This window comes from Nomascus leucogenys, chromosome 8 (assembly GCF_006542625.1).
Source record: "Nomascus leucogenys isolate Asia chromosome 8, Asia_NLE_v1, whole genome shotgun sequence".
In the NCBI taxonomy this organism is placed as follows: domain Eukaryota; kingdom Metazoa; phylum Chordata; class Mammalia; order Primates; family Hylobatidae; genus Nomascus; species Nomascus leucogenys.
The window spans coordinates 106,297,510-106,420,710 of record NC_044388.1 but is presented as its reverse complement, the minus strand read 5'-3'; the positions used below and the strand labels follow the sequence as shown (position 1 = coordinate 106,420,710).

General features: G+C 52.8%; 2 protein-coding genes across 7 annotated transcripts in view; both read right to left on the bottom strand.

Moving 5' to 3' along the window:
* The window catches only part of HMCN2 (hemicentin 2), a 169,802-nt gene extending 142,871 nt beyond the window's left edge, over window positions 1–26,931 (bottom strand). For 5 of the 6 annotated variants that reach the window (XR_004031451.1, XM_030818033.1, XM_030818036.1 and 2 more), the window contains exons 1-4: window positions 26,329–26,931; window positions 6,175–6,245; window positions 5,532–5,690; window positions 4,539–4,661 (exon numbers count right to left, since the gene is read on the bottom strand). Coding sequence is in view for 5 of the 6 variants with exons in the window: in XM_030818033.1 (XP_030673893.1) it covers window positions 4,539–4,661; window positions 5,532–5,690; window positions 6,175–6,245; window positions 26,329–26,587 (612 nt within the window). In the remaining variant the exon portion in view is untranslated. The remainder of the gene's footprint in view (window positions 1–4,538; window positions 4,662–5,531; window positions 5,691–6,174; window positions 6,246–26,328) is intronic. The other variant, XM_030818035.1, reaches the window with a different exon arrangement.
* A 28,150-nt stretch (window positions 26,932–55,081) lies between these two features.
* On the bottom strand, window positions 55,082–120,347 carry NCS1 (neuronal calcium sensor 1). The gene is made up of 8 exons (XM_030818032.1): window positions 120,003–120,347; window positions 91,509–91,533; window positions 73,954–74,092; window positions 72,091–72,169; window positions 69,580–69,668; window positions 69,161–69,238; window positions 65,832–65,947; window positions 55,082–59,378 (listed from the first exon to the last, which is right to left on the bottom strand). The coding sequence occupies exons 1-7, from the start codon at window positions 120,064–120,066 to the stop codon at window positions 65,849–65,851; spliced, it is 573 nt and encodes a 190-aa protein (XP_030673892.1). The 5' UTR covers window positions 120,067–120,347; the 3' UTR covers window positions 55,082–59,378; window positions 65,832–65,848.
* Window positions 120,348–123,201: the final 2,854 nt, after the last annotated feature.

Genomic DNA, 123,201 nt, shown 5'->3' with positions numbered 1-123,201 from the left:
TTTTTTGTTTGTTTGTTTTTTTCAGACTGAGCTAGAGGATATGTGCCTAGAAGTTTATGGCTAGATTTCAACTCTCACATGATAAGAATTCTGTATTCTGAAAATGCATCTGTTTTTATAATTGGAGCTACTTCATTGTTGTGTCTTGCCTAGCTTTCTAAGTAATGTGTCTCTTGAAAAGGTCCCACCTGTCTTAGCCAAGGAATGAGGACAAGGTTCTTCGTCCATGTGGGGGTGGACAGAAGGGAGCAGTGGCTGAAGACTCCCAGCTGCAGAGGCCCACAGAAGCCCGCTGAGCACGTGAGGCAACTCCTCCAACAGCAAAGAAGCAGGTCCGTGACCACCGTCCCCTTCCCCTGGGCCAGGCCTTGTCAGGGGTCAGGAGGGAAGCGTCACTGAGCAAAGCACCAGTCAACAATTACCCAGAGGAGTGACACCTGCTACTGTGTCGTAACTGCTGTTACAAGCTCGTTCTAGGATGTTCTGATGGAGGGAAGATGCTTGGCAATTCAGGCTACTGAACCACAGAGAGGGCTGGGACACAAGGCAGAAAGCCAGTGACCCACAGGATGGCCTGCCCTGTAAGCATATCCCCACTTGGGAGTTGGGGGGCTGACCCTCTTGCCCATAGTAGGGCCAGACCCCTATAGGCCCAGGCCTGGGGACATTGCCTTCTAGACCTGTGGTGCCCCCAGGGCTCCAGTGCAGAGAGCCTTCATTAAGCCAGCTCAATGTTTATCTGGTGAAGGCAATGGCTTCCAGATGTTAGAGGGGCTGGGGGACCAGCAAGCCTGCAATGCACTGGGGCTCATCTCTGTCACCGATGGGGAAGGAATGAAAAATCTGGCACTGCTCCCCCAGCCAGATGGCTGCTGCTCGACCCTTCACAGCAGATAAATCACCCCCGAGGATCCTCCCAGAACACTTGACAGCCAGGGCGGCTGAGGAAGCAGGGAAGGAAAGCCAGGGGGCGAATGGGCCCCCGAGGCACAGATGAGAACACTGAGGATGGGGCTATGGGTCCTGGGCCCTGTGCCAGGAGGCTCACCATGAAGTGACAGAGAGAGGACCCTAGGCTGGGGGTTTTGCCCCTTGCCAGCTGGGCACCCTGGGCACTCGCCCTAGCAGAGAATCTTTTCCAGAGAGAGTTCCTACTCTTCAGGGGGTGTTGATGGAACTGAGGGGCATATCCTGGGCTCCACACTGAAGCACAGGGGGGTGGGATGGCATTTAGCCATCGTGAACTCTTACCAAGAGCTTCCCATGCAAGGCTTCCTCTCACCCTAGCTACCATCTTACCAGGTAGGGGCTCTCGTTAATCCAACTGCACACAAGAAGAAAGTGCGCCCCGGAGAGGTTGAGGACTGTGCTGGAGGTCACCCTGCAGGTAAGTCTGAAGCCAGGCCTCTTGCCCCGGAGTCCAAGCCCTAACCACCTCCCCCTGGGAGGGGTCCAGGATGAGGTCATCTCTGGGCCCCTGCTGATGAATTAATCAGAGCCACCTGGTCAGATGCTCCCCCAGCAGCTCCCCCTCACCCCTCCATCTTCCGCCCACCCTTACTGTCTTAGAAGGACACCTTTCTCCTAGCAGATGCACAGAACCTGGGCAATTCACCGTTTGTGCCTGCTGGTGCTGGACATGGGAAGGCTCCCAGCCCCCAGAACCGGCTGTGCTGGAACATGTGAGTTGTCGGGTGGGAGATGCAGAGGAGAGCAAGAGGCCCAGTGCTCTCCCAGGAAAAAAAGATGGAGGGGCTTTCCCGGGCACGGGGGAGCTGCAGGACAGGCAGGTTTGCCCAGCTGTGCTGGCCCCACCCCCACCACTGTCGGGGCTGGTGACAGTGCGTTGAGCTGTGTGTCTGCCGGGGAACTTGGGGGAGGCTGCGCTGGCACAGCAGGTGCTTGGACTTATCTAAGTCTTAATCAAAATGCACACCTTTGGGGCAGGTTGAAGGGGCCACGTTGCCTGCCTCTGACATGATTCCCTGTCTGTTTAAGGATTGTAAAAGCTCCAAATTTCCCCTACCAGGGAGAGATCCTCACCTTCCTTTAGTTACCCTGGAACCCCAAGGGGTGATCCAGGTACTAGTGAGGCCAACTTCGCAATTGAAAAAAAGTGAAATGCTCCAAAGCAGTAAGCCCTAGCTGTGACTGATGGCCACCTCCCTATCAGCACTCAGAGCTGCGCCTGGCCCGGGGCAGGAGCTCGGCAAACAAGGGGAGGAGAGTGCATGATGCCTCTCGGGCTGCACTGGATGCACTCGGAAGAGGTAAAAAGGATTAATGACACACGCATAGTTTGGAGCCTTTTGCAACTTCTGGGGAGTTCTCCCAGCTGGAGGCCCCTTGGCTAGGGTGAAGGCACCATTCATCTCTCCTGGGAGGGTGACCGCAGCCCTGGCTGCCCAGCCACCTTCCCAGGCTTGCCAAATGTCTGGGAACATCTGGAAGAGGCTATGTCCAAGGCATTAAGCTAAAGAACGACAGAGCTCCATGTCCAGGAAGGAGAGGGCTCCGGGCCTCTACCTAGAGGTAGCCAATTCTGGCCACTGGTGGTCCTACTGAGTCAGACACATGCTGCCCGGCCAGACTCTCACAGCAGAAAGCTGGCGCCACAGCCGGGAGTAGTGGACTTGCCCAGGTTCCCAACCTCAAGGAAGAGGCTTAGGACAGCCCAGCCTCACACCTGGGCAAGTGGCCCCCACTGACCTGCCCAGCTGCTCTGTGTCTGATTTGCCCCTGGCAGGAACCCAGTTCCCATGCAATTGGCCAGATAGTTCTCCCCGAAAGCAAGAACCAACCCATCCTTCCACTGTGAAATGCCTCCCACCCTTGCTTGGTTGACTCAGTGCCAGGGTAGGCTGACATGCCAAAAAATGAAGCCGAAAGTGTCGCAGAGAACCATAAATGCCATCTGTCAACAGGGAGTTAAGGCACGCTAATCTAAACACACTCCTGGAGATAGCTCTCTGCAGCTCATAAATATACACACACAAAACCGTCTCCCAGAAGCAACAAAGCAGGACTGGCTCGAGGCCATGGCCAGCCTCAGACACCCTGCCTCTCTCTCTCCTTCCTCTTACCAGGGACTTGAGCACGAGGGACCCTGTCCATTCACCAGCTATTTACCCAACACCTGCTCTGAGCTGAGAAATGTAAACTGCTGGGAAGGCTGTGGCCATCGGGACTCACAGCCCAGCCCCTGGAAACTTCACAGCCTAGTGACTTTAATAATCGCACAGTTACAAAGTTACGATTATGCAAAGTAACACAGGGAGCTGGGAGGGGCACACAAGGAGACCTAATCTTTTTTGTTTGTTTGTTTGTTTTTTTAGATGGAGTTTCACTCTTGTTGCCCAGGCTAGAGTGGTGCAATGGCACGATCTCGGCTCACCACAACCTCCGCCTCCCAGGTTCAAGCGATAGGAGACTTAATCTTGAGAAGAAATCAAGGAGGGTCTCCATGAGGAGGCGTGCTTAAGCCAAGACTAGGAAGGTGAGAAGGAGCCAGGGGAGGAGGAGCTCGAAGGACAGGCCGCACCAGCAAAGGCCCTGGGCGGGGAGGAGCGTGGGACATTGGAGAGACAGCAGAGAAGCCAGCAGGGCAGCAAGTTTGGGCAAGGGGATACCTGGGGGACCAGAAAGACAAGCAGGAGGGACCTGGTGGTGAGATGTGCCTGTGTGGGATCCAGTGCTGTGTGGGAGCCACTCGTGTAGGCTCAGGAAAGCTGAGTGTCAGCGTCACTTCCCAACCGTGACTTGCAATCAGCCGAGGTGGGAACATTTACACCACGGAAATGGGTGTGCTTGTCCTTTCCGGAGAGAGTGTTGTTAATCGTTTCCCAGTTGGCCCCTGAAAGGACCCTGTGCTCCTGGGAGGGGATGGGAGTGTGGGGTGGAGGGAAAGCAGGGACAGCCCTGAATAGGATGATACCAGGGAGCCCCGAGGGGAGGAAGGACAGACCCCTGTCCCGGAGAAAGACTGGGTGGCAGGTGCCTGCGGAGCACTGGGCTCTGAGTGAACCCAGATCCCGGCACTGTAGGCCACACAGCAAGCCAGCTCCTCCCTGCCCAGTGCCCAGCACCACTGCCTGAACCTGAGAGCTCCTGTGCTCCTCCAGCCACCCCAGGTTCCCTGACTCTGGGGAGACACTCAGAAGATGCCCCATACCCACATTTCTGCCACACTCTCTGGGGCCACCTTGTCAGCCTGGACCAACTGCTGAACCCAGGCCATCCCAAGGGGCTGTGTCAAGCCTCAGCCTCTTTACCTGCACAATTTTGCCTGGAAACACAGAAGCACCTGCCTTTGGGACAGGTGGAAGAGTTTAGCGAGATGAGATGATGCTGTGGCCTGAGCACAGTGCATCCTGTGCCTGCCACAGGCGCGCACCCAGTGCTGCTCAGCTATATACGTGTCCCTGCATCTCTGGGTGATTGATTGTCATTCAACCACCTGGAGCCACAGGGATGGCCAATGTCCTCACCGTGCCCGAGTGATGGGCTCCGGGATGGTGCCCCCTCCCGGTGCTGCTCACCTCTGTCACTTGCTGCTTGTCCAGGTGGAACACCTGCCCAGAGCTGGTGGCAGCGATCTCCTCATAAGCCAGGTAGCCAGGATGGGTGCGGTCGCCACAGTCCCCCGTCAGCACAAAGACCACCTGGAAGATGGACGTGCAGCCTGCTCTCGACTTCCCTGGCCGGCTGCTTCAGGGGTGAGCAGCAGGACCTAGACCAGCGTGGAGTGACCTGGAGTGGGCCCTCTCCCCTGTCTGTCACATGTATAGAATGATACGTGACACATGAATAGAAGGGAAAATAGAAGTGCCCATCTCATGGGGATCAGGAGCTGATGCAGGACAAGTGCTCAGCACAGGGCCAGGAAAACAGTAGGTGCTCCATATTGAAAACTGCTATTAAATCAACAACAAAGAAAAGCGTGGAAGTCGACTCATTTCAGAGTGGCCCCTGGAGGCTGCAGACTTAGAAGGACCTTGAAGAACCCAAGCAAGTTCTAGACGTGGCGGCAGAGAAGCAGTCCCGGCCCCGTGGATCTTGCCCGAGGATGCCAAAGAGCTGGCCCTTCTCCCTCCCTCGATCATGTCCCCTCTCCCAGCCCTCACTGCAAAAGCCAGAAGCAAGGGATCCGACAGGTCTTCCAAACCCTGAGACAATGGCAAAAGGGACATGAACGGCAGAGAACAGGAGCAGAGGCGATGCCAGAAGGAAGATGGGTTGCCTGGACTTTGATGGGGGTGAGAGGAGTAGGTGGTGTGGTCTCCAACAGGAACAAGCTGCGCCAGGGAAGTGTGAGCCCCGGCCCGGGCCTACAGCAGGAGAGCACACTCACACTTCCTGGGCCAACTTGGTTCCGAGGCTCTGGCCATGCATGGCAGAGGCTGGACCCAAGGCTGTGGAAGAGAAGTGCCCAGCTCTGCTCTCCAGGAGGTGGCTCAGGTGGTGAGAGAGACCCCAGCTTCCTCAGGACCCCTGGGGGACCCCACTTGGGCCCCCACAGCCGGTTCACCCACCTGTGATTGTTTGAGCTGCAGGAGCCGCAGCAGCTCTTCCTTCTTGTGATAGTCTTTGGCGCGGGCATCCGAGAAGACGTAGATGAAGGAGCCGGGGTTGGCAACCTCCACGGCAGCCTTAATGGCCCCCACACTCATCTCCGGGCAGTCACCACCTCCCTGGAGGGCAGAAGCGTGTCAGCAGCTGCCACCTGCCTCCTCCAGATGGGACCCACCCAGGGACATCTCCAAAACTATTGGGCGTGGGGAGTCACCTTGAACTGTCACCTCCTGCCCACCCAGTCACTTTCTTCCCGGAGACACGATATAACATCCAACCTGCTTTAACTGTAGACAAGCAGCATCATTCATTCATTCATTCATCCATCCATGCAAGAGTGACACGGGCCCACCCCCACGGAATCTGGCATGGAGGGCAGTCACTACACCAATAAGTCCAGCACCATGACGAGTACTTCAAGTGGGCAAGGATGGAGGGGGCCATGGGAGCAGCTAACAGATGGCCTAAGGAAGCCACACATTCGCCCAGGAGGAGGGAGAGGTGGAGGCTGGGCAAGAGGAAATCACTCGAAGCTACCTCACCAAACCCTCTTGGTGGGACACAGACTGGGAAGAGTGGGACAGAGGGTCAGGGGCTGCCCACCTGCACGTAGAGTTCTCTCAGCTCCCTCTGAAACACCGTGGGGTCCGCCGTGAGGGTCACTGGGCCAATATCTGTGGAGAAGAGAGAGGGATGCCCAGATGGGCTGGGACTCCTAGACACACAGCCCGGTGGGCTGGTTTGGCGGCGACATGAGGATGGATGTTCAGAGGAGCTGAGGCTGGCACTCAAGATGGGGAGAGATCAAGGAGCAGCTCCCGGAGCTGCAGGATCAGACCAGGAAACAAGGTCAGACCACTCTGCCCCATGCCCAGCACCAAAGCAGGACCCGAGCTCCAGGGAAGCAGAGGTGAGGCAGAGGGCAAGCCCCAGCTCCTTCGCCCGGATAGCAGCTCCCAACCTTCGGTGACCTCTGTCTGTCCCCTAAGAACCCCCACCTCCACCATCCCACCGGCTGCCACTCAGTGGAGAAAGAATTCCGGGAAGACAAAGAAACGAGAAGCAAACAAACAATCCATTTTGAGACACACAGCAACTCTCCAACACCAGCTGCTCAACAAGAGAAAAACCTTCCAGAAACCCCATCTATGCATGAGCTCATTTTAAATAGAACAGCAATAAAAATGACAAAGATTGACTGCACTCAAGGTTGGCAAGGATATGGAGCAACTGGAACTTCCATTCACTGCTGGTGGGAACGCAAAATGGTTTAACCACTTTGGAAGACAATGGAAGTTTCTAAAACATTACACATGCATCTACCATGGGGTCCAGCCATTCCACACCTAGGTATGTCCGCAAGAGAAATGAAAATATATGTTCACACAAAGGCTTGTACTCAAAGGTTCATAGCAGCTGTATTCACAACAGTCCAACACTGGACACAAGCCAGATGTCCATCATCCGGTGGAGAGATAAACAAACTGGTAAATTCACAGAACCAGGTTGTCCTCAGCAATAAGACAGGACAACTACCGATACAGGCAACAACAGGGGCGCCTCCCACGTGAGAGAAGCCAGACGCAAAACAGCACACACAGTATGGTTCCATTTATAGTAAGTTCTGGAACAGTCAAAATTAATCTAAGGTGAAGAAAAACAGAACAGAGGTTGCCTGAGGAGCTTGACTTGGAAGGAACTGTCTGAGACAGAAACATTCTATATTGTGATATGAATGTGGGTTCCTCAGTGTATCATTTGTCAAAAGTGTGCAGCTAAGATCGGAGCATTTCAATGTATGTAAATTTACCCCATAAGCAAAGCACTAGAACAAATGATCGTCACTGAGTGGGGGTTGGGGGTGGGAAGAGGTACAGACGAGACGAGAATGACGGGGTTGTTTAATATTTGGCGATGCTGGGTGATGGGTACATGGAGATTCATTATTCTCTTCTACTTATGTTGTATATGTTTGAAATGTTCACTAATAAAGAGTTTAAAAAAAAATAGCAGTAATGGAGATCCACGCCAACACAAGACAATACTACCAGTGCTGGACAGCAGAGCTGGGTTCCGGGGAGCCTTGCGGATAAGCGCACAGTGGAGATTGTGCAAGGTCGTGTGGACCTCAGGTTTCTTAGGAAAATATTTGAGTCCTCGGTGAACTCTATGTATTTTATTTTATTTATTTATTTATTGAGAAAGAGTCTCGCTCTGTCGCCCAGGCTGCAGTTTAGTGGCATGATCTCGGCTCACCGCAACCTCCACCTCCCAGGTTCAAGTGATTCTCTTGCCTCAGCCCCCTGAGTAGCTGGGACCATAGTCATGTGCCACCACGCCCAGCAAATTTTTGTATTTTTAGTAGAGACGGGGTTTCACCATGTTGGCCAGGCTGGTCTTGAACTCCTGACCTCAAGTGATCCACCCACCTCAGCCTCCCAAAGTGCTGGGATTACAGGTGTGAGCCACTGTGCCCAGCCTCAGTGAACTCTAATAACAGACTATTTTTAGTTCAGGAATTCTAAATTCCAGTCGCTCTAAACAAACTTTCATTCTCAGCAACCAGTTGGCAGACCTCAGTCTTTCTTAGAAAGAAAAGCCTGTAGAATTATCCAGCATGCCCCACAATGATCAAGGATGAGCTGACACCAGCTTCCCCCATGGCCCCTGTCCCTGTCCTCTGTGTTTATCCGTCTCGTCCCACCCCGTCCTCCCTCACCTGCCCTTGCCATCCCCACCACATCCTTTCCTCTGAACTACACAGTAACGAATTCAGCCCAACTGCAGCAGCTCAGTCCTCAGCCTTGGATCTCAGCCAGATCTCATTGGAATCCTTCCTTTATCCTTTTTGGGCTATGGTCCCTCAGGCAGAGCTCACTTCACTGCCCCAAGCCTCAGTTTCTTCATCTGTAGAATGAGACATGTAACAACACCATTTCTCCTGACCAAGAACCATCGCTGTGAGAATTTAGTGAAGCCAGGTAGCTAAACCCCTGGCACGGAGCTTAGCACACAACTTGGCATGGAGCAAAGGCTCAGCAAATGGGAAGAGGCACTGCTGACGTGAGCGTGCACTTGGCCAGGCTCCAGCGGCTGTTCTCACACAGTGCAGTCAAAGACAGTGTTGCTTCAGTATGAGGCCCTCAAATTCTACTTTGACTAAGAAAAGCAATCATTGGCCGGGCACGGTGGCTCACGCCTGTAATCCCAGCACTTTGCGAGGCTGAGGCGGGTGGATCACGAGGTCAGGAGATCGAGCCCATCCTGGCTAACATGGTGAAACCCCGTCTCTACTAAAAATATAAAAAATTAGCCGGGCGTGGTGGCGGGCGCCTGTAGTCCCAGCTACTCAGGAGGCTGAGACAGGAGAATGGCGTGAACCCACGAGGCAGAGCTTGCAGTGAGCGAAGATCGTGCCACTGTACTTCAGCCTGGGCAACAGAGCGAGACTCTGTCTCAAAAAAAAGAAAAAAAAAAAAGAAGAGCAATCATTTTACTCAGAGCTGGTTATTTCATTGTTAGGTAATCACACATGTTCATTGTAAAAAGAAATTAACATGACATGAATGATAATGACAGTTACTAAATACCTTGTAAGTGCCAGGCTATGTCCTGAGATGCTTCCTGTGTTTCAGCTCACTGAATTCCTCCTAGCACCTGGTAGGTCCAAGCCTTTTTTTTTTTTTTTTTTTTTTTTTGAGATGGAGTCTTGCTCTGTCACCCAGGCTGGACCACAGTGGTACAATCTCAGCTCACTCCAGCCTCCGCCTCCTGGGTTCAGGTGATTCTCCTGCCCCAGCCTAGTAGCTGGGATTACAGGTGCCTGCCACCATACCCAGCTAAGTTTTGTATTTTTAGTAGAGATGGGGTTTTGCCATGTTGGCCAGGCTGGTCTCAAACTCCTGACCTCAGGTGATCCGCCCACCTCAGTCTCCCAAAGTGCTGCGATTACAGCAGGCATGAGCCACTGCGCCAGGCCTTTTTTTTTGAGACTGAGCCTCACTCCATCACCCAGGCTGGAGTGCAGTGGCACGATCCTGGCTCACTGCAACCTCCAGTTCCCAGACTCAAGTGATTCTTGTGCCTCAGTCTCCCAAGTAGCTGGGATTACAGAGGTGTACCGCCATGCCTGGCTAATTTTTTTGTGTTTCTAGTAGAGACAGGGTTTCACCATGTTGGCCAGGCTGGTCTCAAACTCTTGGCCTCATGTGATCCACCCGCCTCGGCCTCCCAAAGTGCTAGGGTCCAAGTCTTACCCACATTTTTACAGAGGAGAACATGGAAGCCCAGAGACAGTAACTTTTCCAGTGACACACAGCCAATAAGTGGCAGTGCTGGGATATGAGCCCAGGTCTGGAAAACCTCAAGAACAGAGCTCTTCTTAACTCCTGCTCCGCGGGAACTAGACGTAGAAATTCCTGACAGGCAAAACAAAGCAAAACAAAAAAGGGAAGGGGGCACAACTGCCTGTATTTTTTTTTTTTTTTTTTTTTGAGACAGAGTCTCGCTCTGTCACCCAGGCTGGAGTACAGTGGCGCAATCTCTGCTCTCTGCAACCTCTGCCTCCCGAGTTCAAGCCATTCTCCTGCCTCAGCCTCCTGAGTAGCTGGGATTACAGGCGCCTGTCACCACGTCTGGCTAATTTTGTATTTTTAGTAGAAACAGAGTTTCACCATGTTGGCCAGGATGGTCTCGATCTTCTGACCTTGTGATCTGCCTGCCTTGGGCTCCCAAAGTGCTGGGATTACAGGCGTGAGCCACTGTGCCCGGCCAACTGCCTGTATTTCTACCAACCAGAGATAATAATTTTCATTTTTGTATATAATCTTTAATTTTTATATTCATATATTTAAATGTATAAACACATCTTACAAAAATACATACTATTTTAAGCAGAATTTTTATTGAAATATAAATAACATACTATTTCTAGCCTGATTCTTTTCACTGAACAAGTAAGTGTGAGCAAATTTTCAGAAAGTTACTCAGTCAAACGTCATTTTAATAGGAAGTATCCCCTGGACCAGAGAGCCCTGGAAAGGATTTTAAGGTTGGCCTCTGTCTCAGTTTCCTACTGCTTCTGTGACAAATTACTAGAAACTTCGTGCCTTAGAACAACACACAGGCCGGGCGCGGTGGCTCACGCCTGTAATCCCAGCACTTTGGGAGGTCGAGGCGGGAGGATCACAAGGTCAGGAGATCGAGACCATCCTGGTTAACATGGTGAAACCCCGTCTCTACTAAAAAATCTTTTAAAAATTAGCCAGGCATGGTGGTGGGCACCTGTAGTCCCAGCTACTCGGGAGGCTGAGGCAGGAGAATGGCCTGAACCCGGGAGGCGGAGCTTGCAGTGAGCCAAGATCGCACCACTGCACCCAGCCTGGGCGACAGAGTGAGACTCCGTCTCAAAAAAGCAAACAAACAAACACACACACACACACACACACACACACACACACACACGCACACACAGCTTAGGAAGCCAGCAGTCCTAAATCCAAGCGTCAGCAGGGCTGCGTTCCTCCTGGGGGTTCTAGGGGAGGATCAGTTTCCCTGCCTTTTCCAGCTGCTAGAGGCCTTGGATGATGGCTCCTTCCTCCATCTTCAAAGCAGCAGTAGGGCGTCTGTCTCTCTCCTGTACTGCTGTCATCACAGCTCCCTCTCTGACTCCAAACTTCCTGCCTCCCTCTTACGAGGACCCTTGTGATTATAAAGGGCTCACCTGGATAATCCAGGACAATCTCCCATCTTGAGAGCCATGACTTTGTCACACCTGCAAAGTCCCTTTCACCACGGCAGGTCACACATTTGCAGGTTCTGTGCATTAGGACAGGCACATCTTTGGGAGGGTATCATTCTACCTACCACGGCTTTCACCATTTGGTCTTCAGCAAGAATCAATTTCAGAAAAGCCAATTTGACCACAACCTATGTGACAAACATAACAATGTTGAGGGCCGGGCGCGGTGGCTCACGCCTGTAATCTCAGCACTCTGGAAGGCCGAGGCAGGCGGATGACTTGAGGTCAGGAGTTCGAGACCAGCCTGGCCAACATGGTGAAACCTCATCTCTACTAAAAATACAAAAATTAGCTGGGCGTGGTGGCACATGCTTGTAATCCCAGCTACTCAAAAGGCTGAGGCAGGAGAGTTGCTTGAACCTGGGAGGCAGAGGTTGCAGGAAGCCGAGATTGTGACACCACACTTCAGCCTGGGCCATAGAGGGAGACTCCATCTCAAAAGAAACAAAACAACAATGTTGAGGAGGAAGAGATCTGAAGACCCCCATCTTTTTAAAGATGTGGAAACTGAGGACCCGAGAGAAGACAGCCCCTCCATGTCATGGGGGGAGATCTGGGGCAAGAGTTGACTGGATACATCACGCAGGCAGTGACCCTGTCTCTGTCGTTCACCACGGCAGGCCTCATACCGAGCTCAGTGCCTGGCACACAGTAAGTGCTTAAGTAAATATTGAATAAATATTGTCCAAAGGAGTGAAAGAATAAACTTCTCAATGAATCCCATACTGCTTGAGCAGCTACAGGTCGGGACCCAAGTTCCACTTACCTTTCCATTCTGTGCCCAACACAATGCCAGGCATTCAGTTAACACTCAACAAATACCGCTGAATGCCCGGCCCACCCGAGCCCCAGGCTCTCCCACCACAGGACGTCGCTGCCCCTAGCCCAGAGAAACAGATCTGAAACAAGACAGGAAACCAAATGCGGTTTCCTTGGACATGTGGAGAGACTGGCCATGCTCAAGGGGCACTGGCCAGATCGGCAAGGGTGTCTGTGATTCCTCTTGAGATAGAGAGCAGGCCCTAGCAAAGACAGAAGGCAAGAGCTTTTTGATGTCTGCCCCAAGTTACGAACAAAGAATTTTCTCAGCAGAGTGCACACGTACACACACACACATGCACTCAGACACGTGCACATACACGCACACACACACACAATCCCCATGCAATCTCTGAACAGACAGTCCCCAAACCTGCCCTAGGAGCTAGCTCCTGCCGGCCATTCCCATCACATCCAGGGCAGGGCCAGCTTTCAAGATACCAAGAAGGAAAGGGGATGCGGAGGCTTACTCCCTATCTGTCCTCCTTGCTGCCCACCTGCCACCCTCCAACCTGTAGCTCCAGGCAGCAAGACAGAGATAGACGCCTTCTTGTCATTAATTAAGGCTGGCTCATGGCTTCATTTGCCATTCCTGGGACCTGCTGCACCATTATCAATCACCATCCCAAAGCTTCCCTGGGACAGGGAGCTATTGGCAAGAGTGGCATTTCAAGCTCCATCTTCCAGCAGGATGGAGAGTGAGGCACCGGGACAAACAGGGCAGGATGCTTGGCTTGTCCCCACGCAGGGCTCATCCATGAGAGGAGTCAACTGAGTCCCTTTTTATCTCCCTCTTTCACCCTATCCAAGCAGGGCTGGCCCTGAACAAAAAGTCCCAACAACCTTAGGTCTTAACACGCTGCCCTTCCTAGCACAAAGCTGATGCTGCTGTTGATGACAATGAAAATGATGATAATATTGACAGTGATGATGTTGATGACGATACTGACATTGATGATACCGATGATGATGGTGGTGGTGGTGGTAATGGTAACAACTGTTTCTATGCATTGAGCATGTCTTATTTTACAAGCTTAAGCTCAGTCCTATTAATGTCTCCCTGTTACAACTGAAGATGCCAACGTACAGAAGCAATGCCCTTGGTGACAGTCAAACCGCTAGTAAGTGCTAGTTAATGTCTATACTAGTGTCCTGGAGCTGCAGTAACAAAGTACCACAAGCTGGGTGGGTGGCTTAACAACAGAAATTTCTTCTCTTGCAGTTCTAGAGGCTGGAAGTCCAAAATCCAGGGGTCAGCATTGCCATGCTCGCTCTGAAAGCTATGAGGAAGAATGTGCCCCGTGTGTTTCTCTTGGCTTCTGGTAATGCCAGCAGCCCTTAGTGCTCCTTGGCTTGTAGACACTTCACTCTGATCTCTGCCTCCATCATCGCATGGCCTTCTCCCTGGGTGTCTGTCTCTTCTCTTCTTCTTATAAGGACATCATTCATATTGGATTAAGGGCCCACCCTATGGCAGTATGACCTCATCATGGCTTAGCTAATTACATTTGAGTTGACCCTATTTGAAAATAGGGTCGCCGGGTGTGGTGGCTCATGCCTGTAATCCCAGCACTTTGGGAGGCCAAGGTGGGCGGATCACGAGGTCAGGAGTTCGAGACCATCAGCCTGACCAACATGGTGAAACCCCATCTCTACTGAAAATACAAAAATTAGCTGGGCCTGGTGACACGTACCCGTGATCGCAGCTACTTGGGAGGCTGAGACAGGAGAATCACTTGAACCCAGGAGGCGGAGGTTGCAGGAGCCAAGATCACGCCATTGCACTCCAGCCTGAGCAACAGAGTGAGACTCCGTCTCAAAAAAAAAAAAGAAAAGAAAAAGAAAATAGGGTCTCAGGCTGGGTGAGGTGGCTCACGCCTGTAATCCCAGCACTTTGGGAAGCCGAGGCAGGTGGATCACCTGAGGTTGGGAGCTCAAGACCAGCCTGACCAACATGGAGAAACTCCATCTCTACTAAAATACAAAATTAGCCGGGTGTGGTGGTGCATGACTGTAATCCCAGCTACTTGGGAGGCTGAGTCAGAAGAATCGCTTGAACCCAGGAGGCAGAGGCTGCTGTGAGCCGAGAGCGTGCCATCGTACTCCAACCTGGGAAACAGGAGCAAAACTCCGACTCAAAAAAAAAAAAAAAGAAAAGAAAATAGGGTCTCATTCTGCAGTCCCAGGAAGGACATGAATTTTGGAAGAACACTTTTCAACCTTGTACAATGTCCAGATCCACAAATGTTTCATTCCAACGCCTGTTCCCTTTGCCACTGACTACACTGCCTCCAAAAACAATGACGGTGGTGGTGGTGATGGTGATGATGGTGGTAATGGTGATGTTACCATTGTTTTGATGTTTACTAAGCACCAAGTTTTGTTCTAAGCATTTGACGTGCATTTGCTCATAAAAGCCTTACAACAACCTATGAGGTCTACTATTTATTATCCCCATTTTATAGATGAGAAAATGGAGGCTCAGGGAAGTAAAGTGAGCTGCCTAAGGAATTACAACTAGGAAGCAGTAGAAAGGAGAGTCCGATCTAGGTCAGTCTGACCCCAGTTGCAAGCTGTCAACCACCCATGAGGCTGTAGACACTCAGAACTCATTCCCCAGACCCTTGTCCTGCGCCTGCAGAGGGAGGGAGGTTCATGACTGAGGGTGGGCACTTGCCAAACAGCTGGGCAGATATGGCGTGCAGTCCCTCCGAGCAGGCCCGCTGGCTGCAGGGATAATTAAACCCGTGACCTTGGCTCCACTCAAGCCCTCTTCCAGCATGTGAGCCCCAGAAGCCTGGCCTGGAACCACCAAGCCATAGGCGGGGTTATTTCCACTGGGCAAGAGGAGGGTGTGGGGCCAGCCCCATGAACTGTCTCAGACATGTGAGGAGCATGCATGGGTGGAACGGCCTAACCCCCACCCACGTGGTGCCCCACCTCCTCACCCAGCTTCATGTGTCCCAGTGGACACGGTCAAGGCTGCAGTCAGGCACTCAGAACCCAGTCTCAGAAATATCTCAGGCCGAGGCCTCTTCCTGGGGCCTGTCTTGCCCCTGCTTCTCTCTCCAAGTGGGGCTGGAATTTTGGAGCCAGCCCTGCATCCACATATCCCCCTCCTCCAGCTGCAGTGACCCCAGGCGGGTCCCACACTTAGCCACCACCATCGTCAAACCGCCTCCCCTCCCCAAGACTTAGCTATCCCATCTCTAAAGGGCAGGGGTTGGAGAAAGTGATATCAAGACTGCTAGAATTCTGACAGCCCCTGAGCCCGTCTGGGCAAACGTGATTCCCTCAAAGACACCCTCAAGGGGCAGACACAATTGCACAAGAGCCAACTGGGTGGGTGGTTCTGCCCAAAGAGCCAAAATGGCTTCAGAACCTTTATCTGCCTCTTCTTCGGTGTCCAGGAGTCCAGAAAGCAACTCTCCTCTGGGCCTCCTTCCCAGGTCCTCTCCCTGAACACCCAGTGATGGAGCCCAGCTCCGCCCTGAATGTCCCTGTCAACTCCACCTGCTAACGTTCAATCAAGGAGATATTCCTGCCAAACTCACGGCCATTGTTTCTGCTGTTCCCTCTGCCTGCAGTGCTGTTCCCAGCCCTGCTCTGACCCTCCCCCACCCAGCCAGCTTCTCTCCACCTCAGCTCAGTGTCACTCCCTCAGGAATGTCATTGTGGGCAGCCACAGCTGTGATAAGATGCCTAGGAACTTGGGTATTCACTATGGGCCTTTCTGGCTGTACTGCAGGTGCCAAGGCAAGCCAGCACCCTGCCTGGCCCCCAGGGACCCCTTGAGAATTGAAGATGGAGTAAGTGATTAATGGGTACATGGGGGATCCCTGGGAACCAGACCAGCTCAGGCTGTACAGGCTGACCTGACACACCCACCTACCCACCCCTGCCCCTCCAGGGACCTCCTGCCCTCAGACCCATGGCTTCCTCACCCTTCTGGTCCTCCTCCTGCAGGCACCCTGGGCCATCTCTTTCTAGCACCCCTCCCCTGCACAGTTCCTCACATGGAAAGCCCTTTGATGAGGTGTTATTTGGCCCAGCCAGGCCACTCCCCACCAACACTCAGGTGCCCTGGGAATGACAGGGACGTGCCTAGTCCAGCTCACACCTCATGGGCCGCTCAGACCTCCAGGCCTCTAAGGAGGGACGTGCCCAGGGCCAGGTTAAGAGAGTGAAGTTTCCCCTCAGAAGAAGGACTGATCATTTCTATTTCATGAGGCAAGGCTGGTTAATAGCAATGTCATGGCCGGGCGTGGTGGCTCACGCCTGTAATCCCGGCACTTTGGGAAGCCGAGGCAGGGGGATTACTTGAGGTCAGGAGTTCATGACCAGTCTGGCCAACATAGTGAAACCCCATCTCTACTAAAAATACAAAAATTAGCCAGGCATGGTGGCAGGCACCTGTAATCCCAGCTACTCAGGAGGCTGAGGCAGGAGAATCGCTTGAACCCAGAAGCAGGGCTTGCAATGAGACAATATCATGCCACTGCACTCCAGCCTAGGTGACAGAGCAAGACTCCATCTCAAAAATAAATAAAAAAATAAAAATAGCAATGTCACTCAGGGTGACAATAAAAATCACATGTACACACACACAACCCGGAACATGCAGCCAGAGTCCCAGCCATTCCAGCTCCCAGGCAAGTGTGTGGCCCAAACACATCTGCTCTGCCCGCCTGCATCCTCACCTCTGACCGGCGAAAACCACTTCCTCCCTTGGGAAGGATGATGGAGCCCCAGGAGCCCCAGAGACACCCAGGGAGAAACTCCAGAAGACTGGAAGGTCACCAACGATCAACAAATGCAGATTAAGGCAGGACACCATCTCCCACCTAGGAAACTAGCAAAAAAAACAATGAAAAAAATGGCAGAGTGATGTCCCGGATGCTGGTGGGAGTGTGGGGAAACACAGTCTCATCTTCCGTGGGTCCAGGCACAAGATGGCGCAGTGTGTTTGAGGGCAGTTGGATGGTGTCTTTCCAAATGGAAAATGCTCCTATACTTTAACCAAGCAATGTTATCTCTGGGAATCTATTCTGTAGACATGTTTGCAAATATGTGTGTGTTTATTGTGAAGAAACTGAAAGCAGCCTATTTTCCACAGTAGGGGGATGGGTGGGTAAATTAGGATAATTCCTCCAATGGCATCTTATAAAGTCATTAAAAACAATGGGGAGGATCTCTGTTTCCTGACAGGAAGAGATATCCATGCCATATTATGTGGGGGGAATAAAGCAAGTTATCCATGCCATTATTATGTGGGCGGAATAATGCTTTACATACTATAATTTTTTAACGTAGGTGCGTTTAACACGAGTGAATGTATACACATACATGCACACAAGATCTGAAGGACATCAGAGTGTCAAAAGTGTTTTCACCTCTTGAGAGTAGTAGTAGAATATTTTACAAGAATGTATTCATTTTGCAATTTTTTTTTTTTTTTTTTTTGAGACAGAGTCTCGCTCTGTCGCCCAGGCTGGAGTGCAGTGGCGCGATCTCGGCTCACTGCAAGCTCCGCCTCCCGGGTTCACGCCATTCTCCTGCCTCAGCCTCTCCGAGTAGCTGGGACTACAGGCACCCGCCACCACGCCCGGCTAATTCTTTTGTATTTTTTAGTAGAGACGGGGTTTCACCGTGGTCTCGATCTCCTGACCTCGTGATCCGCCCGCCTCGGCCTCCCAAAGTGCTGGGATTACAAGCGTGAGCCACCGCGCCCGGCCCATTTTGCAATTCTTGAAGGGAATGGATTATTAACCGAAAAAGCTAAACCCTGATGGTAAAACATGACAAAAAATACAAAGGAAAAACAACACTTACTGATTGCACACGTGAAATGGAAAAAGGCAAAACCTCTAAGCAAAATGCTGGAAACTATCACCCAGCTGTATATTAAAGAATAATCCACCGTGACCAAGCAGGACTTATGCAAGAAATGCAAAAATAGTTGAAAATTAACGCATTGGCCAGGCGTGGTGGCTCACACCTGTAATCCCAGTACTTTGGGAGGCTGAGGCGGGCAGATCACCTGAGGTCAGGAGTTCGAGACCAGCCTAGCCAACATATAGTGAAACCCTGTCTCTACTAAAAAAATACAAAAATTAGCTGGGCATGGTGGTGCACACCTGTAGTCCCAGCTACTTGCGAAGCTGAGACAGGAGAATTGCTTGAACCAGGGAGGTGGAAGCTGCAGTGAGTCAAGATCACACCACTGCACTCCAGCCTGGGCGACAGAGTGAGACTCTGTCTCTCAAAAAAAAAAAAAAAAAAATTAATGTATCACATTAATAGGTCAACAGGAGAAGGATCTTATAAACATTGCAACAAAGCAGAAAATCACTTGCTAAAATTCAACACCCATCCCTGTTTGGATTTTTTGTTTTGTTTTTGCTTTTTCTTGTTTTTTGAGCTTATTTTTTTTTTTAGTAAAATTAGGAATGAATGCATCTTCTTTCACTTAATGACAAAAACTCAAACCAAGAATCAACATCATACAATGAGTGGTGCAAAATCAAAAGCAAGACAAGATGGCCGGGCGTGGAGGCACACGCCTGTAATCCCAGCACTTTGGGAGGCTGAGGCAGGCGAATCACCTGAGGTCAGGAGTTTGGGACCAGCCTGGCCAACATGGTGAAACCCTGTCTCTACTAAAAATACGAAAATTAGCTGGGCATGGTGGTGCATGCCTGTAATAGCAGCTACTCAGGAGACTGAGGTGAGAGAATTGCTTGAGCCTGGGGGACAGAGGTTGCAGTGAGCTGAGACTGCACCACTGCACTCCAGCCTGGGCAAGAGAGCGAGACTCAGCTTCAAAAAAAAAAAAAAAAAAAAAAGCAAGAGAAGATAACTGCAGCCATCACCATTATGTGGTATTGTTCTGACAGTTTTCGCTGATAAGTAATACAAAACACTTAAAACGTGAAATATTTGATTGGAAAAGAAGCGATAGTATTATAATTTGGACAAGCTGTGGCTCTCAACCTAGAAAACTGAAGACATTAACAAAAAATTAGAAGCACTTAAAAAAAACTTCACTAAAAGAAGCTGGAAAGAAAATTAATATATGAAATGAATTCCTTTCCAACATACTAGCAATACTCATTTGTAAAAAATGTAATGGAAAAAAAATCCTGGGCAAAATATTAACAAAACCCAAACTAACTTACAATAATCTTTAAAAAAAAATGGGTGGAACCTATGAGAAAAAAAACCTGAATCTTTACAAAAATAAAACAACTGTGAATCTTTACTAAAAGAAATAAATGTGAACAGAACAAGAGGCATGTCCGATGGATGAGAACAATGGAGTTTTCTGAAAATGATAACTCTTCCCCAAAGTCAAGATTTAACACAATTCCAAGAAAAATCACAGTAGAAAAAATTTTTTGGAAGTTGACAAGTTTTTCTATATATCATCTAAAAGATAAAATTCTCAAGAAGGTTTTGCAAATGAAGAATATGAATAAAAAGAAGATGCTCGGCCAGGCGTGGTGGTTCAGGCCTGTAATCCCAGCACTTTGGGAGGCCAAGGTGGGCAGACCGCTTGAGCCCAGGAGTTCAAGACCAACCTGGGCAATATGGCAAGACCCTGTCTCTACCAAATATATATACACACACAAAAATTAGCCAGGCGTGGTGGCATGTGCCTGTGGTCCCAGCTACTCTGGGGGTGAAATGGGAGGATCACCTGAGCTTGGGGAGATTGAGGCTGCAGTGAGCCATGATCAAGCCACTGCCATCCAGCCTGGGCAACAGAATGAGACCCTGTCTCAAAGTTTAAAAGAAGAAGAAGAGGCCAGGCATGGTGACTCATACTTATAATCCCAGGACTTTGGGAGGCCAAGGCAGGAGGATCATTTGAGGTCAGGAGTTCAAGACCAGCCTGGCCAACATGGTGAAACCCCATCTCTACTAAAAATACAAAAATTAGCTAGGCGTGGTGGCACACATCTGTAATCCCAGCTACTAAGAAGGCTGAGGCAGGAGAATTCCTTAAACCCAGGAGGTGGAGGTTGCAGTGAGCCAAGATTGCGCCACTGTATTCCAGCCTGGGAGACAGGGTGAGACTCCATCTCAAAAAAACAAAACAAAACAAAAAAAATTTAAATTTTTTTTAAAAGGAAGAAGCTGAAGAAGTAATTTTGGAAATGAATGGAGTCTATAAGACTAAAAGCAAAAGAACTGTATTCTAGTTAATAAAGCTGTTTCCTGTGGGGGTCCTGCTCAACAATTCTGAAACCACTATAAATGTATACTGGAACTAAACAATAAAGTAAAGGGATGGTGGGTGGCAGGAGACAGGTTTGTGACTGTTAGACATGGAGGTTCTAGATAAGGAACGGGAAGAGGTTTGACTCTCCATATACCTAATACATCTAATCCAATATCGAATATAAATTAGAGTTGAAGATATCAGCATGAACTCATCTTTAGCTTAATATAGACACAGATGATTACATATAAAACTATTTATAGATGCAATTACAAACACAGGTTATATATACAACATACATCTCCTTGCCCTGTCAGCTAAGGGAGGTGTTAGAAGTAATGGCACCTCAGTACCAACAAACACACTTAGCATGGATATCCTGGTTTCCAATCACAGGAACCAGGGCTCCTTGGAGAAATAGCAAATTCAAGGACTGAGGCAGGAAATACATAAGATGAGCCTGGAGCCTCTACCAGTGCCAGAAAGTAGGAATGTGGAAAAAAAAAAAACAACACGTACACAAGAGGGGTGTCCAAGGGACACAGAAACCAACCAAACAAGCTCCTGATGACCACAGTCAGAAACATTTGAGGAGCAAAATAAAGCGGTTTAGGATCATAACACAAAGTATAAAATAGCTAGCCATGATTCTATGCTGAGGTAGATAAGTGATTGAATTAATTAATAAATGGAGCAGAAGAGACAACTCTCATACAGAATAATTCCAAATAATCCATGTAGATAAATACTTCCCCACCAAGGACGTGGATCATGGCTCCCCCCTTTTTAAACGTGGGCTGCACACAGTAAGTGACTCTCTTCCAGAGACCCCAGTATGGAAAGAGAGAGGGGAAATAGAGTAACTCTATAGTGGAGAAATCTGAAAAATACTACCCGAGTCAGGCAATCAAGCTTAACATCAACAGTGTTTCATCACTGTGATAGTGTGTGCTCTTGATATGAGACGATGAGAATGGTATTTTAACGCTGGGTCTTCCTCCTAAAACATTACCCAGTCTAACTTGAGAAAAACATTACACAAATAATGATTGAGGGAAAATAGCTGACCAGTATTCCTCAAAACTGTCAATTTCACCAAAACGAAAGTAAGCCTGAGAAACTCACAACCTGAGGAGCTGAAGAAGACGCAACAATTAATGTATCCTGGATGGGATCCTGGAGCAGAAAAAGGGCATTAAAGAAAAACTGAGGAAGGCCGGGCGCCGTGGCTCATGTATGTAATTCCCCTGCTTTGGGAGGCAGAGACAAGAAGACCACTTGAGGCCAGGAGTTTGACACCGGCCTAGGCAACATAGCAAGACCCCATCTCTACAAAAAATTAGCCAGGTGTGGTGGTGTGCACCCATAGTCCCAGCTACTCAGAAGGCTGATGTTATTAACATCTTACATTACTATGCTACATTTATCACAACTAATAAATAAATACTGATGCATAATTATTAACCCAAGTCCACACTTTATTGAGATTTTCTGTTTTTCTTTTTGTTGTTGTTGTTTTCTTTTTGAGACAGGGTCTTGCTCTGTCGCCCAGGCTGGAGGGCAGTGACACAATCATAGCTCCCTGCAACCTTGACCTCCTGGGCTCAAGCAATCCTCACACCTCAGCCTCCCAAAGTACTGGAATTACAAGTGTGAGCCACTGAGCCCAGCCTACCAATTTTTAAAATTTCAAGTTAAAGAATTAAATGTGAAGAGAGGAAACTAAAACAAAACACACACATACATAAACCTTAGAAAATCTACCTAACTGGTTTTGTGATAGGAAAAAAAAAAAAAAAAAAACCTTTATAAGCACCTAAGTGAAGAAATCACAAAGAAAAAAAATAGATTTCTCTATATAAACATTTAAAACTTCAAAACATCAAGAATTACAAATACTAAAAGAAAAGCAACCAGGAAAAATACTAAGCCACTTAAAAAACAAAACAAAAAAAACAGTTAAGGCCAGGCATGGTAGCTCATGCCTGTAATCCCAGTACTTTGGGAGGCCGAGGTAAGTGGATCACTTGAGGTCAGGAGTTTAAGACCAGCCTGGCCAACATGGTGAAACCCTGTCTCTACTAAAAATACAAAAATTAGCCGGACATGGTGGCGTGCGTCTGTAGTCCCAGCTACTCAGGGGGCTGAGGCAGGAGAATCGCTTGAACCTGGGAGATGGAGGTTGCAGTGAGCAGAGATCACACCACTGCACTCCAGCCTGGGCAACAGAGTGAGACTCCATCTCAAAAAACAAACAAAACAAACAACAACAACAAAAAAAAACAGCTAACATCATCAACATAAAGTCCTCATTCCAACTAAAAATAAAAGCACTAAAACTCCCATGAAAAAATTTGCAAAGAAACTGACAGTTTATAAAATAAGAAATTCACACCAAAAATATCTAGTGAATGCTTGAAAGACATATTGAACTTCACTAGCCATTGAAACGAGAAGATATCATTTTCCATTTTTGAATTAGAAAAGAAAGGTTTTTATATTAATTTCCAGTGTTGGGGGTGGCTGTGCTGAAACGGGCCCCTGAAACGGTTCTGGTGGAAGTTCAATCTCCTGAAACATTCTGGAAAACAACTTGAAGAGTCATCCCCCAACTCGGTGTGCTAAAAATGGCCTAGGAATTCCACTTCAAGGAACTTAAGCCTACGTAAAAACCAATCAAAGATGCAGACAAAGATTTTTACAAGAGAGTTTTTTAGTAACATTTTAATATAGAAAAACTGAAAACAACCTAAATTTTAGCACTAGATCTTGGTTTCTACTACTATTTTCCAAAAAAAAAAAAAAAAGAACCAGGGCTCTTTTGAAATGATTAGCAAATTTCTAACTTTTCTACTCTGGGAACATACAACTTTTTAATTCAGAAACTAAAATTTCTGAAGCACGGATCTTAGTTTGTCTCCAAGCATGAACAGTCCAGAACCACGGCGACTTGCCCTGCACCTGCCTCTTGGGGTTTAGGAGAGGGGCTTCCTTTAAGAAAACCCTCCCCGTGTGCAGCACTGGGAGCTGGAACAAACAGCTACAACCCCTGTTTCTCAAGTTTCTCTTCCACCAAAGGGGATTCTATTTGCTGAGTCAAAAGGCACAGCCAGGCCTAAATCACAGCTCCAAACTGCTGCTCAGAAGCCCTCGGTGGCTGTTCACAGCCCATAGAAGGAAAAGGAAATCCAAGTCCGCCAAGGCATCAATCAGCCCTGCAGTCTTGGCTGTGTCCAATCTTGCCCCTCCCCACTTTCCCGCTCCACTCCTCCCATGCACACCCAGCTCCCACACACACCTGTCCCTCCACATCAGCCCTCCTGTCCATCCCCTGGTCCTTACCCAGCCACCTCCACATGCCCCAGGGAGTCCTCCATCCCTGCTGTGTTCCCAGCACCTGGCATCTGCCAGGCAAACAGCCAAAACCCAGTAAACATTCATTGATGTTCTTCAAGCCCTACTCACAGGCTGCTTCCTCAGGGGGGTCTTTCCTTAGTCCCCTTCCTTGCTTACTGGCCCATGGCCAGGAGTTGGCACCTGAGCCACCACATGTCACTTTCTACTCCCCACCTGGCCTGTCCCAGAGGGCTACCAGCCCCGTGGAATGAACCCTGCCCCCTTCACACTGTGAGCCTCCCTGGGCTCTACACGGATCAAGGGCTCCATGATGCTGAAGTCTCCCTGACGTCTGAACCCGGGGGTGTCACTCGGAAGCTAATTTGGGGAACCAGGATGGAGGACTGGATTTTTGTTTCATAGAGGATGGAGTGAAGGGGGCTGAGCCTGGTGAAGGCTGGAGAACTGCATGCCAGCTCAGTGCCCAGAGAGGAGAGGGAAGAGCAGGGGTGGGAGGTGGGCTTCCTGAGGCTCGTGGCCACAAATGGGGTGGCGAGGACAGTCTTAGGAACCCTGGTCTGGGCTTCAGGACATGACATCTGGCTCCGAAAGGCTGCTATCCTGCTGGGCCACTGGAGCCACATATTTCAGAGACAAATGTGGGTTATGATTCAGGAATGACGCCACCCTGGCAGGTGGCCTTGGGAAAGTCTCATCAGTGTCCTGAGCCTCAGTTTCTCCAATTGTAAGATAAAGGGGTAGATTCAACGATCTCTAAGCTCCTTCAGTGTGGTGTCTTCGGAAGCCCCAGAACAATTCAGAAAGTGGGTGAGAGAGTTGGGGAGATGGACGGTGACCTGTGTTCCAGCTCAAGTGCCAGAACACACTTCACAGCCCACCTCCTCACAACTCCCGCCTTGGTTGCCCCCTGACTCCAAGATGGAAGCTGTCCATCTGATGTTCCTAGAAATCTTTGTCTAGAGCCCTGGCTTCCGAGCTTTGAGCTGCAGAACCCTGTGGTGCCCAGAACTCCTGGAAGCAGAGGGGCCTCCAAGTCCCTAGACCACAAACTCAGCCTGAAGCCTACGTAGAACTATGTCTTTCCACCGTTTTGTCCGTTTTCTAAGAACCTGTAATGGTATTGTGATTAATAAATGCAAATCCTTCTGAAAGGACTTGCTGGCTCATACAGCCAACGGCCACTGTCTATTTCCTCAGCACAACAACACTCTACAGTACAATTTTGCAAGGAATCTGTGTGTGTGTGTGTGTGTGTGTGTGTGTTTTAGTTTTTTTTTTGGGGGGGGGTTGTTTGTTTTTTGCTTTATAAAGCTGTCCTTGACAGAGGGGTGAATGATAGAGAGATGTGATAAAGCAAAATATGACTCAGAGGCTGTCAGTGGTGGGCATAGGCGGTTCCATGTACATTTCTCCCCATTTTACTGTAAGTTTGAAATTTTCCATTAAAAAATGCTGGGGAGGCTGGGTACAGTGGCTTATGCTTGTAATCCCAACACTTTGGGAGGCCTAAGTGGGAGGATCACTGAGGCCAGGAGTTTGACACTAGCCTGGGCAATACAGAGAGACTCCATGTCTACAAAAAATTTTAAAAATCGGCCAGGCATGGTGGCGTATGCTTGTAGTCCCAGCTACTTGGGAGGCTGAGGCAGGAGTATCACCTGAGCCCAGGAGTTTGAGGCTGCAGGAAGCCGTGATCACGCCACTGCACTCCAGCCTGGGTGACAGAGCCAGACCTTGTCTCAAAATAAAAAGAAGTGTGGAAAGCCGTCCTGTTCCTCGCGACTGGGAACCTGCAGCTCACTCAGCAACCGCTCTCCCTGGGAGTCTCTACAGTGGAGCGCCCAGGGACCCTTTCAAGGGCGCCCCTAACACTGAGCTGCAAGGAAGGGGGTTAAAGGAGAAGCAGAGGTGCAGCGTGCAGGGAATAAGGAGTTAGGGCGGGACTCAGCCGTGAGAACACAGCAGGTGGAGGCCACGGGGCCAGCACACGAGAGGCGCTGCTCTTTCCCCCAGGGAAGACAGGCGAGAGGGCAAGACCAGCAAGGGTGAGTCCGCTCCCCACTGCAGGGTCCGTGGTGGACCCCATTTCGTCTCAAGGCCTGCCTCTGGGAGCTGTTCCGGTCTCCAAGCCTATGCTGGGAGCGAATTCTAAGAATTGGCCAAAGGAAAAACCCTGCAAAGGCTCGTGGCGTCCCAAGTCCCCGAGAGGAATGCCTCATTTCAACATCTCAGCAAGCCTGGGAGGTCGTCCTCACCATTTCATAGGTGGGGCCGGTAAGGCGTGGGAAGGTGAGGTCACTTGCTGAAGTCTCACAACGGCGCGGGAGAGCAGGTTCCTTGAGCGAGGGAATGTTCCAGGGGGTGGGAGGGAAGGGACAGCTGCAAGGACTGCCCAGGTGTCCAGGGTCCCCGCAGCGCGGATATGCCGAGAAGGCGCGCCCGCCAAGCTGCAGCGCAGCCCATGATGTCCAGGTGCGTTAGGGGCCAACTGAGGGGGACGGGCAGGTGAGAGCACCGCGAAGGGGGCGCCCGGCGGGCGGGGGTGCGGGGGCGCTACCTGGGTCGTGGAAGGGCACCAGTGCGTAGTTGGCGATGGCCTGGCTGCGGCGGCTCAGACTGCGTTCCAGAATGCGCGAGGCACCATCGATCACCTGCATCAGTTCGTCCCACATGGAGCCGGTGACGTCGAAGACGAAGGCCAGGGTGGCGTCCCCCGTGGTGGGGGGCATTACCGTCCCGGGCGCCCCGGCCAGTGCCACTGCCACTGCCGCAGAGACCGCGGTCAGCAGCCGCAGGAGCGGCGCCCCGGGCATCATGCTGAGCGCGGCTCTGGCTGCCGGTGCTGCGGTGGAGGCTCAGGTCGGAGCGAGCCGGCCGCCCCGGTGCACACGGCGGCTGCAGGCAGTGCCTTGTTGCTCCGTCAGGCTGTGGCCAGTGCGCGAGGGATAGGGGCGGCGTGCGGCGGGTCCCCCTGCTGGGCGCCCGAGGCGGGTCCTAGAGCCCACCCCGTTCGGGGTCACGGGCCCGCCTCCTCCGCTCCCCTCACCGTGACTCAAACTTTCCCAGCCCCACTGTTCGCCCGTCCAGATCTGAGGTTAGGGGAGGACGCCGGGCGGAAGGCAGAAGGGAGCTGGGGCCCTGGCCAGGGGAGCGAGGGATGGGGACGCGCAGGATGCAGTGGACACCTGCGCCTCCCGCCGATGGCGCGCCGGGGGCGGTGGGGGGGGGCGGGAGAGAGGGAGGGGGAGGCGCAACAGCCCCAGTCTCCCTCCAGCCCCAACTCACCCCACCCCTGCCTGGCCAAAGCGGACGCTGGCTTCTGCAGCTCCCTCCACCCAGTGCTGCGACAAATCCCCCCACCCCCGCCCCTCAGCACACACACAAACTCTGCCATGCCTCTTCCTTCTGCTGGGTGGGCTCTGTGCTTCCCGGTTATTGCAAGCACTACTGTTATAATCAACAAGAAGTCTTGTTGTTAACCATGTTCTAACCATTTTCAGTTATTTGCTTGAAGACTGGCTGCAACCCTAGAATGAAATGCTAAGCCCATTACAGGGGAGCAAACTGAGGCTCAGAGAGGTGAAGGCATTTGCTCCAGGTCACTCAATTATCAAATAATGAAGACAAGATCAGAGGCCAGATCTAGAAAGACTCCAAAGGCCCAGGGCTCTGCTGCCTCCCTTGTGTTAAAAGACATTGTCAGACAGTGGCCTGGTGACTCCAGTGGATGAGGGCTACCCTCCTGTCCATCCACCTCCCCAGCCCCATGGGCTGCATGTGTGGATGCTGCCTCCCACGTGAGGTGCTGCCTGGGACTCGGTTCAGCCTCCTGCTCCACAGCAGATTCAGATGGGCTCAGGCACGGCTGCTTATCTCAGGCTGTGCTCTCGGGACCTGTTTCCAGGCCTCTCTCCCTGCTGGCCTATAAGCCCCTTGAGGGCACAGCTAGGCCCTAGGGCACCACTGGATGAACCCCTAGCTCCCAGCCCATATCCAAGCACATGGTGGGGAGTCACTAATGTTGTCTGAATAAATAAACAGCAGCTTTTGTGGATATGCCTGGTTTTGAGTCATGTGCGAGAAGGTAGCTAACCCCCTCAATCCCTCCTCCGAGAGCACCAGGCTCCCCGACACATGGCTGAGGGCTCTAGGTCTGTGAGTGATGGTGGTGGGGGGGCTTTCTTGAGCCCCTGTCCCTGCAGAGTCCTCAGCCAGGAAGCCACCACCCCACCATGCTCCTCCTTCCCTCTTCGGTCTCAGCTCAGACCCCACCTCTGAGGCTGCTTCTGAACCCTTGCCCTGCAACCCACATTTCTCTGAGCCCTGTCCTGGCTCTGACCACACCGTATGGCCCACGTCATGTCTGTGGGCCTGCCTCTTCCACTCTGGCTGTGAGTTCTATGGCAGAGATCCCGTGCCTGGCACATGGTAGGTGCCCAAGGAAGGTGTGCCACCTGAATGGGGCAGCAGGCATCACAGAAGCTTGGCAGCTGGGCGTTGGCCACAGTGGGAGGTAGCACACATCCGCAGGGACTCTGTTCTAGCCCAGAGCTGGGGTCCTGGGGAAATGGTCTCCCACGGAGCTACCAGTCTCGTGGAATATAGTGCCACCAGGTGCCCAGACCCAGCAAGGGAGTGGAACTTGCAGCCAAGTTCACAGGAAGTCGAGTCACCTGCACTTCTTCATGCTGGCTCTTTAAATCTCCCCGGGCTAAGTCTGTGATTACCCCCAGAGTCTGGGCAGGGCTGGGCCAGCTGTTGGAAAAAGAGAGGCCCCAGCTGTGGGAAGGCAAAAGCCAACAGGAGCCAGGAACCAGGCAGGACTCATAAATGGTGACATTTCAGGCACAGTGCAGGGAACATTTGGGGACAAAGGTCCTTCGGTCATTCACACCACAAACACTTGCTGAGCCCAAGCTGTGGTCAGGCACTCTGCTAGGCAGCGAAAGCAGCAGCGGGGGGTGGGGGGATGAAGATGCAGAAGACATGCTTCCCACTCTGGGGAGAAGAGACGTGTAAACAAATAATTCTAAGTCAATGAGATAAGTGCTAATAGAGGAATTACCAAGCACTCTGGGAACTCAGAGGAAGGAGTGACTGAGCCTAAGGGGTCAGAGGAGGCCACAGAATGAGCCTGAGAAGTCTTAAGGAACAAGCAGGGAAGGGTATTTGAGGAGCAGGAAGAGCATGTGCGAAGGCAGGGAGATCTGAGACATCCACCGACAGGTAGCCCTACGTAACCAGCCAGGGGATGGCAAGCTGAGAACAAAGACCAGATCACAAAGGACCTCTGGTATCTTGCAAATGCACTTGGGGTTTTTCTGAGGACACTGGGGAGCTATTGAAGACTGCAGGCCAGGAAACCATCTGATTTGATGTGCATTTCAGACAGGTCACAGCAGAGAATTTCGGAGGGTGGACCTTGTAGACGCCAGGAAGCCACAAATCTACCCATCAAGGATGTAAGGGCAAAGCTGGCCCCAAAGAAAAAAAGCAAGATGTCTTTCCCCGAGCTGGTCACCGGGGGCAAAAGGAATCATGGATTTGGGTCCTGAAACAGCCTGGCTACCTGGAGCAAAGCCCTCCCCTCCCGGGAGCTTGGTCTCTTCATTCATAAAATGATTTTGAGACGGAAGGGAGGCTAACAAGATAACCTCTGATGTTTCTTGCAGCCTTACCACTCTGGAACCACCACCCTGGTCCCTCAGAAACAGAGGAAGGATGCGAGGGGAAGTCTAGGCTCATCTTGGCACTGCTTCCCCCAACTGCCAGGGAAGAGAGGCTTGAGCAGGCACCTGTCATCTGTCTGCCATAGCGCCATCAAAGAGTAATGTCTGGCCTGACCCCAATGTCCATCCAGGATGACTGGAGGTGCTGCCCCAAGCACCATCCTCTCCGAGTGCTCAGGGCTTCCCAAGAATGTAACCATGGTCGCATAACAAAAGTGAGCAAGGCTGCAGTGCAGCAGGCCCAGAGAAAACACAACTGAACCTCATCAATCAATTTCCATCCCACCACCTTTACTTGACTGTAGGCTGCCTGGGAACACTTTTCCTCTATTTCCAGAAGAAGCAGTCTCAGTGGAGTTGTTTCCTAACATAGCATATTTGTTGCAGACAGCTATAAAGAGCAAAAATATACTATGGGCCATCCACTTAAAGGAAACAGGCACGGGTATTGCTCAACCTGCCGAGTTCAGCCGTGGCTCATGAACCCAATTCCATGCACTGTGTCTGCACTGGGGATCCATGTGCAGAGGGGCCAGATCAAAACCCCGGACTCTGGATACATGGCCAGTGCACGAGAAATGACTTCTCCCTACCAATCGCCCTTCCTTACTCTTCCCTATTCCCTGCTCCCTAAATGCCTTCTAGTCTTGGCCACATTAAATCTGTGATTCTAGGCTGGGCATGGTGGCTCACACCTGCAATCCCAGCACTTTGGGAGGCCGAGATGGACAGACCAGCTGAGGTCAGGACTTTGAGACCAACCTGGCCAACATGGTGAAACTCCGTCTCTACTAAAAATACAAAAATTAGCCAGGCATGGTGGCAGGCATCCATAATCCCAGCTTCTTGGGAGGATGAGACAGCAGAATTGCTTGAACCTGGAAGACGGAGGTTGCAGTGAGCCAAGATCACACCACTGTACTCCAGCCTGGGTGACAAAGCGAGACTCTGTCTCAAAAAATAAAAATAAATAAATCTGCGATTCTAACATCCCCCACTCACTTCATCCCACCCCAGCCCTCATCCTCAGGGAATCTTCTCTGTTCCTCTGAGAGAGTAAAAATACTAAGGGTGGAGAGGATTGGCCAGAGCCTCAAGGAAGGCCAGACCCCGTACTGACGCCCTCCTCAGGCGTTCCCTCAAAAACCTCTAATGTCAACATCTCCTCTGCATGGAACAGATGAGACAACTGAAGCTCCAAGAGGTGAAGTCCTGTGTCTGGGCTGGGCTGTGTGTTGGCGTGTGCCTTCCCACAAATCCTGTGACCCACCCCACCACTCCATGCTGCCCCAGAAACATGGGGCAACGATTTGTACAGGAATCCCAGCAAGCAGAGCTTCTTCTAGAACTAACCAGGAGCTCAGTGTCTTCCTCCGACACTCATAGTCCTCTCGAGCAATTCCCCAGGCTGGACTCTGACTCAAGCTTCAGACATTAAGCACCTTTGAAAGGCTGGAAAGTCACAGTCTACTCATATGTCACCAGAAGGCCTGGGCAAAAAGAGGAGGCAGAGAAATAACCCTGGGAATGAAGCAGGGGTTCTGCCCTCCCAGGGCCTGAGAATTAAAAACAGTTTCAAATCCTTGTTTCGTTCCTCTAGGAAAAATTAAAGAATTAAGCGGGGGCCTGGAAAACAAGGCTAGCAGGAAGTCGGAGGAACTGACAAACAACTGGGAAGATGAAGCTACTGAGGATGGGCTGCGGGAGCCAAGAAGTTAGAATCTGCAAGCCTGAGCCGAGTGCTCCAGGCAGCCAGCACTAGATGATTTACTGCTGAATCCAGCCCCTCTATGGACCAGCCTCCAAGTCACATGGACCATAAGGAATGGTTTGAGACCATCCCAAGAAATATTTGGGCAGCTCAAGAGGTGCAGAAACTGTTGCCCATCCCCATGTTTCAAGAACAAACAAGTAAAAGCTAAACCAGGGCCAAGCGCTCTGAGACTCACTCCCCACCACCCAGCCCTAGCCTAGTGTCCCCTGGACAGGGCTCATGCCCCACTGAGCCCCTGATGCTGAAGTCAGGGGAGAAGGAGCCCGCCTCATTGGCAGGGGTCGTTCCTCACTGTTCGGGCAGTAAACTAAGCCTTCTTGTCATTTATGGCTATTTTGTCACCTTTATCATTGTAATCAGTGGCTGGCAAGAATATCCACAGTGAGTTGAAGTTTATTGTCTATCATTTTATTCTTCTGTCCTGTCTCTCTCTTTCTCTATCTCATAATTAAAAATTCCATTTAACTGTTTTGTGTATTTTGGCGACACTGTTCGCTTACTATCCTAAATTCTTCCCTACCTTCTTCCTGGAAAGCCTGGCTTTCCCTCTGGCTTTCTGGTTCAGGTGACTATTCTTCCTCCACACAACTTGAGGAAGGGTAACACTTTTCTCTCCCCAAAGGAAACCCTGATGGACTAGGTCACCCTGTAATCCCATTCCCCTTGCCAGTGACTGGGCTGGGAATGGGCATTTGATGCAATTTTGGCCAACGGGCCATGAAAGAGTGTGTACTCATGTGTCTCCAAGAGACACAAAAGAACCAGGTCAGAGGACTTCTACTGCCTGGAAGTCTTGAAGTCTTATTCCAAAGCAACAGTAATTAAGACAGCATGGGAAAGGCAAGAGGAAAGACAAATAAGTCAATAGCACAGGACGGAGTCCAGAAATAGATCTATACATAGATAACCAATTGACTTTTTAAATTTTTGTGGGTACATAGTAGGTGTATATATTTATGGGGTACATGAGATGCTTTGATACAAGCATGCAATACGTAATAATCACATCGTGGAAAATGGAGTATCCATCCCCTCAAGCTTCAAGCATTTATCTTTTGTGTTACAAACAATCCAATTATACTTTTAGTTATTTTTGAATATACAGCTATCATTGACTATAGCCACCCTGTTGTGCTATCAAATACTACAGCCAATTGATTTTTTTTTTTTGAGATGGAGTCTCACTCTGTTGCCCAGGCTGGAGTGCAGTGGCATGATCGCAGCTCATTGCAACCTCTGCTTCCAGGGTTCAAGTGATTCTCCTGCCTCAACCTCCTGAGTAGATGGGATTACAGGTTCCTGCCACCATGCCCAGCTAATTTTGTATTTTTAGTGGAGACAGGGTTTCACCACGTTGGCCAGGCTGGTCTTGAACTCCTAACCTCAGGTGATCCACCCACCTCAGCCTCCCAAAGTGCTGCAATTACAAGCACGAGCCACCATGCCTGGCCCAGCCAATTGATTTTTGAGGAAGGTGCCAAGGAGGAAAGGAAAGTCTTTTTCAACAAATGGTGTTGAATATCTGTATGGTAAAACAATGAACCTGGATCCCTGCCTTACACCAGACACAAAGACTAATTGCAGATGATTTACAGGCCTCCATGGAAAACTAGAAGGCATATAGAAAAAAAAAACAAAGACACAAGGAAGAAAGAAAGTGGAGCCCCTCTTCTTCCACTTAGTGATGTGATGTCTGCATAGGATGGGAGGAACTGTGCAGCCATCTTGGAACCATGAGGACACAGCCCACGGACAGCATGGAAAGAGAAACGAGCTTCAGAGTTGCCCTCCGTGTGGCTTTCTTGCTATGTGAGATGATGCATTTTCCTTCACTGTTAAGCTAACTGCATTGCATTCTCCATTACTTGCAGCCAAAAGCATTCCCACTGAGACATGCCTGTCCTTTTGTTTTTCCCTCCTATGCTGTAGAGTTTTACATAACTATTTATATTCAGGCAATAAACACAAAACCATGAACATTGACCTTCATGTGGAATTTAAGGATTGCTAAACTTTTTTCTGTACCTAGATTTCTCCTGTGTTGATTTTGGAATCCAACCCCTGAGGGAGGCACCGAGGCACCCTGAGGAAAGGGCTGTGATTGTCCAGTGCCAAAAGTGACCCACAAGGCAAAGTGTCTCCAAAGGACAGAGACCACAATTGACTCATTCTCATTCATACCCTTGAACCCAAGTACAGCATCTGGAACACAGCAAGAGCTCAATAAATAAGCATTGTATGAATGGATGGATAGAACAAGAAAAGTCCAAGCCCTTTCATTCATTGCATTATAAGCTTGCAAGCTTAATTAGTACAATTAAAATACATAAGCAATATCTTAGTTTCTTTAATAATTCCCCTTAATTTACATGCTCTCTTTATTTGAGTAAGTTCCCCAGGTATTTGAAGAATGTTATTAGAATTGGACAGTCCCTGTGTTGGAGACAGGGCCATTAAAACTGGTATTTCTTCTCTCTCCCTCCCTCCCTTCCTTCCTTTTTCTTTTTTTTTTTTTTTTTTTTTTTTTTTCGAGACAGGGTCTTGTTCTGTCCCCAGGGTGGAGTGCTGTTGCATGATCATGGCTCACTGCAGCCTCAACCTCCTAGGCGTAAGTGATCCTCCTGCCTCAGCTTCCTAAGTAGCTGGGACACACCACCATGCCTAGCTTTTTTTTTTTTGATATAGGGTCTGTATTAGTCTATTCTCACACTGCTAATAAAGATATACCCAAGACTGGGTGATTTATAAAGGAAAGAAATTTAGTGGACTCACAGTTCCACATGGCTAGGGAAGCCTCAAAATCATGATGGAAGGCAAAGGAGAAGCAAAACATGTCTTACATGGTGGCAGGAAACAGAGCTTGGTGCAGGGGAACTCCCATTTATAAAACCATGAGATCTTGGCCGGGCGTGGTGGCTCATGCATGTATTCCCAACACTTTGGGAGGCTGAGGTGGGCAGATCACCTGAGGTCTGAAGTTCAAGACCAACCTGGCCAACGTGGTGAAACCCCATCTCTATTAAAAATACAAAAATTAGCCAGGCATGGTGGTGGGTGCCTGTAATCCCAGCTACTTGGGAGGCTGAGGCAGGAGAATCACCTGAACCCGGGAGGCAGAGGTTACAGTGAGCTAAGCTGAGATGGCGCCACTGCACTCCAGCCTGGGTGACAGAGTGAAACTCTGTCTCAAAAATAAGTAAATAGATAAATAAATAAAACCATCAGATCTCATGAGACTTTTCACTACCATGTGAACAGTATGAGGTAAACCACCCCTATGATTCAATTACCTCCCACCGGGTCCCTCCCACAACATATGGGAATTATGGGATCTAAAATTCATGCTGAGATTTGGGTGGGGACATAGCCAAACCATATCAGGGTCTCATTATGTTGCCCAGGCTTTTCTTGTACTCCTGGGCTCAAGCATCCTCCTGCCTTTGCCTCCCAAAGCGCTGGGATTACAGATGTGAGCCACTGTGCCTGGCCAAAGCAGGCATTTCTATACAGCCTGACCTGCTCCCAAATCGGGACCCCTCCTGTCACAGCCATGGTCCCCCTCCACCTACATTTCCACCATTGGCACCACTTCCTCTGTGTTAAGCAGCAAAGATGGAGAGATTTGCCCCAGAAGCCCCTGTGATACTGCACTGGGCTCAGACAAGACATCCCTTCCCTTTTCCCATCAGCACATTAGCTTGGGCTGTTCAACAGATAAGTTCTTGTCAACCAGAAGATTCTGAAAGCTGTCTTCGAGGGAGAAGAAGGGAAGCAAGACAGCCAAGAAAAATCATTTCAAAGCACTTAAAGATGCCAGGTCAAGAGAGAGGGCACTGGAAATGAAAGATGGTGCAGCCGCTGCGCAAAACAGTTTGGCAGTTCATCAAAAAAATTAAACGTGGAATTATTATATGACCCAGCAATTCCACCACTAGGTATATAGCCAAAAGCATCGAAAACAGGTGTTCAAACAAAAATGTGTACAACAGTGTTCATAGCAACACTATTCACAATAGCCAAAAGGCGGAAACAACCCAAATGTCCATTAATGAACAAAGGGATAAACAAAATGTAGTAGTACCCATATAACAGAATATGATTCAGCAATAAAAAGGAATGATGTACTGATCCATGCTACAACATGGGTGAACCTTTAAAACATTATGCTAAATAAAATAAGCCAGATGTAGAAGTTCACATATTTTAGGATTCCATTTATACAGAATCATATAATGGAATCTGGAAGAACCCAGAATAGACAATTCCACAAAGACAGAAAACAGTTTAGTGGTTGCTAGGGGATGGGGATAGGAGAGATAAGGAGTGACTGATAAATGGGTACAGGGCTTCTTGGGGTGATGAAATATTCTGGAACTAGATAGTGGTAATGACCACAAGACATCGTGAATGTACTCAATGCTGCTGAATTGTACACTTTAATTTAAATGATGAATTTTATGTTATGTGTATTTCTTTTTTTTTTTTTTTTTTTTTTTGAGACAGGGTCTCACTCTGTCACCCAGGCTAGAGTGCAGTGGCACGATCATGGTTCACTGCAGGCTCAAACTCCTGGGCTCTAGTGATCCTCCCACTTCAACCTCCTGAGTAGCTGGGACTACAGGCATGCACTACCATGCTCAGCTAATTTTTGTTTTTTTTTGTTTTGTTTTGTTTTATGAGACAGAGTTTCAGCCTGTCACCCAGGCTGGAGGGCAGTGGCACAATCACAGCTCACAGCAGCTTCCATCTCCCAGGCTCAAGCGATTCTCTTGCCTCAGCCTCCCAAGTAGCTGGGACTACAGGCATGCACCATCACGCCTGGCTAATTTTTGTATTTTTAGTAGAGATGGGGTTTCGCCATGTTGGCCAGGCTGGTCTTGGACTCCTGACCTCAAATGATCCATCCACCTCAGCCTCCCAAAGTGCTGGAATTACAGGCATGAGCCACTGCGCCCGGCCTCAGCTAATTAAAAAAAAAAAAAAAAAAAATTTGTAGAGAGGGGATCTCACTATATTGCCCAGGCTGGTCTTGAACTCCTGGTCTCAAACGATCCTCCTGCCTCAGCCTCCCAAAGCACTGGGATTACAATTATCACGTTAAAAAAACAGTATGGCTGTTTTTTTCCCAGTATGGCTGCCTGGGAAGGGTGGCTAGTAAACCAGAGTAAGGGGATCTTAAAGGACCAGGGGACCTGGGGAGGCCAGCTGGGGCCACCTCTGCGTTTAAGTGAGGCTAAGCCCATCCCCTGCAGTGGGAGTGATAGATTCTGGGCCCAGGCCAGAGCTCTCTTACCTCCTTGGACCCCTCCCCACTCGTCTCCTTTAAGTACCTGTCAATTCAATTTAGCCTTGTGAAGTCTCCACTAAGGAATCCACAGTGTCACCCAGATGATGTCAATCAAGGAAAAAGATCAATCCTAAGTATTGGGCCATGACAGTTGACCTTTGATGAAAGCAGAGAATTGCAAAAGGAATCAGATTAAAGATGTTTAACTAATGGTGCCTGGAGCTGCTTCCCAAGAAACGCCATTTGGAAAATCTGAAGGAGAGAAATGTTCCCCAGCCCAGACAGCAAGCCATGACCTTCTTACAGCCTGAAGAGGAGCTGCTTGCCAAGGGCCAAGATTTATGGGGTGGACTCCGTTCACAAAGGAGATGTAATCACATCTCACTTGACATTTAGTAGAAACAGGCCTACATCCCAGGAACAAAAGCATCAAGAACAAAGTGGTTAGTGGCTGCTGCACAGACACATACAACATACACATTTGTCTTGAGTTTGAGCCACCCAAACATCAAGTTTGGGAATGCCCCTGCTTATGAGGCTGAGTGGAATGCAGAACTTGCCTGCTACTGCAGATGCTAAGATGCCAGCTAGTCGCTTTCCCGTCCTCTCCTGCAGCTGAGTCAGGGGCTTGTCATAATCTCTGCCCACCAAATACACTCGAGCTGGCCTTTGGATTTGGAACCAGAGACACAAAGAAGCTGATGGCCACTTAGTGGCAGTAGCAGCAAAAGTTCCTGGCGTGGTAGGGGCAGTTGAGTGAGTCACAGCCTCCAGTCATCAGCCTAGGGCTCCGATGCCTTCAAGGGCTTGTTTCCGCCTCGGCCAGCGCCAAGCAGAATTCTGCAGCTCACCTGTGAGCATTTAACAGTGCTGCTTAAATCAGCAAAAGTTGGCTTCTGTTGCCTGCAATTAAGAACACAATTCCCAGGTGCACTAGCCCAGGCCTGTAATCTCAGCACTTTCGGAGGTGGAAGCGGGCGGATCACCTGAGCCCGGAAATTTGAGACAACCTCGGGCAGCATGGCGAAACCCCATCGCTACGAAAAATACAAAAATTAGCCGCTGGTGGTGGCGCAGGCCTGTAGTCCCAGCTACTCAAGGGCTGAGATGGGAGGATTGCCTAAGCCCGGAATGTCGAGGTTGCAGTGAGTTGAGACTGCACTCCAGCCTGGGTGACAAAACAAGACCCTACCTCAACAAAGAAAAAAAAAAAAAGCGTCTCATTCCTTCTGGTACTGGCTTCCCACAAACCCCTGCGGGAATAGTCATGTGACCCAACCTGAACCAATCATAGTGTCTCATCCCTCCAGTTACAGTGATTGGGCTAAAATTGGGCATGTGACCCACACAGAGCCAATCAACATCTTTCCTTGGGATGTTTCTATTGTGGAAGAATGCCTTTCCTTCTGGGGTCGTGGAACTCAAAAGACTATAAAACGGGGAAGGCGGGGCGCGGGGGCCAGCAGCTATGTTCCCCACCCTCAGGGAGGAGATCATCTGCAGTAGGAGAGAGTGAAGCCAACAGAGACAGGAAGGCAGAGAGAGGAAGAGAAGCCTGGTATTCTTTGAGACCCCTCTCCCACCATACCTTCTGTGGTGTGATTATGCAAATCTGTAAGTTCCTTTTTTTTTTTTTTTTTTTTTTTTTGAGACAAGGTCTCCCTCTGTCACCACCCAGGCTGGAGTACAGTGGTGCAGTCAAGGCTCACTGCAGGCCGGGCGCAGTGGCTCACGTCTGTAAGCCCAGCACTTTGGGAGGCAAAGGCGGGTGGATCACTTGAGGTCAGGAGTTCCAGACCAACCTGGCCAACATGGACAAACCCCGTTTCTACTAAAAATACAAAAAATTAACCGGGTGTGGTGGTGGGCGTCTGTAATCCCAGCTACTCAGGAGGCTGAGGCAGGAAAATCACTTGAACCCAGGGGAAGCAGAGGTTGCAGTGAGCCAAGATCGTGCCATTGCACTCCAGCCTGGACAACAGAGTGAGACACCATCTCAAAAAAAAAAAAAAAAAAAAAGGTTCACTGCAGCCTTGAGCTCCTGGGCTCAAACAGTTCTGCCACCTTGGCCTCCTGAGTACCTGGGACCACATACACACCACCACACCCAGCTAATTTTTTTTAATTTTTTTTTTTGTAGAGTTGGGTGGGTGGGGGGGGGGGCTCTCACTATGTTGCCCAGGCTGGTCTCGAACTCCTGGCCTCAAGCGATCCACCCGCCTCGACCTCCCAAAGTGCTGAAATTACAGGCATAAGCCACTGCACTTGGCCCTATAAATTCCCTTTCCTTGCTTAGGCTCATTTGGATTGGATTTTTGCCATTTGTAACAAAAGTCCTAAGTAATGAAGGTGGAGAAATGTTGCTTTATTCAGGACATGGCCTCATGGGCCTTTCTCTTGAGATGACAACTGACTTACAGTTAAACGAAACGAAGTCCCTGTGAACAAAAACATCTTTGGCAGAGCAGAGGCCAACATCAGTCAGCCAGCAAACATTAACTGAACATCTTCCTTAGTCGTGGTCCTGGCCTAAGCACTTGCACCATATGAAAAATAATCTGGTATCCAGCAAACGTTCAGTAATTGCTGGGTACAACAAGCTATGATTAGCATTGGTGCTAACAGTTCGTTTCCATTTACAGGTCAGGCACAAGGGGATAGAAAGGGTGGGTTCAGGATTTGGGATGGGTTTTGGCCCCTTTTTTTTCCGAACATCTCTAAGGCCCCACCCCAAGTGGTTCCTCCTAGCTCTGTGAACTTCAAGAAGGGAAAGATATATTTTTGTGTTGTTTTTTGTTTTGAGACAGTTTCGCTCTTGTCACCCAGGCTAGAGTTCAATGGTGCAGTCTCAGCTCACTGCAACCTCCGCCTCCCTGGTTCAAGTGATTCTCCTGCCTCAGCCTCCCAGTAGCTGGGATTACACGCGCCCACCATCACGCCCAGCTAATTTTTGTATTTTTAGTAGAGACAGGGTTTCACCATGTTGGCCAGGCTGGTCTCAAACTCCTGACCTCAGGTGATCCACCCGCCTCAGCCTCCCAAAGTGCTGGGATTAGAGCTGTGAGCCACCGCGCCCAGCCATATTTTTTGATGTAACCAGAAAACTGTGCTCACTGAGGGAATTGGTGATCTGCTCTTAGAGAAAGCAATCGACTTTAAATACAGTGCTTTAATAATTAAAGAGTTCCCGGAATTCCAGCTTGTAACATTCTTGCCAAATCTCCCCTCCTGGCTTGGGGAGCTCAAATCTGTACCTTCTGGGCCTGGAATGAGAGAAAGACTAACCCCCCACCCCCTTACCCCCACCCAAAGCTTCTGCAGGATATTCCTCAAATCAACACATTGAGCATGATGGCTTGGCCTCCGTCTGACCTTCAGGCCTCACTCAGTGAGGCATAATAGCCAAAAGAAACACAAGTGAGACTCAAAGGCATCAGAGTTAAGTAGTTCCCTACTGAAGACTCTTGGAGTCTTAGCAAAGGCAGAATCACACCTCAAAAGCACCCGCTCAACCTCCCAAAAACTCCTTGTCAACACGTCTCCCCGCAATGCCTGTCATCCTTACAGCTGCTCCTCCAAATTCTCTTCTTCTCTTGCTTCAGCTCTCCTCTCCCTTCCAAATCTGTGATTTTCCCAGCCAGGCGCGGTGGCTCATACCTATAATCCTAGCACTTTGGGAGGCTGAGGTGGGAGGATCACGTGAGGTCAGGAGTTTAAAACCACCCTGGACAACATAGTGAGACCCTGTTTCTACAAAAAAAATTAAAAATCAGCTAGGCATAGTGGTGTGCACCTGTGGTCCCAGCTACTTGGGAGGCTGAGGTGGGAGGATTGCTTAAGTCCAGGAGTTCAAGATTATGGTGAGCCATGATCACACCATTGCATTCCAGCCTGGGTGACAGAGCAAGATCCTGTCTCTAGAAAAATAAATAAATCAAATATAATTGTCTCCTTCTAATGGTAATGAGCTGTTTTTAAAATGCAAATAAATTTAACCCCTTTAGACCCCCTCCCTAACTTCTCCACCCATTACCTCCTTCAGCCCACAAAGCTTCAAAGAAAACAACAAAATGTTCATTAGGAGATCAGGAAGAAAAGGCAATGATTACCCAGACTGCAGCCAGCCCTCATCAAAAAACAAAGCAGGCTGGGCGCAGTGGGCCTATAATCCCAACACTTTGGGAGGCCAAGGCGGGTGGATCACCTGAGGTCAGGGGTTTGAGACCAGCCTGGCCAACATAGTGAAACCCTGTCTCTACTAAAAATACAAAAATTAGCTGGGTGTGGTGGCGTGCACCTGTACTCCCAGCTACTCGGAAGGCTGAGGCAGGGGAATCACTTGAACCTGGAAGACGGAGATTGCAGTGAGCCAAGATCACACCACTGCACTCTAGCCTGAGTGACAGAGTGAGACTCCATCTCAGAAATAAAACAAACAAAAAACAACAGAAAAACAAAGCATACGTGTGTTTGGATATACATAGGTGATGCCTGAAACTCAAGCATTGGAGCAAGAGGACTGGCAAGATTCAAACCAATATGTGTCTCTCTCCCAAGATGGTGCAATTAATGATCCCAGTGTTGCCACAAAGACCCAGCACCATGCTCTGACTCAGACTACTGGGTGACCAAGTCATCTTGTCCTTCAAAAGTAGCATTTTGTCCCCTGCTTGACCAATTTCTGCATATGGTGGCTCAACTTCTCTCAGCAGATTGATAAAACTAGTAGATAGAAAATCAGCAAGGATACAGAATGACCATACCATCAACCACTTGTATCTCGTTGACATTTACAGAATACTCCACCCAACAATATCAGAATACATATTCTCTTTTATTGCAACTGGAACAGTTACCAAGGTAGAACAAATCCTGGGTCATAACAAACCTTAATAAATTCAAAAGAATTAAGATATCTAAAGTATGTTCTTCAACTATCATGGAATTAGACTAGAAATCGATAAGGAAAATAAAATACAATATCAAAATATTCACAATGCAGGTAAGGCAGGGTTTGGGGAAATTTTATAGCATTAAATGCTTGCATTAGAAAAGAAGGAGCCTCAAATCAATCTAACCTTCCACTTTAATAAACTAAAGAAACACAAAATATAAACCTGAAGGAAGGAAATAAAGAGCTGAAATCAATAATGTAGAAATCAGAAAAAATTGATGAAACCAAAAGCTGGTTCTTTGAAAAGATCATTAAAATTGATAAACTTCCAGAAAGACTGACAGAGAAAAAGAGAAAAATTATCAATACCAGGAATGAAAGAAGGCATAAAACTACAGGCCCCACAGACATTAAAAGGACAATAAGGGAATAGTCTGAACAACTATGAACATACACCCAACAGGTTAGATGAAATGGATAAATTCCTCCAAAACTACGAAGTACCAAAACTCTCCCAAGATGAAATAGATCATCTGAATTATCTTATAACTACTAAAGAAATTGGATTTGTGCCCAGGCACAATGGCTCACACCTGTAATCTTAGCACTTTGGGAGGCCAAGGTGGTCAGATTGTTTGAGGTCAGGAATTCAAGACCAGCCTTGGCAACATGGGGAAACCCTGTCTCTACAAAAAATACAAAAAAATTAACTGGGTGCGGTGGGATGCACCTGTAGTTCCAGCTACTCGGGAGGCTGAAGTGGAAGGATCACCTGAGCCCAGGGAGATCGAGACCGCAGTGAGCCCTGATGGTGCCACTACAGCCTGAGCAACAGAGTGAGACCTGTCTCAAAAAAGAAAGAAGGGGAAGGGGAAGGGAAGAGGAAGGGAAGGAGGGAAGGAGGAAGGGAAGAAGGGAGGAAGGAGAGAGAAAAGAAATTGAATTTGTAAAACTTTTTAAAAAGGAAGGTTTCATGCCAAGATGGATTATTGCTGAATTATACCAAATGTTTAAAGAAAGAAAAATCAATTCTACTCAATAAAGGAGAAGGAAACACTTTCTAACTCATTTTGACACCAAAACTAAAGACCTATAATAAGCAAAAACTACAAACCAATATTTCAGATGAACATAGATACAAAAATCCTCAACAAAATCTTAGCAAATCAAAATCAAATTCAGAAACACATCAAAAGAATACTACCCAAGACCAAGTAGGGCTTTTCCCAGGAATGAAAGACTAGCTCAATTTTCGAAAACAATCAATGTGTAATTCACCATATGAACAGCCTGAAGAAGAAAACCATACAATCATACCAATTGATTCAGAGAAAGCATTTGACAAAATTCAATATCCATTCATGAAAAAACTCTCAGCAAATAAGAAAGGAATGGAATTTACTTAATTTGATAAATGGCATCTACAAAAAAAGAAAGAAAACTACAGCTAATATCATACCTGCTGGTGAGAGAACCCTTTCCCCCTAAATCTGGGAACAAGACAAGGATGTCTATGCTGCCCACTCCTATTTAACATTATACAGGACGTCCTAGTCAGCTCAGTAAGGCAAGAAAAATAAAAGGCATATAGATTGAAAAGGAAGAAATAAAACTGTTCCATGTTTTCAGGTGAATGATTATCAGAATAGAAAATTCCAATGAATTTACCCCTGAAAAATCTCACAGCTAATAAGTGAGTTTAGCAAGTGGCAGGATCAAGGTCAACATGCAAAAATTAATCTTATTTGTATGCACTAGTAAGGAACCATTGGAAATCAAAAATTTTTAAATAATATTATTAATTATATTAATTATATTATAATTATAATTTATAATTTACAATCGCTCCCCAAAATAAAACATTAGGTATAAATCTAACAAACTGTATACAGGATTCATGTGCTGAAAACTAATACAAATGCTGATGAAAGCAAGCAAAGAAACCTAAAGAAATGGAAATACATACTCGTGTATGGAAGGCTAAACACAGTAATTGATCTGTAGACTTAATACAATTCCAGTGAAAATTGCAGCAGGTTTTTTTGAAGGTATAAACAAGCTGATTCTGAAATTTATACTGAAATGGCAAAATAACTAAAATACCAAAACAATTTTGAAAAATGAAAACAAAGTGGGAGGAATTTCACTACTGAATTATAAGACTTACTGTACAGCAGCAGTTATTAAGACAGTGTGATATTGGCAAAGGGATACATAGATCGGTGGAACATAATTGGAAGTCCAGAAATAGACCACACAATTATGGCCAACTGATTTTTTTTTTTTTTTTTTTTTTTTTAGATGGAGTCTCACTCTGTTGCCAGGCTGGAGTGCAGTGGCGCGATCTCAGCTCACTGCAACCTCTGCCTCCTGGGTTCAAGCGATTCTCCTGCCTCAGCCTCCCGAGTAGCTGGGACTACAGACGTGCGCCACCACGCCCAGCTAATTTTTTGTATGTTTTAGTAGAGACGGGGTTTCACCGTGTTGGCCAGGCTGGTCTCTAACTCCTGACCACCCGCCTCCGCCTACCAAAGCGTGGGATTACAGATGTGAGCCACCGCACCCGGCCTGGCCAATTGATTTTTGATAAAGGTGCAAAGGCAATTCTATGGAAACAGGATAATCTTTCCCACATATGGCCTTAGAACAATTGGACGTCCGTATGCAAAAGAAAAAACAAATAATAATAAACAAAAAATGAACCTTGACCTAAACCTCACACCTTATACAAAAAATAATTCAAAATAAGTCATAGGTCTAAATAGAAAAAGCATAAAGCTCTCAATTTTTTTTTTTTTTTTTTTTTTTTTTTTTGGAGATGGAGTCTTGCTCTGTTACCCAGGCTGGAATGCAGTGGCATGATCTGTGTTCACTGCAAGCTCCACCTCCCGGGTTCACTCCATTCTCCTGCCTCAGCCTCCCGAGTAGCTGGGACTATAGGCGCCTGCCACCATGCCCGGCTCATTTTTTGTATTTTTAGTAGAGACAGGGTTTCACCGTGTTAGCCAGGATGGTCTCGATCTCCTGACCTCGTGATCTCCCCGCCTCAGTCTCCCAAAGTGCTGGGATTATAGGTGTTAGCCACCGTGCCTGGCCAAAACTTTCAAACTTTTAGAAGAAACATAGGAGAACAAATATTCACCACCTGAGGATAGGCAAGAGTTCTTCCACATGACACCAAAAGCACAGTCTATGACAGGAAAACTTGAGAAGTTGACTTCATCAAAATTCATAATGTGGCCAGGCATGGTGACTCACGCCTGTAATCCCAACACTTTGGGAGGCCAAGGCAGGCGGATCACTTGAGGTCAGGAGTTTGAGACCAACCTGGCCAATATGGTGAAACCCTGTCTCTACTAGAAGTACACATTTAGCCGGGCATGGTGGCATGCACTTGTAATCCCAGCTACTCGAGAGGCTGAGGCAAGAGAATCGCTTGAACATGGGAGGTGGAGGTTGCAGTGAGCCAAGATCATGCCATGGCACTCCAGCCTGGGCAACAAGAGCAAAACTCTGTCTCAAAAAAAAGAAAAAAGAAAAAAGAAATTTATTTCTCACAGTTCTGGAGACTGGGAAGTTCAATATCAAGGTGCCAGCATCTTGTAAGGGCCTTCATGGTGTGTCATCCCATGGAAGAAGGTGGAAGGGCAAGTGAGCGTGAGAAAGAAAGAACCCGTTCCTCAAAGCCCGCCTTTTTAAAAATTTTTTGAGACAGGGTCTCACTCTGTCACCCAGGCTGGAGTGCAGTGGTTCGATCTCGGCTCACTGCAACCTCTGCCTCCCAGGTTCAAGTGATTATCCCACCTCAGTCTCCTGAGTAGCTGGGATTACAGGCATGTGCCACCACACCTGGCTAATTTTTATATTTTTTGGTAGAGACGGGGTTTCACCATGTTGGCCAGGCTGGTCTCGAACTCCTGACTTCAAGTGATCTGTCTGCCTCAGCCTCCCAGAGTGCTGGGATTACAGGTGTGAGCCACCGTACCCAACCAAAGCCTGCTTTTAAAAGGCATTAACCCACTCATGAGGGCAGAACTGTCATGGCCTAATCACTTCCTAAAGCACCAGCTCATAATACTGTTACAATGGCAATTACATTTCAAACAGGTGTTTTGGAAGGAACATTCATGGAAGTAACACCCAAGCTTCATTGGACTAAAAAGGCTTTTTCTCCTGTGTTTTTTGGTATGGATTTGTTAAACATTTCAAGCTCATTCCATTGGATTTAATTTAATCTTGTTCTTCATAGTTGAAGAGCACTCTCTCATAGCATTAATGTGCAAAGTAGATTATTTTTTATAATTATCAACTTAATACACACATACACAAAGGATTAGGGAACAGGCCAGGTGTGATGGCAGGTGACCGTAGTCTCAGCTACTTGGGAGGCTGACATGGGAGGATCACCTAAGGCCAGGAGTTCGAGACTGCAGTGAGCTATGATCACACCACTGTACTCCAGCCTGGATAAGAAAGTAAGGCCCTGTTTCAAAAAAAAGAAAAAAAAAAAAAGAGAGATTAGGGAAAAGAAGCTGCTCAGAGTCACCAGCTGGTGCTTCCACTGGGTCTGAGCCTGGTCTTGTTGACTCAGAGGCCAGGACGTGGTGCTGGTGACGTGCTACCCCTATGGACAGCAGGGACCGGGGCTCTGGGAGTGGCTGTGTGTCCTCCAAGCTGGTGCTCCTTGGAGAGGCTGCTCCTACTTGTAAGGAAATAGAGGAGCACATTGCAAAACCTTTCATTTCACTTGATGGGAAACATCATTTTATCCGTCTCTGACACCTGCATCTTTCTAACCTCTCAGTTTTCCTCAGGCGCTGAGAAAAGCTTAGCCCACTTTGTGCTGGGGATTGAGCTGGGGAATTTCCAAGTAGTGATTCTAGTGACAGTGATTGCATACAGCAGGGCTTTATTCGATGTAAACTCATCACAGGCCCTGGGGCTCCAGTTTTCCTGTTTATCTGGCTATATGGGTCCTCGTGGCTCCAGAAAAAGCAGAGGCAAGGGCCAGACCAATTCTTTTTTTTTTTTTTTTTTTTTTTTGAGATGAAGTCTTGCTCTGTCACTCAGGTTGGAGTACAGTGGTGTGATCTCAGCTCACTGCAACCTCCGCCTCCCAGGTTTAGGGGATTTCTGGCTAAATTTTGTATTTTTAGTAGAGACAGGATTTCACCATATTGGCCAGGCTGGTCTCGAATTCCTTACCTCAAGTGATCCACGCACCTCGGCCTCCCAAGAGAGGAAGCACCACTGCGCCCAGGCCAGGTGCCCCAGAGGTAGCTCCCTGGGCGGTTGTGGGGGGCCCCTGGGGGTTGGTGGGGCAGAGGCCATGTTGGCAGTCGGGAGCCTCCCTCTGCTGTCAACTAGTTCATGACAGGCTCCTGGTTCAAGGTATTTTCCTCTCCGAAATTTTGGACTTGGACCCAGATCTTGAGTGCAGCCTCAGCCGTGGCCCAAGTGGCGAAAAATAAAAGCTGATAGCCAAATCGATGGACCAAAATGAAGGGGCAACAACTTTGGGGTGGGGAGAATTGGATAATATCAATGACATTCACTGTTTTCACATAGGAAAGGCCCTCAGACAGATCATCTGAGCATCACACAGATGCTCCCCAGCAGCCCTATGAGAAACATGCTTCTATTATCCCCACTTTAAAGAGGAGGAAACTGAGGCTCAGAGAAGTTCAGATTGAGTCTAACTCCAAACGCAACTGCTGGTAGGGATGCAGCCAGCACTGGTACCCAGAGAAGGAACCTTAACCGCCAGTCATGCTGGATGAGATGAGAAACTTTGGGAGAAGAGGTCCCTTCGCCCCAAATTTAATTTACAGCCGGATGAGTATGGCAACCACGGTAGCTTCAAGACATTTGAAAACCAGCCAAGAGCACCAAAGAGAGCCGGCTTTCTCCAGCCCCGCCTGCCCATCATATCTCAGGCCTCCCCAGATCCCCCACTGGCCAATCAGATTCCCTCTTATGGGGGAAACCTTTTCTCCAGCCCTGTGGCAAGACTGGTTAGGAGGGTGAGGATGGGGCCAAGTCCTCGTGGGTCTCAGGGCTCATGGGAGTGGCCGGCTCATCACCTTCCTTTACTTCTGGGAGAGCCCCGGGCAGGGAGAGGCCAGAAGTCAGCCAAGGACACCTGCTTCCCTGCGGCCACTGGGGCTGGGTGGTTCCAAGGAGCCACGGATCTGACTTGTGCTTGCACCTGGAAAGTGGCTTCTTCTTACACGAGGGCTCAGCCCTATGGCCTCATGGAAAATTTCAGATTCTGAGAAGTGCTGGTTCTAGGTGACCCAAGGGAGAGGACATCAGGCCAAAGGTGATGCGTCACGGTGGTGGTCACAGTTTGGGGTCCAGTTGGCCTCAAATCCCCTCTGCCTTTTTTTTTTTTTGAGACAGAGTCTCACTCTGTCGCCCAAGCTGTAGTGCGATGGCATGATCTCAGCTCACTGCAACCTCTGCCTCCCAGGTTCAAGCAATTCCCTGCCTCAGCCTCCTGAGTAGCTGGGACTACAGGCACCTGCCACCACGCCCAGCTGATTTTTGTATTTTTAGTAAGGACGGGTTCACCATGTTGGCCAGGCTGGTCTTGAACTCCTGACCTCAGGATCCACCCGCCTCAGCCTCCCAAAGTACTGGGATTACAGGTGTGACCCACTGTGCCTGGCCCCCTCTCTGCCATTTATCAGCTGTGTGACCCCAGGCAAGTCACTGAGCCTCTCTGAGACTGTTTCCTCATCTGGAACTGGGGACAACTGTAGCTACCTCATAGGGCATAAGAGGAACGGCACACAGGAGTGGTGGTGGCAGAGCCACGGGCCAGGAGGGGCTGAGAGCCGGCCGTGAGCATAGCAGTGACCACAATGGTAGCAGCAGCAGCATGCAAGCCATGGGTCCGCGTACCATCTGCCAGGTAACACCGTGCACAGGGAGTCCCACGGATAACCCCACCTGCAGCTCTGGGTGTGCCCGGGGTGGGAGGGGTGCCTGAGACCCTGCCTACCCACACTTGCCATCTCCATTCCTGTGCCCTGGGGACCCCTCCCTAGGGCACACCCCGTCCTGTCCCCAGACTCAACACCCCCAACCTTTGCCCACAGTCCTTACCTGAGTGTCCACCCCCCCTGGGAACGGGGCCCTGGGGCACTCTTGGGATCCAGTGCCCCCAGTGCTTGGCAGGCTGTGGGAGGGACCTCCTTTGTGGGCCCAGACCCCTGCCCCTGCCTCAGTCTCCCTGCCTCCCCCAACTCACCTCCGAGCTGCTTCTCCCTCCAGACACGGGGCCCCCACTGACGGATCTCAGTGGGGCTTGCGCCTTCCCCTGCAGACCTCGTCTCCCCACGTGACAGGCATCTGGGAGGGACCAGGGCAATAAGCTGCTGCCGGATCTGAGCTTAACAGAAGCAGTCTCCCCCCAACTCCCTGTGTCTAACCAAAGACAATGTCGTCGGAGCCTGGAAGTCCCTCACGGACTGTCAGACTGGAGGAGCCCCTTCACCCTGGGCCTCAGCGACCTCGTCTGTAAAATGTGGGATGATAATACCAGCACCGGCCTCAAGGGGTGTTGCTGCAAGGATTAAATGCAATAATGCGGGTGAACCCAGCACAGGGCAGGCACTCCGCTTCCGTTGCTATGATCTGGCTCGTTCCTGTTATCACTTTGCTAATCATTAAAATGGGCGGAGTTACAGAGAACAGCCGTTCCGCGGGGCTTCCCAAGAAGCTCAGAAAGGCGGGCCTCGGTGCTGTGTGCTCAGAGCGCCCAGGCCTGTGCCAGTCAGCATCAATTCTTAAAAGGTGACCTCGTGCCTCTTCTTTCTGTGCGGATTCATCCACTGGAAAAATCTACTGTCTCATTGCCGTAGAGGCACCTGCCGTTAACTCTTTTGCATTCCTCTCTTCCCCTGTGTGTTGATTTCCTGCAATCCTTCCTTGCACCTTTGCACCTACTGTACACTGCCTGGAATGCCCTTCCCTCTCCTCCTTGCCCATCTAGATCCTGCCATCCTTTAAGGGCAGCTCAAGTTTCCCCTTGTCCGGGGAGGCCCCTGGGGACTGAGGTAGGCAGAATAGCCCAATCCCCGCCCCATAGTGCATCACTGGCCTGGCACTGCCCATCTGTGGCTGGTGTCCATAATCTTTCTGTGTGTGCTGCTGCTGCTTTTTTTTTCTTTTTTTTTTTTTTTTGACAGAGTCTCGCTCTCTGTCACCCAGGCTGGAGTGCAGTGGCGCTATCACAGCTCACTGTAGTCTCAACCTCACTATGCTCAAGCAACTCTCTCATCTCAGCCTCCTGAGTAGCTGGGACTGCAGGTGGGCGCCACCATGCCTGGCTAATGTTTTTGTACTTTGTAGAGATGGGGTTTTGCCATGTTGCCCAGGCTGGTCTCGAACTCCTGACCTCAAGTGATCCACCTGCCTCAGCCTCCCAAAGTGCAGGAATTGCAGGCACGAGCCACCGCGCTCAGCCTTCCTTCTTGAACCAGGCTACACGTCCATCGCAGGCTGTGGCAGAAGCCTGGCACTGTGGCTGCCCAGCATATACACTCCAGGCTGTCATTCGTCCCTGTGGAAATGGGTGAAGGACTCTGGTTAGCTTTAGGCTTCTGCCTAGAAATCACTTAAGCAGCATCCAGCTTGTATTAGTTGATCTGATGGATGAGCATGGGGGTAGAATCCGAATCTCAGGGTTCCCTCTGATTCCCTTCCCGTGACTGGGAGCTCCCTTTGTTTTTTTGTTTTTTGTTTTTTTGTTTTTTTGTTTTTTTGAGATGGAGTCTCGTTCTGTCACCCAGGCTGGAGTGCAGTGGTGTGATCTCGGCCCACTGCAACCTCCACCTCCTGGGTTCAAGCAGTTCCCCTGCCTCAGCCTCCCGACTACCTAGGATTACAGGCACACGCCACCATGCCCAGCTAATTTTTGTATTTTTGGTGGAGGCGGAGTTTCACCATGTTGGCCAGGCTGGTCTCGAACCTCAAGTGATCTGCCCGTCTCAGCCTCCCAAAGTGCTGGGACTACAGGCATGAGATACCGCATCTGGCCTAGGAGCTCCCTTTCTCCCTCCTTTCAGGCCAGCACTTGCACCTTCACCTGCAGGTCCCAGCTCGGGCCTCTGGCATTGCACAGATCTGCCCCTTCTAAGGCAGGAAGGCCTCTTGATGCCCAACATATGAATTGGGTCTTCAGAATCCTCAAAGAATAAAGTGGGCCCTCCACAATATCACAAAGACTTCCCCTCACCTCTGGGGGCAACCAACAGTCCAGTGACTAAAACAGGACCTACTCTCAGTCACCTGACAATGATACCAAAAGGACTCTTCCCACCCTTCTCCCTGACTCTCTGAAAAAAGCTTGTTTTACTCTTTCTCATATTTTTTTAGCCCCAAGATCTGCTCATGTGGATGGCTTATTTCAGGTTTCTGGGAGGAAGGGAGCAATTTCTGAGGAAGGAAATTGTAGAGACAAGAAAAGGTCTGGTCCCCAAGTCTTGAAACCCCTGGCAGAATCCTTCCTGAGCTCAACGCTAGGCCAGCCTGCCCAGTGTCCTTGCTGTGGTTACCCAGTGAAAACCCAACTGGCCCGGTCCTCAGGGGCTGCCCTGGGCTTCTCAATAACCTAGAGCCTCTAGGTCCCTGGTCCTTCTGCAAAAGAAAGTCTTTCCCACAGGAGTCCCTCTGGCTAGGACCCTCAGTCTCCTGAGCCCTTGGAGGAGGAGGGCATAGTGGGACAGGAAGAGGGAAAAGGCAGAAGACAGGTTGGAAAGGCATGAGCAAGCAGTAGTTACACCAGCACGTGACACTGTACAGTTGTTTGTTAAATCACTTTGGCAAACATTGAGAGTTTAGATGCAAACATTTGCAGGTGGCATCAGGTCATTGAAAGCGACCCAGCAGATCACTGGGTACATTAGGGAGAATATAAATTGGTCTGTTGACACAGAGACTTAGGATGGCTTAATCAAGATAAATGTGTGTCTCTCTTCCTCCTAAGAGCTCCAGTGTAAATGGTTCAAAGCTGGTGTGGCAGCTCCATGCCACACTGGGTCAAAAACCCAGTTCTAGGAAGGCTTGTTTCAGAGTCCTCCATCCAGTCAGCAGGAAGAGGGAAGAGAGGGAAAGTTATGCTCATCATTCTCATCCTATTGAATAGAACTGGGTCACATGGCCACACAGCCACAAGGGAGGCTGGGAAATGTAGTCCTTTGTTCCACATGGCCCTGTGCCCAGCTAAAAAGAGATAAGGGGAACAAGTAGAAAGCTTTTCCATACCTACACAAGCTCATTTTGCCTAAGCTCAGGGGGCCTTCCCAGCCCCTTTCCATGCCCACTGTCCTGAACCAGTTCCTCCAGACCAATGAACCTGGAGAGTAAGTTTCTGCCTCTCTACTCCCTAGGCAGGAAGACGGCAGGGAGGAGGGGGCCACTGTAGGGCAGGGATCCACATCGCATTCCCACTCCCAGCCCAACTCCCTACTCTTCTCCTTGTCATCTCCTCTCTATGCCTGGGGATGCCCTGAGCTGGGCTTTGGGGAGTACGATTTAGGGAGATACTTTCTAACATGGAGATGTGAGTTTGGGGGCTTGGCAGGGTCAGTGGGGACAGGGTGGAAGGCCCGAGGTGGGGAGAAATGGGACCTCTAGGATGGTTCCTCTAGGAGGACTCACCGGTGCTATCACACCCAGGGAATAGTAGCCAGTCTGAGCCATCCTGATAAAGCAGGTGGCCAGGTCTGTGCCTCTACTGAGCTTCAGCCCACAGTAAGCCATCCAGCGCAGGCTGGGCCAGGGGGTGAGTCAGCACAGGCTTTAGCCTGACCCAGAGCAGAGCAAGGGATCATGACCCATCATGTGCCCTCAGCAACACGGTTTCTGAACCGTGGTCCCTGTAGACACCACGCCCAAGGCTGCTGGAAAAGACCTGAGCCTCCTCCACCAACAGCTCACCTCTATTCAAGCTCACCCTTTGCTGGAAACATTGCCCCAGCTACCCTCACAACGGCCCTCTGAACCAGAGCTTGGCATTTCCAAAGAAAGGCGCCCATGCATGGATTCACTTTCAGTGCTTCGGTGGAAACAGCACATTGGGTGGGTATGTAAATTACCTCCGATCTCTGCCTCAGGGACAGTCCCCAAGTGTGTGAAACAGTCTAGTCAGGAATCAGCCCTCCAGGGGGTGTCACATTAGCATTTTAAATATGTACTTTTATTAAAATCTACACCACAGATTTTATCCACACAAAGGATGTTAGAAGTCCCTTTTCATAGAAGTGTAATGTGGTGAAGATACATGCTTGGCTAGAAAGATTCTCGGAGCTCAGCACTGTGCACCACTAGGGAAGAGCAGCAGCCTGGTGCTTCAGGACTGTGCTCAGGGGCAGGGCCCCTGGGGCCCTGGGGCCCCCATCCCCTGGATGGACAGGTACAGGTGCCTGCCTGTCTTTGTGCTTACTTGCTAGTGAATATCTGGACTTCTGGCAGAATTTGATCTAGTATCTGCCTTCATTGCAACATTCCACCTCTGGCGAGGTTGTGGGGCAGGGCCTGCCTCTCATTTGTTTGTTTATTTCTTTTGAGACATAGTTTCGCTCTGTCACCAGGCTGGAGTGCAGTGGCGCAATCTCGGCTCACTGCAAGCTCCGCCTCCCAGGTCCACTCCATTCTCCTGCCTCAGCCTCCCGAGTATCTGGGACTACAGGCACCTGCCACCACGCCCGGCTAATTTTTTGTATTTTTAGTAGAGACAGGCTTTCACCATGTTAGCCAGGATGGTCTCAATCTCCTGACCTCATGATTCGCCCGACTCGGCCTCCCAAAGTGCTGGGATTACAGGCATGAGCCACCGCGCCTGGCCAAGGGTCCACATTTTTACCAGAAGACCCTGTCTGTTAGAACACACGCCCAGCGTCAAGTGGTAGAGCTTGGCTGGGAACCAGGTCAGATTCCACAACCTGTGGCCCCAACCACCGTCCCACACTGCCTTTCCATGCTGCCTTTGGAACCCTCTTGAGGGTCTGGGGAGTTCTGGCATCTTCACTCCAGGACCCGCCAGAGCAAGGCACAATGCTGGATGCCCAGAGTGGCCACAGAGGGTGACATCGCTGCATTGACTTCTCAATGGTTGCTTCAACCCCAAAGCGGAAATCATGTTGGGCCTCCAGCTTTGCCTGGAAGGTGGTGGTGATCTGATGATTCCTTTCACTCTGAAACATGTCTGAAACGTGGCCTGTGTTTTCAGGCAGTGGTTCATTCTAACATGGGCTGCTTGATCTTATCAATCTACATGCTTCATGCGTCTTTCAAGGCTTTTGGCCAACAGCAATGAATTCTAATCGGCAGTTATGCTCCCGAGTCCACGCTCGCTTTTATTATTGCTCTCTGAGTTCGTGTTCCTTTAACAAGCTATGAAAGTGAAAACCACCACCTCCTCTGATCCCCCTCTCCCCAACATGGCAGGGCCCATGCATACTGAGCAAGCACAGGGTTACTTGACCAGAGGGGGAAGAGGAGGGCTCTCCTCTATCCCAGGTTCCAGGCCAAGGGTGACTCGGGGGAGGGCAGCCACACAGACTGCCACCTCTCAGGGTGCCTGCCGGGAGCTTGCACAAGAGCTGCTCGTCTCCCCCACCTTCCCTCCCGACGCAACCCTCCATGTGGTCAGCAACCAATCTCTAGGCCCCCCGCGCCTGGCCCATCACAGGTGCAAAAGTCAGATGAAGTGAATGAATGATTAGCCTGAATCCCTGAGCCAATGGAGGTATGGACCCAACCGGACATGCTGCAGTGCACACACCTCCCAGGGGTCCTCAAAATGTGATTCACAGACCCGCAGCAGCAGCGCAGCCCAGGAACTTGTTAGGAACTCAGATTCCCAGGCCCCTGCCCAGACCCTCCTAATCAGAAACTTAGGGGCTGGGCTGGCAAGCTGGGTTTGAAGCAGCCTCCAATCCAGGTGATTCTGAGACACACTTGACTTTGAGAGCCACTGATCTAGGTCAATGGTTTTCAGACATTTTTAAAGCAGCAGCCGCCCTCTGCAGATGAAACAGGCAGGTCAGGGGACATCGTGGGTGAGGCAATGGGTGGGGCCTCACACCGCTCAACTCTCGGCCTCACAGAAACACTCCTGCAGATTTTTCTGGTTTAAAAGTATACTCAAGGTTCTCACTTTGCAGTCTTTCTCTCTCTCTCTTTTTTTTTTTTTTTTTTTTGAGATGGAGTCTCACTCTTGTCACCCAGGCTGGAGTGCAATGGTGTGGTCTCAGCTCACTCCAACCTCTGCCTCCCGGGTTCCAGTGATTCTCCTGCCTCAGGCTCCCAAGTAGGTGGGATTACAGGCGCCTGCCACCACACCCAGCTAATTTTTGTATTTTAGTAGAGACAGGGTTTCACCATGTTGGCCAAGCTGTTCTCGAACTTCAGACCTCAGGTGATCCACCCAACTGGGCCTCCCAAAGTGCTGGCATTATAGGCGTGAGCCACCGCACCCAGCCTACACATTTTTTCTGTTCAGGAAACTGGGAAGACAACACCCAAAGCCAGAGAAAGGGTGTCACAAGGGGAAGAAACCTAAAACGAAACAGAAAAGATTGGAAACAGACAAAGCAACAGGCCCACACAGGGAGGCGAGGACAAGTCCAGGAAGCGTGTTTAATTGGCGTGACATGGACGACATACAGCAGGAGCTCGGGGAGGCTGGGGCATGCTACACGGCCCCTGTCCACCCCTGGGCCTCGCCCTGACCCTGGCCCCAGAGACACACACCGGCAGGTTCAGACAGGACGGCACCCCAAAAAGAGACTCAAAGAGGGCTGGGGAGGCAAGCGGGAAAGGAAATAACCACAGCCAAAAGACACTGCCTTTTGTTTGTTAGTTTTTGCAAGCATTACGCCAATTTCTCCCCAAGTGGCAGGCTCCGGATGGGAGGCAGCAGCAGTCCAAACCGTACCCTTGGGCACCGGCCTCCACTTCTTCGAGGGGCTTTGATGATGACACTATTTGGGTCTCACCAGACCCCTGGGAGGCAGGCCCAGCAGAGACTCTTGCTCCCATCCAAGGGATGGGGGAATTGAGACCCAATGAGCAGAATTGACTTGCGCAAAGTCCTGGAGGAAGCCAGCCACCGAGTCGGGCTGGGAGTGAGGTAGGCCTCCCTGGGGCCAGGGGCCACTGCAGAAACAGGGACAACAGGGAATGTGCAGGCTGGGGAGGGCGACTCGGGGCTACCCCATCCTGGAGAAGGGGCAGAGCCTAAGCCTGGATGCTAAGATGCCAAGACAGAAGATGGGACCAGCTGTTTATTCAACAAAAGCCTTTTATTCATTCAAAAATTAACCATTGGGTTTATTCCGCAGATATTTAAAAAAAAAGAGGGGGGCAAGGCTTCCCATCACAGTGCCCTTAAGTTAATTCACTTGCTATCCAGGGATGGCCTAGCAGAGGGGTGTCTGGGAAACGCTGCCAGAAATGTGGTGGCCCAGGGCCTCTGAGGACTCACAGCCCCCTCGTCGCCTCCCCGCTCCAGCCTCCCTCTGGACCACCCGTCCGGTGGGGTTGCAGCCCCCAGGTGCGTTGGCGGCTTACCACCACCAGAGGGCGCGCCGCGCTTCCTTAGCTCCCTTAAAATTAAATGCTGAAACGGCGCTGGGAACAGGGTGACTTTCCGCCTGGCGGGTGGGCAATGGAGGCTTTTTCCAGAGACAGGCTGCCTCTCCAGGAAGGGATCCCAGGCATCCCGACCTCCCTACCAACCCCCTCCGAAAACAGACAAAGTTCCTGAAACCCCAGGTACACTTGTCTAGGAAACGCGCTGTCAAACTGAAAAGCATTTCAGGGGAAGAGATGTCAGTACAGAGGATGACACGTACGCTTGCCTTGATGTTATTTTAAACGTGGCCTGCTTAGATCATGGAAAATCGGAACATTCTCCTAAGTCACCATCAACACAAAGTGAGGAGCAGACACTACGAGGAAGAGGACAGGCCGTGGCCGACTGGCCGCCTGGGGCTGGTGCCTGCCCTGGCTCCCGGTGTGAGGCTCTGCAGAGGGGCTATGGGTGTGCCCTCCGCATCAGAGCATCTGAAGGGAGCCGCATTGGGTAGCAAACGCCGCCGTGGAGAGGCGCACGTGCTGCTCAGGAGGCACCTGGCTCAGGATTCTGCAGCATCACTGCAGCCAGAGGCCTGGGGAGAGGAGGGGCAGAAATCGGTCCCTGCCAGGCAACCTCCAGTAAAAATGGTCAGTGTCCAGCACCCCGCCAGGGCTGGGAAGGGCGGCCCTTCCAGCAGCTCTGGGCTGGCTCGGGGTGTGGGTCCACCGGCATGCTGGGCTGCGGTCCGCAAGGATACCGTCTGCTAAGGCCAGAAGCCACACCTGTGGCTTCAAACCAAAAGGCCAAAGGGCAGGACGATGGAGGAAGGCCGGACACACCGAAGGGGTCCACATGCTTAAACCCAGACACCCTCAGCCACAGGTCAGGTTGTACAACAGTGTCAGTCCCACTGGACCAGAGAGGCAAATCGAGCCTCACGCAGAGGCCAAAGAAAAGTAATTTGACCTGGGAAAGACCTCCCTCATCCTCTCAGCCCCAAGTCACCATGTTCGTCCCCTGCCCCAGACCCCAGGTCAGAGCCCGGCTGAGAAACTTCAGCCATTGGTGCTGAGTCCCAGGTAGCCCAGGCCAGCAGCTGAGCAGGGAGCCGACTGGCAGGGGCGTCAAAGAATCCGCCCTTCAAAGTGGCCTGTGAAGGGGGAACCACTGACCCCATCCCTGCAGGATGTTGGTGGGGGAGGGGGGGTTACAGTGGGGCCAGCGTGCAGTCCTAGGGGGCTGCCAATGAATGCCTCAGGGGTGATGCTGGGGTTGGCTGAATGCTCCAGCCAAGGGGAACAGCCACGCAGCCCCACACGGCAACGTCACTCCAGCGGAGGCCTTCCTCAGGCTGGAGGCCTGCTTGCTGAGGGTGGGAACCGAGGACCAAAGTGTCCCCTCTACAACATGGGATGATCGGCTGTTGACTCTGCAAAGCAGCAGCAACAATTCTAGACCCAGGCCTGGCCCTGACAGTCTGGGAAGCGGCTTCTCACCTCAAGCCTTCCCTGGGCAAGGACTCCTTCTGGGTCCCAAAGGGAGCTCAAGGATCTGGGGGGACCAAGAAATGCTGTGGGAAGGGACAAGGTATGCCATATGACACATTCATCTGCTGGAACTGACCCCACACACCAGCAGCAACGCAATAGGGGCTGTGCTGTGACTCAGACAGTCCCTCAGGCTGCTGGGGTCAAGCAAACTTAACCACAGAATCACCAGCCACAGGAAACTGAACCCTAGCCCTAGAATTACATGATGTCAGCATGGAAAACGGCCTTCAAGACCAACCAGCCCGGGCCTCCTCACTCTGCAGATGGGGCAGCTGAGACCCAGAGAGGGCAGGAGGCTGCCCACAATCAAAGGGCAAGGGCCGGACCTCGGGTTCCTACCTCTGGTCCAGGGTGGCCTCACATTCCTGGTGATGGTCCTGGGGCCGTGCCTGCCTCAGTGGCAGGCACAGCTGGAAGCCTCCGTGAAGACGTGTGGGCCACAGCCCCAGGTGTAGGGACTACCTTGATGGGACTGCCTGGGTCTCTTCTCTCCTTCCCTCCCTCCTAGCCTTTGAGCCAAGAGAGGGCCAGGGAAGGGCACCATGCGGTTTACTGGAAAAAGCAGATAGGAAGGCGGGAAGGCAGAGCGGGAGAGAGTCATGAACTATCTTGAAATCCCCTCCCCAGCCCAAGGAGGCGGGGGTCCCCTTGGTTTCTGCTAACTGACCTTGAAGACCACCTCTCCTGACTCTGCCTGGGTACTCAGTGCCCCTTCTTCTGGCCCCCAGCCTCAGGCGCTCTGTTTTCCATGCTGCGGCAAACACCAAAGCAAGAGTTGAGAAACCTAAAGATGTCCCCGTTCATCCTCGGAAAAAATGTTACGGACACAGAGGAGAACAAGGATGCGGGGACAGGGGCAGCAGGGAAAAGGGGTTTGGCAGGAGGCATCCGGGCTGGAGGGAACAGTGCATTAGCCATTTAGGAATTTCCACCTCTCCCCTCTCCAAAAATCAAGCACAGTATCTGAAAAACAAAAAATTTTTTTGGCTTCTTGGCCGCTGCAGGCCACCATCCTCCCAAGTCAGCGTGGGCAGGTGGGTCAGGGCGTGCACATGTAAACGGTGGGCCCGCAGCCCTGGGAGCTGAGGACTCACCAGGCAGCAGCAACAGTTAACAACCAATAAATAAAAGATATCAATTATATATGTATATTAAAAAAAACCTCACTTTCCCCACAAAAAGCACAATACTGTTATCACAAAAAAAATCATCATCCTCATAATTAATCATCCTAGCCACGCAGGTGGTTTTGCTGCTAAAAGATGGGACGACAAATAACGTTGACCAGCCAGAACCCCTAGACACCCTCGGCCCACCCACAGCCTCTCCGGCTGCCGAAGGACGAGGGACGAGGGCAAGGCAGAGTTCTCTGAGGTCCCCAGGCCTTCGCCCCATCTGTCAGTCTGTGTCTTCTAGGACAGAAGGTAGTTGTTTTTTTTCTTTTAAAACGTCTGTTCAAAATAAAAAACAAAAGCACACACGCAAGAGAGCAGGAGGAGCGGAGGCTGCCTGCGAGGCAGCCAAGTCCTTGGTTTTGCAGAGGGCTGTAGCCTTTTCCGTTTCGTGTTGTCGTTTTCCGGACAAGCAGAGGTTGCTGGCAATTGGAGCCGGTGGCTTCAGGCGGGGGATGGGTGCAGGACAGGGGAGAGGAGAGCCGGGGCCTCCCGGGTCAAGGGCAGCCGGCTGTGTGTGGATGCGGAAGAAGGCTGGATAGACGCATGGGGTTGGTGTCAGGGCTGAGGTGGCCTCATGGCACAGAAGGAGGTGAGTGGTTCCCAGGCATCTGGAAGACACAAGGAGGCAAGATGGGTTAAGATCCAGCCACAGGGGATAGGGGTTAAGGTCTGGCCACAGAGGATAGGCACAGAGAGCTGGCAGGAAGGTCGATAGAGGGCAAGGTGGCATTCTATGTCAGAAGTCCTAAAAATGTGCATAACCTCTGAGGCACCCTTTGGGTTCTTCTTTTTTTTTTTTTTTTTTTTTTTTTTGAGTTGGAGTCTTGCTCTGTCACCTGGGCTGCAGTGCAGTGGCACAATCTCTGCTCCCTGCAACCTCCACCTCTTGGGTTCAAGCGATTCTCCTGCCTTAGCCTCCCAAGTAGCTGGGATTACAGGCACCCGCCACCACGCCTGGCTAATTTTTTTTTTGTATTTTTTAGTAGAGACAGGGTTTCACCATCTTGGCCAGGCTGGTCTCGAACTCCTGACCTCATGATAGACCTGCCTCGGCCTCCCAAAGTGCTGAGATTACAGGCATGAGCCACCATGCCCAGCCTATATTTATCCTTGATAAATAAATGTTTACCACTGCATCATCTATAATAGCTGAAAACAGAAAACAAAAATGGAAGCAGCGAAAACAATCTAAGTGTCCAGTATCAAGGGAGTGGTGGGATACATTAGGACACACCCACACGATAAAACAGTTTACAAACCATTAAAAACAACGCATAGAACAGTTGATAAACACATGAAAAGATGCCCAACATCCCTAGTCATTAGGGAAACACACATCAAAGCCACAGGGAGGGCCGGGAGTGGTGGGTCAAACCTGTAAAATCCAGCACTTTGGGAGGCCGAGGCAGGAGGATTGCTTGAGGCCAGGATTTCAAGACCAGCTTGGCCAACACAGTGAAACCCGGTCTCTACCAAAAATATGAAAATTAGCCGGGCGTGGTGGCGCACACCTATAATTCCAGCTGCTTGGGAGACTCAGGCAGGAGAATGACTTGAACCTCAGAGGCAGAGGTTGCAGTGAGCTGAGATTGCATCACTGCACTCCAGTCTGGGAGACAGAGTGGGACCCTGTCTCAAAAAACCAAAACAACAACAACAACAACAAAAAACCACGGTGAGGCAACCACTTCACACCCACTAGGATGGCTACCTTTTTTTTTTTTTCATGGAAAATAACAAGCGTTGGCAAGGATGTGGGAAACTGGAACCTCTGTCCATGGCTGGTGGGAATATGCAAAATGCTGTCACTACTTTGGAGATCAGTTTGGTGGTTCCTCAAAAAGTTAAACATAGAGTTAACCATATGACCCAGCAACTCCACTCCTAGGTATATACCCAAAGAACCAAAAATCCACGCTCAGGCCAGGTGAGGCGGCTCACGCCTGTAATCCCAACCCTTTGGGAAGCCAAGGTAGGCAGATCACCTGAGTTCAAGTGTTCGAGACCAGCCTGGCCAACATGGTGAAACCCCGTCTCTACTAAAAATACAAAATTAGCCGGGCATGGTGGTGCATGCCTGTAATCCCAGCTACTCAGGAGGCTGAGGCAGGAGAATCACTTGAATCCAGGAGGCAGAGGTTGCAGTGAGCCAAGATCACGCCATTGCACTCCAGCCTGCGCAACAAGAGTGAGACTCCATCTCAAAAAAATAAATACATAAAAAACAAACAAAATTAAAAAGATTATTTTTTGGAGATAAAATCTCACTTTATCACCCAGGCTGGAGTGCAGTAGTGCAATCTCAGCTTACTGCAGCCTCACCCTCCCTGGTTCAAGCAATCCTTCTGCCTCAGCACCCCTAAGTTAGTGGGACTACAGGCACCCGCCACCACGCCCAGCTGATTTTTGTATTTTTGGTAGAGACAGGGTTTCACCATGTTGCCCAGGCTGGTCTTGAACTCTTGGGCTCAAGTGATCCACGCACCTCGACCTCCCAAAGTGCTGGGATTACAGGCGTGAGCCACTGCACATGGCCTAAATAAATTTAAGAGACCTATCAACCAATTACAATGGGTATACTTCATTCTGATTCTGATTTCAGTAAACAAAGTTAAAAAAAAAAGGTGAGATAACAGGAAACTAGAATAGCACCTAGAGATCAGAGGATATTAAGGAATTATTGATTGTTTTTGCTTTATGAATTTTTTAAAGAACCTTTATCTTTTAGAAATACATTCTGAAATGGATTAAGTATGATGTCTTGAATTTGCTTCAAAATCACAAGAGTGGGGGTGGGAGGGGGAGGGCACAGATGGTACAAGATTGGCAGGGAACTGGGGATTCGGAAGCTGAGTGATGGGTACAGAACATTCCTTTTTTTTTTTTTTTTTTTTAAGAGACAGAGTCTCACACTGTCACCTAGGCAGGAGTGTAGTGGTACAATCCTAGTTCACTGTAGCCTTTAATTCCTGGGCTCAAGGGATCCTCCTGCCTCAGCTTCCTGAGTAGCTGGGACTACAGGCATGTGCCACCACACCTGGCTAATCTTTGTATTTTTTGTAGAGACAGAGTCTCTCTATGTTGCCTAGGCTGGACTCGAACTTCTGGCCTACAGCAGTCCTCCCACTTCAGCCTCCCAAAGTACTGGGATTATAGGTGTGAGTGACCACATGTGCCCAGCCAGCATTATACTATTCTCTCTACCACTGTGTATGAATGTTTCCATAATAGATAATTTGTTTTGTTTTGTTTTGTTTTTCAGACGGAGTCTCACTCTGTCACCCAGACTGGCGTGCAGTGGAGTGATTTTGGCTCACTGCAACCTCCGCCTCCCAGGTTCAAGCGATTCTCCTGCCTCAGCCTCCAAAATAGCTGGGATTACAGGTGCCCACCACCACACCTGGCTGATTTTTGTATTTTTTGTAGAGACGGGGTTTCACCATGTTGCCCAGGCTGGTCTTGAACTCCTAACCTCAAGTGATCCACTTGCCTCAGCCTCCCAAAGTGCTGGGGTTACAGGCATGAACCACCGCGCCTGGCCCATAATAGATAATTTTTTAATCCCTTCCCCAAATTCCCAACAACCTGAGTGTCCAACACTGTGGAACTGGTTAAATTATGGCCCAGCCACGTGATGGAGCATTATGCAGCTATGAAAAATGATGGCTCAACATTTAATGATGTGGAAAATAAGCCTCATCTCAGTTTCTGAGTAAGTCAGTGACTTACATAACTGCAAGTGATCTAGGAATTATGAGCTATCAGGAACCTGAGGAGGCAAATAAATCATTAAAATGATAGAACACAAATTGGATATAATTACTACAGCGTAGGCACAAGGAACAGCCCTATAGAAGAAAGAAGCCCATTTCCCAGCAGAGCTAATAGAAAGGGGGATCATATCATGCGAGGGCTCTTGTCACTTTGGCAAGCTTGTCATGGAAATAATATGACATGGTGATTTGCAAAAGGGGACTGTGAAAAATTAGACAACAGATCAAGCATTCACCATGGGACATGTCAAGGGACATGTCAAGGTACACGTCAAACATTTCTATGATGGAAATATTGGCCAGGCGCGGTGGCCCACGCCTGTAATCCCAGCACTTTGAGAGGCCGAGGTGAGTGGATCACAAGTTCAGGAGTTCGAGACCAGCCTGTCCAACATGCTGAAACCCCATCTCTACTAAAAGTACAAAAATTAGCTGGGCGTGATGGCAAGCACCTGTAATCCCAGCTACTTGGGAGGCTGAGGCATGAGAATTGTTTGAACCCAGGAGGCAGAGGTTGCAGTGAGCTAAGATCACGCCACTGCACTCCAGCCTGGGAGACTCCATCTTGGAAAAAAAAAAAAGAAATATTAATAACAGTGATAGTTCCTTTATAAATTGGTTTTAATTATATATTTCTGTGTGACTCAGTTTACTGAGTGTTAAGTTTTTAAGTGTTCAATTCTTTTAAAATCACTCTGGACACTAAAATGCTCACTGTGATTATATCTGAGTCATACATAGGGGGTTTTTTTAAAATAAACTTTTTAATTGAGGTTTTCTCATTAAACATATTTTCTAATGTTTCTTCAATGAAAAAGGATTTCTTGTGAAAAATAATAATAATAATAACAGATGTTTCAAAACAGTGTAGGCCCGGCCAGGCATGGTGGCTCACGCCTGTAGTTCCAGCACTTTGGGAGGCTGAGGTGGGTGGATCACCTAAGGTCAGGAGTTCAAGACCAGCCTAGCCAACGTGGTGAAACCCCATCTTTACTAAAAATACAAAAATTAGCCAGGCACCATGGTGGCAGGCACCTATAGTCCCAGCTACTCGGGAAGCTGAGGCAGGAGAATTGTTTGAACCCAGGAGGCAGAGGCTGCAGTGAGCCAAGATCACGTCACTGCACTCCAGCCTGGGTGATGGAGTAAGACCCTGTCTCGAAAAAAAAAAGAAACAAAAAAAACACTATAGACCTCCTAAACAAAATGCCAACAAATCAAATTTTACGATACATAAAAAATAACACATCACAGCAAAGTGGAGTTTATTCTAAGAATGCAAGATGACTTAGCATTCAAAAACCAATCTATGGCTGGGTGCAGTGGCTCACACCTGTAATCTCAGCACTTTGGGAGGCCGAGATAGGAGGATCACTTGAGGTCAACAGTTCGAGACCAGCCTGGGCAACATAGTGAGACTCTACCTCTACACTACAGAAAAAAAAAAAAAAAACAACTTTTTTTTAATTAGCCAGATACGGTGGCAAATGTCTGTAGTCCCAGCTACTTGGAAAGCTGAGGGCTGAGGTGGGAGGCTCGTTTGAGTCTGGGAGGTCGAGGCTGCAGTGAGCCATAACCTGGTGGCTGGGTGACAGAGTGAGACCTGGTCGCAGAAAAAAAAAGAAAAAGTGATGGATGTCACTTCCAAGATTATGCTACAAAAAGACAGTGGCTTTCATCCTGGCTCTTTTTCTCTCCTTCTCTCTTGGAAAGCTCTGAGGGAAGCTGACAGCCATGTTGTGAGGCAGCCCTGTACAGGTGTCTACATGGCAAGGGAACAAGGCTGCCAAACCACATGAGTGAGATTGGAAGCAGTTCATCACCAACCAAACCTTCAGATGAGACCACAGCCCTGGCCAATGGCTGACAAGTATCCCAATTTTCTGGAGACTGAGGAGTTTCCTAGAACATGGAACTTGCACTGCTAAATCCAGGATAGACCCGGGCAAACCCTATGGACAGCTGAACTGCATACTCCTGAGAGTCCTTGAGCCACAGGCACCCAGCTTAACTGTGCCAAATTCCTAATGTTTGTTCTTAAGCTGCTGTTTGTGGTAGTGTAATATGTAGCAATGGATAACTAACCTAGCATGTCACAAATGAGCACATTAAAATGGGTGATACACTTATAACAAGGCATTCAACGTCACTGCTTATCAGAGAAATGCAAAGTAAACTTAGAACAAGTTACGACTCCTTACTCGCAAAAATGGCTAAAATTTGAAAAGACAGAAGATACCCAATGTTGGCGAGGATATGGAGCAACTGGAACTCTCATACACTACTAGTGGGACTGCAAAACAGCACAACCACTTTGGAAACTGTTTGCTAGTAACTACCAAAGCTGAATATTACACACATCCTATGTCCCAGCAATTCTACCCTTACATATATACCAAGAGCAGGCATCCACTGGTTCACCAGGACGTGGACAAGAACGTTGATCTCTGGACAAGACCTTGGATGTTATTCACACCCATTCCCCGCAGACAACATTGAACACTCCACAAAGAAGAGGCAGGAAAAGCGGGGAGAAGGGAGGAGAAGGAAGGAAGGGAGACAGCTCTCTACCAGCAACAGGGGCCTCTGCCAGGCATGCTGTCATTCTGTGACAGCTAGGAGCTTAGGTCTTTGACCGGATGCTCAGAGAGGGGATAAGAAATTGCTCTCCCGGGCCCCTGGCCCTGGTTGGGAACTGATTTTCAAAGTGTCTTCCATCCAGGACAATTCTTTTCTTTTTTTTTTTTTTTTTTTTTTTTGAGATGGAGTCTCACTCTGTTGCCCAGGCTGGAGTGCAGTGGCGCGATCTCGGCTCACTGCAACCTCCACCTCCTGGGTTCAAGCGGTTCTCCTGCCTCAGCCTCCCAAGTAGCTGAGACTATAGGTGCACACCACCACGCCCGCCTGATTTTTGTATTTTTAGAAGAGACGGGGTTTCACCATGTTCGTCAGGCTGGTCTTGAACTCCTGACCTGGTGATCCGCCTGCTTCAGCTTCCCAAAGTGCTGGGATTACAGGCGTGAGCCACCACGCCCGGTCCACCCAGAAAAATTCTGTTCAAGCAAACTCACAGGCTGATCTGGGTCTATAAAAATGATCAAAACAGAGGAGCTCTGACCAATTTGAAGGCCCCCCTTCCACCCTCCTCCTCCCAGCTATGTCCCCGCTGGGCTGACCCCAACACCCCCAGAGACCCAGGTAATTACCTGCCAACCCTAGGTGACCTGCTGCTGGGTTTTCACCCCTGACCCATCCCAGACCCACCCCAGGCCCCGAGTCCACACTCACCCAGCTCCAGCCCGGGACTATACCAGCCCGTCGTAGAGGGACAGCGCCTGCACAATGGACGGGTCTGCCTTGGACCCCTCCTGGAACTCCTGCAGGGTCAGCTTCCCGTCGGCATTCTGTGAGCAGAGAACGGCGGCTGAGGGTGCAGCGCCTCCCAGGAGAGGGCTCTGGACAAGCCCAGCCCAGGGCCGGTCCCAAGAGCCCTTCCGAGGTTAGATCAGGAGGGAGGGAATGTGGCTCAGGGCCTACAAGCAGCCAGCACCAGACAGACCTTGGCACTCATGGCAGGGTAGCCTTGGACCGTGGCCCACCTCTCTGGGCATGTTTCTTTACCTGGGGATGGAGGGTAATTACCTGGCTTCCTCCAGGCACTGGGGTGACAGCTCTGTGCTTGACCAACTGGGAAGCGCCCTGTAACTCCACACGTGTCATGGTTAATGCTATTAATCCCCATCTATGTGAGTAATTGACAAGGCTGAGAGCCTCGTGCGGTTCACTGGGGTTGCTCTTGGGAGGGCATTTAAACTGCCCCCGGAGCAGCCCACACTGGACCCTGGGAGACCTGGCAGGGGGCTGGACATGGCTCAGAAAGAGGAATTTTAGTGAGTCTCTCGGGGAGGGGACGTTTGGGCCAGAATCCCTTCCCCGGAGCATCTCTCAAGGAAGCCCGTGGACCACAAGAAAAAGGCCATGGAGAGCACCTACTCGATCTCGGGTATCCAGAGAGGGCAAGTGCTGACAACAACACCGATGAGCACACCCCAGCCGTGCTCAGGGATCGCTCGCTGCGTACACGACACACGCCAAGCACGGCATGACCCTCAGTGCACGGAACCCTCACGGCCAAGCCAAGAGGAGGGTGCTGCTCTCATCCCCATTTTACCAGTGAGGAAGCTGAGGCTCCGTCACCTACCCAGGCCCCAGGGCTGGGAAATGGGGAAGTCAGATCCACACCCTAGTCAGTGTGACTACAGGGTCTGTGCTGTTTCCCAAAATGAGGGAGGTGCAACAGGGGGACGGCAAGGAGTGCGTGGCCCTGGCCTTAAGCCACGTGGACGCACACCAGGAGAAACTTATTATTCCATGCGCCACACTCCGTCGATAAATCTTTTGATCATTACCAAGAGGCCAGCTGGGTGTGAGGCCAGCACGTCTCTACCGCTCCTCTAACATGGGCTAATCTCCCTTTTTTTTAATTAAGAAAGTACAGGCCTCAGGCTCAAAGCTTTTAGGGCAAACAGCTGTCTCCAGCCAGAATCTAATAAGCAGCCCTGCGTTACAGGAATTTCTATGATTGATTGATTGATTGATTGAGACAGGGTCTCACTCTGTCACCCAGGCTGGAGTGCAATCACTGCAGCCTTGCTTTCCCAAGCTCCAGTCATCCTCCCACTTCAGCCTCCCACGTAGCTGGGACCACAGGTGCACACCACCACACCCAGCTAATTTTTGTATTTTTTGTAGAGACGGGGTTTCGTCACGTTGCCCAGGCTGGTCTCAAACTCCTGAGCTCAAGTGATCCACTCGCCTTGGCCTCCCAAAGTGCTGGGATGACAGGTGTGAGCCACCGTACCTGACCATTTTATATTATTTTGCTGAAGGCACATAACACCTGGATTTCCCTAACGTCATTATTTCAAATTTACATTTAAGTTATTTTAGTTTTTAGTTTTAAGAAAGTTTGATTTAAAGAAGGATTCCTTATTTTTTTGAAGTCCCTTTTTTTAGGCTTTTATTTTAGGCTCAATGATACATGTTCAGGTTTGTTATATAGGTAAATCCCCTGTTGTGGGGGTTTGCTGTACAGACTATTTCGTCACTCAGGTGATAAGCGCAGTACCTGACAAGAGGTGGGTTTTGATCCTCTCCTTCCTCTCACCCTCCACCCTCAAGTAGGCACCAGTGTCTATGGTTCCTTTTTTTTTTTTTTTTTTTTTTTTGCTTTTGAGACAGTCTCACTCATTGCCCAGGCTGGAGTGCAGTGCTGTGATCTCGGCTCACTACAACCTCGGCCTCCCAGGTTCAAGCAATTCTCCTGCCTCAGCCTCCCAAGTAGCTGGGATTACAGGCATGTGCCATCATGCCTGGCTAATTTTTTTTTTTTTTTTTTTTTTTGAGACTGTGTCTCTTTTGCCCAGGCTGGAATGCAATGGCGCAATCTCCGCTCACTGCAACCGCTGCCTCCCGGATTTTTTTTAAGTAGAGACAGGGATTCACCATGTTGGCCAGGATGGTCTCGAACTCCTGACCTCAGGTGATTCACCCACCTCGGCCTCCCAAAGTGCTGGGATTACAGGTGTGAGCCACTGCACCTGGCCTTTGGCTCCCTTTAAAGAAGGGTTTCTTGGCCAGGCACGGTGGCTCACACCTGTAATCCCAGCACTTTGGGAGGCCGACGCTGGTGGATCACAAGGTCAGGAGACCGAGACCATCCTGGCTAACACGGTGAAACCCCGTCTCTACTAAAAATACAAAAAATTAGCCACGTGTGGTGGCATGCGCCTGTAGTCCCAGCTACTCGGGAGGCTGAGGCAGGAGAGTTGCATGAACCCAGGAAGCAGAGCTTGCAGTGAGCTGAGATCACCCCAATGCACTCCAGCCTGGGCGACAGGGTGAGACTCTGTCTCAAAAAAAAAGAGAAGGGTTTCTTGACCTTGGGCCTGTGGATAGAAGTCAGCAGGTCTATGAACTTCGGGGAAAAAAAAAATCAGCCTTTCTTTTTACTAACCTCTAACTGAAATGTAGCTTTCCCTTTGATGGAAACCTAGGTGATGGTCCCCAACAGGACCTGCAGTACCTGTGATCTGTCGACAGTAGGGATCACAGGTATTTTCATAACACACCCCAGTTGCTGCAGATATTACAGCTCGCAATTTCTGGGGTTGCTGGACCCACCACTACATCTGAGTGAATGCATTAAGAAAGCAGCTCACAGAATGCTACATCACAGATTCTTTTTTAAAAATACTCTGACAGCTGTTTTCTAAAATAATCAGCTTCCTTTTTGATCTTACGATTTTATTTTATGCACTTAAAGCCATTATTCTGAGAAGTCCGTAGGCTTCTCTAGAATGCCAAAGGGGTCCGTGGCAAACAAAAAAAAAAGGCTAAGGACTTTGGTTGATTAAAGAAAACATGCCAAGCAAACTGACTTAAGACTCTGGACATTGGATGGGGCTAGCTGCTGAGCAGGGGTATGACACCGTGCCGCCTGCCGTGAGCCATGGAGGGGGTTGGCAGCAAAGCCAGGCCCAGGCTCCAGGGACTCCAATTCCTGCCCCCAACACCTTGCCTCCCTGGTCCAGGACCAGCCCCACCCCCGACCTCACCTTGTCCATCATGGCAAAGATCCGGTCCACCCTCTTCTCGGGAGTGTTCTCCTCCTCCGGGAGCTCCACGGTATTCCCCTGCAGGGACGGACAAGGCGGGGGTGGGCCCTGGCACTCTGGGCTTTGGGCTCTTGGCCATGCATTTGCCCCCCGGACCTGGCAGGTTCCAGATGAGGGCCGCCCCCCTCTTCTTTCCCCTCCCCATCCCTGCCATTCTGCCCTGGAACATCCCACACCCCAGCGCCACTATCTACCAGCTTGTGCTTGCCTGCCCAGGCAGAGATGTACAGAATGGTTCAGCCAGTGACCCCTGCTTCCACCCTGGGCAGGAGCATGGCTGCACAAGTGCTCTCCCTCTCTCTCAGTCACTGGCTTTGCCCCTCCTGACACCCCTAACCACACGGGACCCGGCCTCTCACCACCATCTGGTAAATGGCATCCACAATGTCCAGCATCTCGTTCCTGGTGATGTAGCCATCGTTGTCCAAGTCGTAGAGCTTGAAGGCCCCTGTAAGCAAGCAGCAGTGCTGAGTGATCCTGGGCTGGGGCAATGGGGAGGGGTCTTCAACTCGCCCCTCCTCTCTGCACCCCAACATGAAGTCAGCGACCGGATGGCCCATTCCTCATCAGGTCAACTAATATTTACATCAGGATAGACAGGGACACACACACACACACACACACACACCATTGCAACTAGGGTTAAAAATAAATAAGGCTGGGCATGGTGGCTCACACCTGTAATCCCAGGACTTTGGGAGGCTGAGGTGAGCGGACTGCTTGAGCCCAGGAGTTCGAGACCAGCCTGGACAACATGGCAAAACCCTGTCTCTACAAAAATACAAAAATTAGCCAGGCATGGTGGTGTGTGCCTGTAGTTCCAGCTACTTGGGAGGTTGAGGTGGGAGGATGGCTTGAGCCCAGGAGGCGAAGGTTGCAATAAGCCGAGATCAAGCCACTGCACTCCAGCCTGGGTGACAGAGCAAGTCTCTCTCTCTCTCTCTCTCTCTATATATATATATATATATATATATATATATATATATAAATTAAAAATAACAGGGCCAGGCACAGTGACTCACCCCTATAATAATGCCAGCACTTTGGGAGGCCGAGGCAGGCGGATCACCTGAGGTCAGGAGTTCGAGAACAGCCCCTGGCCAGCAAGGTGAAACCCCTTCTCTACTAAAAATACAAAAATTAGCCAGGTGTGGTAGCAGCCGCCTGTAGTTCCAGCTACTTGGGAGGAGGTGGGAGGATGGCTTGAGCCCAGGAGACGAAGGTTGCAATAAGCCGAGATCGAACTACTGCACTCTAGCCTGGGTGACAGAGCAAGTCTCTCTCTCTCTCTCTCTCTATATATATATATATAATATTATATATATATTAAATATTATATATATTATTATATATATTAAAAATAACAGGGCCAGGCACGGTGGCTCACACCTGTAATTCCAGCACTTTGGAAGGCCAAGGCGGGTGGATCATCTGAGGTCAGGAGTTCGAGACCAGCCTGGCCAACATGGTGAAACCCCATCTCTACTAAAAATACAAAAATTAGACAGGTGTGATGGTGCACGCCTGTAATCCTGGCTACTTGGGAGGCTGAGGCAGGAGAATTACTTGAACCCAGGAGGCGGAGATTGTAGTGGGCCGAGATCGTGCCACTGCACTCCAGCCTGGGCGACAGAGCAAGACTCTGTCTATAAATAAATAAATAAATAAATAAATAAATAAAATAAAATAAAGGGATGGGGCATTGGGCTGCCAGGGCCAAGGTCTCAGTGGCTGGAGCTGAGTGCGTGGGAGAGCCCGGGGCCTGGGATGTGGCCCAGAGGAGCACCCCTCCCCTTCCCCCCACTCCAGCCCCTGCCTCCTCCCCACAGTCCACTCTGCTCCCACAATTATGGTGCGGCCTGCTACAGTCAACATTAGAAAATAAAATAGTGCATCGGGAGGAGGAGCTTTTGCATAAATAAAATTCTCTTTTATTTCTTAAAGGAAAAAAAAAGAAAGAAAAAGAAACTGCAGGGTCTTCTCGCTGCCGATGGAATGAAGTGTGTAAGTCTTACCGAGCAGGGAGCTCTGGCCAGCTGGTTTCCATCTTCCCTCCTCTCCACGCACCCTGTGTTCCTGCTAATGCCGCCAGGGGCCTGCACAGCTTCCCCTCCCAACTCCCTCTCAGCCTCCCTCCACTGGGCCTCACACACGTAGGCCCCCTGCCTGGAGCCCTTAACACCCCCTCCCCAGCTCCCCTCATCCCCAGCTCTGCGCCTGCCAGGCAGGTCCTCTCCTGCTCACAACTCCCTCTCTCCTCCTCGCCTGCAGTTTCCTGAGGGTTTTTTTTTAAATTCTGCTGCCACTCTAGACTAATCGCCCTGAGGGCAGGGACCCATCTATCTTATCCTGCAGTGGATCCCTGGTACCAACAGGTGGCTTCGTTCCGTCGTTATTTGGTCAATGAACGAGTAAGTGAATGAGTGAAAGCAAGAATCAAAGCAGTGGCTATGAAAGAGGTGGGTCCGGCACTGAACCTGGGTCTTGGGTTCCCACTGCCCCTCCTGCGGCCCAGGTCTGCACCTGCCCGAGTGCAGCCAAGGCTCCTGCCAGCCTCTGCCCCCAGCCCTCCCTGTCTGCCTGCCTCAGCGAGCTCCTTCCTGCTGCCGTTGCCTGCAGGAAACCCTCCCACCTGACAGATGTCTGTGCTGCTCTCTGAACCCTGGACAGTCAGCCTGGCCTAGTTATGTGGCCATGTGAGGGCCACCTGCCCAGGGCCAAGGCCTGCCCTCTGCAGACGCAGCTGGGACGCCATCTGTGGTCACTGCGGTGGGTGTCTGTCACCCCTGCCTGGTGAGGGCCAAGGGCTGCCTCCCTCTGACCTGGGCCCTCCAGCTGCTGCCCCACAGGGCCAAGGGGGCAGGACTTACACCGCAGCTTCTCATCCAGGGTTCCCCGCGAGGTCACCGACAGCGCCTGGATGAACTCGGAGAACTCAATTCGCCCGTCCTGACAGAAGAGAGAGGGGATGGCCTTGGTCAGTGCCGGTCAGGCCACCGGGTCAGGCTGAACCTCGGGGACAGGCGAGGGGCAGTTGCAGGCTCCAGACACTGTGGCCAGTGGACACTCAGGTGGAGAGGGCAGGCTCGAAGGAATGGGGGGCGAGAGGCAAGGAGAGGGTGGGGAGCAGAGGCTGGGGGACTGCGTGGGGGGTTAGAAGTGGGAGAGGCCAGGAGGGAGGCACAGGAAGAAGGGCTGAGGCTGAATGGAGAGGCTTACTCCACTCCTGATGGGAGAAGGTGCCAGAAGCACCAATGCCTGAGCTCCTCTCAGCAACAGCCTGGAAGCCCCTCGGCCTAGAGCTGTGGGCTCGTGGGCTTTTGCAAAGGGAAGGCCGCTGCAGGTTGTTTAATTCCACCTCTTATTTGCAAATGAAGAAACCGAGGCCCAAGAAGGGAAGAGCCCTTCCCAGGGTCAGGAATGTGACTCCCAGCCTGGGGGCACCTGGGAGAAACTGGGGGTGGGATAGAACAGAAAGCTCCGTGGTGCCAGCAGCAGGGGGTACAGAGACAAGTGGCAGTAAATCTATCCTCAAATGCTACTGCAGGACAGAATCAGGGTCATGGCAGATAACCCAACAGCTATCCGTGCAGCCACTGCCCGGAGGTGACGCAAGCTACCACATGGTAAGTCTTGAAAACATGATGCTCGGTGGAAAAAGCCAGGAACAAAAGATCCTATAGCTTACGATTCTCAGAGCCTCAGTTTCCTGACCTACAAAATGGGTATTAAAATACCCAGCTCCCAGGTGCTTGTAAGGCCTCATTCAAAATAATCCATGTATGGCCGGGCGCGGTGGCTCACACCTGAAATCCCAGCACTTTGGGAGGCCAAGGTGAGTGGATCATCTGAGGTCAGGAGTTCGAGACCAGCCTGGGCAATACAGTGAAACCCCATCTCTACTAAAAATACAAAAATTAGCCAGGTGTGGTGACAGGCGCCTGTAATCCCAGCTTCTCAGGAGGCTGAGGCAGGGGAATTGCTTGAATCCAGGAGGCAGAGGTTGCAGTGAATCGAGATTGCACCATTGCACTCCAGCCTGGGCGACAGAGCGAGACTGTGTCTCAAAAAAAAAAAAAAAATCCATGTAAAGAGGTTACACATAGTAAATGTTCAGGAAATATTGGTTATTATTATTAATCCTGCTATTATCATGGGATGTATTTGCATTTTATGCTTGTAAGAGAAATGTTAGGGTGTACGTGTATACATGCATGTGTGTGCACTGTATACATATGCATATGTGTATATGTCTCTCTGTGTGTACACGTGTGTGCACCTGCAAGTCCATGCATTGTGTGCATATGTGTGCATTTGTGTGCACCGTATGAATATACATGTGTGTTCACGTGTGTGGCTGCATCTCCATGTATGTGTGCCCACATGTGTGCGTGGTATTCGCCTGCATGTGCACATACACGTCTGTGTGAGCGCTTGGATGTGCATGTCAGTATATGTGTGGGTGTACATATGTGCGCACACTTGTGCATGCATTTGGATGCATCTGTGTTTATTTTGTGTGTGTCTGCATGTGTACATGTGCATGCATTTATGTGCGACTGTGTATGTGTGCATGTCAGCATGCACTCATGTGTGTGTTCCTTCTCTAGAAGGGAACATCGGCAGGAGAGAGTAGGTGTGGAGACGTTGCGGGTACCCACAGGAGCTGAGCCAGCTGCCACAGGAGGGAAAAGTCTCCGGGCTGACACAGGCCCCATCAATCCCCAGCTCACCTTGTTTTCGTCAAAGACGTTGAAAACAAATGTGGCAAACTTGGTGGGGTCTCCGAACGGGAAGAATTGCTTGTAGATCTTCTGGAAGCCTGCCGCATCCAGCTGCCCACTGGGGCAGTCCTTGATGAAGCCTTTGTACCTGGAGGCAGCGGACCAGGCCAGAGAGGGTAAAGGAGATGCCAACATCACCCACCCACCAACTTCGCCCGCCCAGGGCCCAGGAAAGCTGTGGCTCCTCGTTCAAAGAGGTGGTGCTACATGGGGCCATGGACTTGATAGGCACAGGCGCAGCCCCACCTCTGCCTCTCACTAGCAGTGTGACCTTGGATACAGACTTCACCTCTCCTAGCCTCGTCTGCATAAGAGGGTTACCAACTGACATAGGAATTAACCCAGATACTGCACACAGAGTGAGCACTTGGCCACCCAGCCCTGTGCTCCACCCAAGGGGGCTAAAACAAGAGTCACATGAATGGCCTCCCCGAAGCCGCATGCCTGCACAAGACCCTCCCACCTCCCCACCTTCTCTGCCGAGCCCCTCCTGGCATCAGGCTGGGTGGGCTGCTGCTGGTGCTGGTGGGTAGACCACCATATGGAGCCAGCAGGTGGCTCCTCCCACATGCCCACACCCCGCCCCTCAGTCTCTGTTCCCAGGGAACTGGGTAAACAGCATGGGGGGATCCTGGCTGTTCCAACTGGACTTGTCCACCCTGCAGTCCCGGTGCCCAGCACAAAACCCTCCAGATCCCTAGGCGGCTGACGCTGGAATGGCTTTGCACTCCCAATCCCAGGCCAAATCTCTGCCATTCACTGGCTGTACAGCCTCAAGCAAATGCCCTCGCCTGTCTGAGCCTCAGTTTCCTCATCCATAAAAAGGGATGGTTCTCATACCCCTCTTGTTGGTATCAGGGGACATGGTGCATGTAACCACAGGGCTCAGCACAAAAATGAGACAAGAGTGTGATCTTTAGAACTGTGAACTTCAATATGTGCTGTTCTAAACCAATTCACAAACTGGCTCCTGTAGGCAGTTTAACCACCCCTCCCGCCCCACCCCCAGGAGGACACGCACTCCTCGGAGGACGATTTATTCCACATCAGGAAGCCAGAGAGAGTGGTCATCTGTCACCAACACCAGCTATTACCTTTGCAGGGCCCGACGCGACTGGGAACTCTGCACACCTTATTCTCCTAGAATGCCCCTAACGGCCCTGAGAAGGTACTATGAGGAAGCCTTTTTGTTTTGTTTTTGAGATGGAGTCTCACTCTGTCGCCCAGGCTGGAGTGCAGTGGCAGGATCTCGGCTCACTGCAACCTCCACCTCCTGGGTTCAAGTGATTCTCCTGCCTCAGCCTCCCGAGTAGCTGGGATTACAGGCATGCACCATCACACCCAGCTAATTTTTGTATTTTTAGTAGAGACAGGGTTTTGCCATATTGGCCAGGCTGGTGTCGAACCCCTGACCTCAGGAGATCTGCCTGCCTTGGCCTCCCAAAGTGCTGAGATTACAGGCGTGAGCCACAGTGCCTGGCCGAGGAAGCCCATTTTACAGATGAAGAAACAGGCTCAGAGAGAGGAAGACATTTACAAGTCCTGGAAGCCCAGACTACAGCTGAGGTGGGATCAAACGTGAATGCTGAAGAAGCCGATGCTCAGAGAAGCCAGATCACCGGAGACTTTCACACTGCCCACTGTCCCCCATTCTAATGTGACCCACACAAAGCCTCCACCCTCCCCTCGAACATCGGAGAGGGTTATGGGAGTACCGTGCATGGTGCGTGCAGCGCTGTGATTAGGGCCCATACAGAGAGGACGCACATGTAAAAGCCACCGTCCCCCTCCCCAGTGAAGAGGCATCTAACGACTGGAATGGATCCTGGGCACACGTGAAGGGACATGTGGGGCACCCAGGGGTGGCACCCTGAAAATTCTGCAGCCTGGATGGTGAAGCTCAGGCACCCAGCCTCCTGCCAGTACTGTAACTGCTGCTGCCGGAGTGAGGGCGGTTGAGGGGAGGAGGCGGATGGGGGAGGGCAGAGAAGAGGGAGCAGGATGTGGGAGGGAGGGCAGTTCTTCTTGAGTCAGACCACGGCTGGCACATGACCGTCCCAGCAGTGCCCACAGCAAGCAGGAGGCTGTGAATAGGCCGGCCCTCTGCACCTTTCCCTGTCCCCACCCCAGAACACCTTGAAGGGCACTAGAGGCCCAGGGAGGTAGGTCCTGGCTCAGGAACCATGGGTCTTTGTAACAGCCCATGATAGCAGCCCAAACCCGGGCACTGTGCCAAGAGGGTAGTTCCCTCGGCAGGTCGGCCCAACCATCCCATTTCACAGATGCAGGCACTGAGGCACAGAGAGATCAGGAGATTCATCCACAGCAACTCGTGAGACTCGGAGCCCACCCCGCCTCTCCTGTCTCTCCCCTGCCAGCCGGTGTGTGACCTCAGCATCCGTCCCTCCCGTGCATGTGATGTCCGCAGGCCCGCCCAGAATCCCTGCAGCCTGGCAGGACTCTCAGGGTCTACTGGCCTCTGCTCAGCCCTGAGATCTGTTCTGAGCCCCTGCTTGGATCGGCCAAGCAAGAAGGAAGCAAAGCACACGGATCTCAAGTCCCTTCCCACAGCAGGAGGAAGGGACACAGCCACCCCCGTCCTGGCCCTTAAACCTGGCTTCTCCCTGCTTCTTTTGAGTTTCCTCTGTTTCAGCCTGGCCCATGACCCCAGACTCCCAGGCCAGGATGGGCCCCTGGGCAGGGGAGGGAACATGCCTGGCACCAGGACTTAATGACCCATGTGGGGGCACACCCAGCTGTCACCAGACCTCTCTGGATGCCAAGTGGTTGCTTCTTCTTCGTGCAAACCTTCTAACTTATCCACAATGACTTTGTGTTACTTGAGTGATTCTAAAAGGTTATTAAAAACAATAAAGACAAAAGGCACCCAAAGGCGTCCCTGCAGATGGCTCACAAGGGGCTGCTCTAAGGAGACAGAGGCTGTGCACAGCGCCAGCACAGTAAGCAGCTGTGGAAGGCTGGCAGTGAAGGTCTTTGCAGAGGGAAACCGGCTTCAGTGGGGAGCCTTTGGGGGCCTATCCGGTTACCCCTGCAGAGGTTATCACTGTGGGGCCCCAGCTCCCTTCCATGCCATTAGCAGGGGCCCCAAGAAGCCCCCCACAAGGCGATGCCCATGAGAGGGTGCCCAGCCTGATGTTCCAGCTTCCTCCTGCCAAACCCCCCATACTCCACACCCAGACTTCAGACAGGCTCCTCTGAGCCCTCTTCTCACTTGGCCTCGACCTGGCCCCTGGCCCCTGGCCCCTCCCCTGCTCTTCAGCCTGCCTGGCCCAGCTGTAGCGAGAATCCTAAGTCGGGGTAGCCAGAATCCCCACCCCCACGATATCCGATCAAGTTCCGCCTCCCCATTCACGTGTCAGTCCTCGTCCCGCCTCCAGCATCAGCCTACCCAGTCAGTTCAGCAGGAATCCCCCGCCCTGGAGGCCTCCTCTTAGTTTCCATCCGCTGACCCCTCACCCTGTTCATTGGCTGTGAAGCCTCACTTTTCCTCGCATTCGGAGTTGAGTCCCCTCTCTCCCGGGTTGTGACAGTCCTGACACCTACTGCAAGAGTCCCAAATGAAGCCTTCCTGACCATTTTAAGAAGCGTTAGAATATCGCTTTCTCTAACATGGGCCCATCCACTCTCCCGCCAGGCCGCAGCTTAGATGCTGCTGCTTTCACGAAGTCGGCCCAGCCCCAGGTCTGAGGCCTTGGGACCTCCTCTGCGCCCCTGCCTGCTTGCCTGTCCCGGCAGAGTGTGGACCACGCTATACCATATGTGCCTCCAGGCCAGGCCGCCACCAGAATGTAGGCCTCCTGACACCGCTGTGCCCTGGTGACCCGCATGAGGCCTGGCGTGTAACAAGGTCCTGGGGCATGTTTGTCCAGTGAGGTGAATGAATAAACACACAAATTGCCAGGCAGGGGCGGAGGGAGCAAGAGCCCAGTTGGTGTCTGGCTCCTTCTTCCTGAGCCCCATGGAACAGGGACCTCCAGAGACCCTGGCTGAGATCTAAGATCTCTGTGGGCACAGTTAGAAAACCACTGAGGTGTGGCCAGGCATGGTGGCTCATGCCTATAATTCCAGCACTTTGGGAGGCAGAGGTGGGCGGATCATTTGAGGTCAGGAGTTTGAGACCAGCCTGGCCAGCATGGTGAAACCCCGTCTCTACTATACATACAAAATTAGCAGGGCCTGGTGCCACATGTCTCTAGTCCCAGCTACTGAGGAGGCTGAGGCAGGAGAATCATTTGAACCCAGGAGTCAGAGGTTGCAGTGAGCCAAGATCACGCGATTGCACTCCAGCCTGGGAGATAAAGTGAGACTCCATCTCAAAAAAAAAAAAAAAAAAAAAAAAAGAAAAGAAAACCAGTGGACCAGGCGCAGTGGCTCACACCTGTAATCCCAGCACTTTGGGAGGCCGAGACAGGGGATCACGAGGTCAGGAGATGGAGACCATCCTGGCTAACACAGTGAAACCCCGTCTCTACTGAAAATACAAAAAAATTAGCCGGGCGTGGTGGTGGGCGCCGGTAGTCCCAGCTACTAGGGAGGCTGAGGCAGGAGAATGGCGTGAACCCAGGAGGTGGAGCTTGCAGTGAGCCGAGATCACACCACTGCACTCCAGCCTGGGGGACAGAGCGAGACTCCGTCTCAAAAGAAAAAAATAAATAAATAAATAAATAGAAAAGAAAAGAAAACCAGTGATGTGCTCCCACCCTCTGTGTATGGAGAAGACAGGCCCAGAGAGGGAGAGTGACAGGCCGAAAGTCACACAGCAAGTCATCAGCAGAAACAGGGCTCAGACCCAGGGCTCCTGCCTCCCAGGCTCCCCGCCTCACCCGCCCCTCTGGCAAGCCAGGCTGCACCGCCCCCGTGTAAGCGCATGGGTAAAGCGACTGCTACCCAAACATTACGTAACCCCCTGCTCATCATCAGAAGGTGGAGGAGGGAGCCTGCCTCAACTAAAGCAGAGAGACAGGATGGGGGGGGGGGTCTGAACCTTCCCAGACACCCCAGCCACCCCCAGGCCTCTACCACCCTGCAAATCACAGCTCTGAGGCTGGGATTTCACACCATGGTCCCAGCCTGACGTGCCACCCATCTGCCACCGGCTGGCTGAGTCAGGACCCCCTGAAACAGCTGCACACCCCCTCTTGCAGTGGGCACCCGAGTGAGCTGCTGGCTTATGATGAAGATCATGCCCAAGAATTTTGTCCCCAGGATGCCTGAGAGAGGTGACTCCATCCTCCACCCCGGTCCAGGGTCAGGTTCCCACAGGCCCGGGCCTCTTCCCTCCCCTCCTGCCGGTCCCTCCCTCTCTCCTTCAGACACGCTGCCGCCAGACCTGCTCTGGTGCCAGGACACAGGCCTGTGCCCCTGGCCTGGCCCTAACCTGTTGTGCTGGGGGAGGACCCTGAGCAAACCCCTTCCCCACAACGCCCCTCAGTTTCCCTGTGAGTAAAGTAAGTGGTGCATACTAGATCAGGGTTTCCCCACCCCGGCACTCCTGACATTCGGGGCCAGGTCACTGTGGTAGAGGCCTGTCCTGTGCATAGTAGACATTTAGCAGCATCTCCAGCCTCTACCAGACAGATGCCAGTAGCACCCCCTCCCCAAGTTAGGACAACCCCAAGTGTCTCCAGACATTGCCAAATATCCCCTCAGGGGCAGAACCATTCAGGTTGAGAACCACTGGACCAGATGGTCTCTGGGGACCCCCACAAGCTCAGGGGATCCGCCATAAGCATCTGTGATTCTAACAGCTATTCAGGAGACCTGAGAGCCAGGCACGGGGCTCTGTGCTTTCCAGGCACGATTCTGCCCCATCGTCCCAACATCCAGGAGGCGAGGCCAATCCCACCCACTTTACCGATGGAGAAACGGAGGTTTCTGGAGGTGAAGGCCCCTCCTGGCTCAGAGCGTCCATGCGGGTGTCTTCCGCATGGTCTGCTCTTCCCCCTCCTCCCCACCTGCCTGACTCCGCTCACCGCTTCCTTCTCAGCACCAGAGCATCTCCCTGAGAGAAGCCTCTCTGACCACTCCAGGCTGGGTCACGCTCCAGGACACACTCCCAGCACCCCATCCCCCAGCTGGGCCATGGTGGCATCTCGAGCAGCTGTGCCTCAGGAATGATCTGAGTGACTTGTGCAGTGACAGGCCATGGGCTGTTGAGGCAGAAGCCCTATCTTCTAGTTCACCTCCAAACCTGCACCGCCCACTCCTGTGCCTGACAAACATAGTAGCCGCTCAGTTAATGTCAGAGTCACACAGCTAGCCAACGAGGCGGCCAGGACCAGAGCCCAGACTCCGGAATGGGAGCTGCCTCTGTGCTTGGTACCGGGAAGGGGAGAGAGGGGCCGGCTCTCCTGGCCCTGCCCACCTCTCTGACAGCCCAGTGGAAGCCGAAAGTCCTCCGCAGGCCTGTTTTCTTCCACATCTTCTGCTTGATTCCAGACCCACAGTGGAAGGGACAGGAGTCCCAGCATCATTGCTGGCTCAGGCCAGGCCAGGGTGGGGGAGTAGAGATGGCACCAGGAGCAACCCATTATCCCGAGTCTCCCTGCAGACTGGCGACTCACGGTGCTCAGCATGGTCTGGGGTTCAGGGCAGGACCTTGGAGTCCAGCCCCAGCATCTCCAGGCTCCAGAGGATAGATGGCTCTGGGGGTCCACCATGTAGGCCCCCAACTTCAGACAAGTGCTTCATGTGTGCAGGAGAAAGGGGTGGCAGAGGGGTCCCTATGATTATCATTATGATTGTGAATCTCCGTGATTTTTTTCACTGGTGGCATTGAGCATGCAGGAACTCTGTAACATAAAACAGGAGGCCCGGTGGGGTGGCTCACACCTGGAATCCCAGCACTTTGGGAGGCCGAAGCAGGAGGATCACTTGAGCCCAGGAGTTTGAGACCAGCCTGGGCAACATAGCGAGACCCCATCTCTCCACAAAAAAAAAAAAAAAAAAAATTAGTGGAGCCAGGCGCAGTGGCCTTGTGTTTGTCCTCCTAGCTGCTTGGGAGGCTGAGGGAGGAGGGTCCCTTGAGCCCAAAAGTTTGAGGTTGCGGTGAGCTATGATCACACCATTACACTCTGAGGTTGCGGTGAGCTACGATCACACCATTACACTCCAGCCTGGGCAACAAAGCCAGACCCTGTCTCAAAAAAAAAAAAAAGAAAAGAAAAGAAAAAGAAAAAGGTGTTTAATTTTTTTTTTTTAAGTTTAAGAAATGGAAAAAGAAGGGCTCAAGCTTCAGTCCTGGCTTGGTCCTGCCCCACTCTTGACCTGTGTGTGACCTGGGGCAGGTGACGGTTCCCCTCAGAGTCTCGGTTTCCTCATCTGTGAGGTGAGAGCCAACCTTACACCCTCTTTTCAGACCCCTGAGTGGGCCTGGACAAATGAGCTGAGACTGTTAACACCACAGGACGTCCTGAGCACTGGCCATGCCCAAGGCCCTGATCTACAACCTCCACAAACACCAGAGCCAGTGGCCGGGGACAGCCCAACCCCCATTACCTTGTCCCACCAGCTGTCCCAAGAGGAAGGTTCCACAATACCCTCCCGAGTCCCTACTCTGGCCCCATAGGAAATCCTTCCCTTTCTTTCTTTCTTTTTTTTTTCCTAAGACTGAGTCTTGCTCTGTCACCCAGGCTGGAGTACAGGGGCACGATCTACGCTCACTGCAACTTCCACCTCCCAGGTTCAAGCAATTCTCCTGCCTTAGCCTCCCAGTGGCTGGGACTACAGGTGCGTGCCACCATGCCCAGCTAAGTTTGACGGGGTTTCATCATGTTGGCCAGACTGGTCTTGAACTTCTGACCTCATGATCTGGCCGCCTCGACCTCCCAAAGTGCTGGGATTACAGGTGTGAGCCACCGCACCTGGCCGGGAAGTCCTTCCTAATACCCAATCTCCTAATACATGGGCAGGGTCGTACCAAGACCCCTCACTGCCCCTCCCCACCCAGTAACTCAGCCCCAGATGTTTATACACAGACCACGCCTCATACAACCTTGTTCATGAACAGGGTCTTAACTCTTTGGGGTCCAGAGACCCCTTTGGGGATTAGAGAAGAGCCATGGTGCCAGGCCTCAGAGGCAGGCCCAGGCTGTGAAGAATGGGGCCTGTGATCCCCAGCCACGGGAAGCCGAGGTTTCTGATATGGTTGACTGTGTTTGGGAACCAGCTCCTCGAGACAGGGTAGAGATGAGAAAAGAAAATCCTAGATTCAACAACGGCGTTCTTACACTTCTTTAAAAGGGCAGGGGAGAAAAGAAATCTCATTTCATAAAAATCCTGAAAGCTGGCCGGGCGCGGTGGCTCACGCTTGTAATCCCAGCACTTTGGGAGGCCGAGGCAGGCGGATCACGAGGTCAGGAGATCGAGACCACGGTGAAACCCCGTCTCTACTAAAAATACAAAAAAAATTAGCCGGGCGTGGTGGCAGGCGCCTGTAGTCCCAGCTACTTGGAGAGGCTGAGGCAGGAGAATGGCGTGAACCCGGGAGGCGGAGCTTGCAGTGAGCCGAGATCGCGCCACTGCACTCCAGCCTGGGCGACAGAGCGAGACTCTGTCTCAAAAAAAAAAAAAAAAAAAAAAAAAAAAAAATCATGAAAGCTGACTGCCACTTGCAAAACAGTTCCCACTCCAGCGCTGGGGCTCCTCCCACACCTCCCACCTTCTCTTCCCCACCACGGCACCAGGCTGGGTGAATGCCCTCGTCCACCAGGAGACTCCAAGCACCTCGCCCCCCTCAGTCCCTGATGCCCCCCTGCAACCGGCACTGGCCTGGCGTAGAGTAGGTGCCCAGTAAAGATGTACTGAATGAATCAGTGAACAAATGAATGAATGATTGAATGCTCCCAGGACACATGGGTCCAACTCCAGTTTGGCCTCTAGTTCTCTGAGGGCCTGAGCAAGCCCCCGCACTGCTGGGCCTCAGTCTCCCAAAAGCCCCGGTCCTCTAGGACTTCCCCCGAATTTGCCACTCTCAGCTCCTGCAGACTCGTGTCCTCTGAGATCCTGCTGGGAGGCCAGCCCTGCATCTCCTGCCATGCTGATGATACTGCGGCAGCTGCTCTCTGCAGTGCAAAAGGTGGGACAGAGATTGCTAGACGGATAAATCATAAAGCATTACCCCAAGCTGCAATCAGCCAGGAGCAGCGGGGATGGGGGCAGCGGGGATGGGAGCAGCGGCAGCCTCGGCAAATTATTCTCCCATTATCTCTTGAAACAACTCTCTCCAGTGGCATGCCCCTCCCCGCACTCCCTGGAGACCTGGAGGAGGGTCCCAAACTGCCGTGAGATGGTTCCTCTTCCTTTCCCTTCCCCCCAATAGCCTCCAGTTTTACGGGTTTCCCAGAGCAAGAAAGCAAGAAGCCGGCAGGTCTGAGCCCCAATATTCGGGACCACGGAGGCAGAGCAAGCTGGACCCAGACTCCACACACACACACACAGAGCTGTGTGACCTGGGCAAGGGTCTCCACCCTTCTGAGCCTCAGTCTCTTCATCTGTAAAATGGGGCCGCTCCTCGGATTCTCCGCACGGCACCATTTCACCAGCACCGTGCCTGCCCGCAGGAAAGCCCCCAGTGTGACGCTGAGAGGCTGTCTCCGCGCCCACTCTGCATGGCGCAGCCCAGAATCAACAGCTGGCCCTGTTGATGAGAGGACAGCATTCCTCCGGCTTCCACCCACTACTTTTGCTATCAGATTGCTAGGATATTTGGTTATTATAAAAGTAATAAAAGCCATTGTAGAGTCAGGCGCAGTGGCTCACGCCCGTAATCCCAGCACTTTGGGAGGCCGAGGTGGGCATTTCCTGAGGTCAGGAGTTCGAGACCAGCCTGGCCAACGTGAAACCACCGTCTCTACTAAAAATACAAAAATTAGCCAGGCGTGGTGGTGGGTGCCTGTAATCCCAGCTACTCAGGAGGCTGAGGCAGGAGAATCGTTTGAACCCAGGAGGCAGAGTTGCAGTGAGCCAAGATTGCACCACTGCACTCCAGCCTGGGCAACAGAGCGAGACTATCTCAAAAAAAAATAGTTGCGGAAAATTTGGAAAATAGGACACATAATCCACCAGAGGACACCTGCCCCCACCCCCACCTCACACACCCACAACCAGCCTCAGCCTACATCCATCCCATCTTTCTTCTCTGCCTACATTTTTTCCATCATGGACTGGTGCCCGATGATGGTGTGTACCCTGCTGTCTCCACTCAGGATAACGTCCTCATCACTTTCCAGGTGATTACAGAGCTCACAGTCACCTTTAGAGGCCTGCGATCTGTCATTTCTTAAGCAGCCCTCATTGTGGTTCCTGATCTTCCACGACCGTGAATTGGGCTCAAGTGAGCAGGAACTAAGATAAAAGAACAAGGGATGGGGAAGCGGGGGATACCGGGCTGGCTGCAGACCCGGAAGCTGGCTGTGGACACCAAAGCTGGCTCTACCTCTCAAAGCCTCCAGCTTCCTCTCTCTGCCAAATACAGACAACGGCACCAGCAGCTCAGAGCTGGGAGGCACCGAGGAGCTGGCACCGTGAGATGCCCAGTGCGGAGCCTGGTGCAGGGTGAGCATGCCCAGTTGGCCTGACCCAGGCCTCCTATTGCTGTGCCCTGGCCTGTGCTCTCCTGGGGACTTGGGACCTGACCGGCACTGGAGCCCTAGTTCTAATCCAGGCTCTGCTTCTACTGACTTTGCGGCCCGGGACAAATCACAGAATCACTTAAGATCCTGTATGGCAGCTGCTATATGTCAGCACAAACCCAGATGACCCTAGATTGTACAGGAGACACAGGGACCTCCTCTCTGAGCAGCTGACTGGGGTGAAGGTGTGACTACTGAGCCAGAACGAGCCATGCCGAGACTGGAGGCCACAGTCTTCCTTAGCAAAAGGAACAGCAGGGACAGAGGCTCTGAGGCGGGATGAGCTTGGCACAGGTGAGGGACAGCAAGTGTGGCCAGTGCACGGTGACCCAGGGGAAAAGAGGTCAGAGACCTCAGGGAGCCCTGTGGGCCAGGCAAGGTGCTAGGGCTTTATTCTAAGTGCAGCGGGAAGTCACAAAGGGGCTGTCCCATTTTCCAAAGCTCTAGCAGAGGCTGTACGGGGCCAAGAACAGCAGAGCCAGCATAGGCAGGCAGCAGCCCAGTGAGGCCGAGGCCGTGGCACCACTGCAGACCAGGGGCTTGGACCCGTGTGGCCAGGGGCTGGGATCAGATTCAGGATCTGCTGTCTGGGGGAGGCAGGCTGGCTGGGCTGAGGAGCTGGACATGAGGCAAGGGAACAAGAGGGCTAGTAACATGTGTGCAGAGACAAGGGGAGCCCCACACACGTGATGAAGAAAGAGAGACAGGAAGCTGTCGAAGCCGCTTCCTTGGCTGAAGCTGACCCGGCACTTCTCAGGTGGGAGAGGAAAACCATGTCCACTGTAGCCTGCTGCTCCCTGAATGTCCCTCCCGCTGCTGCTCCCACCCCGGACGGCTGGGACCTCCATTGACTGTTGCCCTGAAAGCCTGGGCTCAGGAATCCTGCGTTTTCCCAAGAGAGAGGCAGGCACGGGTGGAGTCTCTGGCTGTCAGGTGTCCTGAGAGTTGTTCAGAACAAGAACGGGGCCGGGCGTGGTAGCTCGCACCTGTAATCCCAGCACTTTGGGAGGCTGAGGCAGGCGGATCACCTGAGGTCAGGAGTTCGAGACCAGCCTGGCCAACATGGTGAAACCCCCATCAATACTAAAAATACAAAAATTAGCTGGGCATGGTGGCGGGGGCCTGTAATCCCAACTACTCGGGAAGCTGAGGCAAGAGAATCACTTGAACCCAGGAGGCAGAGATTGCAGTGAGCTGAGATCGTGCCACTGCACTCCAGCCTGGGCGACCGAGTGAGACTCCATCTCAGAAAAAAAAAAAGAAAGAAAAGAAAAAGAACAAGAACGGGTGCTGGCGGGAGGCCATGGTGAGAAAGGGCCCTCTGAAAATGGGCCAGGGTGTTTGGGATGCAGGTGCTCACCTCATTTGCCTTCTGTGCAAAGGACAGAGGGGATGGTGGGCCTGGTGAATCCAGCCTGTGAGTAGGCAGGCTCATGGTTAACCAGTGAGGTTTACAATCAAGGAGCAAACTGGTTTATTTTGTGTGGTAACAGCAGTTCCCCTGGCTCCCAGAGCACAGAGCAACATACTCTGTGATCCATTACTGATGTCTGCCACAGGCACAGGAGGGCAGAGTGTCACTGTCTAACCATCCCTGGTCTAGTGTCGCCTCCAGGGGATGGGACCATTGTAGAATACAACAGTGAGGGGGGTGGTGGGCTGACCTAGGAGAGCCAGAGAAAGGCATTCGTTCAACCATCTCCTAGCCTTGAAGGTATTGCCAAAATGAACCACAGGATATTTACTTGAGACGCACAGAAATTTTCTCTGCCGGAAGGCAGAGAAAAGACCACCTATTTTCTTATCTCTTTTTTTTTTTAAGACAGGGTCTCACTCTGTCACCCAAGCTGGAGTACAGTGGCACAATCATAGCTCACTGCAGCCTTGACCTCTGAGGCCCAAGCGATCTTCCCATCTCAGCCAAGTAGCTGGGACCATAGGCATGTGCCACCACGTCCAGCTTTTTTTTTTTTCTTTTGTAGAGACGAGATCACCTTATGTGCCCAGGCTGGTCTCAAACTCCTGGGCCCAAATGATCCTCTGCCTTGGCCTCCCAAATTGCTGGGATTACAGGTGTGGGCCACCATGCCCAGGCTTTTTTTTTTTTTTTCTAAGAGACAAGGTCTCACTTTATTGCCTGCAGTGGGGCAATCATAGCTCACTGCAGCCTCAACCTCCTGGGCTCAAGCCATCCTCCCACCTCAGCCTCCTGAGTAGCTGGGACTATAGGTGCATCCCTAAAGCAGGTTGCTTTTTTCTTTATAAGCCCTTTAGAGGAAGTGCCCCCACAGTGAGGACTGGGCCTCACACAGCTGAGGGTCCCTGTTTTGCTGCGGGAGCCTCCACACCACCCCCTCAGGCCAGCCTCCTTGGCTCCCTGCTGGTCCTCTAATTCGCCAGGCTCGTGTCCCACTCCCAGCCCTTGTCCTTGCTGTTTTCTATGCCTGGGTGGGTATGACCCAGGTTCCACCCCCGAGTCTTTATTTTCTAGGTTGCAGCTCAAATGTCAGAATTCCAGAGCAGCCTTGCCTGACCTCTCCCTCCTAACGAGGCCCCCACCCTGCCGTGCTCTTCTCTTCATTTCCCCACAGGACGTTTCTCAGCCCACACTGACCCCGCTTTGTACTCATGTGTATGTCAGGGTCTGGGGTTTTGTCCAGTTCACGGTGTGTCCCCAGGATGTAGGACAGTGCCTGGCACAGGGAGCACGCTCTATTGATGCTTGATGAGTAAACAAAAGTCACTCACCCCCGTGGGCCTCAGTTTCCTCATCCGCCTAATGAGGAGAAAGTCCTCAATCTCAGGACTGTTCATGGGGTTCCACGGATGATGTCAGGACCATGATTACTACGGTTACGACACCAGCAGACAGAATGTTTCCTAGACTCTGCTCCAAACGTCTTATATGAATTAGCACATTTATTCTTCACACTACTCCTAGAAAGTTTTACTATTATCACCCTCCTTTTCCAGACAGGGAAACTGAGGTCCTAAAAAGTCTAGTCATTTGTCCAAGGTCACTCAGCCAAGAAGTGGGCAAGTCAGGATTCAAGCCCAGAGCTGGGCGCAGAGGCTCACACCTGCGGTCTCAGCTACTCGGGAGGCAGAATCAGGAGGATTGTTTGAGGCCAGAAGCTCAAGACCAGTTTGGGCAATATAGTGAGGCCCCAGCTCAACAAAAAACTTTTTAAAATAACTAGCCAGCCATGGTGGTAAATGCCTATAGTCCCAGCTAATCAGGAGGCTGGGTCAGGAGGATCACTTGAGCCCAGGAGGTCAAGGCTGCAGTGAGCTGTGATAGCACCACCACACTCCAGCCTGGGCGACAGGGCTACACCCTGTCTCTGAAAAAATAATATTAATAATAATTTAAATATATGTAATCCCAGCACTTTGGGAGGCCAAGGAGGGCAGACCACTTGAGGTCAGGAGTTCAAGACCAGCCTGGCCAACATGATGAAACCCCATCTCTCCTAAAAAAATACAAAAATATTAGCCAGGCATGGTGGTGGGCACCTGTAATCCCAGCTACTTGGAAGGCAGGAGATTCGCTTGAACCCGGGAGGCAGAGGTTGCAGTGAGCTGAGATCGCACCACTGCACTCCAGCCTGGGCAACAGGGCGAGACTCTGTCTCAAAAAATTAAAGAAAAAAACCTTTTTTAATAAAAATTAAAAGGATTCAAGTTTAGCCTGCCTGGTTCTGGAGCCCAAGATCCCAGCCACTCTGCGGTCTGCGGCTCCAGGAGAAGCCCAGGTGTGGGCAGGGGAGGACGCCAGGGGAGCTCAGGCAGGTCTCAGTGTCCTCATCTATGATATGCCGAGGTGCCACGATGGGATCGTCTCCTCTGGGTCATTGTGAGAATGAAATGAACGGGGCTGTGTCTGAGAGCCTGGCTGGCTCACAGCGGTGCTTGGGAAGCGTCCCCGTATCTCAAAGACAAGCCTCATCCTCTTCCCTGCCCTGCAAGAGGCCCAGGCAGATAGCTCCTGGTGTCCCCTCCTTAGCCCCCAGTCCCCTGAGACCCCTGGGGAGGTGCCTTGGTCATGAGCAGCCACAATCGGGGCCAGGGCAATGGGCGGGGGGGACAGATGTTCATGTCTGTCCCTTACCGGCCACCCAGCAACTCTAGCCACTGCCCTCCCCTGCCCTGGCCCTCCTTGGGAGACGCTGAGCCTTCTCATGGTCCCCAGAAGACTCCTTGCTGCCCACTCATTCATCCCTCATTCAAATATTCACACTGGAGGCTGGGCACGGTGGCCCACGTCTGTAATCCCAGCATTTTGGGAGGCCAAGGCTTGAGCCCAGGAGTTCGAGACCAGCCTGGCCAACATGGCAAAAGCCCGTCTCTACAAATAGAAAAATTAGCCAGGTGTCAGGTGGATGTCTGTTGTTCCAGCTACTTGAGAGGCTAAGGCAGGGGAATCACTGTAATTGAGCTGAGATGGCACCACCGTACTCCAGCCTGAGCAACAGAGCAGAGAAACTCTGCCTCAAGAAAAAAATAATAATAATATATATATATATATATACCCACACACACACACATACACACAAACACACACACATATATACACACATGTATGTATATATATACACACACATATATACACACATATATACACACGTATGTATATATACACACACGTACGTATATATACACACACGTATGTATATATACACACATATATGTATATACACACACACATATATACACACACACACATATATATACACACACACACATATATACACACACACACATATATGTATGTATATACACACACACACATATTTACCCTGGAGGCAAGAGCTCAGCTTCTGGAGTCTCGATGCCTTGGTTCATCCCAACCCTGCCACCTCCCAACTGGACTTTCTCTGAGCCTCAGTTTCCTCATCTGCCACATGGAATAATGAGCTCTGTTAACCCCCAGTACTGCTCCCAGAAGTCAATGGCAGGCCGCGTGCAGTGGCTCACTCCTGTAATCCCAGCACTTTGGGAGGCCGAGGTGGGTGGATCACTTGAGGTCAGGAGCTCGAGACCAGCCTGGCCAACATGGTGAAACCCCATCTCTACTAAAAATATAAAAATTAGCGAGGCATGGTGGCACACACCTGTAATCCCAGCTACTTGGGAGGCGGAGACAAGAGAATCGCTTGAACCCGGGAGGCGGAGGTTGCAGTGAGCTGAGATCATGCCACTGCACTCTAGCCTGGGTGGCAGAGTGAGACTCCAACTCAGAAAAAAAAACCAAACAAACATGGATTTGAAGCACCAAGGGCGATGCCTGTTGGAGGCCAAGCACCCACCGTGGCCAGGCCCTAGGGACACGCCATGGACAAGGCCAAGCTAGCCGGCCCTCAGAGTCCCGATGGGATGCAGAGAGGGGCAAAATGCTTACCTGCTGCCTGGTACGTCATCGGCTGTCCCAGGGAGGCACAGGGCAGTGGGAACCCTGACAGGGGCCTGGGGGGTTTCAGTGGGGGAGGGGGAGGGGCGAGGAGGTAACAGCCCAGCAGGCATAGGGAGCAGCCTGGGCAAACATCAGGAAGTCCCCGAGACAAAGGTGAGTTCAAGGAACAAACAGCAGTTCAGGCTGGCCAGAGGGTAAACGCAAAGGCCAACAGGCAGAGGATGCCAGACTGCAGGGGTCAGCAGGGCCAGACTGAACCAGGCCTCGTAAGCACATAACCGTGTCAAGGGTGAGGACTTCGCCCTGAGGTCGGGGGGGTGGCAGACGCCTGGCATGGTCAGGTTTTTGTTCAGCAAAGACCCCTCTGGCTGGTGTGTGCAAAGGCAGGGAGAAGATGTACGGATGGGGAATCTAGGGAGGCTTCATGGAGGAGGCGACTTGGGCTGAGCCTCGGGAGGGGCAGAGTTCAGATGGCCCAGGAAGGAAGGCGGGCATTCCAGGAAGCAGAGCCACAGGGGTGAAGACCTAGAAGGAGGGTGTTTCTAGGGCACTCCCCTGGGGAAGTACAGAAGTGGAAAGTGAGGGCGGAAACTCAGTCCCAGGATGGGGCACCTCCCGGCAAGGGGTCAGCAGAGCCAGGCGGGCCAGCATAGCCCTGCCCCATCTGCAGCTTGGACTTGAGGCAGGGAGGTGTAGGGAGTGGCCCTGGAGGCTCCTGGGGGTGCCCGGCCCTGCCAGACTTGACTGGAAAATCTCCAAGCTCACTGCCTCATGTCCCTACGCGCCACCCCTGCAGCTCAGCCACCTTACATGGTGAGCCTCCTGTCTGCTCCACATTCCACAAAGACGGACAATACACCGCCCTCCTCCCCCAGGCCCAGCCCTGGCACTGCCCATCCATTACAGGCCCCACTGATCCCTCACTGCCGCTTTTCCACTTGCTCCATGACGTACGGCCTCGGAATCCTTATCATGGCCCTCCAGGCAGCTACGACAGATTGATTAGAGCTGGCATCCAAGAGCAAACCCATTTGCCATCCCTGATCCAATCGAATCGATCATTTTATAGAAGGGGCGACGGAGCCCCAGCGAGGGGAAAGGACCTCTCAAGGTCATAGAAGGACTTTCTTATCCAAACCCTTCTCTTTGGTGAGCAGGGCCTGGAATCAACCCTTCAGGCCTTGGTGGTCCCTAAAGATGCAACTCAAAGCAAGGACCACCAACAAACACCCCAGCGCCATCCCCAACTGAGTTCCACTGAAGCCAAGTCAGTCCTGCAAGGACAAGGGCCACTGAACAAAGGCTGTCTGGACCCCATGCTCAGGGGCCCCTCCACGTGCCCCTGTCCTGGGCAGCTGGACTGCTGTCCCCATCAACCCACAGCCCACAAAGCCCACAGCCCCAGCCCCTCCGTGGTTTGAGAAAAAGCAGCTACTTACCACTGCTGGACCTCCTTCTCGGTAACTGCAAGAGAAAACAGAAAAGCAGGCTTTTAGCTCAGGGAAGGTGCCTCGGGAGATGGGCAGACATTCGCTGGGGGGCCTCCCCTCCAGCCCTCCCCTCCCCACGGCCATGTCCCTGGGCACCGGCCTGCTCTGGATGAGAAAATACTCCCTTGGTGAGCAGTCCTAGCCAGGGGCTCTGCACCCACCACCCCAGCAGGGGACACTGGCCCCACCCCTTCCTGGTGCCCACGTGCTGCCTGCCACTGCCACTGCTGGGAGAGCCCCCAGGAACGCCCTGTGGCACTCAAGGGTTCGCTTCTCCCACAGCCCTTGCTCCCAGGCCAACATCTAAGACTTACTCTTTCCCATCTCTCAATCCCTGGGTTCAGGATGTCAGGGAAGGCCCTGGCTTCCCCAGGCACTCGGCTGCCCCACCTATGTTGGGGGGCTGGGCTGAAAAGGGACAGCTCTCAGCAGAAGGGTGGACCACCTTCCCTGTTGGCCTGTCCCTGCAGCCCCTCTCCGTGGTCAGCCCGAGCTCTTTCACTGGCAAGACATGAACAGAGCCGTGAAGCAAAAGCTGAAAGAGGCCACAGAGAGCGGCTGAGCCTGGAGCCAAGCCCACATACCCATTCTTTACTGAGCCATGAAACAAACAAAAATGCTTTTTCTGAAAAGTATAGAATCGTTTCAAGTTGGAACCAAATAAATGTTCTCTCTAAAGTCACCCAACAAGAACATCAAACCACCACCAAGGCCACCCTTGCTCCCTGCCTGTGTGAGCACGGGACAGCTCCTCCTGCACTCCCTGCCTTGGGCGCCTCATCCGTAAAGTGGGCATTGTATTATCAGCACCTGCCACACAGACCTGTCGTGGGGACTCACTCATAAAGGCATGGAAGCTACTGGATCCCCAAGGATGCCAGACACCTGGAAAGGTCAGGCCTGGTGTCAAAGAATGCAATTTTCCAAGAGAAAGTTTTGGCAAAGGGTATGGGGTAGGGCCCTCAAATGTGCTCAATACTGGCTTGTGGAATGAATGAATGAATGAATGAATGAGCACATGAACAGGCAGGAAAGGGTGTCACGTGGAGGTCAGATGAGTAAAGGAAGTGGAATCTATTCCCAGGGAAGTGGGAAGGAAGCCCAAAGAGGTGTCTCTGAATTGTTTGTGCCTGACCAGACTTGAGGAAGCCGCTTTTCAAAAACCACTCAAAGCAAGCTCGCGACAGCTGCCAAATACCAAGAGCCTGCCGCAACCCCGAATCTGCGCCCAGGGCGGGCCTCTGTGCTTTGGCTCAACGGCTCTTATGACAGCATGGAGGGAGGATGGCGCGACTCTGCCCTGGCTCCAAATGTGGAAACTGAGGCACAAAGTGGCAAGGCAAGGGTCTGACCTTAGGTCTGTGGCTCAGAACCAGGCAGCCAGATTCCTGGGCAGGCTGGATGCCTCCACCCCCGTGCTGGTCAGCACTCTCTTCCCACAAGCCCAAATCAGAGATGGAGGAAGAGACCTGTCTGCAAGCAGGCCTCAGATAAAAAGAGAAGAGGCAGGCTGGGCGCGGTGGCTCACGCCTGTAATCCCAGCGCTTTGGGAGGCCGAGGCGGGCAGATCACAAGGTCAGGAGATCAAGACCATCCTGATTAAAGCGGTGAAACCCTGTCTCTACTAAAAATACAAAAAATTAGCCGGGCATGGTGGCACGCTCCTGTAGTCCTAGCTACTCTAGAGGCTGAGGCAGGAGAATCGCTTGAACCCGGGAGGCGAAGGTTGCAGTGAGCCAAGATCGCGCCATTGCACTCCAGCCTGGGTGACAGAGCGAGACCGTGTCTCAGAAAAAGAGAGAGAGAGAGAAGGCAACAGCGGCAGATGCCAGTTACCCAGAAACACCGGGCCTCGAGTCAAAGCAAGCAATTTTCTGAGATGAAGTTTTGGCGAAGGGTATGGGGCAGGAAGGGGTTCAGGATTCGGCATGGGGCTGGAGAGGGAATGTGTCCTTGGTTTGACCCAAGCTGGCTGCCTGGGCCTGCCCCCCATACCCGCTGTGATGGCAGCTGGGGCTGTGGGGCGGATGCTGAAAGCCCAAACCTGGAGACACAGGCGACCCATCACAGTACCGCCAGGAACTCAGGGCCACACGTGCTAAAGCCACACCAGGCCACCTGGGTTCAAATCCGGCCCCACAGGGCACTGTGTGTCCTTGGGCAAATTGCTTCCCCTGTCTGAGCCTCAGTTTTCTCATCTGTGAAATGGGATTGTTGGGAAAATTGAAGTGCTTGCCGCTCCTCAGCTTCACAAAAACCCCACAGGGAGGTGTGACCCCGTTTTCCCAATGAGGAATTGAAGTTCCGACGGGTCTGCTTATTTGTCTGGGATCACCTGAGGTCCCTTTGCCAGGAAACAGCAGAGCCAGGACGGTGCCCCCAGAGATCACAATGGAGGCCCAATTGGGTACAACTCCTTGAGTCTGCATGACCTTGTATGACCTTGGCAAGGGGTGGCAGCATTCGACACAAACAGCAGGAGCTGGGTGGCATGGCCACTGTCTCAGGCAGGCCTCACAGTGCCAGAGCGGGGCTTCCCTGGACCCCCAGCTCAGAAGTCCCACTCTCCCTTGACACCCCCCACCATGTCTCCCAGCAGCCCTCCCCCAGGGCTCTGCCTCAGTCTCCACGTCCTTCCTCACCCCCAACTACACTCCCAGGATGAGGCAGGAAGGTGGGAGAAGGGCACATGACTAGGGCTCCCCCCATTGGAAAGGTCCCCCCACGGAACCCTGGGTGATCAGCAGGCGGCCGGGCCCCAAGGAACCGGAGCTAGGGTGGGGGAGATAAGCCCTGCCCATGCTTTAAGCAGTGAATTAACCTTTAGGAAACAGTTGAGGCTGGCAGGTGTCCCCTGGCACCCAGCCAGGGCCCAGCAATCCTAACTGCTTCACTGCCTGGGGCCTTGGAGGGTGCTTTTTTTTTTTTTTTTTTTTCTGGAGACAAAGTCTTGCTCTGTCACCCAGGCTGGAGTGCAGTGGCACAATCTTGGCTCACTGCAACCTCCGCCTCCCGGGTTCAAGTGATCCTCGTGTACCTCAGCTTCCCAAGCAGCTGGAACTACAGGCACACACCACCACGGCCAGCTCATTTTTGTATTTTTAGTAGAGACAGGGTTTCACATGTTGGCCAGGCTGGTCTCAAGCTCCTGATCTCAAGTGATCCATCTGTCTTGGCCTCCCAAAGTGCTGAGATTATAGGCGTGAGCCACCACGGCCAGCCGTGGAGGGTCTTGAAGGACAGCAGGCAGGACCCACATCTCTGGGGTCCTGGCCACCTGTCCCCAGCCCTCTCACCAGCCAGGGAGCTCTGGCACGGGTCAGGCTGTCCTTTGTCCAAACCCCAGCCCCCTGCTGAGCAGCTACCACCCCAACCTGGAGAGGAGGTTGAGCCAGAGGGGGCGACTGGAGGAACGTGCCCATCCTCAGCCTGGGTTTGCCCATCACCAAGGCCTGTGTTCTCAACCATTTTTCTGGGTTCCCGAAGCTCAACTCTTCCAAGATCACCTTCGAGATCTTTCTCTGTCCAGGGTGCAGTGATTCACTCAGGATTTTTCTTGAAATCATCTCAATTTGCTTTTACTTACCTGCTTAATCTAGCTTCAGCCTAAGCAATAATATCCATAAAGTTACCAGTGACTGTGCTGGTCATACCTTTTCTAATACACTATAAAAAAATAACATTCAAATAAAAAGCCACCGTCCTTGATCAAACCTGCCCTGCCTTCGATCATGAAACAGCCCAATATCATGTACCCCTTAATTTGATGCAGTGGAAGGGCACGTTATCCATGGAGGTCTCCCGCCAAAAGTAATTAACCTGAGTCTAACCACAAGGACACAATTAGACAAACCCAGGCTGTGGGACATTCTACAAGACCAGGACACTTCAAGTCAGGGCCAGGAAAGGCAAAGCAAGTCAGAGGATTGTTCCAGAAAAGAGTCTAAACAGACGAGGCAACCAAATGTAACTCGAGATGCCTGGATCGGGTCCAGATCAGCAGGAAAAAACAGTTATCATGGCTGTCACTGGGCCAGCTGGGAAGCCACCGCACTGTGGACTGGCAATTAGGTGCTGCCATGGGGATGAGGTGGGGGTGGTAACAGCATTGAGGCTAATGCCCTTTTTCTTTTTCTTTTTTTTTTTTGTTTGTTTTTTTTTTTTTGAGAAGGAGTCTCCCTCTGTCACCCAGGCTAGAGTGCAATGGTTGATCTCGGCTCACTGCAACCTCCGCCTCCAGGGTTCAAGCAATTCTCCTGCCTCAGCCTCCCGAGTAGCTAAGATTACAGGCACCTGCTACCACGCCTGGCTAATTTTTGTATTTTCGGTAGAGACGGGGTTTCACCATGCTAGCCAGGCTGGTCCTGAACTCCTGACCTCAAGTGTTCCATCCGCCTCAGCCTCCCAATGTGCTGGGGTTACAGGCATGAGACACTGCGTCCGGCTTCGAAGATGTGCCCTGAGCTCTTCAGGGGTGAGGGTCAGGATGCCTGCGGCCTCTTGTGACACGGTTTAGAAATATACACACTCACGTATGTAGAAAGAGAGGGGACAGATGTAACAGAGCCGGGGACTCGAGGACAAAGAGGCGTCCCTGCACCACCACATCAATGTTCCTCTTGATTTTTCAAAATAAAAAGTTGAGGGAAATGTTTGTCCTCTTCACCCACAACCACTGTGCCTGCCTCCCCTCCCCACTGCACAACGCCAGGAGGGCTGGGGGGTCCTGCCCAAGGTCCTGTGCCCCCAGCACTTCCGACCAAGACAGGCACTGGGAGGGAGGGAGATGCGGGACAATTTGGGGGTTCAGCTTCCCTTTGCCTCAGCCTCCACCCAGATGCCAGAGTGACCTTCCCAGGCTCTGGCTCCCAGCCCGGCCAATTTCCCCCTCCACCCAGAGCCTCCAACCACATGTGAAATTAACAGGGCCTCCGCCTCGGCCTCCCTGGGGGGGTCTGGGCTCCGGGCTCTGGGCTCAGGGCTCAGGGTTCAGGGCAGGGTAGGAACGCAGGCAGTCCTTGCACAGCTTGTTCCCTGGGTCCCTGGCCCGCATCCTGACCCCACTGGAGTTTCTCTGACTGTTCCAGCCTCCAGGCCTTTGTGATCTGCCCGGAACACTTCCTCACCTTACCCATTCCACCCAGGGAACCCCTATTCATCTTTCAAAGCCTAGCTGGGCCCGAACGCGGTGGCTCATGCCTGTAATCCCAACACTTTGGGAGGCCAAGGTGGGCGGATTACTCAAGGCCAGGAGTTCGAGACCAGCCTGGCCAACATGGTGAAACCCTGTCTCTACTAAAAACACAAAAATTAGTTGGGTATGGTGGTGCATGCCTATAATCCCAGCTACTAGGGAGGCTGAAGCATGAGAATTGCTGGAACCCAGGAGGCAGAGGTTGTAGTGAGCTGAGATCACCACTGCACTCCAGCCTGGGTGACAGAGACTATCTCAAAAAAAAAAAAAAAAAAAAGCCCAGCTGGGATGCCCTTCTTCTAGGAGGCCCTCCTGACCCTGCCTTGGCCCCTCGAGAAGCCCCCTTCACATGAGTTGTCTTTCCACGGGTTCCACAACAGAGGGCCAACAGGGGTCTGACCAAGGGGGCACAGGCTGGGCTTGGGGGGTGGGCAGTGGTGAAGTAGAGTGGTCCAGAGAGGGCCTTGGCCAGCCCAGCGAGCACTTCAGGCCAGGGCTCCCTCTGATCTGTGGTCTTGGATGAGTGACCCGGCATCTCTAGCCTTGGTTTGCTCATCTGCAAAATGGGACTCAGGCATCCAGCAGGAAGAGGAGGGACTTGTGCTCAGCCCAGCGTCCAGCACCCAGCAAGTGCGAGATAGAAGCACTTCTTCCCCTCGTCTGCCTAGCTGGACGCTAAGCCCGCAGAGGCCGGGGCACTTCTCCTGGCCCATCCTAGCGTCACCCTCAGAGCCTGGCCCAGCACCCTGCACACAGGGGACAGAGAATAACCCCTGCTGATTCCTCCTTCGTCATCCAGCCACTGGGCTGGGTTTAGAACACATCCTCAAACGTGTTTCTCATGTATTGACCTTCACAATTTCATCTGGCTTTGGCCAGTTTTTAAAATGAGCTGTCTCTCTCCATCACACTCTGCCTCCAGGCCTGCAGGCCCAGGCTCGTACCAAAACCAGGATTTAAAACTGGCAATGGGCCATGCTCTCCATGGGGCCAGACGGTGGGAAGCTCTGGGGTGTCATCCTGTCAGGGCCACTTGAAGGCTGGGTGATTCCAAACAAGTTTCTTAACCCCTCTGAACCTCCAAGTCCTCACCTGTAGGATGGGGTATAAACTCCTACCAGGCAGAGCCATTGTCAAGGTTGTTGAGGAGTGGATGGAGAAGTCAGAGCCGGCACAGGGCCCTGGGAGGCGGGGGCTGGGCATCCACTCTACTCCCCTTCACTGACCCCCCGAGGGCCAGGGCTGCAGAAGGGGAGGGCAGCTGCAGGCTCAGAGCAGAGAGTGGGTCCTAGCCTTCGCCCCACCCCCAGGCTCACAGACTCCAGGCTCATACCCCACAGCCAGGAAGCACCTGCAGTGCCCACAGCCTCCTTTCCACCCCAGCAGCGCTCCTGAGGTCCCCAGCTCCCCTACTCCAGCTCCTCCTCCCTTCCACACAGCTCTTGTCTGCCAGGAATGGACATGAGAGCCAGTCCCAGGAGCCCAGGAGGATGTTAAGTCTGATTTTGATTTCCCTAAAGCAAAACACCTCTCTCCTGATTGAAGCTCAGTTCAAACATGGTGGGAGCAAAAGGCAGGGGCTGGCAGCCCCCTCCCGGCGCTGGCTTCAGCTAGAGGCATGGAGGGCAGACGACCAGCCAATCCAGCCTCTTCTGCCGTCCCTCCTGGGGTGGACCTGGCCCTGGATCCATCTCCAGGGATGAGGGCTGCCCGAGTGTCTCTGTACCTGGCCCCAGCCCTCCACCACAGCTGAAGGAAAACCACACCCGCAAGGGGGCTTTGGGTTTGAGCAGCAAAAGAACAGAAGGTGGGGCCTTTGGGCCTGGCCACGAGTGACCCGTCTTACTAAATCAGACAGTCCCCTCGGTCCTGACACCTTTGATCACTGACTGTCCTCCTTCCAGAAGCACAGCTGGCCTCAGAAGCTCCTCCCAGGCCCACGCCTCTCCTGTACTCAATCTCCCAGCACCAGGGCTCCTCCAAGCGCCCAGCTCACACGCTCTCTGGGGGCGGCTCTGCTCCCTGCGCCCCTCACTCCCAGCCTCCTCCCAGCTGGCCCCTCCTGCAGCTCAGCCCCCCATCCAAGCTCCTCACCAATGACCCAGGGGCCCCTCAGGCTCCACGTGGCCCAAAGGGATCCCCTGGGCCTCCTCCCAGGTCCCCATCCTGGGAGATCTCCCTACAGGCAGTCCTGCACCAACTGTAGACAAGTCCCATCCAACCTGGCTGCCTCAAAAATACGAGAACGCCCCCACTGTCCAGGGCTGGCTGGACGTCGCCCCCACACCACCCCAGCTGCTGTGCCGGCCTCTTCTCAGCCCCACCCCATCCCACTCTCCCATCCACTCCCCACCTGCAGCTGCCAGCATCCCTAATGTGGTCACATCCCTCCCCTCCTAGAACCCTCCTCCAGAGCCTCAGTGAGTCTCCAGCCTCTCCAGCCTCACCCCTGCCCCTCCTCACAGTGCCCTGCAGCTGTGTTCTCCCTGCAGTACCTGAGAAGCCCCCTCGGTACCATCTCCTGAGAATAGGGTGCTCTGCCCCAAGCCCTCCCTGGGCAGCAACAGCACAGCTAAGTCAGAGAGCGGAGGGAGTGCACCACTGGCCGCACACACCCTCCTGCCCCCCAGCCGGGCCCACCAGAGGCTGTTCCTCATAGCGAAGATGGTGGTGGTCTCTTGTGGGACCTGGACTCCAGGGATCTGCCACTCCCTTGCTGTGTGACCGGTTTTTTCCCCAGTTTGGGCTTCAGTTTCCCCATCTGTGAAAGGGGACATTACTGGCTGTGCCAACCATGGAATGCTGCACACTGGGAGGTGGGGAGGACAGAAAAGAGAGGGAAACACCTGTGGGTTCCCACCGGGGTCCTGCTACACTCGAGGGCTGGGAAGCAGCCACCTGCTGCTCCAATCCTCCAGGTGCCCCAAGCACACAAGGCCTCAGATCACTCCCCCCACCCGCTGCAGCACCAGCTCCCGGGGGTCACAGCACCTCCCTGGAGTCACACGGCAGCGTCAGGTGATTTCAGAAGGCCCCGGGGATATATGCTGGTGTTCCTGGATGGGCAGGGAGCCCTGGCTGCCCACCTTTGCTCCTGACCCAATGCGTGAACGTGGCCACGCACCCTCCCCTCTCTGTCCCACGAAAGAGGTCAACTCCTGAGACCTCCAAGCCCCCCAGCTCCCACGCTCCACAAAGTGACCTTCAGGCAACAAGTAAATGAGGGGCTGGAGCGCCTCATTTCCCATGGACGACAGGCCCCGTGTCCAGGAAGAGCAGCCCCCGAGAGGGCTGGAGTGAGGACAGGAAGGTGGGCACAGGCTCTGGGCCAGACCACGTGGCCAGGCCCCAGACTCATTAACCCTCGACCTTGGACAAGGGCGGCAGCCTCTTCTCTAAAATGGAGTGCTCAGCGGCGCTGCCTCCAAGCTCAGAGTAACGTGACAGCAGACGCAGGAGCTGCCTGGCACGAGGCAGTCAGCATGATCATCACTGCTGTTGTACTTATTACTCGATGCCCCTGCCAGGGTAAGAAGAGAGACCACTCCCCACTCCCAATCCCATACCCGTCTGCCACCACTGCCTGGCTAAAGGGCAGCTGGGCCCCAGCACCGGGCCTGAGCTGCCCCAGAAAGGAGGCCTGGCCTGCTGCCCAGAGCTCTCGGGCACTCCTGGCTGAGCAAAGCCGCTGCAGGAGCCCCTCGCCCTGACCCACTCGCCGCGCATTCCCCAGTCCTTCTGCCCTCCAGCTCCCCATCGCATGTCCCCACTGTGGGAGTGGTGACCCAGCCTCCTTGGCAGTCACTGTCTCCACCCCAGTTCACCGAGCGCCAGCCAGGACTGGTCCAGCACTGGGCTGGGGCACACAGCGGTCGGCAGGAAAGGTGGGCGGGCCCTGTCTGCTCTGCTCGCTGCCCCTTCCAAGCAGGCCGCCCGCCAGGGCCATCAGACCGCTATGCGCAACGGTGAGCAGCTGTGATGGCCGCTGTCGCCATCGGGTGCTGACTGAGGTCTGCCCGGCACCAGCCTGCACCCTCATTTCATCAGAGTCTCACACAGCCCAGGGGGCCATGGGCTGTTGCTGTGTCTGTCTCAGGATGAGGCACCTGGGCTCATCGGGGGAGCCTCATGCCCACGGCCATCCAGCTGACCAGGCTCTGACTACCCCCCACCAGCCCCCATCTCCCTTCCTTACATCCCCACGGCTGCCTCGCCTCCACGTAAGAGAGGCCAGAGCCTCTGGGCTGGCAGGAGGAAGGCTGAGCACTCGAGTGGCGGGTATTTCACCTGTTGGGGGATCTCCCGGCCTGTCTTCAGGAATGGCGAATAGACGGTGAGTCCCCGGCCCGGGAGGGCAGACTCAGACCAGGACCAGGTGACCTTCAGCCCCAGCTCCCGGGAGCTGCTCTTCACTGCTCTGCACCCGGGCCTGGCTCCTCTGCCCGAGGCCCCCTAAAGCCAGGCTCTCGGCTTGGGACACACAGTCCAGCAGGGATCACCCAGGGCCTTTGCACAGATGGGTCTACCTACTATCCAGTCGCCACGTGGCCTGGGTCAGCATGCTCCCTGCCCCGCTGTCAGGGGCCAACGAGAGGATACAGGTCACAAGCACCGAGCCCAGCACATGGTGGGCACCCTGGAGATGCTATGCTGATGAGGAGTCATGGGGTCTGAATAAAATTCAGAGGGCCAGGCCTTGGGGCGGACGCCAAGATGGGAAGCTGTTGCCGCTCCCGCAGAGAGTGGAGCCAGGCGAGAGGCCGCTTAGAGCTGCTCAGATTCAAAATCAAAGCCCCGTTTCCCTCTCAGTCCCTCGGGATCCTCCCCAAGGCCCCGTGCCGACAGGCGGGGGTCCCTGCCAGCCCACTTCCAAGAAACTGCGGTTTCACAGAGAGGCAAAGCACTCGACCAAGATCACGCAGTCAGGGGTGGAGGAGTGGAGATGGAGGCCAGGTTCATCGACTCCAGAGTCCGGGCTCAGGAAGGCTTTAGCTGGGAGATATCATCCCCAAGGGTGATCCTGCCCACCTCCCGCACGCTCTCAGAGTTACTGAATCTTTGGCATCTCTGACGCCCCAACAAAGTGCCGTCGTTACTGGCAGGCAAAGGTCCTCAGTATCTGCTGATCTGTTAACTTGCTTTGACCAGCTGAGTGACCCAGATCAAGTCGCACTGACATAGGTTCAAATCCCGGCTCTACCACGTTCCAGCTGTGTGACATTGGACAAGTCGGTTAACCTCTCTGAGCCTTGGTTTTCTCATCAGAAAACTAAGGGCGATAAAACTTACCATAGTTACATACGTAGAGAAAAGATGGAAAGAAACCAGTTGAAAATGTACACAGTGGCCTCAGAGAAGCTGTATGAGAAATGGTTTTGTTCCATCTCTGTGAGTGCCTGCTTTTGTCCGATTTTGACCTTCCCCAATGGCTGGGTGCTCCATGGGGCAGGATCTATGTCTGCCTAAGTTGTAGCCAAATGGTAGCATCTGGCACGTAGTGGGTGCTCAGTGTACGTGTGTCCTCACAGAATGCATGTTCTTGTTTTAGGTGGGTAAGTTGGAAAGTAGACAGGGCCACTTTTATTTTCTAAAACCCAAAGTTATTCCTGGCTAGTAAAGGAACTTGTTCCAATGACCATACACATTCTCTCTCTCTCTCTCTCTCTCTCTCTCTTTTGCATAAACATACAAGAACTGCCCCCTGGCTCAAGCCATCTTTCCTGCCAGACTCAGCTCAGAATCTTCCAAAAAGAAGTGAGCCACATCTTCTGCCTCTTTGGGGCCTTCGAGACCTTGGGAATATATATATATATGTTTTTTGTTTTTTGTTTGTTTGTCTTTTGAGACGGAGTCTATCTTCTAGCTCTGTCGCCCAGGCTGGAGTGCAGCAGCACAATCTCAGGTCACTGCAACCTCCACCTTCTGGGTTCAAGCAGGTTCAAGTAATTCTCCTGCCTCAGCCTCCTGAGTAGCTGGGATTACAGGCATGCGCCACCACACCCGGCTAATTTTTGTATTTTTAGTAGAGACGGGGTTTCACCGTGTTGACTAGGCTAGTCTCAAACTACTGACCTCAAGTGATCCGCCCACCTCGGCCTCTCAAAGTCCTGGGATTACAGGCGTGAGCCACCGTGGCCGGCCAAGACCCTGGGAAAATCTTGTGTGTCTGGAGTTTTCTCAAGATTCCTGGTGGGGACCCTCTCAAACATTTCAGAGCCAACCCTGGCACTCAGGGATTCGGATCAATCCCATTCCACAAGCATTTCCCAAACACTGCCAAGGTCAGACATTGTGGAAAGCACTGAGGCAACTGACCTACTCAATAGAAAGGGTCTTTGTCTTAACTGACTCATTCTTTAGCCCCTGTGTGACCCTGGGCAACTAAATTCACCTCGCTGAGCCTCAGTTTCCTTAGCTGTAAAATGGGAATAGTGGTGGTCACAATAGCTTTCTTGCAGGGTGGTTAAAGGAACAAACAGGATTATCACCCTTTCCTTCATCCAGCAATTAATTTCTGAGCAGTCTCAATGGATCAGAACCTGAGCCAGCCGCCAGGGACACAGCAATGACCTAGACACAGTTTCCTGTCCTCTGAGTCCCTGATACAACAGGGGAGACACACCCTGTTAGCACACACCCACACAGCTATCTGTGTAAGAAAGGAAAGCTCAGCTGAGCCCAGTGGCTCATGCCTGTAATCCCAGCACTTTGGGAGACCAAGAAGGGTGGATCACCAGAGGTCAGGAGTTTGAGAGCAGCCTGGCCAACATGGCAAAACCCCGTGTCTATTAGAAATACAAAAATAAGCTAGGCATGGTGGCAGACACCTGTAATCTCAGCTACTCGAGAGGCTGAGACAGGAGAATCGCTTGAACCCGGGAGGCAGAATTTGCAGCAAGCCAAGATTGCACCACTGCACTCCAGCCTGGGCAGCAAAGCAAGACGCCCCCCCGTCTCAAAAAAAAAAAAAAAAAAAAAAAAAGGAAAGAGGCCAGGCACGGTGGCTCATGCCTGTAATCCCAGCCCTTTGGGAGGCCAAGGAGGGCAGACCACCAGAGATCAGGAGTTTGAGACCAGCCTGGCCAACATGGAGAAACCCTATCTCTACTAAAAATATAAAATTAGGGCATGGTGGCACATGCCTGTAATCCCAGCTACTCGGGAGGCTGAGGCAGGAGAATCACTTGAACCCGGGAGGCAGAGGTTGCAGTGAGCCGAGATCGAGCCATTGCACTCCAGCCTGGGCAACAAGAGCGAAACCCCGTTTCAAAAAAAAAAAAAAAGGGAAGTTCAGGGTCAACGAAAATGTGAAGCAGGAACCCAACCTAGCCTAGGGGGTCAGGCATGCTCCCCGAGGAAAGGGCTGATGTGCAGGCCTTAGCCAGGCAAAGAGGAAGAAGCAGCGCTTTCCAGAATAGGCTGCAGGTCCAAGGCTCAGAGGCCATCCAGAGCCTGGTGAGTTCAGGAACCGCAAGAAGCCACATCACACTGGAACAAAACCTTATCCAGAGGCAGCGTGGCGTGGTCCAGGCAGAGAGAACACAGCAAGTATCCCAAAATGTTAACAATTGCCACTATTATTAATACAGGTGTCACAGCACCCAAAGACAAGGCCAGATGGCCAGGGCCAATAACGGGGACACCCTGCAGGGGCAGGGACTGCAAGAAGCCGAGCAGGCCGCCACCCCCATCCCCCCACTTTGGATCATGTGGCATCTGCCTACCCCACCCTAGTCCCCACATTCCTGCTTCAGTCCTGGCCCTCCAGGGACCCCCACCCCAGCCCCAGGAGGGGGTGGGAGACACAGAGCTGGCATCCACCACAGCTCAGGCAGAAACCAAATTGTTCACAGAAGCCACACGGTCACACCTAATGTCACAGCCAGTAGAGCAGGGAGCCCTCTGGATGGAAGCGCTGTGAGGCTCCCAAGATGGAGCAGAGGCGAGAGGTCAAGAGACACCCCAGGGAAGGTGCAAGGCCCTCCACACCGGGATAGATGGAGATGGCAGTGGCAGGGACGCAGAGACTGGGCGAGGGCGGCACCAGGGGTGGAACCAGCGTCGGCCACCGCCAGCACCTCGCCTCCCAGAATGCTGTGGATCTGCTCCTAAAACACCGAGGTCTGGCCCCTGAGCTGCACCAGGGCAGAACGGCTCCTGCAGGGACCACAGGAGGTTTTAGGGCATGTGTTCCAGGGCGACTGGCTGGGAGGGTTGGCGAGGGCTGCTGCTGGACCCAGGCAGAGGCAGCCCTGGCCAGCAGCAGGCAGCAGCCCTGACTCCGGCTCTGGCCCTTTAAGAGCGGAGGCTGGCGGCTCGGCCCTGACCTGCCCTCCTGGAGGAGGCACAGAGTGACTCATCAGGGTCCTTGTCACGGTGCTCAGAGAGCAGGAAGACCCGGGGATGGCAGCGACGGGGCACAGAGAGGCACAGACACGGACCCATCAGCCTGGCCGGAGCTCGCTGGAGGCCGGACCCTGACCTTGACTTGGATGCCTGCCGGTGCCTCCCTGGGCAAGGCCCCCCGTCTCCCAGGTGTGCCCTGTGGCCTCACATTGCTCCCCTGCTTTCCGAGACACTCCTCCTAGCGGAGCCCTTGCCCTGCTGGGTCAGCCAACAGCTCTGAGGGGCCAACCCACTGCCCGCGCCCCCGCCCCACCCCGCCTCGCCAGGTACCTCCTAAAGCAGGGGCCATCAGCAACCCCACTCCACAACCAGGAAACTGCAGCTTGGAGAGGCCAAGAGACTTCCGCGGATCGGCTTCTGGCCACATAAGCTCACCTCTGAGCTGCCCGATCACTCGTCAGTGCCCCTCATGCTTGGAGCCAGGCTGAGCACAGCACAGGCCCTCCTGCCATCACGGCCCTCCTGCCACCAGTGCCCTCACAGCCACAGGCCCTCTATGCTGCAGTCACCATGCAATTTCACGTCCCCAGAGTTGCCAAACCTTGACACCTCCTTGGGACCCTCTCAGGGCTTCCATCCAGAGGGCTCCCTGCTCTACTGGCTGTGACATTAGGTGTGACTGTGTGGCTTCTGTGACCAATTTGGCTTCTGCCTGAACTGTGATGGAGACCAGCTCTGTGTCTCCCACCCCTTCCTGGGGCTGGGGGTTGGGGAGCCCTGGAAGGTGAGGACTGACCTGGAACATGCTGTTCCTGCTGCCTGAAGCACTTCATCGTCCCCCACACAAACCCTCCCCGCAAACTTCTCATCTCCCTCAAGCAGTACTATCAAATTCAGCAAACAAAAATACAGATACCCTGTTAAATTCAAATGTCAGATAAACAGCAAATTATTTTTTAGTTATGTCTGGCAACCCTAGCCCCGGGCCTCAACTACAATATTATCTCCTCCAGGAAGCCCTCCCAGATGCACCCCAGACCAGGGAGATTCCCAGTCCATTGTGCAAAGCCCTGTCTTGACGCTTATCCCGGCCTGACATCTGCCTCCCCGCCAAACTGTGAATGCCAGCAGGGCCAGAAATCCAGCCAGCCAGCCTGCCCTGTGTCCCCAGCATCCGCAGGGCCTAACATGAGGCAGCTGTTCCATAAACACTCTCTAAATCAAGGAGTGAGGGCTGGCAAGGTGGCCCAGGAACCCCTTTGGCCACACAGGACCCAGGGCCTCCCCTCTTCTCCCTGCTGGCCGGGCCACTTTCCCTGAGATGCACCTAGATCTCTTCTCAAGGCCGTCCCCAGCTCCAAAGAACTTGAGCTGGGGAATCACGGCCGGGGCACCTAGGCAGGCTCTGCTCAGCGATTTTGACAGCTGCTCTTCATTTTAATTGAGATCATGTTCCGCTCAGGCGCAGCAAAGGCCTCATCACAGGAAGCCTGAAGACAATAATGGCCCCGCAAGGCTGTGTGGGCTGCTGGGTGCGCAGGGAGTGGTGGGGCCACTGGCCGAGGGGCAGGAACCCGGCCAGTGCAGGCTTTGAGCTCTCGAGCTCCTCCTCCCAGCACACACACCATATATTTTTGAACAGAAGGAAAGCATTCGCTGTTTCCCCCACAGTGCCAAAAATAGCCCCAGCTCCTGCCTTTGAACAGGAATCTTTCGGTTCCTACAAAGAGGCAGGAGCAGGGCCGGGAGGAGGGGCCTTGCTGGCTGGCTGGCGGCTTGGACCCCTCCTCAACTCCCCAGCCCCAGCAGGTGAGAGGGGTCTGGGGTCCTCACGAGGCCTGGCCAGCTGGGGCCCAGCCTCCCCACACCCCACTTCCCAGGATCCCCCAGCCATGGACGAAAACCCCCCTCCCCCAGCCCAGAAGGTAGGAGAGGGCTGGACAGAAACAGAAAGCAAAGCCCAAGATGGATAAGAAGGAACTTCGTTCATTCATTGGCTTGCTCGTTTATGTACTTGTTTTCTCATTCATTCCAACAATACGCGCAGGCTCTGTTCTAGGAGCGGGGGCTACTCCGGCAGCCACGCAACGAGACGCAGTCATGCAATAAGATGCAGGCGGTCCTCACAGCTCCCAGCTGAATCAAGGGGGGTGGTGAAGCATGTCGTCACCACCAGGACTGAGGAGGAGGCCAGGCCCAGGGACACCGCCCCCTGGAAGTAGCCGCTGGGCTTTGATGTGAGTGTGGATGAGGATGGGTCCCACCCATGGCCAGTGGGAGGAGGCAGAGGGCTGGGTCCGATGAAAAGGTGCCTGCCTCTGGGATGGCCAGGTGCAGTGGCTCACACCTGCAACTCCAGCACTTTTTTTTTTTTTTTTTTTTTTTTTGAGACGGAGTCTCGGAGTCTCATTCTGTCACCCAGGCTGGACTGCAGTGGCGCAATCTCAGCTCATTGAATCCCAGCACTTTGGGAGGCTGAGGCAAGGCAGATCAAGGTCAGGAGATCAAGACCACCCTGGCCGACATGGCGAAACCCTGTCTCTACTAAAATAAAAAATAAAAAATTAGCCAGGCATGGTGGCGCACGCCTGTAATACCAGCTACTCGGGAGGCTGAGGCAAGAGAATCACTTGAACCTGGGAGGCAGACGTTGCAGTGAGCCGAGATTGCGCCATTGCACTCCAGCCTGGGTGACAGAGCGAGACTCTGTCTCAAAACAAAAAAAAGAAAAAGAAAAAAAGAAAGAAAAGGTGCCTCTGAGCTGCCCTAGCACGCTGCATGGCTCTCTCATCCAACCTAGCAAAAAGTCTGCAAGAGGCATTGTCTTCCTGTTTTATAGGTGAAGGCACGAGGATGCAGCAGGAGGGATTAAAAGCCTGGGATGTGCCGTGCCAGGCCCTGTCACCAATGTCTTCGCATGAATCCCATCCACAATCCTGGGAGGCATCTGCCCATTTCACAGATGAAGTCTGAGGGCTCGGTGGGAAAGGCCAGACCAAGGTCCCAGAACTAACGAGTACAGGAGATGGGATTTGAATCCAGGCCTGTGGGTCCCTGAGAGGAGCCCCGGACACCAGACCACCAGAAAAGCCATCTTGGCTCAGCATCCCTCTCCCAGTTCTGCAGAGATTCAGAGAAGAAGTGGTCACAGGGCTAGAAGTGGAGAGCAAAGGATTTGAACCCAGCTCTGTTTGGTTCCAAGTCTAGGGCTCTTTCTGTTTCCCATAGCAGAAGAAAGAAAAGAAAAAAGGCCGGGCACGGTGGCTCACGCCTGTAATCCCAGCACTTTGGGAGGCCGAGGCAGGCAGATAATGAGGTCAGGAAATCGAGACCATCCTGTGTAACATGGTGAAACCCCGTCTCTGCTAAAAAACACAAAAAATTAGCCAGGTGTGGTGGCAGGCGCCTGTAGTCCCAGCTACTCGGGAGGCTGAGGCAGGAGAATGGCGTGAACCTGGGAGGCAGAGCTTGCAGTGAGCCAAGATTGTGCCACCGCGCTCCAGCCTGGGTGGCAGAGCGAGATTCTCTCTCAAAAAAAAAAAAAAGAAAGAAAAGAAGGAGGGAAGGAAAAAGGAAAGGAGAAAATAAAAGGAAGGAAGGAAAAGAGAGAGAAAGAAGGAAGGGAGAGAAAGAAAGGAAGGAAGAAAAGAGAAAGAAAGAAAAGAAAGAAAGAAAGAAAGAAAGAAAGAAAGAAAGAAAGAAAGAAAGAAAAAGGAAAGAAAGAAAGAAAAAGGAAGGAAGGAAGGATGGAAGGAAGGAAGAAAGAAAGAAAGAAAAAGAAAGAAAGGCCACTTTCCATGCCCAAAGGCCAGGGCTGTGGGGGAGTCGGGGTGGCCATGGCCCCACGGCTGGGGAGAGAGAAAGGCACGCTGAACCCACTTCCCTGCTGAAAACTCGAGCCTGAAATAAAAAGGCAGAGTGCTATTTCTGCCTTGGGTTAAACATTCCTCAAAGCCACATTCCTCCCGCCCTCCCCCTGCTCCCCTGCCAGGGAATCCAGAGCACAGCGGCCTGGACGCCTCACCAGCTTCCTGGGGCCCCTTCGGTGGCTCAGAAGTGCCAAAGCCAGCAGCTGCCCTGCACCCCCTCCTGGGCAAGGAGCTCCTCCCCCCAGCCGCATGGTCAGGGCACCCGGAGCTGAGAAATGGTGATATCGCATCTCACAGAGAGTGGAACAGATGGGGAGACTGCGGCCCTGAGAGGGGCAGCTAGAGGCCACAGCAAGCCAGGCTGGAACCAGTACCCAACTCTCAACTCCCTGGCTGTCCCCCTTCCCCGACAGACTGCAGGTCAGGAGCACAGGCAGGTCCTGTCCTGGTCACCGGGGAGAGCAAACCACAGCACTGCAGGGAAAAACTCTTCGGAAAGATCCCAGCCTTCTGCAGAGGCGAGGACACCCTGGGCCACACACCCCACGGACACCAAAGCCCACAAGATGTGGCCCAGACCTCAAGGAGCTAAAAGTCACGGGGGTCCCCTTGGCCACCATGCCCCCAAAACCCACACTGCACCCGTGAGGACTTGGTCTCTTTCTCTGTCGGACAGATACCTCCGAAGGCACCTGGGCTGAGCCAGGCACAGGACAGGGCAGGATGGCCAGGGGCACTCGGTCCTCACCACCTTGTCGTGACAAGGCTTCCCAGGAGCAGGGGTGGTGCCAGCACCATAAGATGGGGGTACGTTGCTCCTGAGTTCCCAGGGCGGGAGGATGACCATTGAGATCAGCCCAGCACCCACACACGGTCAGCACCTGCTGAGCCTCCACTAGGGTGGTTAGAGGCTGAGGAAGCCTTTGGGGCCAGGGCACAGCGGCGCCACACACTCCTATCAGCGCCTCTCCTCCTGCCGCCTTTCCACAAGGCCTCAGCTCTGCCTCCTTCCTGGAGGAAGCCAAGGCGGAGGCTGCCCCAAATCCCCTGCAGGAGGCAGAAGCTCTGGAACTGGAGGGAAGGATCCTATCCACCACCAACCTCACACCTAGCCCAGGAGTCCGGTATCCCTGGCCAGTGTCTGATGCTCCAGCAGCGGCTTGGATGCTCCCAGGGATGGGGCGCTCCCTCCCCTTGGCAGGGAACTCTAAGGTTTTGAGGCTCACAGAGACGGTGGGAGGCGGGTGCCTGGTGGGAACGGCGTAGCTCTGGCAACATAAAGATCTAAGCCTGAACCCCGATTGGCCATCGACTGGCTGGCTGGGGGGACTTGGGCGTGTCCCTGAACTTGCCTGGGCCTCCCTTTCTTCATCTGTAAAATGGGTATAAGAGTCCCTACTCCCAGGGCTTTGGGGAGAGGGCAGCACTCAGCACTTCTGGCCCCGAGTGCCCACTGGATAAACGGTGGTCGTCATTGCTGTCATCTCCCCCAACCACAATACTCCCCCACTGCCTCGGGGAGTGGCAGCTTATCACCTGGTTCCAGACCTGGCAGCTGAGCTCCCAGCCTTTGGCGCGGCTCCCGGCCTGTCTGTGCCTCCCTCCCCAGCGTCCCCCACCCCCAGGCACACCTACATTTACAACCTGTACAGAGCTGCCCTCACACACCACCACACGCGTGCGCACAGGTGTGCCCGGCTCACCCACTCCTGACACACGCCATGACCCCGTCACTCACGCTCGGAGCGTGCCCACGTGAATCGGGACTTGCCCACGTGCCCCGCAGCACCCGCCCTGCCTGCAACACCCACACCAGGCACCCAGGCCCGCTCACGCTCACCTGCACACCTCCGTGGCGGCTCCCTGGCACCTCCACCAAGAAGGGGCCCCTCACCACAGCCCAGGGCTTCAGTGTGCGGACTCCAGGCTGAGAGGGGACGGGGGTCAGACCCCAATGGCACCACTCTCCAGCCGTGGGACCATGAGCCAGCTCTCGTCCACTCTGAGCCTCCATTTCCTCATCTGTAAAACAGGGACCCCACGGGGCTCCTGGGTGGAGTCGGTGAGGAACACATGTGAACACCAAGAACAGGCCTGGGTCACACAGAACATGCCTAATACCAGACTCTCACCACAGCGACAGCCCCTGACCGTCCTGCGCTGCAGCTCGCAGATCCTCCACCACCACCATGAGCAAAGGGAGTGCCGAGATGAGCCACCAAGTTCAACATCTGTTATTCCTAACCCCGCACACACAGCTCTGTGTAGTAGAAGTCCCTTATCCCCAACTCCCAGATAAGAAAACTAAGGCATTGAGAGGCTAAGAACCATGCCTGAGGCTGAGAAGATCCAAGGGCCTGGGTCTTGAACACCAGAGCCCAAGCACACTCCGTCCCTGGGGCCCTGACGTACCTTCCCCACTGGGTCTCACTATCTGGCAATTTGAACATTGTACAGAAAGGGAAACTGAGTCCCAGAGGAAACTAGTGGCTCCAAAGCCACTGTCCAGGCTATGATGGTCCTGGGACTGAAGCCCAGGCATGCCGCTGTCTATCCTCTGAGCCCCTGGGCACACAGGAGCCTAAAAGCCAGCCTGCCACAACCGCTTCTCCCTCCCCAACTCACCAAGCCAGGAGCCGGATACAGAACAATCCGGCCACCAACCCAGCCGGGCCACCACACAGGCCCTCCACATATGCTACTCACTCCCAATTCAGCCGACAGCCTGTGACAGCTCACTCTGTGAGTGCCCAAGGGAGTGGCCAAGAACGGCTGTCCCTGATATGGCTGGTCCAGCAGCCTCCTTCCTGGGAGAGCATTTACTGAGCACTTACTATGTGCAGATCCCTGTGCAAACATCCCTGTCTCATGAGCAAGGGACCTCAGAGCTCAGAGACGTAAGGAGCTGGCCAGGATCGCCCAGCCAGGAAACAGCAGAACTGACCTTCAAGCCCTCTGCACCTGCTGTTCTGCCCTCGGTCAGAATATGACCCCAATCTCAAGTTACCTAGAAACGCTGCAAGGCAATCTCTGACACTCTCTGCCCTGCAAAATAGGTCACACACAGAATGTGAAAATTGATTCATCTTGTTATGACCATAATGATGACGTGCTTTTTAATTTATATTGGCTTTTTTTTCTTACCAGAGTGCTAGAGATATTTGGGGCAAGATGAACCCCAGCAGAAAGACTTCAGTGAAGAAGTCAAGACATCCCTAGACCAGGCGTGGTGGCTCACGCCTGTAATCCCAGCACTTTGGGAGGCCAAGGTGGGTGGATCACTTGAGGCTAGGAGTTTGAGACCAACCTGGCCAAAATGGCAAAACCCCGTCTCCACTAAAAATACAAAAATTAGCCAGCTGTGGTGATGCACGTTCTAATACCAGCTACTCAGGGGGCTGAGGCAGGAGAATAGCTTGAACCTGGGAGGTGGCAGTTACAGTGAGCCGAGATCGCGCCACTGCACTCCAGCCTGGGTGACAGAAGTGAGATTCCATCTCAATAAATAGGTAGATAGATAGATAGATAGATAGATAAAAAGAAGGCCAGACATCCCTATCTGAACCCCAACAGCCAACCCACCTTGGCACAGTGGGAGGTGCCCTGACAGGAACAAAGCAGTTCCTGCCACGTATTTGCTGTGTGACCTTGGGGAAGATGCTTCACCTTTCTGGCACTTAATTTGCCTACTTGTAAAATGAGGGCATTGAACTACTTGGCCCCAAGAGTCTCCTCCAGCTGAAAGATTCTAGGATTCTATTTCATAGTAATCAAAGAAATAAACATTGAGACAGTGAGCCACCTCTTTTCCTCCCCATAAAATTGGCAAGAATTAAGGAAAACGGTAATACCCAGTGCTGGCAAGAATGCAGAGAAATAGGTACTCTCTCATCTACTTTTGCTGAAACTGTAAATTGGAACAGCCTTTCTGGAGAGCAATTCAGCAATTTTTAATCAAAAGCCTTTCAAAACATCCCCAGCCTTTTAACTCCATAACCCTCTTCTGGGTTCTTATCTTCAAGAAAAGATAACGGCAAAGATTTAGTGCAAAGACATTCATGCAAAGATTTGGTACAAAGATGTTCATCACAGTATTTTTAATATGGGAGGAGGAACCTAACTGTCCAATGACAGGGGATTAAATAAAATATGTTCTGTTCATACGATGCACCACGAAAAAAAATCATGCTCTAAAAGCATAGTTCATGATACAGGCAAACTTTCAGAACGGTCAGGTTTTTTTAAGTCAGAAAATAAAAGGTAGATAATCCCAAATTTACAAGGTAATGAAAACTATGAGGCCAGGGACAGTGGCTCACGCCTGTAATCCCAGCACTTTGGGAAGCCAAGGTGGGTGAATCACCTGAGGTCAGGAGTTCGAGACCAGCCTCACCAATATGGTGAAACCCCATCTCTACTAAAAATACAAAAATTAGCTGGGAGTGGTGGCGGGTGCCTGCAATCCCCAACTACTCGGGAGGCTGAGACAGGAGATTTGCTTGAACCCGGGAGGTGGAGGTTGCAGTGAGCCAAGATTGTGCCACTGTACTCCAGTTTGGGTGACAGAGACTCCATCTCAAAAAAAAAAGAGGAGAAGGAGGGGAGGGGAGGGGAGGGCAGGGGAGGGGAGGGCAGGGGAGGGGAGAACAGGTGAGGGCAGGGGAGGGGAGGAGAAGGGAGGGGAGGGAGGGGAGGAGAGGGGAGGGGAGGGGAGGAGAGGGGAGGGGAGGAGAGGGGAGGGGAGGGGAGGAGAGGGGAGGGAGGGGAGGAGAGGGGAGGGGAGGGAAGGAGAGGGGAGGGGAGGGAGGAGGGGAGGGGAGGGAGGAGAGGGGAGGGGAGGGGAGGGAGGAGAGGGGAGGGGAGGGGAGGAGAGGGGAGGAGGGAGGGGAGGGGAGGAGAGGGGAGGGAGGAGAGGGGAGGGGAGGAGAGGAGAGGAGAGGGGAGGGGAGGGGAGGGAGGGGAGGGGAGGGGAGGGGAGGGGAGGGAGGGAAACCAAGTCCTACTGAGTCTTCCTCCTAAATATATCTGGAATCTGTCTTTCATGACATCCCCACCCATACCCCAGTTCATCACCATGATCACCTTCGGTCTCATTACCACCCACCCCTCTTCCCCGCCAGTCCATTCTGTGAACTGCAGCCAACAATTTTTCTAAACCCAAATCTAATGTGTCTCCATCACCTCCTTTCCACGGCTCCCTACGGATCTCGAATAATGTCCAAATTCCTTCCTGTGGCCTCCCAGAGGGTGACACAGTCCCAGCCCACTCGACAGGACACCCCCCAACTGCCCACGCCTTGCCCCAAAGGGGCTCAAGACAGGCCTTGGGAGCAGCAGGAGCTGGGTCCGATCCCAAGGCCTCTGCCGGGGAAAAGGGCTTTCCCCTGACACGGGGAGATGGGAGAACCCTGTGGGGTGATGTAGGGAAGGGAGAAGCTGGGTCCCATTTAACCTGGAGCCCAAGGAGGCAGAAAGGGCAAAAAGAGGCTGTGAGGAGGAGGCTGGGCTCTGGGGCCTGGGTGAGTCCCTGCCATTCACCAGCTGCCCCTTCCCTCTCTGTACAACGGGGCAGCCATAGGCACCCTCGGCCATCCTGCCCTGGATGCGGAAGACTTGCACCCCCAGGACCAGCTGCTGCCAGGAGAGTTTTGAAAGGTTCCCCTCATGGCGAGGCGCAGCAGCTCATGCCTGTAATCCCAACACTTCGGGAGGCCGAGATGGGAGGAGATTGCTTGAGGCCAGGAGTTCGAGACTAGCCTGGCCAACACAGCGAGACCCCATCTCTATAGAAATAAAAATATAAATAAATAAAGGTTCCCCTCAGAACCAGGCACCAGGCTAAACCCTTCATATGCCCCGAATCCTCCCCAACACTGAGGGCTTCCAAAACTGCCCATTTTCCAGAGGGGAAAAGTGAAGCCGGTGAGAGGAGGTTTGCCCAAGGAGGGGGCCAGAACCGCAGAACTCGCCCCTGAGCCCTCCTTCCCTCCCAGGGACTCTCCTGCCAAACAACCCCTTTGTCTTTCTGGCCCGCTCCCCGGACTGCAAAGCTTCTCCTGTTTAGATCCATGGAGTTGGAAGGCAGGTCTGACGGATGAGCAAACTGGTGCTCAGAGAGGCCAAGGGACTTCCCCAAGGTCACCAAGGCTGAGTGAGGACCCGGCCCCACACCCCAGGGGATCGAGACCTCTCCTAATAACACAGGTGATGTTTCTTGCCCAGATGCCCATCCCGATGCTGAGAGTCCACCTCAGTCTCTCTTGCTGCTGCTCTGCTCCACTGTCAGAAAGGAAAGGCCTCCTTGGTTCACACCCACGCACACGGGATGTACAGGGACGGCCGAAGCCCCTCCCTTGCGTTGCTCCTTTCCTCTCCTTGTGGCTCACCCTGTGCCTGGCTGTGGGCCCTCCGTGTCCCCACGCAGCCATCACACAACCCCCAGCTTTGTCCCAAGACGGTCTCCAGTGACTGCCTCCCGAAGGCAGCAGCTTGCCCCACCCTGGTTGAGCAGAGTCGGGTGGGGAGTGATGATCAGAGAATATTCCTCACCCTAGAGGAAGGGACCCTCATGGGCCCCAGGATAGTCCACAACCAGAGACACCCAAGAACCCAACTGCTGACCCCAACCTGGAGCCAGGGACCCATCCTCTGCTCAGGGTCACAGAGGCGCCAGCCGCGGGCTCCTGCCCTCCACATGCTCCTGTGTGCTGGGCACCATTCTGGGCATCAGGGAAAAGGCAGAGGAGAGTCAAGGTTGGCAGGCAAAGTCAAGGCAGAGCCTGGGCTGACCAAGGGCAACAGGGAGGAGGTGGCCACCCCTGAGTCCCGGACCGAGGGTCCCTGGGAAGGGCGGGCAAACATCATGGGGAGAAGGAGGAGGAGAGGGGAGGAGGGTAGAGGTTCTGCCTCTTGGGCCTGGCTGGCTTGGGCCTGCAGTGGCCTCAGAAGCCTTTAAGGGGATGCAACTCAGACCACCACAAATGGCTCGCGCCCTCATGCTCGAGTTTTCAGATAACCCGGCTGCTTTCCTCCTGAGGCCAGGGATTCCATCTCTCTCGTCCACTCCTCTGTCTCCATGCCTGGCACACAGTGAGTACTTAATGAACAGGCCAGGGCAGCTTCACAATTCACAAGTGGGGCTGGGGAGGCCCCTGCTGGGATTCAGGCACAGCAGTCATAGATGTCATCTTTTCTGTGCCAGGCACAAAGACCAGAGTCATAGGAAGATTCCTCTGCGGAGAGAAGAAATTTGCCCACAAAATACACATAAGCCCGGTTCAAGATGAAGCTGTATTGTATGGTCAAAATGATATATATTAAGGCTGGGTGCGGTGGCTCAGGCCTGTGATCCCAAAACTTTGGGAGGCCAAAGCAGGAGGATTGCTTGAGGCCAAGAGTTTGAGACCAGCCCAGGCAAAAGGGCAAGACCCTACCTCTGAAAAAAAATGTTTTGAATTAGCCAGGTGTGGTGTTGCATACCCATGGTCCCAGCTACTGGGGAGGCTGAGGCAGGAGGATTGCTTGGGCCCAGGAGGTCAAGGTTTAAGTGAGCCATGATTGCACCATTGCACTCCAGCCAGGGCAACACAGCCAGACCCTACCTCCAAAAAAAAAAAAAAAAAATGAACAAATAAGCATTAATTACGATCACTGGCATTTACTGACCACATACCCCACGCCACATATCAGGCCCCACGCTGCACGAGGTACTCTGTTGACTTCTCACATCCTCTGAGTTCAGGTACCATGAGCACACCTATTTTGCAGATGAGGAAACTGAGGCTCAGGTAGGTGAGGGGACCGGCCCATCCCACAGCCGGGACACACAGGGATGCCAACAGCCTCACCAGCGGGTTGGAAGAGAGTGGGCCAGACCTCAAAGAAACTGGGCTGTCCACAGTGCTGACTGCCACTGTCTAAGTCTTGGCTGCAGCGTGACCCCGTGCACCTCTCCCTAACCTGTTGCTGGTGGAAGGCTGAGGATTGGGTTAGGGTTTGAGCCAGGTGGAATCCCGGTGTGTCCAGTGAGGGCCACACTGCTGGGGCCTTTAGACACTCCTGCTTCCTCACACACACAGACCACCACAGACAGAGCCAGAGGCGCCTGCCAAGGACACTGCCCAGCACCGACTCGGACGTGGACCCACGGCTCCCCTCCAGGCCCCCTTGGCACTGTGGCCAGCTATGCACGAGGTGGGCTAGGACCCCCCCCAGCATACACTGGAACTGTGGTCTTCAATCGGGGCTCCCCAGGACCACGATCTGCAGCACAAACACATGTCAAGGATGCAAATTCCTGGGCCCCAGCCAGACCTGAAGAATCGGAAATCCGGGAGGGCAGCCCAGGTACCTTCATGTTTATTAATCAACCAGGAGATTCTGACATTTGAGAGTCCTTCCCGGGGCGCTTCTCTTGACCCCATACACAGAATCCCCCAGAACAAAGAGCAGATGGCTCCACTCCCCATCAGAAGGAAGCCCATCTGGGGGCCGGAGAACAAGCTGGAGGCTTTCTCTGCTTGTCCTGTTGGGAGACTTTTCATTCTGTGAACCTACTAAAGGCCAACACATGGGGGGAACACAGCTGTGAGCTCCACACACAAGGGCCTGCACTAGGGAGCTGACGTCAGCGCGGGAGACAGACAGGAGGCCAATGAACCCACTGCCACCTCCAACAGCCCACCCCTAATAAGGGCTTCGACAGAGGAAAAGTACCCAGGCCAACTCTCTCCCTGCCCAAAACTGTTCCACGTCTCCAAAGGCCTTTAAAAATAGCCCAGCCCAGCACCACAAGGGCCAGTTCCTAACAAAGCTTTGTTGACTCAACTTCTCTCAAAGTTGACAGATCTGCCCGGAGGAGGGGGCCAGACAGGATGATCACCCCAGGCCCTTCTCATTTAGAATCCACCATCATGGGCTTCTAGCAAAAGCCAGAAAAAGATATCCAGAAGAGCCTTTTTTTTTTTTTGGAGACGGAGTTTCGCTCTTGAAGCAATCTCACCTCACCGCAACCTCCGCCTCCCGGGTTCAAGCGATTCTCCTGCCTCAGCCTCCCGAGTAGCTGGGATTACGAGCATGTGCCACCATGCCCAGTTAATTTTGTATTTTTAATAGAGACGGGGGTTTCTCCCTGTTGGTCAGGCTGGTCCACCCGCCTCGGCCTCCCAAAGTGCTGGGATTATAGGCGTGAGCCACTGTGCCTGGCCCAGAAGAGCTCTTGGCATGAGCTCTGAGATCACTCACTAGCCTTGGAGCAGGACAGACCGGAGTTCAAGTCCTGGCACTGCCTGGTCACTAGCTGTGGGATCATAGGAATGCCACTTTGCCCCTCTGAGCCTTAGTTTCCCCATCTGTAAATGGAGATCGTAGCAGCACCCAGCCTGGTAGAGCAGTTGTGGTGGAGTCAAGGTGCTAACGATGCCAAGAGCTTGGCACGTGACATGCTCAATGAGCAGGAAACCTGGCTTCACTCCCGTGTCCCACCATGATGGAGGCATCCCATGCAGCCCATGCCCACCACTCCTGATGAAGCCCACTGTGTCCTCACCCTCCCCTGGCACAGGGACCCAGGAAGTCCACCTGCTGGCGGCTGTGGGACACATCTGGACTTAGCTTGAAGGAGGCCCCAGCGAATCTCACAAAACAGCAGCCAGACTGGAATGGGCCACCCACCTGCCCACCTTGGAGAGAGGGTGAGAGCAGCCCCTGTGCCCAGGGGCTTCACCCCTTCCAGGTAGCAGCTCCTGGGATGTGAGCTCCATGCTGCAGGATTCCACAGGAGAAGGGCCAGCACCTCGCAGCAGACTAGCACCCGCTCAGGAAAGCCCCCTTTGTTCCAAGCATGAGGGGTGAGGGGCATGGAGCTGAAGCGTGGGCTTGGACAGACCTGCAGACGTGCCCAGAAGATCGATGGAGTGGGGGGAAGCGGGGAGCAGAGGTTGTGCAATGCACCACCAGGAGCTGCCTCCCCAGCCTCCATCAACACATGGGGCTGGCGGTCAAGCTGCTGCCTCCAGGGGTGGTGCAGAGGGCCTGGGCCCACGCAGCTGCCCGGGGATGGGTTCTGAATTCCAACCCAAGCCCAGAGCCACTGTCCCCTTCCAAGTCAAACACCCAGGCAGAGGTCCTTCCAGACCCCAATGCTGAAGCCTTCCCTCTGGCCATCCCCTGGGTGGTCTGGACCCATTGCCATTAACCCCTGGTATGCCAGGACACCTCCGGAGAGGCTGCAGGGAAGGGGGAAGCCTGGTATGGAGAAACTAGGGCTGCAAGGGAACTGCAGAGTTGTGAAGTTAGGCAAGTGGAGGGAGACACACTGAGACTGATCTGGAGACGTCCAGAAAGGACAGGCCCTCCTCCTCCGGGCAGCCCGCGACAGCTAATGATCACACGCGGCCTAGATGGCCTGGGCTCTAGAAACCCATTTCCCGGTCTGGCAGACAGAGATGGGGCCAGGGAGAATCCAGCCTGTAAGTGCTGCAACCCACAGGGTGCCGGGGACCCTTCGCCACCATCACCGCACGACGAGCGCTGTGCCAAGTCTTGCCACCCCCCACACACGAACGGGGCAGGGAGGGGGCGACAGGCCAATCTCGCAGCAGCGGCGGCGGCAGCATCGTGATGCATGAATCACCAGCCCCGCGCGCTCGTGCCAGTCGGCTCCGCGCAGCCGGGCGCCCCCTCCCGAGACCACCGCCCCACCCTCGCAACAGCCCCTGTCCGTTGGGACAGCTCTGCGGAGAGGGGGCCGCCGGGGGGCTGGGGCTGCCCCTCCGGACCTAGGGGTGGCGCCGCGCACGCCGACCGGCGCGCACTCCCCGGGCTAGGGGTGCCAGAACAATGGGGCCGGGCGGGGGGCAGGGGCGCGGCCCGGGCACCTCCGAGGGGTCCACAGCGGAGGCCGGGAGGGAGGACGGAGCGGAGGCGGCAGCGCGGAGCGGCTAGCCCGCGGGTCCGGGGGGCGGGGGCGGTGGGTGTGGGGGTGACCGCGGGGCGCGGGGCGCGGGGCGCGGGCGGGGGGCTGGGAGCACTCACAGTAGGTCTTCCTGGTCAGCTCCTCCACAACTTCGGGCTTCAACTTGCTGTTGGATTTCCCCATCCTCGGCGGCCGCGGCCCCCGCCCCCCCGGGCCGGACCCGGTCGGGGCGCCCAGCAGGAGCGGCTGGGCCGGGCGGGCCAGGCCAGGGCCGCGCCTTTGTCTGCGGCGCCCGCGCTGCGCTGCGCTGCGCGGCTGTTGGCGCCGGGGCGCCCGGGGCGTGGGGCGGCCGCTGGGCAGGCCCGGGCGGTCCGGGCGCCGCGGCGCGGGGCTGCCTGGGCTGGGCGCCGGCGCCGGCGCGGTGTGGCCGCGGTCGTCCCTGGTTACTGGGCTCCGCGGCACATGCTCGCTGCTGCCTCCCGCCTGCCGCCGCCCCTGCGCTCCCCGCCTCCCGCCTCCCGCCCGCACCCGCGCGCCAGGGGTGGACCCGGAGCCGCCACTCAGGGCCCGGCGCCACCTCCCGCCCCGCACCCGCCTGGCCGCGGCCTCCGCCAGCAGGACCCCGGCCCCGCCAGCCCGCCGGAGGGGCGTCCCCTCGGCTCAACGCGGCCCCAGGGCGGGGCAGCCACCCCCGCCACCCCCTCCCCGAATCCAGCTCTGGCGCTCCGGTCCCCGCCGCGGCGGGGAGGGCCCGGAAGATCGGATGTGAATGGGGCCAAGTCCCGGCCCGGAGACACTCATTCATTCGACACGGATTCATGGGGTGCCGGGGATACGGCGGCCCACGGGGCAGGAGCGCCCCAGCCCTCGCAGGGCGGGCAGGGCTGTGCGGGATGCCGCAGATAGCGGTGGGGGCACCTACTCTCGGCCCGGGGGCAGGTGACCTCCAAACCCAGGGTCAGGAAGGGAGGTGGATGGAGAAGCGTTCTGGCCCAGGCAACCTGGAGAGGCGGGGAGGCCTGCACGGCCGAGGGAGAGCTCCCCGGCTTGCGGGCTTGCGCACGGCTGCAGGCACAGGGGACCTGGGAGAAGGGCAGGGCCCACAGGGCAGGCCAGGAGAGGCCCCTCGCCGAGGAGCTGGGCCCCTGCCCACCAGCGCCCATGAAAGGACTTCAGCAGAGAGTGACGGGTCAGAGCTGCTCAGAGCTGTTTCTCTGAGCCGAGGCTGGGGTGACAGGCTCCACCTGAATGGACAGAGGCCAGTGGACTGGCGTGGGGGGGTGTGGTCCAGGGGGTAAGTCCAGCATGGCCTTCCCGGTCCACCGCATCCAACATATCATCACGTCTTGAGACCTCTCCTATCCTTTCCAGCTTTAGTTTCTCTCCTTCACATCCATCACAAAGGTCACCTATGTTTTCTGCATCGTTTGTCTCTTCCATGGGAGAACACCCTCCCAGAGGGCAGAGGCATCTCCATAACCTAGAAGGCCGCCTGAGGTGTCGTAGTTACCCAGCAAATCTCTGTGAATGAGCGAAGGATGGAGGAAAGAATGACATCCAGTGCTGGGGCCCTGGGGTAGAGGAGAGAGCGGGGAGGATGAGGCAGCCCTCCCCGGAGCTAGCAGGGATGAGGCAGGAGTGGGGTCTCTTTCTCCCTTCTTTCCACAGTGTTCTAACCTCGGAGGGTCCAGAAAGCTCAGAGGAACCCTGAGCAGGGCCGAGTGCCTTCCAGCTCCCAAATATCTCTCCTGCCTCTAAGCATACTCCATCCACTCCTGCTTTCCCCTGAAGCCCCTGCCCAGGCTGAGCCCCAGGCCCCAGGAAGTCTTCAGATGGGGATGGACTTGCTGGCTTGGGGAGCTCATTCTGCAGAGGAGGTGGGCCCAGTTGGAGGGATCTGGTATAGACTTGGGAGCAGAATGTCCCAACCTTGAGGACCAACTCAGAGTGGACAGCAGTGAGGGGCCCACAGTGGGGGGCTAAGAGTTGACCAGACTGTGCTGAGCATCCTGCCTGGGAGGAGGGAGAGCCAGCACGGGAACCAGGGCCTGGCTGGATGACAGCGGTAGTAGTTAAAGCCCTTTAGAAACCCAGGTGCTCAGGCTGGGTGCAGTGGCTCATGCTGGTTAATCCCAGCACTTTGAGAGGCTGAGGTGGAAGGATTACTTGCGCTTAGGAGTTCAAGACCAGCCTGGCAGGGGAGACCTCATCTCTACAAAAATTTTTAAAAGTTAGCTGGGCTTGGTGACACATGCCTAACTCCCTGTTACTCGGGTGGCTGAAGTGGAAGGATCACTCGAACCCAGCAGGGTGAGGCTGCATTAAGCCGTCATCGTGCCACTGCCTTCCAGCCTGGGTGACAGAGAGAGACCCTGACTCTCTCTCTCTCTCTCTCTCTCTCACACACACACACACACACACACACACACACACGAAAAGAGAAGAGAAAAAAAGAGAGAAAGGAAGGAAGGGAGGGAGGGAGGGAGGGACGGCAGGCCAGGCATGGTGGCTCATGCCTATAATCACAGCACTTTGGGGGGACAAGGCAGGTGGATGGCTCGAGCTCAGGAGTTCAAGACCAGCCTGGGCAACATGGTGAAACCCCATTCCTACAAAAAATACAAAAAAAAAATTAGCTGGGCATGCTGGCACATGCCTGTAGTCTCAGCTACTCGGGAGGCTGAGGCAGGAGGATTGCTTGAGCCTAGGAGGTGGAGGCTGAAGTAAGCCCTGTTTGCACCACTGCACTCCAGCCTAGGTGATGAGACCCTGTCTCAACACACACACACACACACGCATTCACACACACACACACTCATGCACACACACACACACAAAAGAAACCCGGGTACTCATCCTGTGAGTATTTCTTGCTCACTGCCCCTGCGCCAGGTGCCGTGCTGGGCACTGAGACCAACGTGGGAGCTCATGGATCTGACCCAACCTGCTGCACAGCGATCACAAAATCACACTGGCAACAAACACCATGCAAGGAATGGAGAGGGTGGGGGAACATATATGGGAACACCTGCCAAGGAACTCAGGGACTTCACAGACTCATCCCATCATTCGGGACATTTTTCTAAACACCTACTATGTGACCTGGGGACATAGACCAGATCCCTGCCATCAGGGACCTTACACTTTAGTGAGGGGAGAGTGCTATAAACAATAAGCAACATGCATAAGTGCAGCATAGAAACCAGAAACACGGGGGCGCAGTGGCTCATGCCTGTAATCCCAGCACTTTGGGAGGCCAAGGCGGGCGGATCACGAGGTCAGGATTCAAGACCAGCCTGGCCAACATAGTGAAACCCC

What these genes read in the sequence shown, in the direction of transcription:
- NCS1 (XM_030818032.1), bottom strand. Translation starts at nt 120,066, where the DNA reads ATGGGGAAATCCAACAGCAAGTTGAAGCCCGAAGTTGTGGAGGAGCTG. An exon ending in ACGTCTTTGACGAAAACAAG is followed by an intron (nt 72,170 to 73,953) that starts GTGAGCTGGGGA and finishes CTCTTCTGTCAG; the next exon opens with GACGGGCGAATTGAGTTCTC. An exon ending in ATGCCATTTACCAGATGGTG is followed by an intron (nt 69,239 to 69,579) that starts GTGAGAGGCCGG and finishes CCGTCCCTGCAG; the next exon opens with GGGAATACCGTGGAGCTCCC.